This window comes from Bufo bufo, chromosome 1, assembly GCF_905171765.1.
Source record: "Bufo bufo chromosome 1, aBufBuf1.1, whole genome shotgun sequence".
NCBI lineage: Eukaryota > Metazoa > Chordata > Amphibia > Anura > Bufonidae > Bufo > Bufo bufo.
The window spans coordinates 64,953,163-65,097,341 of NC_053389.1; the positions used below are offsets into that span (position 1 = coordinate 64,953,163).

Consider the following 144,179-nt stretch of genomic DNA (forward strand, 5'->3'; position numbering starts at 1 on the left):
AAGTTTGACATTTTAAACAGGCCTCGAAACATGACTTAAAGGGAACCTGTCAACTCCAACAAACATCCCAAGTCGGCAGCAATACCTTAGAGTAGACAGCAGCATGTTTGTAACAATCATTTTCTTCCTGCAGGTAGAGAAGCAGAAGCTGTAAAAACGTTCGTTAATCCCCTGCCGGCGCGCTTCTCTAGTCAGACTTGAAGTCACGGAGGCAGCGGCCACCTTGCTTCAAGTCATGGTAACCACGCCCCCTTCCCTGCCCCTTCGCTGTGATTGACAGCGCTTATGAACGACAGTTCGGCTGGCTTTGCCAAACTGCCGGCTGTCAGTCACAGTGAAGGGGCAGGGAAGGGGGCGTGGTTACCGTGACTTGAAGCAAGGTGGCCGCTGCCTCCGTGACTTCAAGCCTGACTAGAGAAGCGCGCCGGCAGGGGATTAAAGAACGTTTTTACAGCTTCTGCTTAACTGCCTGCAGGAAGAAAAGGATCGTTACAAACATGCTGCTGGCTACTCTAAGGTACTGCTGCCGGTTTGGGATGTTTGTTGGAGGTGACAGGTTCCCTTTAAGACAGCTGTTTTGGGGTGATTGACCCCCATCAGTGCATAGCAGAGAGCACTGGCTTAACTGGATGAGAGTCTTTAAAAATCAACTACCGAAGTTATTCAACGAAGTCATGCAAGACTTCGTGAATAACTAAATTCGGCTCACCGGAGCCCATACATTCTAATACTGTACGGAGACGAATCTCCGTACAGTATTATTCCGAAGTTTTGAACAAAGCGACTTCAGGTGAAGCATCTGAAGCTCGCTTTGCTCAACACTGATAGCAACCAATTACAGCACGGCTTTCATTTTTTAACAGCACTAAGAGAAATAAAAGCTGTGCTGTGATTGGTTGCCATAGGCAACAAAGACGGCCTTTCTTTTAGACACTTTTCAAGAATCTCCCCAACTCTATAATGCATTATAAATATGATATTGTGTATGTTTTTATTACCTGGCTTTGATTCATGACAACACATTTGTGTATTTTAGGTATTACGGAAAAAACTCTGCCATCCAAACATGTCATGGTTACGCTCCCGGTACTATTATATGCTATGACAGGAGCATTGTTATCAGCCGCTTCAGGCCTCTTCCTTCCCCGTCTCCTTTATATTCCTCCTCCTCGTCTCTCCTCACATTGATGCACCTCTGACTCCTTCCTGAGTCTTGGGGAATGTCAGGCTTGATGCAGGGCTATACAGACAAATGGGACTTTTATTGTGACACAGGCGCCTCCTCTCTCGTTTTCTCTATGTCTCTCTCTCTGCTTCTCTAGAACAACTGATCAGGCTGGCGACAAAAATCATAACAGGGGGAAGCGAGAAAACAAGGAAGCGGAAGGCGGAATGATAGACAAGAAATAACATGGACATACGCTAATGAAGGATGCTTAGCAATGCAATGTGGATGTCCAGTGCGGATGAGACATTCTGTAAGCAGCCGCTATAGGTGCAGCAATATCAGACAATATTTCAGTTTTGAAGCAAAAAATGTAAACACAATCACAGTAATGCAAAGCGATTTTAAGAAATATCACATATGCTACATAAATATTAGGCAATGACCTAAACAGCAGTTCCCTATGTGTACAAAGCGTTCGGAAAATCATCAGACCCTTTCATTTTTTTTTTCCCATTTTGTTATTTCGCAGCCTTGTGCTAAAATAAGTTAAGAAATTAATGATAATAAGAAAGTAAGAACAGAATTTTTCAAATTTCTGCTAATTTATTAAAAAGGAAAATCTTAAATCTGGCTAATGGATATAAGTATTCAGACCCTTTGCTATGACACATGAAATTAAGCTCTGGGGGCTTCTCATTTCTCTTGATCATCTTTGAGATGTTTCTACACTTTCATTGGAGTCCACCTGTGGTAAATTCCGTGGATTGGACATGATTTGGAAAGACACAGCCCTGCCTATATAAGATCTCACAGCTGACAATGCATATCAGAGCAAAAAAAACAAGCTATGAGGAGGAAAGAACTGTCTGTAGAGTTCAGAGACAGGATTGTGAGGAGGCACAGGTCTGGAGAAGAGTACAAAAAAATTCTGCTGCACTGAAAAAGATCCCTAGAGCACACTGGTCTCTATATTTCTTAAATGGAAGAAGTTTGGATCAACCAAGATTCTTAGAGCCGGCTGCTCCACCAAATAAAGTAATCGGCGGGAGGGGGGTCTTAGGCATTGGTAAGAGAGGTGACCAAGAACATACCGTAATGGTTACTCTGGCTGAGCTCCAAAGATCCTGTGTGCAGACGGGATAAACTTTCAGAAGGTCTACCATCACTGCAGCACTCCGCCAATCTGGGCTTTATGGCAGAGAGGCCAGAAAGAAACCTCTCCTCAGTAAACGACACATGAAAGCTACCAGGATTTTGCAGAACAGCATCCAAAGGGCTCTCAGACTGTGTCAGAATATTTATACCCAATAGTTCTGACAACTGAAATAAGATTCCCTGATCTGATGAAATCAAGATTGAACTTTTTGACCTCAAGTCTAAGTGTCATGTCTGGAGAAAACCAGACACTGCTCATCACCTGCCCAATATCATCCCTACAGTGAAGCATGGTGGTGGCAGCATCATGCTGTGGGGGTGTTTTTCGGTGGCTGGGACAGGGAGAATGGTCAGAGTTGGGGGGAAGCTGAGTGGAGCAAAGTACAGAGATATTCCTAAAGAGGTTCTCCAAGAGTATAAAATTTCCCCTCATGTCCCGGGCACCCCACATGGAATATACTTACCCTGGTCCCCACTCCCGGCGCCGCTCCTGGTCCTTGCACCGCTAGGGTGGCCACTGGCTTCACCTCAGAAAGCCGGACCTCTGCGCCGGACGGAGGACAGGGAGACAGAAAACTGGACTGTCCAGCCTAAAACCGGACGTCTGGCCACCCTACGCACCGCCGCTGCTGCTTCTCCCTGCACACCAATGAAAACATCCAGTGTCGGGGGGAGCAGCCAATGGCAGACGGGGACGGGGACGAGTCCCTGTAGCATCACCAGCGATGCTAGGGAGGCTTGTCCCCGGCCCTGCCTGCCATTGGCTGCTGCCCCCCCCCCCCCCCCCCCGACACCGGATTTTTTATCGGTATGCAGGGAAAAGCAGCAGCAGTACGGGGAACAGGAGCGGAGACCGGGGTAAGTATATTCCATGTGGGATGCCCGGCACATGAGGGGACATTTTATACTCTTGAAGAAACCCCTTTAAAGGCATCTGTCACCACTTACCACTATGTCAAACTGTCGGCAGCTGTCCATCCTGGCTTGTAAGCAGAGTCCCATGTCACCTTTGGCATCTCCATGTGTCCATTACAAAAAGCGAGGGGAATGCTAAAACACAAAACAAAAAATCTTTCATTATTAATCAAAATAAAGATAGGTGAATAAAATCCCAGTGTTAGTTCATATTTCGATTCAAACTGGGGATCATTTAGTCACGGCCCAGAGGTGACAGGGATTAATTCCACCTCTAAGCTCCTGCCCCTCAGATTGAATAACCAAAAAATGTTGCAACAATATTGAAAAAGGACGTGAGATACTTTGGAGGGTGTAATTATTTACCACCCTAACGTCTAAGAGCAATATTCAACAAAACTAAACAAAACAATTTCAGTGTGGACTGCTGTTGTTATGCTCAGTTTACCCTCATTAACAAAAAGAGCAACAAGCTAATAAGCCACTCACGCTGCAGTTTCACAGCTGGCAATTAGCTACAGCAGCCGTCAATGAAAAGTTGCCCTCACAAACTCGAACTCGCTAAACATCTACTATTTCCTATAGCTCGACGCGTTTTTACATCTGACTGATGTCTCCTCAGGAGCCTAAGATGTCGCCTATTGAATTGAGCACATTCTAAATATAAATGGGCAATAGTAATGAGCAACCACACTCACATAGATTTTTTGTTTTATGTTTTTAGCATTCCCCTCACTTTTTGTAATCAATAAGGGTACTTTCACATTAGCGGCAGGGGACTCCGGCAGGCTGTTCCGGCGGGTGAACAGAATGTCGGATCTGTCCTGCCGCTAGTTCACGTGTGCCCCCGGACTCCCGCTCTGTCCCCATTGACTATAATGGGGACGGGGGCAGAGTTCCGGCGACAGCACGGCAGCGCATGGCGAGAGGCAGGCGGGCTAAAAGTAGCCTAATTTAAGTAGTAAGGGATTGCAAACCTGTCCTGTTCAAAAACTAATCTCCATGTGTCCCCTCAATACTAGGAAAAAAGACTTTTTATCATATGTAAATTAACCCCTAGTTGCAACGAGGGCAGTGCCATTGCAGCCAGAGTCTTCTATGTACTTCTGTGAGTCCCTAAGGTCATTGAGGGATTATGCTCTGTACATGTGCAATAAAGAGAAGGTAGATTACCCATCTGCCCGGCGGTCTCCTTCCTTTTTTAAAAGCCAGAGGAAGCGCATGTGCGTGCACCCCATGGGCAGTTTGAGGCACTGAAGGCAAAAGACAGACCTCAGCCTGCATGGAGTGGAGTGTTCAGCACTGCCCTATTGGCTAGGACCACTGGGAGGAGGCAGCAAGTCTCCAGTGACCCAAGACTGCTAGAGAGGGCAGGTGAGCTCTCCAGAGGCTGTACCGACCAGGAGGAGTGGGCAGTGGGGGTACGGACCGTCACTATGACATGAGACCAATATAAAATGCTAGTATAAGCATAAAATAAGCACTACTACTACTGTCTAGCACCTCGAGGTCTAATGAAGCCCCTGACCACGAGTTGCCCATCACTAGTCTAATGATGTGCCTGATGGCTAGCACCTAAGGGTCTAATAGAGGTCTAACGAAGCCCTTAATTTCTAGCACCTGTGGGCCTAATGAGGCTCCTGACCATCAGTTGTCTATCATTGGTCTATCTACAGACACATACGATACATAGCTGGAGAAACCCAATTCAACTATGAATGATTAGGACCTTATAATTGTACCTTTTTACCTCATCTTAACACATCAATCTCCCATGGTCCTTTAACTAATGGTGCATTCACATGACCGTATTTTTTGTCTGCGTCCAATCTGCATTTTTTCGTGGATCACACACAGACCCATTCGTTTCTATGTGGCAGCAAAAAATTTGGAAAGCACATCAGTTTTTCTGATGCAGTTTTGGAAGCCAAAATCAGGAGTGAATGATAAAAGTAGAGAAAGTATAAAGGACAGCAGGGGCGTCACTAGGCACCTAGATCTGGGGCCTAGGATTACAAGCATTTGGCCCTGAACCTCCGGCCAGCACTTTCTCCATTGCTCCGCACTGAGCCACCAGTGTGGAGCTGCTGGGCAGCTCCGTATGAGTTTAGCAAGAGGCACACTTAAAATATAATTAGCAGCTCCATCTAATGCCAGTCTAAAGTGTAGGGAAAGGAGCCAGCAGCCCCGCACTGGTGACTCAGTATGAATCTATGAAGAACGTCTGTAACATCCTGAAGTATGTCACTAAACTTCTGTTCCCCTGCTTCATAATGTTAGGTATATGCATAATGTCATCTGGTAAAAGTTTGCATCATTTCCTCTACAATGTGTATTTTCCAGATCTGTTGCATTGTATTTATGCTGTAATATTCATGTACACCAGCAGGTGGCAGCAGTATGTAGCAGAATAAAGCCAGTTAGTATACCTAGACTGGAATAGACCATTCCAGGCTAGCTTTCCCCTATCTGAGGAGGAGTGGAATTTTCCCAGATCCTACTTCAGAGGGAGGACAGAAAGTTCTAGGCAGTGTACCAGACCCCCCCCCCCCCCCCCCCCTGTTGGGGTAGGCTGTGTGAATAGGAGCTCCCAGAAACAGGGATCCCAACCAAGGATTCAGGCCTTTGCTGAGGCTCAGAACAACAGTCCCAGCCTGAGTTCCTTACCTCAGCTGGATGAACAAAGAAAGCAGCATCTTCAACTGCAACTGGTGTCACGAACTTCGTTACACCTAAATCTGACTCACTGCATAGCAGCCCCAATGACTCAGTGTCCTGCTCATTGCATCAAGTGGCGTCACGAACAGGATAGGATTGTATTGTGTGTCCATCCCTAAACAGCAGAACCGCATCTAATTGAGCAAAAAACGGACTTAAACCACATGCTACACAGTATAACAATCAGGCCTGAAGATTGTACAGAAATCGCTTAAAAAGTGATTGTCTTACTTGCATTGCTGTGCCAAGGAAAGCGCTGCACGTGCGCTGCTGCACACAAAGTGTTAATTCGTCATTGTGGAGATTCACCATATTCGCTCCAAGATGGCGCTGCATCTTCATTCTGAAAGACAAAGAAATCAAGAAACGCCCTCCCAGGAGCGCGAAAAAGATGGAATACGCCCTCCAGAAGCGGGAAAATATGACTACACCCCCTCAGGAAAAGCGCAAAGATATCGAATACGCCCCTTCAGGAGCGGGAAACTTGGAGAACACCCTCTATGGACTTATCTATGATCAGGCCAGAGGTGCTAAAAACTCCGCCCTCTGTGACCCTCCTTTAGTGTTAGCAATCAGCGTGTGCCGGAGCACAGTGAAGATGGCCTATCCACGACCCAGATGGAATGCCATGGCCATTGATGGAGAAGATGTGTACCCAGCACAGCCTATGGAGATCCGGGTCTCTCAGCTAATACAGAGACGCGGACCCTCAGCTCTTGCTGCCCGACAGGAGGCCGTGGATATCCCTGCGCGTCAGATCCCTGCTGCATCTAGCCTACCTGAGCTACCGGAGATGCCTGAGGTGATCGATGAAGTCCCAATTCCTGATAGCGGTGTTCCAGACCTGGTAATCGAGTACCAGGAGGCCGTGGATCCCTCCGCTGTGTACAGTGCACCCGCGGAAGCCGACGAACCTGCCCGGATGGATGTAGACGTTGTACCCGTTCCCGCAGAGGCCGTCGCTGACGTCACTCCACCAGCAAAGAAGAAGGCCGTGATCCAGATGGCGCCTGAATCCGGAGAGGATTTTATCAAATGTTTGCAACATAAAAGCTTGCACTTCATTGTCATGCTATTTAATAATTTATGCCATTGTAACCAGTTTACAAATGTTATGTAATGTTCAAGATATCCTGCCCATTGTGTGTATTACACAATGTGAATTTATGCACTATTCCAAATGATTGCACTTAACCATTGCACTTAACAAAAAATGTGGCAATTTACTAAAGTGTGCCTTTTCACAGCTCTTGTTCTCTCCCCCCTTATACGGACTGTCAATATATGGACGTTGTACACCAATGGCCTACACCCGGTGTTATATACCCATAGGTACCAAGGGTAGGACCAAACAAATGGTAAGTCCTGACAGGTCTAGTTACACAGGTACCCCTGCTGCTTCGGGAATCGTTAGAAGCCCTAGGCTGCTCCTTCCCGCTTGTTAAATGTTCCGGATTGTTCCCATCCGGAGGTGTCTCATTTCCAGGAGATCCATGGGAACATACTGCCCTCCTCCTGTGACATTGCCAGAAGACACGGAGACGACGCATACCTCCCCTTCTGAGCCTTTTTGCCTAAGGTATGGTACCTCAAGCCTTAGAGCCTTATATATAGCTTCCTCTTAGACATCATAGTGATCGTGCTATAAGCCAAATTTCTTCAGGCTATGATGCAGGGAAGGGAATACAGGATAAAACCACCCTTTCATTTGCGGGCATTCCATTACATAATGGCGGGATTACGGAGTAAAGACACCCCATTTTCGTCATCTGGAGTGGGTCCAGAGAAACTGTTTGTGAGTTTGCTCAATCAATCTAAAATTCACATTTGAAATTGCAAACGATCAACTCCCTTTCCTGGATATATGTTTAAAAAGATCAGATCTAGGCAAGCTTGCAACTACCATTTATGGGAAACCTACGGCCACAAACTCCCTACTAAGATGGGAGAGCAATCACCCTATTCCATAAAAACGAGGCATACGGACAGGGCAGTATCTTAGACTCCAACGAAACTGTTCGGAAGAACAGGATTTTGTGGGCCAAGCTAAGTGCTTAAGAACGCGTTTCCATGAGAGGGGCTACCCTGATAAAGTTCTATGCTCAGCATATCAAAGGGCACACAATCAAAATCAAACTACATTGTTACAGCCACCAGATATGGAAATACACCTTACACCTGTGAACCTGTCACGCGGCCACATGTAATACACTTAGGCCCCTTGCAGACGAGCGTTCCTCCCGCAGCGAGTCCGCAACGCAGCTCCCGGCCTGACCTCCCAGCGCTGCCGGGGGTCACATGGCATAATGCTGCCAGCGTTATCCAATACATTCCAGAACTGTAAGGGTTACATAGCATCATAAATCAATATAATGCTATGTGAATCCCCCGTCAGTGCTGGGAGGTCAGGCCGGGAGCTGCGATGCGGACTCGCTGCAGGAGGAACGCTTGTCTGCAAGGGGCCTTAGAGGTAGTAGGGCATTCACTGGCCCTCCCTCAGTGTTACAGTGACACGGGACTGCAACTGTGGTGGTCACTGATTGTTTTCTTTACTTTTTCATTTTTTTCCCCCTGTCCCCTGATGAGTCTGGGGGAATCAAACTAGATGAAACGAGTTGGGACTTTTTTTGAAGAATATCTTTGACACTTTTTTATTTTGTCAAGTTTGAGGTTTAGAATAGGTAGAACATTGATAGGTAATCCTTTCATTCCCCTCCCCTAAACAGGGTTTTTCCAGGGACCTATAACAGGGTAAGGTTCCGGCAGGACCACTCTTGTCAGGCCGATGACTCCGTATTAGGAGGTCATTAGGGTGAAATAGACCTGAAAGGGCAAGTTAGGGATAGGATACGTGCACTGTATCATCCCAAATCCCCCTTATCTCCGTCAGCGGCATCCACCCAACAAGCCCGGTATCCATGCGCGAATTGAGTCATCAGCATACCGGTAAGATTGTTCCATTTTTTGTGTTTATTGTGCATTGGTACCTTTTTTTTTTAGATACGATTTATTAAAAGTTAAGTTTTATTTTTACCAGAACTGCCCCTCTGTTGTGGATAGTGTCACCTTTATTCCTATACCTAATCTTGCTGAACATGATGATCGTGAAGAACAAGTTTTTGTGGGCCGAGAACACAGAATACCTGAGTCTGTTTATCTTCTCTCTTGTCTTCATAGTAAAAAGCCGTCAGAGTTGCAAACGAGGTGGAATAGTCAGTCAGTAAGAAGACCTCTATTGTACATTGTTCCTCAGCATGATACTTGCAACAGGACAACATTTGAGCATTTCGAATTAAATAATTAAACACTTATCTTCAAAAAGAAGCAGTGGCTTGCAAAGTTCTTGCCTAAAGGAGTTTTCAGGCATTTAATACTGATGACCTATCCTCAGGATAGGTCATCAATATCATATTGGCGGAGGTCCGATCTGTCTCTCTTCCTGCTCGTTGTCGACATAGCACAGCGCGTGCTTTCTCTTCATACAGCTGATTGGCAGGGAGCCAGGAAACCCCCTTTGACCTTAGTCCACAATGAAACAGCAAAAAAATAAAAAAATTGTAAAAGTTACTGTAAAGCCTGCTGTAAAGTAGGTTATATGCGTTCAGGTTTCCTGATGTAGTTTTGGAAACCAAAGCCAGGAGTGGATTCACAAAAGTCGTATCTGTCCTTTATACTTTCTCTTCTTTTATGATCCTCTCCTGATATAGGCTTCCAAAACCGCATCAGGAAACCTGACTGTGTGGCATGGGAGATTAGTGTGCTAAGATGCAGTTAAAAAGTACTATTATAAAGTCCTAATTGGACAACTGATGAGCCTCAGGTGCTAGACATCATGGGCATCATTAGGGTATGACCTCACCGTCAGGTTTCCTGATGCAGTTTTGGAAGCTAAAACCAGGAGTGAATTCAAAAAAGAGATGTCATATCTGTTCTTAATACTTTCTCTTCTTTTATGAGCCACTCCTGATTTTGGCTTCCAAAACTACATCAGGAAACCTGACCGTGTGGTCGTACCTTTAGTGTTGAAAGGACCATGGGAGATTGATTAGACCTTAATTGGACCCTCAAGTGCTAGACATCTGGGCCTTCTTTAGGGTACGGCTACAGAGTCAGGTTTCCTGATGCAGTTTTGGAAGCAAAAACCAGGGGTGAATTCAAAAAAGAGAAGTCATATCTGTCCTTAAGGCCTCTTTCAGACGGGCATTGCGGGAAAATGTGCGGGTGCGTTGCGGGAACACGCGCGATTTTTCCGCGCGAGTGCAAAACATTGTAATGCGTTTTGCACTCGCGTGAGAAAAATCGTGCATGTTTGGTACCCAAACCCGAACTTCTTCACAGAAGTTCGGGCTTGGGATCGGAGTTGTGTAGATTGTATTATTTTCCCTTATAACATGGTTATAAGGGAAAATAATAGCATTCTGAATACAGAATGCATAGTAAAATAGCGCTGGAGGGGTTAAAAAAAATTATAATAATTTAACTCACCTTAGTCCACTTGATCACGCTGCCCGGCATCTCCTTCTGTCTCCTTTGCTGAACAGGACCTGTGGTGACGTCACTCCGGTCATCACATGATCCATCACATGATCCATCACCATGGTAAAGGATCATGTGATGGATCATGTGATGACCGGAGTGACGTCACCACAGGCCCTTTACCTGTAATGAATGCTCACCACAGGTCCTGTTCAGCAAAGGAGACAGAAGGAGATGCCGGGCAGAGCGATCAAGTGGACTAAGGTGAGTTAAATTATTATATATTTTTTTTAACCCCTCCAGTGCTATTTTACTATGCATTCTGTATTCAGAATGCTATTATTTTCCCTTGTAACCATGTTATAAGGGAAAATATTAATGATCGGGTCTCCATCCCGATAGTCTCCTAGCAACCGTGCGTGAAAATCGCTAAGCATCCGCACTTGCTTGCGGATGCTTGCGATTTTCACGCAACCCCATTCACTTCTATGGGGCCTGCGTTGCGTGAAAAACGCACAATATAGAGCTTGCTGCGATTTTCACGCAACGCACAAGTGATACGTGAAAATCACCGCTCATGTGAACAGCCCCATAGAAATAAATGGGTCGGTATTCAGTGCGGGTGCAATGCGTTCAACTCACGCATCGCATCCGCGCGGAATACTCGCCCATGTGAAAGGGGCCTTATACTTTTCTCTCCTTTCATGATCCAATTCCTTTTATGATCCACTTTTGTCTTCCAAAACTGCATGCAGAAACCTAACCATGTGGCCGGTACTGGGGAGGGCACACTGCACAGGAGGCGGGTGTGTCGGCGGCAGAATCACACAGCCGGCACCCTGCCTCTGACAGGGAGCTGCGATCAGCGGCAGCAGTTAACCCCTCAGGTGCGGCACCTGAGGGGTTAACTGCTGCTGATCGCAGCTTCCTGTCATATAGGCTGGGCACCGACTCCTGTGTTTGTATTAGACATTAACTTTCAGTGCGCCCGCCCCTCCTCCTCCCATCTCTCCTCATTGACAGCGCGGCACAGGGGGGAAGGAGAGAGTGACTCCTTCTCCCCTATGCTGCTGAGAGAACATGGCGCGCTAACAGCAGCGCGCTCATGTTCTGTGATAGCGCGCTGGACGCATTATCGGCAAGGTTAGATGCTGACACCGATAACTTAGAAAATCATGAATATCGGCCGATAACATCATGGGTTAGCAGTGAACTGAACAGAGGCTACTCCAAGAGGTAGAGGCCTGGTGGTTCCCCTGCAGAGAAGCACATCCCTGTACAGGGTTTAAAGGATAAAGACCAGGAAAGCCTACTAAGATAATGCTTTTCGGAGAAGTCAAATATGTAGACACAGTGGATCCTCAACAGCTAAGATTAGAAATTTGCCAGCCAATCCCAATTATCTACCAAGCAGAATGAACTGCCCTGTACATGGATGGAAGAGTGGAGCCAGAGGCCACAGGGTGAGCACAAGACTCCATATGCACATTTCATCTGATCATAAAAAACCTATTATTTTACAGTTCTTTGTGAATGCTGCTTCTGCAGTCTGAGGTGTAGGTGCAGTAACCATAATCTTGTATCATTTACTGCCGTTTTCATGTGAGAAATAAAAGTTGTCAGTCCATGATTTTTGCATAAGTCGTTCAGAAAAAAAAAAAGAGGTTGGCATCCTGAACACTACCCAACCCCCACAGGTCGCTTGTTTTGTCCCCATAGTATGCGAGGCATTCATTCAGCACTGTTTCTGTCACATACACATCAGGAGAATGTGGCCAAACAAACTGGTACGGTGACATTCCGCGCAGTGCTGACAGTCTTGCAGTAGGGGTTAGAAAAATGTTGAGCAGACCCTTTACTGCACCCACATTCATGTGCAAATTGATGAAGCTTTGAGAAAGAGGAAGGCGCTGCACCTGTACCCAAGTGCACTGCATATGGAATCCAACAAGCCCTTCTCGATCTGTTTCATGCATAGCAAATTGACCATAAGGCCAGTTTCAGCCTCTGAGAGGAATGCGCGCCATGTGGGAGCGCGATTTCCTGTCCTGGACTCTGCTCTTTTAGGCCTCATGCACAGCGAGTCCGCAATATGCCGTGGCCGTGTGGTCACTTGAATGGGTCCGCACTACGGAGTGCTTCCGTGGGGTTTCTCTCTGTGCCTCCACACTGCAAAAAAAATAGAACTTTGTTCTATTTTTTTGAGGTGTGGACGGATCATGGACCCATTCAAGCTGAATGGCTCTGGATCCGTGGCGGCAGCTGCATGGATAGTGCATTGGGGACCCCAAATTGCCAGCGGCGGCCATGTGTAAGAGACCTTAATGGAACCTACATCTGTAATGAACTGTACTGACATAATGCCGTCATTACAATACATTACAACTGATGTTGGGCAGGAATACACAGCATTATAAATCATTATAATGCCATAAGGTCCCGTTACAAGAGCAGAGTGCAGGACGGGAAATCATGTTCCCTCGCGGAGCGTGCTTCCCTCAGCATACAACTCGCTCGTCTGAAACTGGCCTAAGGACACATGGCAGTGTAGCTTATATAGAATTAATTTTCTTGCGTATTTTCACATGGATTTTGCTGTTTTGTTTTTCTTTTTTACACCAAATTCGCAGAAAAATCTGCATGTGTTACTTGCAGATTTTGTAGCGGATTTGCCCCAAAGTCTGCACTGAAAATCCGCACAAACAACTGACATGGTGCGGATTTCCAAGTCCGCAAGGCAGGTCAGTTTCCACATTGTGTACTTGAGATTTGAAAAGCGAATCTACTTAGGTGATACAGTATTTTCCGATGTTACTGATATCTGCACGCAATACCTACCATGTGCACGTCTTATATGTGGATGCGGATTTAGGACTGGAGTCCCCATCAAAATGCATATGTAAGGCATTGATATTTTGTGGCATATTTCTCTGTTGTTGAAAATTGCGTTACGTGTGAACACGGCCTTACAATCGCCAAGTGGTGGGGGTCACCCAGTAGCCCCACCGATCAGCTGTTCAGGTGCCGATCCGTCAACCTTGTGGTGAACAGTGCTCGTCACTGCCGTGTTGCTGACTGACAATGTAAAGCAAGCCTAAGACAGTGGCACAGATCGCGCCATATTTTTTAAGTTGGCACACTATACCGCTCGTGGCAGGCAAGACACCTCTCTTACTGATGTCACACCACATGAAGATCGCGATGTTGCCCTTCATCACACGATTGTTTATGGGGTCACGGTGCAACATGCCTCGACGACAATGCAACATTCGAAAAAAATATACAACGCGGACTTTGTCTTCATAGACCACAATGCAAGTGAAATATGACCGGCCTGTGACTTTTCTCCGATTTGGCTATGTTTTTACAGCCAAATCACAGCTCTAAAATACAAAACAAAACGGCAAAATTTGAAGACAGGTCACACAAAGATTTCTAGGTGCGCAACTTTTCTTTTGACTTACTATTGGACCCAGCTCTATCATAATTTACGGCAGAAAACTGGCAAAAATGTATACCTGCAATCTACACCAGTTGCTAAAAATGTCAGTTCTGGCGCATTGATTTCCCAGTACAATCACACACAAAAAAGTACGGTACTAGTATGGGCACTATGGGAGCATTATTACTTCTGGGGCACAGTGGGGACATTAGTACTGTTGGGGGCACTGTAGAGGCGCTATTACTACTAAGTGCAATCTAATATAGAATTATTACTATTGGTGGGACTTTGGGGAGTACTGTTACTGTGGGGGGTACCCTGGCACAGTATCAGCTTAGAACAATTATTTTTGGGGGATATTAGGTTTACACTATTAGTGTCAGGGGCACTATTTGCTGGGAGCAGTTATTTTTAGGGCACTGTGTGACAATAATTATTGAAGGGGCCCTATCTGTGCGGTATTAGTATTTTCAGGGGGACTGTTTCTGTAGTATAGTATTGGGGAGCACAGTGGACACAATATTGGGGGATGACAAGATGAGGTGTTCAGAAGGCGGAAGGATGATGGAAAAGTATGAAACTAAGATGTCTGTTTGTCAAACTCTGCAGAGATGAGACATGGCTGAAAGAAATCATCATGGTGGTCTGGTCGGAAAGGAGAAGACGAGGAAAGAGAACATCTACATCAGAGGAGACGTCACTGGATGTAAGAGGTATGTGACGCTGTATTAGGGCTCATGCACACAACCGTATGTATTTTACATTCCGCAAAGAAACGGATCCACAAAAAATACGTATGATGATGTCCGTGTGCATTACGTATTTTGTGGAACGGAACTGCTGGCCCCTATTTTTTTGCAGAACGGACATACGGAAACAGAATGCACACGGAGTAACTTCCGCTTTTTTTGTGGACCCATTGAAACAAATGGTTCGGCATATAGTCCACAAAAAAAAAAAAAACGGAACGGACACAGAAAGAAAATATGGTCAACCCTGTATGTTTTGTAGCGCTGCATGTAATGTTAGGAGGGAGGAGGTTAGGTTGAGAATTTTGCATGGGGATGGGGGCATCATCTTAATTTTCTCCTCAGGCAGCAAATTGTGGTCCCCAATGCATGGAATGGCCGATCAATGGCCGTGTGCATGAGGCCTAAGGGTGAGATCTGGGGCAAGTACGTGACAAAATTCTCAAGGGAGAATTTTTCCATTCTTCTGATCCACCACATGAACTGGAAAATAAAGAAAAATAAAAAAAAATAAAAAAACGGATCCAGTGCCTTAGTTCTGTACATTTGGCATCCGCTCAAACCGATGCCAAATGTGCAGAAATTAGGCACTGGATCCTTTTTTTTACAGGATCTGCTTTTTTCTTTATTTTTCTGTTCTTCTGATGGATCAGAAGAGCGTAAAAATAACGGTGATAAGAACTCAGCCTAAGGCCTCATGCACACGGCCGTGCCGTGCATTGGGAACCGCAATGCACGGCGAACGTCATGTGCGGGGGCAGGGACTGATCGAGACCCATTCAACTTGTATGAGTCGGTGATCCGTCCGGACCGTAGTGCTTCTGTGGGGTTCCGTGCCTCCGTTCAAGTGAATGGGTCTGAATCCGTGATACGGGAAGCACGCGGCCGGTGCCTGTATATTGCGGACCGCAATACGGCCGCGGCCGTGTGCATGAGGCCTGACACATACGGAACGTTGGTGCTGAAATGCAGTGTGTGCATGGAAGGCAACAGTTTGATGATGCAGAAAATTATGCGGGAGAATCGATATCCGTTATCTTGGCCCTTCGCATAAGGGTACATCACGCGACAGCAAGTCGCAGAAAAAACCTGCGACATGACTATTTTAGAACTGTGATTCGGCTGAGAAAACACAGCCAAGTTACACATAAGTCGCTCGCAACTTACATTACAGTCAACGGAGTAAAAGTCAAGAGTGTTGCATTGCGACAACATTACATATATGTAGCCATACCCGAATTATGAGGGTGTGCGGGGACAGCCATGGTTGGCAGATAAGGGGGGAAAGGGTACGCTGTCTGAGGTGGGGGCGTGCTCAGGGTGGTGATTTTCCAGCAGGTCCACATTCTTTCCCACCAGCTGCTCTCTGATTGGTTGGTCCGGGGCAGGTGAAACTCACTTGTAAGACAGGTATCTAGGTTTTAGGCACTATAGCCACGATCTGGGAACAAGTGCAGATACTCAAGGAGGCGCCATGCAACTGCTGATATTCCCAGCTCTGCTTCTTCTCATTTCCACCTCGAATGGATGTAAGTCTGAAGTCTTTTCATGCAGCACCGATGCCACCTTGACGGTTTCAGGCTGCATATTTGAGCTGTTTTTATGGATTTTGAAATGTAATATTTGGAATTCTTTTTTTACATTTTCTCCCTGAATCCAAATTTGAATGAAACGTAGGATGCACCTCAATGACTTCATAGTCTCAGGGCAGGGGTCAGCAATCTCCGGCACTCCAGGCTACTGTGAAACTACAACTCCCAACCTGCTTCCTTCCCTTCTATAGAAGTTCTGAGAACAGCCAAGCAAAGTGTACATGCTGGGAGTCGTAGTTTGACCATTGCTGCTGTGCCGGAGGTTGCAGATCCCCGTCTTAGGGCTCATAGGTGTTTTGCGGTCTGTAAATCGCGGGTACTGGCCGGAGTGCATGCCGTCATTTTTTTTTACTCTTGAAGAAATGTCCTATTCTTATCTGAAAAACGGATAAGAATAGGACATATTTAAAAATTTTTCCCGCATCTTTTGTGGCCCCAAATGAGATGAACGGGTATGCATCCAATACGCAACAAAATGCAGACCATGACTACGGCCGTGTGCATAAGCCCGTAGAGCTCTTAAACACGACTGCGGACGCTTTTGCAGTCCACAAACGGCGAATCCGCAATACATGCATACCAGCATTTTGTGGTACGGAATGTTCGTCCCATAATAGAACTGCCCTATCCTTGTCCGCATACTATTTTTTTGTGCGCCGTGCAATGGACATGTGGATGCGGACAGCAAACGGATTGTTGTCTGAATGTTTTGCGGCCCCGTTGAAGCGAATGGGTCCGTATCTGACCCGCAAAAAATGCGGATTGTATACGGACTAAAACAACGGTCGTGTGTATGAGCCCTTAGGGTGTAGTCTTGGTCTTTCACTGTCAAGATGGGAATGACAATCAGGCTGGCATGGCGCAGTTACGGAAGCAACGTAGTTAGCTCTGCTATGCTGTGCGTGTAGCTTTCATTTATTCCTATGGGGGTTATGGAACAGCAGAGCAAAGCGGGCTCCGAGGTTTCCAAAACGCTGCTTACCCCCTGTGAGTGCTTACTGTGGTCATTCCCATCTCAGCGTTGAAATCCCTTTATGAAATTGTATTTGTTATTGTGTTAGCTTTTTGTGGCAGTTTTAATGCAGTTTTTTTGAGCCGGAATAAGAAATGTAAAGGACGGACGTATACTTCTCTTTCCTGTTGGATCCACTTCTGGCTTTTCCTGAAAAAGCAGTATCAAAGATGCAGATTTTTTTTTATGCAGGTTTCTTTGTGTTTCTGCACATGCAGATTTTGATGCGCTTTTCCAGATCTCACCCGTTGCATTGCAGAAACAATTGACATGTTGCAGATTTCTAGGAAAAAATTTGCAAAGTTATCATGAGATTTCTCAAATTTCATACGCTTTGCTGGTACTGTAGAGTACCCTGTTGTTTTTACACACGAAAAACTAAGTGGTAAAAAAAAGCACGTAATCCGCAACGTGTGCAGGTAGCCTAAGGGGTACTTGCAAGAGGAGGGTGGTTTCAAAGCAGAAATTCCCTGCTGATCTTCATGCAGATTTCTTGAAGTTTCCAACACGAAATCTGGGGAAAGCCGCATGAAAAATCCGCACAAACAATTCGCATGCTGAGGATTTCTAAATCACGCGGCAAGTCAATTCCTAAACAGAAGAAAAAAAGCAGTCTACATAGGATTTGTTTAATCTCATGCACTTTGCTGGTACTGTATTACCCTGCGGTATTTCCGCATGAAAATCTATGCAGAAAAACAGTGTGTAATCCGCATCACGTGCAGGTTATACTCCCCCTGATGGAGATCATTCATCCTGAACACGTATGTAATAAGACTGCGGGACATGCATTTACTGCAGTGCATTAGGCCTTGTTCACATCTGTGTCCAGCGTTCCATCATAGGAACAGACCAATGTAATGCAAGCCAAGGGCAGATCCATCCCATGAAAGTCACTACCGGTACCTGAAAGACTCCATTGACTGTAATGGGGGTCCTTTGGGTTTGCATCCTGATGTCTGTCATTTATTCACACAAATTAGCGCAGTCTGCTGAACCATATTTTAACGAAATTCCTAAGGGCGCCTCCAAAGCTGATGTGAACGAAGCCTTAAAGGGGTTTTCCGGGTTGTATCAAAACATTTTAAAAATAATAATTTCTGAAAATCGCTGTAATTTTGTAATGTATTCCTTTTACTTTTTTTGCTCCTGTCTCCCGTTCTGGGCTGTGGTCATCCTGTCATCCTGTGATGTTATGTCCACGGGCGGGGCAGTGATAGGGTAGTGTCTATGTAACTAACTGGGTGGGAGGCGCTATAAACTAGCTGATCGTTGTCAGGGGCAGTGATAGTGCAACGTGCCAGGTCCGCAGGGGAAAACACGTGAAGCACACGGTGGGCCAATGGGGGTAGTAGTTCATGCACTCACGGTTATCAAAGCCTCCCTGGGCCGGTGTTCCGTTAAATTATGGTACCTGTTAAAATCTGGTACCCTAGTCACTTCTGCTATGACGTACCGCTTGAAAAGGAGGTCTGATCGTTGAAGTCGGCACCAGATTGGCTGAAAAGAAGGCGTGTTGGCGCCTGCGCACAACCAACCTGGGTACCATAATTTTACATTCAGCGCCTGTGAACGCGCGCAGGGACCATAATTTTACATTCAGCGCCTGTGAACGCGCAGAGGGAGGGACGCACGCAGGGAGGGGAGGAACAACCAACCTGGGTACCGTAATTTTACTTTCAGCGCCTGTGAACGCGCAGGGAGGGAGGGTACCGTTGATTTTGCAATCTGGTTCACGCAAATCGACGGTACCCTCCCTCCGAGCGCGTTCACAGAGGGAGGGAGGGACGCACGCAGGGACCGTAATTTTACATTCAGGGCCTGTGAACACGCAGAGGGAGGGATGCACGCAGGGAGGGGAGGAACAACCCAGGTACCGTAATTTTACTTTCAGCGCCTGTGAAAGTAAAATTACGGTGCCCGGGTTGGTTTTTCCTCCCCTCCCTGTGTGCATCCCTCCCTCTGCGTGTTCACAGGCGCTGAATGTAAAATTACGGTCCCTGCGTGCGTCCCTCCCTCTGCGTGTTCACAGGCGCTGAATGTAAATTTACGGTCCCTGCGTGCGTCCCTCCCTCTGCGCGTTCACAGGCGCTAAATGTAAAATTATGGTACCCAGGTTGGTTGTGCGCAGGCGCCAACACGCCTTCTTTTCAGCCAATCTGGTGCCGACTTCAACGATCCTTTTCAAACGGTACGTCATAGCGGAAGTGACGAGGGTACCAGATTTTAACAGGTACCATGATTTAACGGTACACCGGCAGTGCAGTGGATGGGAAGACAGCACTAAATCCTCCGGGGCACTCTCTGTTGCCCTTGATGGTGGTGGTGTTTAGGGTGCTTGTGGCGGCTGGGCCCCTGGTTCGTGACGCCAGCATCGTAAGGTGCAAATGTAAGTGTAGTAGTGGAAATGATGAGGAGTCAGTTGTTAAACTATTTCAACGTTTACTTGAATCAATAGTCTCAAGGCAGATGTTACAGTCCATCAATGAAGTGCAATTGTAATCCACTTATCAGTTTTAGGTAATTGTCAAATAAGGAGTTGTCTCTTTAAAGTAGACACTTCACAGGCAAGACTTCTTGTGATAGTCCTAAATTCAATCTATAGCACCCTGGTAATAAATATGCGGATATCTGTTCACTTTGAGCTATCCTATAAGGGCAATCTCCCTTGTGGCAGGCAAACACTTCTGCTTCATTATTTGCAGGATGCTCCACTAGAAAGGGTTTAGGTTTTTCCACTATGTCCCGGAAGGATTGTGTAGTGGATAAGGACAATTCTGCGCACTAATTATCCATACATGTCCTGGCACTTGGAAAGTTACTCTCAGGCACTGGTGCTGATGAGGTCCATAAGCTAAATTCAGCTGTAACCCTCACTAGGCTTGCTATATATTTATACATAGACTTACTGTCTGGTGCTTGGTTGCTGTGGTTGTCTTCTCCAGGCTTGATCAGGGCCCAGAGGAAAGTAAAACAGCTACATGTTGAGTTTAGCCTGTTTCTCTCCTCCATGAAATTGCTTCTTCACTTCCTCCACTAACTTCCCTTCAACTAACCTTATTAAAGGGAATCTGTCACCTGGTTTGAGCATATTAAAGTGTTACTACTGCCATGTACAATAAAATACCTTATTTCTTGCTGTAGTCTTTATTTTTTGTTTCATTAGCAATAAAATCCACTTTTTCTGTTATGCAAATGAGTGTCCAAGGTGCCCAAAGGGGCTTTATTATCCTAATCTGGAGCCCAGTAACTCCCTCAAAGCTATATATAGTGTGGTGCCAGCACCACCTAGGGGCGAATGGATAAAATGACAATGCCGGACTGATAATGTGAAATACCATACATGCAGTACATTAGAATAAATACATAAATAAACAGATGTTTTAAGTGTCCCTTTTCACACAAATGTGGGACGCTGCAATAGGTGTCTATGTAACTAGCTGGGTGGGAGGAGCTATAAACTAGCTGGGTGTTGTTAGGGGCAGTGATAGGGGAGTGTACATGTAACTATCTGGGTGGGAGGAGCTATAAACTAGCTGGGTTTTAGGGGCAGTGATAGGGGAGTGTCTATGTAACTAGCTGGTGGGAGGAGCTATAAACTAGCTGGGTGTTAGGGGCAGTGATAGGGGAGTGTCCATGTAACTAGCTGGGTGGGAGGAGCTATAAACTAGCTGGGTGTTGTTAGGGGTGGTGATAGGGGAGTGTCTATGTAACTAGCTGGGTGGGAGGAGCTATAAACTAGCTGGGTGTTGTTAGGGGCAGTGATAGGGGAGTGTCCATGTAACTATCTGGGTGGGAGGAGCTATAAACTAGCTGGGTGTTAGGGGCAGTGATAGGGGAGTGTCTATGTAACTAGCTGGTGGGAGGAGCTATAAACTAGCTGGGTGCTGTTAGGAGGTGCATCGTGGGTTTGGTTGGATACAGGAACAGGAAGTGCTACATACAGGATGGAAACAAACCACAGGGATTGGTTTACAAAATGAGTCAAGAGAATCCAAATTGAAAAAAAATAATGGAAGATGTACATGAGGAAAGCAACTATATGAGCATTTTCATTAAAAACCACAATCCTAAATCCTAAACCTATAATCCTACATTTTTATTTTGATGGCCTATGATCAGGATAAGCCATCAATATGTGATTGTCAGGAGTCTGACACCCCTACACCTGCTGATCGGCTGTTACCGAGTACCTCCGGCGCTGGAACTACACATTTCCGTCCACAATGTAGTGAAGACTAAGAGAGCTGGTTACTGAAGCGCTGTTCGCACCGGGTCCGTCCAGTACACAATGGTTGGAGATGTGTAGTTCCAGCACCGGAGCTACTCGGTAACAGCCGATTGGAAGGACTGAGAGGTGTCGGACCCCCAGATGATCTGATATTGATGGCCTACCCTGAGAATAGGGGATCCATATAAAACCCTGGACAACCACTTCAAAGGATGTTTTGATTTACATTTTTCCTTTTCTTTCGTTACAGTTAATACATCGATCACCAATAGCACTTTCAACCCCCTTGTTTATTCTGCGATAATAGATCTACCTCCATGTCAATTCTCCAACCAGAACGCAATGGTTACCGTAAAGATACAGAATAACGGCACCACTTCCAGTAAGAACAATTCCTTTTAATGAACATATATTTTCCGACCTGGTGGTATTGTTTGAATGTTTATTTTGCCACCTCTGCTTGCTTTTCATTGGTTTCCTATTTCATTGCATGTTGTACACAGTCACACGTGGGGCTGTCCACAAATCTATTATGAATGTGTCCAGCTAGGCCTAGTTCACAAGGACAAGCCACGCTGGAATATTCTTTGGCTGTTCCTGCCTTTTTTTTTTTTTTTCTTGGGTGAGCAGCATTGGAGGTGTCCAGCAGTAGCTCACCGATTCTTAAAGGGGTATTCTGGTGATATGAGCAATTAGATCGCTGGAGATAAAACTGCTGGGACTCGCCATGATCCTGAGAACAGGGGTCCCGAACCTATAAAATGCACAAAGCAGGACATCGGGCGCGAATGTAGCCGCCATTCATTTCTACTGAGTGGCTATCTCCGGAAATGAATGGAGTGGCTGAGAGCATGCCCAACTGGCTGCTCTGTTCACTTCGGGGAGCTCCACCGGGTACAGCACCCCTATTCTTGTGAGGGGGTCTCGGTAGATCGGGAATATCTTAATATAACCTGAATACCCCTTAAAAGAGGTTATAAAGGATTTTGATCCTGATAGCCTGAGTATAGCCCATTAATATTAAATGGCAGAGGTCCGACACCCAATCAGCTGCTTTGCAGTAGCTCCAGCTCCGAAAATCAGCTCTGGAACTACAAAGCTTCGTTCCATTCAAGGGAATGGTACCCAGCTCCATCCACTACACAATGGAGGGCGCTGTGCAGTTCTGGCGCTGGAGCTACTGCAAAACAACTGATCTGATCAGCGAGGGTGTCCTGAGGATAGGCCATCAGTATAAAAATCCTGGACAACCCCCTGAACGCACAGAAATACTAATACTAAATACGTGCTGATGAATTTATGCCATAATAGACAGCCATAGTGAAGCGGCAGGCTGCTAGCTTTGTGGTGTGTGTGTAATGTGCGGCATAATACAGCCATCATTTTCACATATCACATTTGTTGGAAAGTTGTATATAGCACCTTTTTTTTCGGTCTGCACAGGCATTCCGGTATTTTAAACGGCACTAATGCATTCCTAATGGAAAAAAAGGCCGGCATTCAGGCAAGTCTTCAGTTTTTTTTGCCGGAGATAAAACCGTAGCATGCTGCGGTATTATCTCCGTCCTGAACAGTCAAAAAGACTGAACTGAAGACATCCTGATGCATCCTGAACGGATTTCTCTCCATTCAGAATGCATGGGGATAAAACTGATCAGTTCTTTTCAGGTATAGAGCTCCTAGGACGGAACTCTATGCCGGAAAAGAAAAACGCAAGTGTGAAAGTACCCTAAGCGTTGCACGGGTCTTCTCCACATATTTGGCATCACCAACGACCCACACAACACAATTATCATGTAATTTATCCTGTACAGTGAACACCGTAAAAAAAATGCCAGAACTGCTGTTTTTTGCTTATTTGCCACCATAAAAAAAAAGAATAAGGCCTCATGCACACGGCCGTTGTTCGGCCGTTCCGTGCATTGGGGCTGCCGTGACGGGTGCAGACCCATTCAACTTGAATTGGTCTGTGATCTGTCTGCACTGCAAAAAAATAGAACTTTTTTATTGCAGTGCGGAGACACGGACAGAAACTCCATGAAAGCGCTCTGTAGTGCTTCCGTGGGGTTCTGTGCCTCCGTTCCGCAGCTCCAGATTGCAGACCCATTCAAGTGAACGGGTCCGCATCCTTGGGCCACAATACGGGCCACTGCCGTGTGCAAGAAGCTTAAAAAGTGATCAAAAAGTGCTATATATCCCAAACTGATACAAACAAAAACTACAAGGTATCCCGCAAAAATTAAGCCCTCACACAGCTCCGTACAAAGAAAAATAAGAAAGTTCTGGGTTTGTGGATGCGGAGATGCAAAAAGATTTCCTTCTTTTTGAAAAAAAAGTAGTAAAATGTAAAAGGAAAAAAAAAACTATATTTGGTAATTTTGCTATTTCTGTAATCGTACTGACCCAAAGAATATAGTTTTGTCATTTATGCTGAAAAATGAACGCCGCAAAATGTATAACGTAAAAACCCAGTGGCAGTATTGCTGTTTTTTTCCCCATCCAAGAAAGAATTAATAAAACATAAGTGTACCCCAAAATGGCACCATTAACCACCTCCGGACCGCTGTACGCACAGACGCGTCCTGGAGGTGGTTGATTCATTCCGCCTGGACGCATATACGCGTCATCTCGCGAGACGCGAGATTTCCTGTGAACGCGCGCACACAGGCGCGCGCGCTCATAGGAACGGAAGGTAAGAGAGTTGATCTCCAGCCTGCCAGCGGCGATCGTTCGCTGGCAGGCTGGAGATGTGTTTTTTTTAACCCCTAACAGGTATATTAGACGCTGTTTTGATAACAGCGTCTAATATACCTGCTACCTGGTCCTCTGGTGGTCCCCTTTGTTTGGATCGACCACCAGAGGACACAGGTAGCTCAGTAAAGTAGCACCAAGCACCACTACACTACACTACACCCCCCCCCCGTCACTTATTAACCCCTTATTAGCCCCTGATCACCCCTGATCACCCCATATAGACTCCCTGATCACCCCCCTGTCATTGATTTCCCCCCTGTCATTGATTTCCCCCCTGTCATTGATCACCCCCCTGTCATTGATCACCCCCCTGTAAAGCTCCATTCAGACGTCCGCATGATTTTTACGGATCCACTGATAGATGGATCGGATCCGCAAAACGCATCCGGACGTCTGAATGAAGCCTTACAGGGGCGTGATCAATGACTGTGGTGATCACCCCATATAGACTCCCTGATCACCCCCCTGTCATTGATCAACCCCCTGTAAAGCTCCATTCAGACGTCCGCATGATTTTTACAGATCCACTGATAGATGGATCGGATCCGCAAAACGCATCCGGACGTCTGAATGAAGCCTTACAGGGGCGTGATCAATGACTGTGGTGATCACCCCATATAGACTCCCTGATCACCCCCCTGTAAAGCTCCATTCAAATGTCTGCATGATTTTTACAGATGCACTGATAGATGGATCGGATCCGCAAAACGCATCCGGACGTCTGAATGAAGCCTTACAGGGGCGTGATCAATGACTGTGGTGATCACCCCATATAGACTCCCTGATCACCCCCCTGTAAAGCTCCATTCAGATGTCCGCATGATTTTTACGGATGCACTGATAGATGGATCGGATCCGCAAAACGCATCCGGACGTCTGAATGAAGCCTTACAGGGGCGTGATCAATGACTGTGGTGATCACCCCATATAGACTCCCTGATCACCCCCCTGTAAAGCTCCATTCAGATGTCCGCATGATTTTTACGGATGCACTGATAGATGGATCGGATCCGCAAAACGCATCCGGACGTCTGAATGAAGCCTTACAGGGGCGTGATCAATGACTGTGGTGATCACCCCATATAGACTCCCTGATCACCCCCCTGTCATTGATTACACCCCTGTCATTGATTACACCCCCTGTAAAGCTCCATTCAGATGTCTGCATGATTTTTGCGGATGCACTGATAGATGGATCGGATCCGCAAAACGCATCCGGACGTCTGAATGAAGCCTTACAGGGGCGTGATCAATGACTGTGGTGATCACCCCATATAGACTCCCTGATCACCCCCTGTCATTGATTACCCCCCCTGTCATTGATTACCCCCCTGTAAAGCTCCATTCAGACGTCCGCATGATTTTTACGGATCCACTGATAGATGGATCGGATCCGCAAAACGCATACGGACGTCTGAATGAAGCCTTACAGGGACATGATCAATGACTGGTGATCACCCCATATAGACTCCCTGATCACCCCCCTGTAAAGCTCCATTCAGATGTCTGCATGATTTTTACGGATGCACTGATAGATGGATCGGATCCGCAAAACGCATCCGGACGTCTGAATGAAGCCTTACAGGGGCGTGATCAATGACTGTGGTGATCACCCCATATAGACTCCCTGATCACCCCCCTGTCATTGATCACCCCCCTGTCATTGATCACCCCCCTGTAAAGCTCCATTCAGATGTCTGCATGATTTTTACGGATGCACTGATAGATGGATCGGATCCGCAAAACGCATCCGGACGTCTGAATGAAGCCTTACAGGGGCGTGATCAATGACTGTGGTGATCACCCCATATAGACTCTCTGATCACCCCCCTGTCATTGATCACCCCCCTGTCATTGATCACCCCCCTGTCATTGATCACCCCCCCTGTCATTGATCACCCCCCCTGTCATTGATCACCCCCCTGTCATTGATCACCCCCCCTGTCATTGATCACCCCCCTGTAAGGCTCCAGACATTTTTTTGGCCCAAGTTAGCGGAATTATTATTTTTTTTTTCTTACAAAGTCTCATATTCCACTAACTTGTGTCAAAAAATAAAATCTCACATGAACTCACCATACCCCTCACGGAATCCAAATGCGTAAAATTTTTTAGACATTTATATTCCAGACTTCTTCTCACGCTTTAGGGCCCCTAGAATGCCAGGGCAGTATAAATACCCCACATGTGACCCCATTTCGGAAAGAAGACACCCCCAGGTATTCCGTGAGGGGCATATTGAGTCCATGAAAGATTGAAATTTTTGTCCCAAGTTAGCGGAACGGGAGACTTTGTGAGAAAAAAATTAAAAATATCAATTTCCGCTAACTTGTGCCAAAAAAAAAAAATTTCTATGAACTCGCCATGCCCCTCATTGAATACCTTGGGGTGTCTTCTTTCCAAAATGGGGTCACATGTGGGGTATTTATACTGCCCTGGCATTCTAGGGGCCCCAAAGCGTGAGAAGAAGTCTGGTATCCAAATGTCTAAAAATGCCCTCCTAAAAGGAATTTGGGCACCTTTGCGCATCTAGGCTGCAAAAAAGTGTCACACATCTGGTATCGCCGTACTCAGGAGAAGTTGGGGAATGTGTTTTGGGGTGTCATTTTACATATACCCATGCTGGGTGAGAGAAATATCTTGGTCAAATGCCAACTTTGTATAAAAAAATGGGAAAAGTTGTCTTTTGTCAAGATATTTCTCTCACCCAGCAAGGGTATATGTAAAATGACACCCCAAAACACATTCCCCAACTTCTCCTGAATACGGCGATACCACATGTGTGACACTTTTTTGCAGCCTAGGTGGGCAAAGGGGCCCATATTCCAAAGAGCACCTTTAGGATTTCACAGGTCATTTACCTACTTACCACACATTAGGGCCCCTGGAAAATGCCAGGGCAGTATAACTACCCCACAAGTGACCCCATTTTGGAAAGAAGACACCCAAAGGTATTCCGTGAGGGGCATGGCGAGTTCCTAGAATTTTTTATTTTTTGTCACAAGTTAGTGGAAAATGCTGATTTTTTTTTTTTTCTTTTTTTTTCATACAAAGTCTCATTTTCCACTAACTTGTGACAAAAAATTAAAAATTCTAGGAACTTGCCATGCCCCTCACGGAATACCTTGGGGTGTCTTCTTTCCAAAATGGGGTCACTTGTGGGGTAGTTATACTGCCCTGGCATTCTAGGGGCCCAAATGTGTGGTAAGGAGTTTGAAATCAAATTCTGTAAAAAATGACCTGTGAAATCCGAAAGGTGCTCTTTGGAATATGGGCCCCTTTGCCCACCTAGGCTGCAAAAAAGTGTCACACATCTGGTATCTCCGGACTCAGGAGAAGTTGGGGAATGTGTTTTGGGGTGTCATTTTACATATACCCATGCTGGGTGAGAGAAATATCTTGGCAAAAGACAACTTTTCCCATTTTTTTATACAAAGTTGGCATTTGACCAAGATATTTCTCTCACCCAGCATGGGTATATATAAAATGACACCCCAAAACACATTCCCTACCTTCTTCTGAGTACGGAGATACCAGATGTGTGACACTTTTTTGCAGCCTAGGTGGGCAAAGGGGCCCATATTCCAAAGAGCACCTTTCGGATTTCACTCGTCATTTTTTACAGAATTTGATTTCAAACTCCTTACCACACATTTGGGCCCCTAGAATGCCAGGGCAGTATAACTACCCCACAAGTGACCCCATTTTGGAAAGAAGAGACCCCAAGGTATTTCGTGATGGGCATAGTGAGTTCATAGAAGTTTTTATTTTTTGTCACAAGTTAGTGGAATATGAGACTTTGTAAGAAAAAAAAAAAAAAAAAAAAATCATCATTTTCCGCTAACTTGTGACAAAAAATAAAAAGTTCTATGAACTCACTATGCCCATCAGCGAATACCTTAGGGTGTGTACTTTCCGAAATGGGGTCATTTGTGGGGTGTTTGTACTGTCTGGGCATTGTAGAACCTCAGGAAACATGACAGGTGCTCAGAAAGTCAGAGCTGCTTCAAAAAGCGGAAATTCACATTTTTGTACCATAGTTTGTAAACGCTATAACTTTTACCCAAACCATTTTTTTTTTACCCAAACATTTTTTTTTTATCAAAGACATGTAGAACAATAAATTTAGAGCAAAATTTATATATGGATGTCGTTTTTTTTTGCAAAATTTTACAACTGAAAGTGAAAAATGTCATTTTTTTGCCAAAAAATCGTTAAATTTTGATTAATAACAAAAAAAGTAAAAATGTCAGCAGCAATGAAATACCACCAAATGAAAGCTCTATTAGTGAGAAGAAAAGGAGGTAAAATTCATTTGGGTGGTAAGTTGCATGACCGAGCAATAAATGGTGAAAGTAGTGTAGGTCAGAAGTGTAAAAAGTGGCCTGGTCTTTCAGGGTGTTTAAGCACTGGGGGCTGAGGTGGTTAAAAACTACAACTTGTCACGCAAAAAAAAAAACCTCATATGACTACATAGATGGAAAAATTTAAAAGTTATAGCTCTTGGAAGGTGACGATGAAAATAATACTAAAATGATTAATTATTATTAACAAATATTTTGATACCTTTTCACCGTGAGTGCTAACCATATTATTTTTTGTGGGCTCTGGAGTAGTGGGAGCATTAGTTTAGCACCCGCTGTTCGGGTAGGTCCTAGTGAAGAGACAGTGACTTTTTATACATTATTTTATTTGTGGGAAAGTTGTCTTTTTATAGTGCCAATGCCATGCAGAGTGATTGGCAACTGCAGGACTGAGGTCTAAAAAGATTTCTATCTTCAGAGTGGAGCTGCAAATCATCCAGCTCCTGTACATCATCCAGCTACATCCAGCCTCTAGTGAGCTGCTCAGCGCTGTAAATATTAGGAGAAACACAGAATATGACGACTGAACATCACTATGGTCCACAGCTATGGACCTATCTGCGCCAACTGTGGCAAAAACTGTTACAATTCGTTGCATGAGACAGAAAAAAAAAAAGATAAAATGGGTGGAGTCAATATGGACAGGAGCCAACTTTTGGACAAATTTATTACGTTGATAGATAGAAAATGTCAACTTTTGTGGCAAATATCTATGCCTAGATTCAGTGTTGGACTGAGGGTGCCTAGGGCGTACCTCCCAACTTTTTGGACGGTCTAAGAGGGACACTTAGGCCTCTTTCACACGGGCGTCGCGTGTTAGGGCCGGATAGGATGCGGGTGCGTCGCTGGAAAATGTAGACGCCCCCTCCACATGTTGATTGACAGGGCCAGCGGACAGGATCTTTCTCTGCTGGCCCTGTTTGCATTCAAAATCTGGCGCCTGCGCCGTAACGGTATTCAGTCGGCGCAGGCGCACTGAGAGGCGGACGCTCGCTCGGCCGCTCCATCCTCAATGCGCCTGCGCCGATGACGTCACATCTACACCCGGCGCAGGCGCATTGAGGAAGGAGCGGCTGAGCGAGCGTCCTCCTCTCAGTGCGCCTGCGCTGACTGAAGATAGGTACAGCGCAGGCGCCAGATTTTGAATGCAAACAGGGCCAGCAGAGAAAGATCCCGTCCGCTGGCCCTGTCAATCAACATGCGGAGGGGGCGTCTTTAGGATAGGAGGATGCGGCTGCTACCAGCAAGTAGTCGCCCTACTTGCTGGTAGCAAGGTAATTAGCATATTTTAAAAGTACGTTTTTAACAGAATCTGCTGAACCAAAATGATTAATTACAGTATGTATGCATAAATCGCATTATAGGGATTATAAGTAACCAAAAAAAAACAAAAACAGTTTAGTGGGGTGACAGAAGCCCTTTAATACAGAATGCAAAGTGAAATAGGGATTGAGGGGTTAAAAAAAGAAAAATAAATTAAACTCACCTCACCCACTTGTTCGGGCAGCCCGGCTCGTCTTCTTTCTTCTTCTTTGAGGACCTGGGAGGAAAAGGACCTTTGGTGACGTCACTGCGCTCATTACATGGTCCATCACCATGGTGATGGACCATGTGATGAGCGCAGTGACGTCACCAAAGGTCCTTTTCCTCCTAGGTCCTCAAAAAGAAGAACGAAGACGAGCTGGGCTGCCCGAACAAGTGGGTGAGGTGAGTTTAATTAGAATATTTTTTTTTAACCCCTTCATCCCTAATTTACTTAGCATTCTGCATTAAGAATGCTATTATTTTCCCTTATAGCCATGTTATAAGGGAAAATAATAATGATCGGGTCCCCATCCCGATCGTCGCTTAGAAACCATGTGTGAAGATCGCACCGCATCCGCACTTGCTTGCGATTTTCACGCAGCCCCATTCACTTCTATGGGGCCTGCGTTGTATGAAAAACGCACAATATAGAGCATGCTGCGATTTTCACGCAACGCACAAGTGATGCGTGAAAATCACCGCTCATGTGCACAGCCCCATAGAAATAAATGGGTCATGATTCAGTGCGGGTGCAATGTGTTCACCTCACGCATTGCACCCGCGCAGAAAACCAGCCCATGTGAAAGGGGCCTTATGGTTCTTTGTATGAAAGATCCGTTTTTCCTGCATATCTATACACTTCAATAGTTTTCTCTTAGGAAATAGCGTAAAAATAATCTGAATATAGAAATGTTCTCTAATTCTAAAATCCCAACTGCATGAAATAATATACAAGGCGGGCTCTAATACACAGAGAGAAACCAGACAAACACTCTCTGGGTCAATATTGTGAATGTAATAATGAATAATAAAATCTATCCCTCAGATCAAAAAAAGTGATATTTGAGGAGCAAAGAGGGACAGAGGGACTTGGGTCAAAAAGAGGGACACTTGGAAGGTCTGGCCTAGGGCCCACCTGTAAAATTTATTTTGGGGGCCCACCGTACAGATATATTAAAATATAATAAATAATGTAACAAGTTTTTTACATGAACATCAGCTGGTGGAGGTGCTGTACATTGAATATATATATATGTAGTGCAGTAAGTCTACTGTGTTATGTGCCACTTGTGCAGGGGGTGGGAGACTAGGGGCCCATCTTGCTCAGGGGCCCACTGGGGGATTCACCTGTACCCCTGTGGGCCAGTCTGAGCTTGCCTAGATTTCATTTTCTGACTCTGTGACAGCCCCAAATTTTGCCACATTTATTCAGAGATGCTCACCGCTTAATAAGTTTGGTGCAAACCACCCCATCAATGAAGACGGGCGTATGAAACGCCAGCCTGCATCCCTACCGTATATGATGTACATGACATCTCTACTGTTCTACCAGCTAACACCGGCCACATTTCTATCTGCAGAGAACTTCACTGTGCCACAATGTCGTCCAAAGCGGGACCTTATCGTAGTTAGTGATTCTACAAACGGCAACGTTCCCACCGTAAATGTGGGTTACCAAATCACAAACTTGAGTAGCAACACCCAATATAGGTGAGTACCTCTGACACCAGCTTCATTCTTCTGCATTTGGTTTTCAAAAAAATTTATGTTACTCAGGTACAAGTGGAACGTGATTCATTTTATTTTACAGTGTGTGGTATGAAATTGGAGGAACACGTTTCGATCCCATTTATTTCACAACTAAACCTTGTAAGTACAAAAAAACTGAAAATCTGTTTTACATATCTATTTTCTTTATAACGATCTATCCATCTATCTATCTAGACAAAAAAGGAAGGTTGGGCAGCACAGCTGTAAGTCAGGTACAGGTGGAGTGCCAGCGGCTGTGGAGGCGATCCCCCTCCAAATTATAAGCGGAGAAATTCCACGGCACATCCAAGGCGTAAAATAGTAGAAAAAGCTTTATTCACCAGACCCGCAATGTTTCGATCCGCTTCCTGGGATCTTTCTCAAGCATCTATCTATCTACTTTCTATCCCGTTATCTATCTTCTTTCTATTCAGGGGTCTAGCTATCGTGGAATCAGGGTCCTGAACTCAGAAGGGGCCCGCCCAGGAGGAAGACTAAAATATTTTATTGTCAGGGCCCCCTCAACAGTATTATGCAGTGACAGTACAACTGCGCAATTGGTGCCTAGAAGCTAGGGAGGGGGGAGACTAATACTGGGTCTCTAAAAACTAGTCTCACCCTATACTGGATGCACCTTGGGTGAAAGGTACTACCAAATCCCCCAGCTAGCTGGTGGACACCTATAAGACCCTTCCCTGTCCCTGCGCAGCAATGGAGACTGCCCAGCTTCGTCTTGCTGTGGTGGGGGGCCCTGTCACCAATTAATCATTGATGAAAAATAGCACTAATGTATCCTAATGTTACAGCCCAACGCGTTTCGTTGGACATGGGTGATAATACCTTTTAAAGGGCTTCTGTCACCCCCAAAACACATTTTTCATTTTTGGGCTTGTTAAAATCCTTATTGAACGACTATTCCCTATATAGGGCTCTTACCTTTGTCTGTGGCTTCGTTTCATTAAAAATCGATCTTTTAAAATATGCAAATTACTTCACTACCAGCAAGTAGGGCGTCTACTTCCTGGTAGCCGCCACAAAAAAATGCCCCCTCCTTCTGTTGATTGACAGGGCTGGCGAGCGCTCTCCTCCTCCGGGTGGCCCTGTCAGCATTTCAAATCCCGCACCTTCTCTTTCGGTGACGTCATCGGCGCAGGCGCAGGCGCACTGAGGGAGTGCTGAGGAGGCGAGCGTCCTTCTCTCAGAGCGCCTGCGCCGAATGAAGACAGGCGCGGGATTTGAAATGTTGACAGGGCCACCCGGAGGAGGAGAGCGCTCGCTGGCCCTGTCAATCAACAGGAGGAGGGGGGCGTTTTTTTGTGGCGGCTACCAGCAAGTGAATTCATTTGCATATTTTAAAAGATCGTTTTTTTTATGAAACGAAGCCACAGACAAGGGTAAGAGCCCTATATAGGGAATAGTCGTCCAATAAGGATTTTAACAAGCCCAAAAATGAAAAATGTGTTTTGGGGGTGACAGAAGCCCTTTAATCACCTCTTACAGCTGATTAACAGTTCACAGTGCATAAAGTAACGTGCTGTTTTGCAATAGTGCATTCATGTCACTTATCTTATGCCTCCCATGTCTCGGTGCCTTCTCAAACAGTTGATCGGCAGGGGTCACGGGTGTTGGACCCCCACCGATCAGATACTGATGACCTATCCAGAGTAATAAATGACCCTCAATATCTTCAAATATTCCATCATGACTTTGGTTTACAAATTGTATCTCCTCCAAAGGGGAGAGACAACTACCTGATACAAGAGATCCCTCGAAAAGGAAGAGTCGCCTAAATGTCGACTGTCGACACACATTCCTTTCGGAGGACTCTCTGATTTGGTTGGTATCAGGTAGTTTTCATCCTTTTGGAGAAGAACAGAGTTGTCAGAACAGCTCTCTGGAGCATAGCTACATCGGTGTACAGGATCACAGACTAGCGGCTGTCGCACAGAAACAGCGCCACGCCTGCGCACAGGTTGTGTTTGGTATTGCAATTATCCCCCACTAAAATGAATGGGGCTTAGCCGCAACAGCACACGCAACCTGTGGACAGATGTGGCAGCCATGTTTTTCCTTTTCATTCCCTGGTGGTGGTCAGTCAGGGTCAATGGCACTACACATAGCCCATGGGCACGTCACAGATTACATGACGTGCACACACATGAAATGAACTGACAGATATATTTTTTTCCCTTACAGTGTTTGTGGATTCAGATGTATTTCGTCGTAGCGGTGGAATGGTGGTGATTACCGTCTTATTATCCATCGCCATGTTCCTGCTCGTTATTGGACTGATCGCTGTGGTGGTGTTGGGTGGCCGAGGCTCAAAATAAGCCCTGTAAGATGTTCCCTGCCGATTTTGTCATGGAGAACAAGGAGCCACCCTCCTTCACGGAGGCTCGCAACTTCTGGAACTGTGGTCGCGTGTGAAATAAAGATGACTCCATAGGGCAATGTATTCCTACTGTAAATAGTATTTGATAGGAATGATCCCACAACGTATAGCTCTCTGGGATAGGGAATCTTACTATTTTGTATAAATGAGTGGATGAAGAGCTTTGTTGCTCAGACCTTTAAAGGGCTTGTCCCACGAAAAATATTCTACATTTTTCAAACCAGCAACTGGATCTGAATACTTTTGTAATTGCATGTAATTTTGTATAGCCACTGAGAATAAAATCTATCTGTATAGCGCCACCTGCTGTTTGGTCTTTTTCTAATTTCTCTGTGCTCCTCACTGAGATGAAAGCATGTGTTCAGTTCCATCCTTCAACTGCCACCAGCTGTAGCAGGCAGGGCACGCCCCCCGAGCTGCAGCGGGCAGGGCACGCCCCCTGTGCTGCAGCGGGCAGGACACGCACCCTGAGTTGCAGCGGGCAGGGCATGCCCCCTGAGCTGCAGCGGGCAGGGCACGCCCCCTGAGCTATCAGCTTGATATAAATCTAGCAGAGCAACGAATGTGGAGATCTCTGGACCCATGGGAGGTGCAGGGCTGGTTCTAGCTTTGTTAGAAAGACATTGTCCTGTACTAGATGATATCTTATTTTATACAATAATCATGGGAGAACCCCTTTAACTTGATTTTTTTCAATTTTGTTAAAAAGTGCCACGTGAAGTATTACAATGTTCTTGTTTTAATAAAAATGAGAAAACGAGACCCAAATATTGCCTATATATAATGATACATTAACAGAAAGATTCGTAATGTCTGGTCTGAAAAGTGAGCAAAATCGTAGCAGAGTTCAAACCAGGTCAACACAGATGCCGGCCATGTGCGTTCCGCAATTTGCGGAACGAAACGGGACGCCCATAATAGAAATTACTATCCTTGTCCGCAAAAAGGACAAAAATAAGACATATATATTATTATTTTTTTGTGGGCCCCACGGAACGAAGCAACGGATGCGGACAGCACATTGAAGTGAATGGGTCTGGAACCAAACAAGGTTGGCGTGCATGAGGCCCTTAAAGGGGTATTCCCATCTGAGACACTGATGACACCGCTAGGATATGCCATCCATGTCAGATAAGAGCGGATCCCATGTCTGAGGCCTGCTCCAATATCCAGAACAGAGCGTTGAAGTGAAGGGAGAGCAAGCTGTGCACGCACGACTACCCTACATTCACCGCCATGGAGCTTCCGAAAATAGCTGTTGTCTAAGGCCTCTTTCACACGGCCCTATGGCTTTTTCAGTATTTTGCGGTCCGCAAAAAATACGGATGACGTCCGTGTGCATTCCATTTTTTGCGGAACGGAACAGCTGGTCCCTGATAGAGAAGTCCTATACTTGTCCGTAATGGAGACAATAATAGGACATGTTCTATCTTTGAACGGAAAAACAGAAATACGGAAACGGAAGGCATATGGAGTACCGTCCGTTTTTTTTGTCGATCCATTGAAATGAATGGTTCCCTATACAGTCCGTATACAGAACGCAAAAAAAACGGAACGTAAACGGAAAAAAATATTTGTGTGCAAGAGGCCTAAGGGTACTTTTACACTTGCGGCAGAGGACAACTGCCTGCCGGATCAGTCAAAACGTATGCAAACTGATGGCATTTGTCAGACGGATCAGGATCCTGATCCGTATGACAAATGCATTGAAATGCCGGATCCGTCTCTCCGGTGTCATCCGGAAAAACGGATCCGGCAATTATTTATTTTCACATTTTTTGCGGTCTGAGCATGTGCAGACCAGAATGCCGGATCCGTTTTTAATGCATTTCAATGGGAAAAAATGCCGTCATTCCGGCAAGTGTTCCGGAATTTTGGACGGAGATAAAACCGCAGCATGCGGTATCATCTCCGTCCTGAAAAGTCAAAAAGACTGAACTAAAGACATCCTGATGCATCCTGAACGGATTTCTCTCCATCCAGAATGCATTAGGATATGCCTGATCAGTTCTTTTCCGGTATTGAGCCCCTAGGACGGAACTCTATGCCGGAAAAGGGGATTTGCAATTTTTTTTAAGTGTAAAAGAGGCGTAGCATGCTACGTAAATGACCCCCTATGGTTTTGGATGCCGGACAAAACAAATGATCACTCGATGAACTAGTATTTGCTCATTCATCAGGTGACTGCTGGCACTCTTCACACAGCGTTTCTACAAATGCTCATCCCCAATAACTGGCCCGGTGCTCATCCAGAATAAGGCCTCTTGCACACAAACGTGCCGTGTTTTGCGGTCCGCAAAAAACGGATGCCACCCGTGTGCCTTCCGCAATTTGCAGAACGGAACAGACGCCCCATTATAGAAATGCCTATTCTTTATCCGCAAAACGGACAAGAATAGGACATGATCTATAATTTTTGCGGGGGCCACAGAACGGAGCAACGAATGCAGACAGCACACGGAGTGCTGTCCGCATCTTTTGCGGCCCCATTGAAGTGAATGGGTCCACACCCAAGCCGCAAAAAATGCGGCTCGAATGCGGAACCAAACCACGGTCATGTGAAAGAGGCCTAAGGCTGCCTGCACATGTTCCGGAACATGTGCGGTTTTTCAGCAGAGATTCTTATGCGGAAAAAACGCTGCGTATTACAGTACCAGCAAAGTACTCTAAAATCTCATGAACACTTTGCAGATTTTTCCTGCCGAAAACTAATAATAATAAATAGCCTGTCAGTTATGTTTGCGGTTTTAGTTGCGGATTTCACCCTTTTCAATGGAAGGATGAGATCTACGGCAAAATCCACAATTAGACATTGCAGATTTTGGTGCGGTTATGCTGCAGAAACGCACATAAATATGAATGTGTTTAATTTGTGTGGATCTTATGTGCGTTCGCCGTGTGCAGGTGGCCTAAAAGGACCTTTAGCGCACATTTACAGAGTTTTTTGTATGCAGAAATAAAACTTCTGAATTCCTTTTTGGTGTGTTAAAGATGTGTGAATTTTATTCTATATTTTGTATCTCTAGGACTGTAATGAGTTAACTTTTTCTTCTCCAAGTGCCCACCCACCCCCCTCTTTGTTTCAAGACTGGAGAAGAGGGGGGGGGGGGGGGGCAAAGAGCTGTGCTGTGAGAAGTGTCTGATTTCTCATCCTTGTACAGGCGTCCCTACAAGGGAGCTATATAGAGAGTGAAGGAGTGCATAAGCCAATCATAGGCTTGATGATATGTATATATTATCCACTGCCTATAGAGAAGCACCTCTTTGAAGTGTCACATATGACGTATGCAGTATTATTGTTAGAATAGAAGCCATTACAAAATGGCGATGGTAACCAGATGTTTACATTAGTTCACATTCCAAAGTAGGGCCCAGTGCGCAGATGCTGGTGTATTATCTTCTCTCTCTTATCTCTTCTTCCTTTTTGACCAATGAAACAATGTTTTATGCTTCAGTGAGGACTGCCCTCTTCTGAAGATGTATATACGCTTCCCCCATGTAATAAAAGTTAGAGATTGCATTGACCATCTATGTGTCAGCGTCTAGTCTCTCAGCCACGCGTGGATATTAACCCCTGGGGGGGGTACATTGATTTGGAACACCAGAGTGTATCTTAAATGCCCTAATTTAGGGCGTCTTTATCAAAATGGCGACCATGAAGGGACTCTGAGCGAATGTAGCATCAAACAGCTGACAAGACGGGCCCCTGAGCTTGACGAACGGCAGAGGGGAGAGGATTGCAACCTCAAAGAAAGGTGAGAAAACTTTTTATCTCATCTGCCTTTCTGCTATTTACTTCGTCATGCTCAGATAGCTCAGTCTGCTGTGGGGTGGTACTGATGTAAGTATAGTAGTCGGCTGTAATGCTGAAAGCTTAGAGTCTATTGAACCAATAGTCTGAAATTATAGATCACTCTGGTGTGTATATGTTTTGTGTGTGTCTGTAATTTATGTGAGGAGTGAGTTGAGCACAGACGGTAAAACCACAGACAAAGGGAGGGGACAGTAACCTCCTGGTTTGGAAGGGGGCGCTGTAGCGCCGAGGTGTGGGACAAAGTAAACTCCGGCTGACCTGGCAGGGAGACGCGTGGAGCCGTATGACCTTTAGATCTTTGAGATAAGGGAAGACTGCGGTGATATTCTCCACCTGACCTGACCTCAGGAAGACGCGTGGAGCCGTATGACCTTTAGATCCTTGAGATAAGGGAAGACTGCAGTGATATTCTCCACCTGACCTGACCCCAGAAAGATGCGGCGGAGCCCGTCTGACCCCTGGAGCAGGGGAAGATGTGCGGGGAGTCCCAGCTGACTAGTCAGACGTGATAGTCAGATTTGAGCCAACCAGAGGGGAGGGTGAATCCTTTGTCTGCGGAGGAAAGGGTTAAAGGTGCTGATCACTCCTCTGTTTTGTGTGTGCGTGTCAGTCTGAAATACTGTCTTTTTGAGATGGGTCAGTCCCAGTATTATGAAGAAGGAGAAAATACAGCCCCTAGCTAGTAGCGAGGGAAGAGGGAGATTATAGGATGTGATATGGAGAATTGAAAGTTAAAATGTGACAAAGAATGTTAGAGAAAGTGTGGCCCCGGACAGCAGGTCGCCCGGCTGGCAACAGGGATGAAAATCTGTAAGAAACTGTGAAGTTAGAGCTTACTGTCATGGTCTTACCTTCCTGCTGTTCTCCTTCGTTTGACATGTGCTGGCGGCCATCTTGGTTTCTGGGTTTCTTGTAGCCTTCCACCCTGCGGCTCCTCCTTCCCACTGGGAGGAGCTGGATGCCTAGCTCATATATATAGGAGGTCTGTGGCTTCAGTTCCTTGCTTGGTCCTCTTGTGTTCACATGCTTCTAAGACTGCTGCTGCTTCTGGTTCCTGATCCTGGCTTCGTCTGACTACCCTGCTGGTTCCTGATCCTGGCTTCGTCTGACTACCCTGCTGGTTCCTGATCCTGGCTTCGTCTGACTACCCTTCTGGTTCCTGACCTCTGGCTTCGCAAAGACTCTGCTCGGTTTCACCATCCGTTTGGACTTTTGCTTTACAGCTTTATTTTCAATAAAGCCTTCTTATTTTCACTTATCTCTTGTTGTACGTCTGGTTCATGGTTCCGTGACATTAGGACCAAGCCATGAATTCTGACGGTACAGGGCCATCCTCGCTACCCACGCTGGTTGCCAGACTTGATCAGCAGGATCACCTGTTGGGTCGGTTCGCTGTGGCGTTGCAAACCCTGCTTGAACGCACGGCTCATTTCGCTCCTGTTGCCGATGGGTCGGTTGTCGCTCCTGGGCTCGCTCCTACTGCCGCTCCGGTTGTTGCGCCAGAGTCTACCCCGACACCTGTTGTTGCGCCTGCGGTGTTTCGGGGTATGACCGGTTCTGCCCCTCTTCCACAGCGCTTTGGGGGAGAGCCAACTCAGTGCCGAGGTTTCCTTAACCAGGTGGGCATTTATTTCGAGTTGCTGCCACATGCCTTTCCTACTGAGAGATCAAAGGTGGGCTTCTTGATCTCGCTGCTCTCGGACAAGGCCTTGGCCTGGGCCAGCCCTTTATGGGAGAACAACAATCCGGTGGTTGCCGAGTTTTCCGGTTTTGTTGCTTCTCTTCGGAAGGTATTCGATGTGCCGGCTCGTGCTGCCTCTGCTGCGAAGCTCCTTATGTCCATCAGACAGGGTTCACAATCCGTAGCTGAATACGCCATTGAGTTTCGTACCCTGGCAGCAGAGGTGGGCTGGAATAATGAGGCTCTGGTCGCTGCTTTCTCTCATGGTCTCTCGGATGCCTTGAAGGATGAGGTTGCAGCTAAGGACCTACCAGTTGAGCTCGAGTCTCTTATTTCTTTCCTGATTTTGATTGACACCAGACTCAGGGAGAGACCTTCCTTTAAGGAGAACCTGCGGAGGTCTTCTAACAGATTGGTGCCTACGTTTGCTGTCCCACCCGTGCCTCCCTCTCCTCCCACGCCTCCTGGGGATGACTTGTCTGGGGGTGAACCCATGCAGCTGGGGTTTGCTCGCCTGTCCGAGGGGGAGAGGGCACTCCGGAGACGCGAGGGCCGATGCATGTACTGTGGTCTCGGTGGGCATTTTCGGTTGGCATGTCCGAACCGTCCGGGAAAACGCTCGTACCTGAGATCCTGTCGGGGGCAGATCTTGGGTGGAGTCTCCTCGTCCCCGGTTTCCCGTGTTGACAAACCACTGATCACTGTTGTCCTCTCCTGGGTCGGGGGCTCGGTGACGACCCAGGCGTTGGTGGACTCTGGTGCTGGTGGTTTGTTCATTGATAGTGTGTTCGCTGCCGCCAATTCCATTCCTCTGCAGGCTCGAGGTTCCCCACTGGCTCTTGAGGCGATAGACGGCAGACCCCTTCTGCCGCCACACGTGACTCATGAGACCCTTCCAGTGGGGATAGCCATTGGTGCCGTTCACAGAGAGTCGGTCTGCCTCCAGGTTATTTCGTCTCCACACTACTCGGTGGTCTTGGGGTACCCCTGGCTCCAGAAGCATAATCCGACTTTCGATTGGAGATCGGCCAAGATCCTCTCGTGGTCACCGCAGTGTGGGGCTAGTTGCATCCATGGGTCTGTCAAGTTGCTGTGTACTTCCTCGGACTCTCTGTTGCCTCCTGAATATGAGGAGTACCGGGATGTATTCGATAAGGTGCGCGCGGTTGCCCTACCTCCGCACCGCCCATACGATTGTGCCATAGAGTTACAATCTGGTGCCGTTCCTCCTCGTGGCAAAGTCTATCCACTGTCGGTAGCGGAGAATGAGGCCATGGAGGAGTACGTGAGGGAGGCGCTTTCACGCGGACACATTCGCAAATCCTCGTCCCCGGCAGGGGCTGGATTTTTCTTTGTGAAAAAGAAGGGCGGTGAGTTGAGGCCTTGCATCGATTACAGGGGTCTCAATCGCATCACGATCAAGAACGCTTACCCGATACCCTTGATTTCCGAGCTGTTCGATCGCCTTAAAGGGGCCACGGTCTTTACCAAACTCGACCTGAGGGCGGCATATAACCTGGTAAGGATCAAGGCGGGCGATGAGTGGAAGACCGCGTTTAACACCAGGACCGGTCATTATGAATCCTTGGTTATGCCCTTTGGGTTGTGCAATGCGCCCGCAGTCTTTCAGGAATTCATCAACGATGTTTTCCGTGACCTGTTGCAGCAGTGTGTGGTGGTCTATTTGGATGACATCTTGGTATATTCTGAATCCATGGAGGCCCACATTCTGGATGTCAGACGAGTGTTGCAACGGTTACGAGAGAACAAGCTGTTCGGTAAGCTTGAGAAATGCGAATTTCACCGATCCCAGGTAACCTTCTTAGGTTACATCATTTCCGCTGAGGGGTTCTCCATGGATCCTGAGAAGGTTTCGGCTGTCTTACAGTGGCCCCAGCCCAGTGGTCTTCGTTCCCTGCAGCGCTTTTTGGGCTTCGCCAATTATTATCGGAAGTTCATCAGGGACTTTTCCATGCTGGCCAAGCCTCTCACGGATCTGACCAGGAAGGGCAGTAATTCCCAGGTCTGGCCGCTCGAGGCCATCCGAGCTTTTGAGGCCCTAAAGTCCGCCTTTGTGTCGGCTCCGATTCTGTCGCATCCCAACCCTGGGTTGCCCTTTGTCCTCGAGGTGGACGCGTCTGAGACGGGAGTAGGCGCCCTTCTGTCTCAGCGTAGAACACCAGAGGGTCCTCTGCTTCCCTGTGGGTTTTACTCCCGGAAACTGTCTCCCGCGGAGTGCAACTATCAGATTGGTGACAGGGAGTTATTGGCCATCGTGCAGGCCCTTAAAGAATGGAGGCACTTGCTCGAGGGTTCGGTGGTTCCGGTTCTCATCCTGACGGACCACAAGAATCTGACCTACCTTTCTGAGGCCAAGAGATTGACACCACGTCAGGCCAGATGGGCTCTGTTCTTGTCACGTTTTAATTACGTGGTCTCCTACCTACCCGGTTCCAAGAACATCAGGGCGGATGCCTTATCACGGCAGTACTCCGAGCTGTCCAGGGAGGAGTCGATTCCGACTTCGGTCATACCTCCGAATCAGATCCTGGCCGCCATTCGCACCAGCCTGACCTCTCCCCTGGGTGAGCAGATTTTGGCGGCTCAATCTGGTGCTCCCTCTGGGAGACCCAACGGCAGATGTTTTGTGCCTGAGGAGTTGCGCACTCGGTTGTTGCGAACCTACCATAACTCCAAGACCGCGGGGCATCCTGGAAAGAATCAGCTGTCCTGGGCTGTTTCACGTCTGTTCTGGTGGCCTTCCCTACGTTCCGACATCGCCGCATATGTAGCGGCATGCTCCGTTTGTGCCCAGAGTAAGTCCCCTCGGCACCTTCCGTTGGGCCTTCTGCAACCCATAGCCACCGGGGAGCGCCCATGGTCACACCTGGGGATGGATTTCATTGTGGACCTCCCTGCATCCCGAGGCCATACGGTCATTCTCATGATTGTGGATCGGTTTTCCAAAATGTGCCACTGTGTTCCTCTCAAGAAGTTACCCTCTGCACAAGAGTTGGCCACGATTTTTGCCAGGGAGGTCTTCCGGTTGCACGGTTTGCCCAAGGAGATTGTGTCGGATCGGGGGAGTCAGTTTGTGTCCAGGTTCTGGCGCGCCTTTTGCTCCCAGTTGGGGATTCATCTCTCCTTCTCCTCGGCCTACCACCCTCAGTCCAATGGGGCCGCAGAACGATCCAATCAGGCCTTGGAGCAATTCCTTCGTTGCTATGTCTCCGATCACCAAGACAATTGGGTTGACCTCCTGCCTTGGGCTGAGTTTGCCAGGAACACGGCGGTGAACTCTTCCTCTGGGACGTCTCCCTTCATGGCCAATTATGGGTTCCAACCTGCCGTGTTACCGGAGGTATTCTCTCCCCAGGATATTCCGGCTGTGGAGGATCACCTTTCCGTCCTACGTGCTTCTTGGGTACAGATCCAGAAGTCCCTTGAGGTCTCTGCGCAGCGCCAGAGACTCCAGGCTGATCGCAGACGAGCGCCTGCTCCTTCCTACCAGGTCGGAGACCGTGTATGGTTGTCCACCCGCAACCTTCGAGTGCCCACTCCCAAGCTGGCGCCTCGCTTTGTTGGTCCCTTCCGAGTGCTTCGCAGGGTAAACCCGGTAGCCTATGCCCTTGCGCTTCCTCCTGGCATGCGGATCTCCAACGTGTTTCATGTCTCCCTGTTGAAGCCACTGGTGTGTAATCGTTTCACTTCCTCGGTTCCTCGGCCTCGTCCGGTCCAAGTGGGCAATCGTGAGGAATATGAGGTGAGCAATATCCTGGACTCACGCCTGGTCCGCGGTCGGTTGCAGTTTTTGGTCCATTGGCGTGGTTATGGTCCAGAGGAGCGTTCCTGGGTTTCCTCCGCAGATGTCCATGCTCCTGCCTTGCTCCGAGCCTTCCACGCACGCTTCCCTCAGAAACCGTTTTGTGCTCCGCGGAGGAGGGGCCCTTGAGGGGGAGGTACTGTCATGGTCTTACCTTCCTGCTGTTCTCCTTCGTTTGACATGTGCTGGCGGCCATCTTGGTTTCTGGGTTTCTTGTAGCCTTCCACCCTGCGGCTCCTCCTTCCCACTGGGAGGAGCTGGATGCCTAGCTCATATATATAGGAGGTCTGTGGCTTCAGTTCCTTGCTTGGTCCTCTTGTGTTCACATGCTTCTAAGACTGCTGCTGCTTCTGGTTCCTGATCCTGGCTTCGTCTGACTACCCTGCTGGTTCCTGATCCTGGCTTCGTCTGACTACCCTGCTGGTTCCTGATCCTGGCTTCGTCTGACTACCCTTCTGGTTCCTGACCTCTGGCTTCGCAAAGACTCTGCTCGGTTTCACCATCCGTTTGGACTTTTGCTTTACAGCTTTATTTTCAATAAAGCCTTCTTATTTTCACTTATCTCTTGTTGTACGTCTGGTTCATGGTTCCGTGACACTTACAGACTGAGGGCATCAGAACTCCAGTGATGTTGAAGGGGGAGTTTTAACGAGTGAGAAAACAGAGCAGTATCAGGATGATAATTGATGGCATTAGCAAGAAAGAAAGTGCCCCAGTATCTGCAATCAGAAAGGCTCTTGTGTTAAATGTTCAGAAATGAACTGGTTAAATAGGGAAGATCCAAAAAGATGGTCAGGAACTGTGAAATAGAGAAATTCATTTCCCCCCCCCCCGACCTTCACACAGAAACATTCCTGAGATAAGAGGAGCAGGGAAAGGGGGGAGGGAATCATGGGGGCAGGGAATCATGCAGAGTAAGTGATGTTATATGTGTAAGATTATTATAGAAGACAAAGAATTGTTCAATAATCTTTTTTGTTTTCTCTTCTTGCTTCTTTCCCAAGCAGTGTACTGTGGGAATCCAGCTTTTAACAAAATGACTGTATGATTACAACATGTATATTGTCTTTCAGCGACAGACCATCAGCAATTCTGGGTGTAGTGTGGCTATCTGTTTCCAGGAAAGCTGTGTTTGTCTGTGCTACAAGTTTTTGGGATGAAAACAGTGTGGCTAGGTTGGAAGACATAAATGATTCAGTGGAATGTGAATGGGTGTGGCTTTGTGACTGATGGATGTTTTTAGCAGAGCTGTGAATGCAATTCATATTTTATGTGTAAGGGCGTGGTTATGAGCTGTTAATGAAAATTAGTACATGAAAATGTATATGAATGCGTATGGAGTACGGTATTTGTTTTTTAAATAATATGCGCATTGAGGATTTTATTTTCTTTTTCTTGGAAGTTTTTGGTTTTTATTGGTGCCAACAGCATTGATCAAGCTGTACATTTTTTTTTATCGAAGTCAATGAAAAGTTTCTTATGGGCCCTTTGTGTGTTCATGTCTGTATTGTCAGATCTGTTTGTTTCAATGTTTGAAGTTATGTGTTACATGTTAAGTGTTGTGCTTAACATCAGAGCTCTGTTCTAATGGACAGCTGGCAGATTACTGACGGACAAAAGGAGGACCACAGCATCCGACTGAACGGGGTGGACTTAGATGACTCAGAGCGGAGGGAGGAGGATAGGGGTGGACGTTACAGACAACGACAGCCCTTGTGCCCATCCGCTAGTTATAAGACACTCCCATGGAAGATGAGAAGTCCTGTTTTGTTTTCCAGTCTACTAATTCCGCGATAGGAAAAGTTGGATACTTCTGTAAGCCAAAATGCAGAGTAACATCAAGCGGCATTGGGTGGTTCAGTGGTGCCAACCATAGGTAGTGTTCCTTTGGCATTGCTACAGCCCTGATGTCAAACGCCTCATTGAAGTGAGGAAAAAGTAAGTCTGCCACCCTATGATGGGCCTGCAGAGTCTGTGGGACCCAGATCCCAGAAGAGAGAGTGTTGTGCTGTGTGTGGTATTCCTCGTCCACACCACACGAGAGGATTGTATTCCATGTTGACCATGCCCGGATCACTGTCCGTCCCCACAGACACCCATGTTTTTTGTTATAAGGAGAACACAAAGACAGGGAGGGTGGGGGGAGTTAGATCAAGATTAGGAAACAGGGAATTCAGTATCGCCTCTACTTTTAAACATTTTTAGCAGATTCATTCTGGCCCAATGATATCCCTCACTCTGGGTGATAAAGAAGTAGTCCCGTTTTTGATTGATACTGGAGCAGCCAAGACAGTTGTGCACAGCAAACATGGCCTCCCCTGATTTACTCCCCAAGGACACCAGTCTTTGGGTAGAAGTGGATGGGAAAGTAGTACGCTCCCTTCTCAACAAAACCATCCATATTAGATTTGCCCCTAACCAAGATGCGCTTCCCCGTTTGCTGGTCAGTGGTAACGCCCCTTGTTGCCTCCTAGGTGCAGATTTGCTTGCAAAAGTACATGCTAGTATCTCATATCAGGAGGACGGCACTGTGAAGTTTACAGGTGCCCTCAACGACCAGGAACTTTGTTTGTTGGCCATTAGTGATAAAATTCCCTGGTCCATGTTTGTATCAGTACTCCCAGAAGGGGAAAAAAGCAAAACCACTCACCATTGGATGGTACATGACCTACATGCCGTTAATGAGGCCACAGTTTCTAACGCCCACAGCGTGCCCAATACACACACCTTGTTGGCTCAGGTTCCCATTACCCCCACTCACTCCACTGTGATTGATTTGTCCTTTAGTCCCTACCGCCTCACAGATGAGGTGGTAGATGCTTTTTTTGCCTAGAACTGGCAATTTTGTGCTCCCCCACAATGTACTATCAGATTATTACATTTAGATTGTATTGTTATGAAGTGAGTGGCCATGACTCAGCTGTCCTCACCCAACTGCATGGCCAGCAATAACGCCCCGTAACATATTATTCAGTCAGACTTGATCCCGTGGCCAGAGGTGCCCCTTTAAGCATCAGAGCTGTAGTAGTTGTACTAGCTATGTTTGATGAAAGCTCTGAGATAGTTCTGAACCACAAAGTGATGGTGATATTACATCTATCCTCATGAACGTACAACCCAAATGATTGTTTTGTTGCTCGTTATTTGAGAATGCAGTGTTCCATTTTGTTGCCTGACAATGTTGCTCTCCAAAGGTGTAATACTTTGGACCCAGCCACCCTGTTGCCTCTGGACCAAGGGGGGAGGGAAGAGTTAGGGCACCACACTTTATAACAATACAATCTAAATGTAATAATCTGATAGTACATTGTGGGGGAACACAAAATTGCCAGTTCTAGGCATAAAAAGCATCTACCACCTCATCTGTGAGGCGGTAGGGACTAAAGGACAAATCAATCACAGTGGAGTGAGTGGGGGTAATGGGAACCTGAGCCAACAAGGTGTGTGTATTGGGCACGCTGTGGGTGTTAGAAACTGTGGCCTCATTAACGGCATGTAGGTCATGTACCATCCAATGGTGAGTGGTTTTGCTTTTTTCCCCTTCTGGGAGTACTGATACAAAAATGGACCAGGGAATTTTATCACCAATGGCCAACAAACAAAGTTCCTGGTCGTTGAGGGCACCTGTAAGCTTCACAGTGCCGTCCTCCTGATGTGAGATACCAGCATGTACTTTTGCAAGCAAATCTGCACCTAGGAGGCAACAAGGGGCGTTACCACTGACCAGCAAACGGGGAAGCGCATCTTGGTTAGGGGCAAATCTAATATGGATGGTTTTGTTGAGAAGGGAGCGTACTACTTTCCCATCCACTTCTACCCAAAGACTGGTGTCCTTGGGGAGTAAATCAGGGGAGGCCATGTTTGCTGTGCACAACTGTCTTGGCTGCTCCAGTATCAATCAAAAACGGGACTACTTCTTTATCACCCAGAGTGAGGGATATCATTGGGCCAGAATAAATCTGCTAAAAATGTTTAAAAGTAGAGGCGATACTGAATTCCCTGTTTCCTAATCTTGATCTAACTCCCCCCCCCCCCTCCCTGTCTTTGTGTTCGCCTTATAACAAAAAACATGGGTGTCTGTGGGGACGGACAGTGACCCGGGCATGGTCAACATAGAATACAATCCTCTCGTGTGGTGTGGACGAGGAGTACCACACACAGCACAACACTCTCTCTTCTGGGATCTGGGTCCCATAGACTCTGCAGGCCCATCACAGGGTGGTAGACTTACTTTTTCCTCACTTCAATGAGGCGTTTGACATCAGAGCTGTAGCAATGCCAAAGGAACACTACCTATGGTTGGCACCACTGAACCACCCAATGCCGCTTGATGTTACTCTGCATTTTGGCTTACAGAAGTATCCAACTTTTCCTATCGCGGAATTAGTAGACTGGAAAACAGGACTTCTCATCTTCCATGGGAGTGTCTTATAACTAGGGGATGGGCACAAGGGCTGTCGTTGTCTTTAACAGTCCGGACTGTTAAAGATGTGTGAATTTTATTCTATATTTTGTATCTCTAGGACTGTAATGAGTTAACTTTTTCTTCTCCAAGTGCCCACCCACCCCCCTCTTTGTTTCAAGACTGCAGAAGAGGGGGGGGGGGGGGGGCAAAGAGCTGTGCTGTGAGAAGTGTCTGATTTCTCATCCTTGTACAGGCGTCCCTACAAGGGAGCTATATAGAGAGTGAAGGAGTGCATAAGCCAATCATATGGCTTGATGATATGTATATATTATCCACTGCCTATAGAGAAGCACCTCTTTGAAGTGTCACATATGACGTATGCAGTATTATTGTTAGAATAGAAGCCATTACAAAATGGCGATGGTAACCAGATGTTTACATTAGTTCACATTCCAAAGTAGGGCCCAGTGCGCAGATGCCAGGGTGTTATCTCCTCTCTCTTATCTCTTCTTCCTTTTTGACCAATGAAACAATGTTTAAGCCTCAGTGAGGACTGCCCTCTTCTGAAGATGTATATACGCTTCCCCCATGTAATAAAAGTTAGAGATTGCATTGACCATCTATGTGTCACCGTCTAGTCTCTCAGCCACGCGTGGATATTAACCCCTGGGGGGCGGGGGGGTACATTGATTTTGAACACCAGAGTGTATCTTAAATGCCCTAATTTAGGGCGTCTTTATCAGGTGTCGTTTTTGACACGGTTTTAGATTTCGTCCTTTTCAATGGGAAGATTAGATTTGGAGTCGTCACAGAACCTGCATGAAGAATGGTCGCGTCTCTTATTTTCCCACACTGGCTTTTTTTTTTTTTTTTAAAACAGTTTTTATTAATGAGGTTATCCGAGGCTAAAAAAATGCCCCCTTCCCCCCACCATATGCCCGGGCCCCTCACACTGATTCTACTTACCTCGCTCCCTGCACTGTACAGATGAAAACATGCGATGTCGGGAGAAAGGGGGCAGCCAATGGCAGGCGGTGACGGAGACGAGCCTCCCTACTGTCACCCGCGATACTAGGGAGGCTTGTCCCCATAACACCGCCTGCCATTGGCTGCTCCTTCCCCCCCCCCCCCAACACCAGATGTTTTCATCCGCGCACAGGAAGAAGCAGCAGCGGCCGTGCGGGGACCAGGGGTGACGCGGGGAGCCAGGTAGGTAGAATCAGTGTGAGGGGCCCGGGCATATGTGGGGGCAATTCCATTTCTATGGTTCTACACATGATAGAACATGTCCTTTTCTTGTCCGGTATCCGGACCGCAAACTGGAAACAGTGGTGTGCATGAGAGCAAGCAGTTTTCCCTTTGAAATCAATGGAGATGACCTGCAAGAGCTTTTGGTGCAGAATCCGCGTGTTCATGCGCTCACGCTGCGGCAAATCCACGCTATTTGGGGCGGATTTTGGCACGATATGTGACCGTATCCGTATAGCAACTCCAGATGCAGGAAATTCCACATTACATGCAGTTTTTACCATGATTTGCGTTGCATAATCTGCAACATGCTCATATTCCCCTGTGCGCTCCGTGCGGATATGGTTTTCTAAACTCCATATCCAGTAAATGATGATACATCTGAACCCGACCTGACACTACGTTCGCGTGACCGTACTGGACGCCGCGTTGTAGCAGGGACACACAATCTCCTGTCACACACACTGCGCACAACAACTACACTGCCAGCTCCGCCGCTGCTGCCTGCTTATAAAGCAACACGCGCTTTGCAATTGGCTGCTGTGTGATCACATGGTATTGAGTGGGCGTTGCCATAGAGGACAGGAACTGAGGTGTTTGGATTCTACACTGAGGGGAAGGGGAGCAGCTGAATCTTATTGGGAAGATGGTGGTGTACGAGTGCGTGGTGTGTCGCAGGACGGTGTTCTCCAGCAGGCGGAAACATGTCTACGAGAAGGGACACCGGCAGCGGCTGACGAGTATCCTCCGTGCCTTCAGTGATAAGGTGATATATATAATGATGGCTGCGGTTACAACCCTCTGTACTGAATGGCACAGGCCGAGTGCTGCAATTAGCATAATGGGATTGTAGCAGCCAATCACGTTACAGCTTTAAATCTCCAACTGCCAGGTATAAATAAGAACTGAAATCCTATTGGCTGTCATAGGTAACCACTCCAATTTTACTGTTTCGCTAGTTACTACAGTCGAGAAGATTATAGCAACCAATCACAGCTCTGCTTTCGTTTCTTTAGGTGCGCTCGGCAAGTGAAAGCAGCCTTGTGATTGGCTGCTATGGGCAACAAACCAGTTTTATATTTTAGACAGTTTGTAGGAGAATTTTTATGTTTGTGAGTTTGTAACCGATATAAAATTATGCTATAGAGAAGCGGCTCCCTCTGTAGCCCAAAATAAGTTGGACCTTGGGTAGTGTTGAGCGAACTTGTGTTTTTAAGTTCTGCGTTCAAAGTTCGGTTTATCGAAGTATCCCGTTATGGATTCTGCTACCACGGACCATAACGGAATTTAGAATCCATAACGGGATTCTTCGATAACCCGAACTTTAGAAGCCGAACTTAAAAAACAAGTTCGCTCAACACTATCCTTGGGTTGTCTAGATTGACACCTCAGAGGAAGGGGCAGCCATGTAACTGATGCCCTTAAAGGGGTTTTCCAGGTTAAGGATTTTAATGGCCTATTCTCAGGATAGGCCAATATCAGCATGGTGGGGGCCTTACTCCCGCCACCCCCACCTGTCTGCCGTTCCCTGCAGCCTCTGGTGCTACAACTAATACTTTAACGCCATGGCGACACTAGTCGCCAAGTATGCCGAGTAGTGATGATCCCATAGAAATTAATGGTATCGCCGTGCCCGTCGCAAGAAATCCAGCTGTGTTGGGATCACTGCTACTCGGAGAACCTGGCTGTGACGGCTGTCTTACGACCAGTGTAGCTGTAGCGTAAATGGAGCAGGACGCAAATCTAGTGGTCGTACCAGGTTACTGCAGCTCAGCTCCATTCACTGGAACCCAGCATGGCTGCCGCATATGGACAGAGGCTCCATTTAAAGTGTCCGTTCTGGACTGCCTCCTCTCTCTCCATTTTCCCGTCCCTGCGCCATATACATCCGGCTTGCTCATGGGAATGGTCTCATGCACCAATCCAGCTAAGGCTACTTTCACACTTGCATTATTTTCCGGTATTGAGATCCGACAAAGGATCTCAATACCGGATAAAAACGTTTGTCCCCATGCATTCTGAATGGAAAGAAATCCATTCCGGGTGCATCAGGATCTCTTCCGTTTTGTGACCGGACACACAACCGCTGCAAGCTGCGGTTTTGTATCCGGTTATAAAAATGGGGAAAAAAAACGTATCCATCACTGAAAACAATGTAAGTTAATGGTGACAGATCCATTTTTTAGGAGCCTAAAAAACTGATCTGTCACCCGTTGACTTTCAATGTATTTAGTCACGGATCCGTTTTTTTCCGTTTTGATTTCTCACAACTGCATCCTAACGGAACGGATGCATTTAATCCGTTTAATTCCGGTATTGAGATCCCCTGCCAATGCAGTATAAATCTTCAGTTTCAGACGCTATGCTGAGGACACTTGCATATGACCGTATGCCCTCCGTAATGCCGTGCACGTCGAGCCGCCCGCGGCCTGCACTCATGTGATATTATCAGTGAGCGACAATAGCCCCACGGGCGGCCTGACGTGCACAGCATCATTGTAATCTATGATGCTGTGTACTCCCGTGCGCACGATCAATGCCGCTCCGGGACAAATGGCCCGCTCACGGACGGCATACACGGTCGTGTGCGAGAAGCCTTACAGGAAAGCCCCTTTAAGAATGACTAGAGCAGCACTTGATATACAGTAAGTTAACATTTTCCTTCCGTATGTGGCTTCCGTCTAGGTGGCAGCTGCACGTAAAATGATCAAGGCTGCCACAGTCGTAAGGTATGACCCCCAGGAGCATGAGCAGAAGTTCTGGTGTCACTGCTGTGAGGAAGAAGTGAGAAAACACACGAGTGATGGCGACCTGACCGTCCTGTACGGAGGGATGCTGGAGCACATGAGGAGGTACAGTAATGTACAGTACTGGCTGGGGTCCTATAGATACCAGTAAATAAGGGGAAACTGAATGGGTGCCTATGCATATCTCTGGACCCTGTGGCAAACCTGCACTTGGATTGACCCCCGAAAAAGTTTTTTTTTTTTTTTTTTTTTTCTTTTTTGTCCGGTAAGCGCCGCGGCCTTCTCTAAGCTCACCAAGCACAGCGCCGTACATTGTATAGCGGCTGTGTTTGGTATCGCGCTCAGCCCCATTCACTTCTATGGGGCTGAGCTGCTCCTAGGCCACGTGACCGATGAACATGACATCACTGGCCTAGGAAAAGCTGTGAGAAGGCCTGAGTGCTACTGCAAGCGCTCGTGCCTTCTCAAACAGCTGATCGCAGGGGTCCTGGGTGTGAGACCACCACGATCACATACTGAGGACCTGTCCAGAGGAGAGGTCATCAGTATAGAAGTCTCAGAAAACCCCTTTAAACTACTTTTTACAATTTAAAATTTAACATACTGAATCGAGTCATATAAAACAACATATTCCTCAAATGGGTGTTCTGATTTTAAAAGGAAACCAGAAAACTTTCACGTAGTGGCTGAAATAAAATAAAAACCAGACCGTTACCCACCTTGCCGATCCCACTCCATTTCTCCCGGCTTGGTTCTGCTGACCTGGATGCAGCAGTGACATCACATCGACAATGCGTGACCACTGCAGCCTGCCTGAGGCCAGTGATTGGCTGCAGCGGTCACTCCTTGATGTGATGCGTCACCCTGCTGCTGGGAGAACAGGAGCAGCAATGTGTTTGTGTTTTCTCGCCCAGTTTCCTTGGGGGACACAGAAGACCTTGGGTATAGCTCATCTCCATAGGAGGCGTGACACTAAGTGAAAGCTGTTAAGCCCCTCCTCCACAGCTATACCCTCAGCCTGGAGAGAGAGACAGTTTTTGCTTAGTGTCCAAGGAGGCAAGACACTCCCTGCTCTGCAGGGCTGTTTTCTCCTTGTTTAAATTTTAGATTTTTACTTTTTTCTTTTCTTTTTGTTCCAGATCATCAGGGACAACAGAGACGCACTAGACCTCTCTGTTTTCCCGGGGTTGAGCTGCGCCAGTGCCGGTCACCCGCACTGCTGCCTCCCCCACAGAAGGCAAGGTGGATCAGGGCAGCCCAGCTCCCCTGCATCCCGCCAGTGCAAGGGTCGCCCGCACGCCAAGTCCCTCTTCCAGCGTCCTGCCACTACGGTGCCAGTAGCTGAAGGGGCGACCCTGCTGGAATGGACCGAGGGTGAAGACGGCTGTGATAAGAGAGAGGCTTCTCCAGCCCTACGTCCCCCACCCTGGTCTCCTGCGTGCCTGACCCCCATACTGGGCCTCTGGACCCTTCTGTCACTGCTGGACCTTGGCTGGCCCCTGGGGTGCCGCAGATCGACAATCTGCTCCCTGCCTCCCCCCCCCCCTTTCCTGGCCCTCATAGGACATGCAGCTAGCACAGCTAGCTGCAGAAGCTGCTCCTCTATCCGCACAGGCACCCGGTCTCTGGGTCCCCCCATCTCCTTACCGGAGGGTTGCTCAAGGCCTGAGGCTGTGGAGCAAGGCCTCGCCTCCGGCCAGCATTAAGATTCAGGTGCGGCCGGGCGCCGCAAAAATTTTAGCCCAGGCTCCGCAGCCTGCTAGGCCGCCATTCCGGGCCCTGACTCTTCCGGCGGCGGGGTGGGCTCCCGCGGCCGACGAGCCGCCATTCAGGGCCCCTGACTCTTCCGGCGGCGGGGTGGGCTCCCGCGGCCGACGAGCCGCCATTCAGGGCCCCTGACTCTTCCGGCCGCCGGGGTGGGCTCCCGCGGCCGGCGAGCCGCCATTCCGGGCCCCTGACTCTTCCGGCGGGGTGGGCTCCCGCGGCCGGCATTGGGCTTGACTAGGCCCCAGCAGGCCCGTCCGTCCGTCGGTGCCGGTCGGCGGGGCTCCGCAAATTTTGTCCCAGGCTTCGCGGCCTGCTGGGCCGCAATTCCGACCGGCCCGCGGGGTGGGCACCCGCGGCCGGTTTGAAGCGCATTCCGCCTCAGGTCCCGGCGGTACATAAGGGCCGGGCGCCGCAAATTTAGTCCCCGGCTTCGCGGCCTACTAGGCCGCAAAATTCCGGCCTCTGGTGGAGAGGGCGGGAACTTCTCCAGGCGCGAATTCTTCCCGCCTGGAGGTTCCTCCGCCCCCAGGGGATCGCAGCGCCGCTCTCCAGGCCGGATCCCTGTTAACCCTTTGGGTACAGGCCGGCTCCCAATGGGCCTGTATGGTTGGCCCCCTTTTTTTCCTGACTCGCAGACGATCTGTGCCCCTATATGGTGGCTCCCCTTTAACCTCAGAGAGGCTATGTTTAAAATATATAAATGAAAAAAAAAAAAAAAAAAGAATAATAGATAACTGATTTCTATTGGACTGCGCAGGATGCTGCAGCCTCATCAGAGTGCTGCATGACCTCTTTCCACAGGCGGCATGGTGTTGCGCTCCCAGCCTGCGTCGCTGCTAGGGCATTTCCCCTTTTAGGCAGTTTTCTTGCTCTCTTCCAGGATACGGCGCTGGCCAAGTGCATGCGGCCCTTCCATAGGCAGCATTCATCACCCTCTCCAGTTTAGGTGCCTGCCATGTGCACCCCCCCCCTCCTAGGCGGGATACTGCACTCTCCCTGGCTGCCGACTGGCCATGTGCATGACCCCCTTCTTAGGCGGAATACTGCACCTTCACCGGATACGGTGCTGGCCATGTGCACGACCCCCTTCCTTAGGCGGAACGCTGCACTCTCTTTGGATTTGCTGCCGACTATGTGCGTGACCCCCTTCTATGGGCGGAACGCAGCACTCACTGGATTCGCTGCCGGCCATGTGCGTGACCCCCTTCTCTAGGCGGAACGCTGCACTCTTACTGGATCGGTTGCCGATCATGTGCGTGACCCCCCTTTTTAGGCGGAATACTGCACTCTCACCGGATACGGTACTGGCTATGTGCACGACCCCCTTCCATAGGCGGAACGCTGCACTCTCACTGATGTGCTATGATGTACTTATGTACTATGTTATGTACTATGTTGCTATGCTGCACTCTCACTGGTTTCGCTGCCGGCCATAGGCATGACCCCCTTTCATAGGCGGTATGCTGCACTCTCATTGGATTCGCTGCCGGCCTTGGATATGCCTCCTTCCCTCAGGCAGCATACATACATGTTTTCTCGCAGGTACGTTGCTGGCCATGTGCATGTACCCCATACATGGCAGGGTGCTTGCAGCTGTCGGCCATATGCATGACTCCTCTTCCGTGGGCGGTGTATGCACTCTCACTGGATTCGCTGCCGGCCATGTGCGTGACCCCCTTCTCTAGGCGGAACGCTGCACTCTTACTGGATCGGTTGCCGATCATGTGCGTGACCCCCCTTTTTAGGCGGAATACTGCACTCTCACCGGATACGGTACTGGCTATGTGCACGACCCCCTTCCATAGGCGGAACGCTGCACTCTCACTGATGTGCTATGATGTACTTATGTACTATGTTATGTACTATGTTGCTATGCTGCACTCTCACTGGTTTCGCTGCCGGCCATAGGCATGACCCCCTTTCATAGGCGGTATGCTGCACTCTCATTGGATTCGCTGCCGGCCTTGGATATGCCTCCTTCCCTCAGGCAGCATACATACATGTTTTCTCGCAGGTACGTTGCTGGCCATGTGCATGTACCCCATACATGGCAGGGTGCTTGCAGCTGTCGGCCATATGCATGACTCCTCTTCCGTGGGCGGTGTATGCACTCTCGCTGGATTCGCGGCCAGCCAGGGGCATGCCTTCCTTCCTCAGGCGACATACACACATTCTCACTGACTGTGTTTGTCTCTCGCCGGTACGTTGCTGGCCATGTGTATGACTCCCATACATGGCGGGGTGCTCGCACTCTCCCTGGATGAGATGCTGGCTATGTGCATTATCCCCCCCTTTTTTTTTTTTTTTTTTTCTGGGTGGCATGCTACACTCTCAACGGATACATTGCGGGCCATGAGAATGGCCCTCTAACATGGGTGGAACGCTTGCACTTCCATTGGATACGGCGCTGGCCTTGTGCGTGACCACCCCTCATTCCATGGGCAGAATTTGGCACGCTCATGAGATTCACGGCTGTCCTTGTATGGCTGTGCTGGACTTGTACATGTCCCCCTTCATGGGCAGAGTAGTTGCACTCTCGCTGAGTTCAGTGTTGGGTGTATTATTGCACATTCACTTAATGCTAGGATACCCCTGTGCATGTTCCCCTTTCACTAGGTGGACCTCCTGCGTTCCTGCTGGATTATAGGGTATGTCCTGCTTCTCTGAAGTAGGTACGGCCTTAGGCATCACTCCCTTTTGGGACGGGCCTTTGCACTCTTGCCGACTGCAGTTTGCCAGGTACAATTTTCCCCCCCCTTTCGGGGCGGACTGATTGCGTTCCATCGCATGCTATACTAGGCTTGTGCATAACTCCCTTTCAGGTTGCACTTTGCAATTCTGTACATGCTGTGGCGAGCCCCCTTTTTCGCTGAGTAACCTTTTTGCAGTGAGCGGACGTTCTTGTGCGTTGTTTGGGCCGTGTATGCCTTCTCCTCCTGTAGGTGGGTTGGCCTTCTCACTGCTTATGGGACTGCTCGTACGTATGCCTCACCTGCTTCCTGCGGCATACTTTTGTTTTCTTGGGATTCAATGCTTGCCGCAAGCCTTGCACTCGTCTCTAAGGAGTTCATTCTGTCCACCTGACCCGGACAGGCTCTATTGCTCTCTGCTGCACCGAGCTGGGTGGTACTCATTAATTTAGTTGGCCTTTCATCCCAGGGAGTGTTCATGGGTCCTAGATGCGTGCCCATTCGTCCTTCCGCGGCATTGCTTCCCTGCGCTAGTGGTCACATGGTCGAGAGTGCTGTTGTCTGCAGCGCCCCTCGAATTCTTCGTGGCTCTGGCAGGACTGCGGTTCCCTTGCCTGCTGCAATTTCCTCCTCTTCGGATGCAGTGTGGTATGAGTCCTTCCTCTTGGCGCCTCTACGTTTCAGTCTGATCTGCTACCAGGTTCGGGCAGCTCTTCTCGGGAAGGTCACCCAACTTCTCTTGGGTGCTCGAGTACCCAGGTCCGGAGGACCTCCGCCTTGGGTTCTTCAGGGTATTCGCCTTCTGCGATGCGGTGAACCGGGCGTCTCACAGTGTAGCAGGGTTCTGCTTTTGAGCTGTCCTATGGCTTCCCTGTTGCCCACTCCTCCTCCTTTCGGTTGGAGGGTGTTATGCCGGCCTCTGTCTCGACTACCTTATCTCGCCGGCTCTGTTTGGCCCCCGCTCGGTACAGATCACTCCGATGTGGCTTCTGCCCCGCCAGACTTCAGAGGCTGTTCTTTCACTGTCCTCCCCTTTGGGGAGAGCATGGTTGTTCATGTGGATGGTTCCGGTGTTCCTTTTGGCCTCGTACTGTCTCCCTTGTTCACACTGGCTGTATTAGCTGTGTGCCTATTTACCGAGTCTACCGTGTTCTGTCCTCCCGCTGAGTGCAGATTGCGTGGTCCATTCTAAGGCAATGGTCCTGCGGTAGACTTACCTTCTCGGTAACTTGGGGGGACTACCTTTTGATCCAGATTGTCCTTTGATCTCCCACACCGGGACTGTACAACGTGGCTACATCAGCATGGACTTTAGCCTGTCTTGTCCTGGCATCTGGCGGATCCTTTGGTTCCTTTCCGTCTGTCCTTCTGCTCCCCCACTCGGGTGGATACGGAACAACGTTGCTCGAGGGCCGACGGGACCAGTTTTTGTCGACCCTTCTGCCCGTGTTACTGGTCTGCGCCTGATCACATTGGGTTTTCGCCCGCTTGCCAGGCGACTCCAGCGGGTTCGCTATGGCCGCTCCTGGCTGTGTTTCGCCAGGATCTGTTGTAAGACTTAGGGTTTTTTGTCTGGTTTTCTGTGGGAAGCTGTGCATTCCCCACTCTGAATCTCTCTCCCCATGGTTCTGTTTTTTTTTTTTTTTTTTTTTCCAGTCTGGCCTGGACCTGGGACTGGGACTCCTTTTCTTGAGGTGTCAAGTGTCGGCGCGGTTCTTCCTCTTCCAGCGTTCCCCGGCCCTCTGGGCCTGTCAAGACCTTCTTCCTCGGAGTGGCTCTTTGGTTCCTCTGTACTGTCCTTCGGTACCGCCCTGGGGACTACATACTGAGCTCTCGGCGCTCCAATCTTGTCCTTGGAGCCGTTACAGAAGTTCTCTCTACCCCTTCTGTCCTGTACGGTTGTGTTTCCGTATCAGTCGTGTCTCTGATGGGTGCCTGAATGGCCCCTTTTTGTTCCGAGCCTTCTGTCTTTTCCCAGGACAGGGCTGTTCTACATCCTGTTTCTTTCCTTCCTTCCTTCCTTCCTTCCTTCCTTCCTTCCTTCCTTCCTTCCTGTTTGCTTTTCGCTTCAACACTTCACCGATTTGGACGTTGTTTGGGCCTTGCCGTTTTTACTTGGAGATCTCCGACTCTTGTCGACGTTCGGCCTCTTGGGTTTCCAGAAGGTCCGTGCATAGGGTTGACGGACTCCAGGGTGGTTTTCCTCCGCTTTATCAGATTGGCTATTGCTGAGGTTACCGCACCAAGGGCAGGATTCTGCCTTTGGTGTCACCATTCATTTATTTCACCAGAGCGGTCGGTGCCTCCTGGGCCGGAGGCATTGGGCTTCGGCCATGCATTTGGGCAAGGCGGGCACAGGTCTTCCTTGCACGCCTTACTGAGTTCTACAGGGTGCATACTCTGGCTTTGGCAGATGCTGCCTTGGCCCGCCTGGGTCTGCAGGCGGCGGTTCATTGATGCCTTTCGGGTGCTTCACCTTGGTGCTGTGGTCCCTCCCCCTTTTGGACTGCTTTTGAACGTCCCAAGGTCTTCTGTGTCCCCCAAGGAAACTGGGCGAGAAAACGAGATTTTTGTATAACTTACCAGTAAAATCTCTTTCTCGCTCTTTCCTTGGGGGACACAGCACCCACCCATTCATTGTTTTCTCTGCACGGTTTCCGAGTTTTTTTGTTACCCGTTGGGTAGTTGGCTTGTTGGTTCCTTGTTGGACTTTGCCTTTTCTCACTACTTGGACACGCAACTGGCTGCCTCTCTCTCCAGGCTGAGGGTATAGCTGTGGAGGAGGGGCTTAACAGTCTTCACTTAGTGTCACGCCTCCTATGGAGATGAGCTATACCCAAGGTCTTCTGTGTCCCCCAAGGAAAGAGCGAGAAAGAGATTTTACTTGTAAGTTATACAAAAATCTCGTTTTTTTTATTTTATTTCAGACACGCCCAAGGAGTTGTCCGATTTCTTCCAGAAAATGGAAAACCCCTTTAACTCGCCAGCACCCCCTCCTATTCTGTGCTGCCCTTGCAACACGGAGGATTGCCTGATAGGCGCTAAAGTATCCTGTTAGAAATATGCAGTGGCGACTGTAGGAACAATATATAGGGGTGGCACAAAGATACCACAGTCAAAAATGGGGGGCACTAATAATTTCCACCACTCAATCATACTACTGAAAAAAACAATAAGATTACAAAATACGAGAGAATTGCGGTATGCAGGGATACATTTATAATAAAACAATTTACTTACAAAAGAAACTATTAAGTCGTCTGCTGTGCCGTCTGCCGTCCTCTGCTCGCTTCCGCGGATTCTTTCCCCTCCTTTCTGTCTCTCCTCTGTGCGCAGGCGCAGTGTTATGGGGGATCTGTGGATGACACTGTTATTATGCCTCTTATCAGCCCCCATTATCAGACCATATGCCTCTCATTAGCCCCCAGCAGTCTCATTTTTTTATAAAATAAAAAACCACTTACCTCTCCTGCTCCTGGACGCCGCCTGCAATTTTCTCTCTCCTCAGTCGACTGTGCTCTGAACTGGTCACAGAGCGCCCTCACGCTGTGCGCAGCCCTGCACAGCTGACAGCCGAGGACCAGGAAGCGGTAAGTACAGAGCATTCACCGCTTCCTGGTCCTTCGGTACTAATGAGCGCTTCCATAATGGAAGCGCTCATTAGTATTTGCCGGCCATTGGGGCTCAAGAGGCTGCGCAGCTGCCTTGGGGAATTAGCGGGGAGGCACCCGAGGTGGCAAGGAATAACCTAGGGGAGGGGGGCAATTGCCCCCGCTTGACCCCATGTAGCGACGCCACTGGAAATATGCCTGTTGACAGCTTCCAGCAGAATTTCAGAGTCATCCTCTAGATCAGGGGTCAACCACCTCTCGCATTTCAACTGTTGTCAAACTACAATTCCCAGCATGCTCCATTTACTTCTACAGGAGTTCCAAGAACAGTCGAGCAAGTGTGCATACTGGACAGTGGCGTACATAGAAAAGTAAGGACCCCATAGCAAGGATCAAACCGGGCCCCCCACACAGGAAACCCTTTTCAATGATCCTTGGGCCATTTTTCCTCTGCCTCATTTGTTAAAAGTTGTTCCTTCAGAGGTTATAGTCCTGACCCAAGTTTTCACCTCCTGTACAAGAGGAGATAACCCCAACTTAGACTGGGCCCCCTCTTGCCCTGGGCCCCATAGCAGTCGCATGGTCTGCCGCTATGGTAGTTACGCCCTTGATGCTGGGAGTTGTAATTTCATGTGTAGTGCTGGAGGTTGCTGACCCGCCGCCCTAGACTGTAGTGCGGGCTCTAACTCCAGATCTGCTTCTGGTGTACATTATATAGGACAAGAAATAGTAAAATTATCTTTAAAAGTTAACCATTTTCTTCACAGACCAGAACACCTCAAAGCAGTGAACCGATACTGGTGGACACATCAAGGGGAGGTAAAGATGAAGGCACAGTTTATTCTCACTGAGGATGAATATGAACGGTGAGTGCTTCTCAAAGTATTAAATCAAGTACACAGCATTATTTGAGCACTGAGAGTGAAACATATAGGCTACAGGTACCCCTACACCCTCAGTAGTTCTCAGCAGAACGCTATTTTGGCTGAGAGCTCTATCTCCCCCATTGACATACATGCTTGGCCAAACATGTATGTGATTGTCATTGGGGGGAGAGGAGTAAGTTGCGATGACCTGCTTATGTCCTGAGAGAACAAAAGGATCAAGCATTAAATGGAGTCTGTCAGCAGTTTTGACCATATTAAGCAGCTGACCGCACTAGGCAAGCTGTCTCTCAGAACAGAAGGGGGCCTGTGAAGCTGCTCAATGCAAAGAGCACAATCAAAACTGCGGACGACTCCCTTCAAGATTTAGTGCACTCGGTCCTCTTCCCAGACATCTGTGAGGCCTCTTTCACACGGGCGTTGCGTGTGAGGGCCGCATAGGGTGCGTCGCGGGAAAAATGCGCAATTTTTCCCGCGCGAGTGCGAAACGTTTTAATAGATTTTGCACGCACGCGCGTGAGAAAAATCGGCATGTTGTGTAAATTTTATTATTTTCCCTTAACATGGTTATAAGGGAAAATGATAGCATTCTTAATACACACTGCATAGTAAATTAGGGATGGAGGGGTTAGAAAAAAATAAATAAAAATTAAACTCTCCTCATCCACTTGTTCGCGCAGCCCGGCTTCTCTTCTCTCTTCTTCTTTGAGGACCTGGGAGAAAAGGACCTTTTGGTGACGTCACTGCGCTGCTTAATCTCCCCGTCATGCAGATCAGAGCATCGAGCGATGAGGGGGTGCAGCCAATAGCAGGCTGCGAAGGTGACCTGTCCCTTTGCATCACGAGTGATGTCACCCATGACACTAGGGGAGCAAGAAGGTCGTGGCCTGCTATTGGCTGCAGCCACCTGTCGCCCGATGTTGTGATGTGCACGACGGGGAGATGCAGCAGCGGCCGTGCAGGCGTCGGGGACCAGGTAAGTATGTTCTGTATGAGTGACCAGGGCATTTCAGGGGGCTTTTTACAGGATCGGTTAACCCCTTTAATGAAATTCCTCCTATATTTCATCTATAAAACGGGTACATTCATTTCTACATGACAACCGGTCATGTTTCTTGAACTAGGAGAACAGGTGTCAAAAAAAGGAAGTGGGTCAAATAAAAAAAAAATGTATGGGTGTGTAGTATGGTCCTCATAGCCTGCTTTGGGATCTTATTATACTCGTGTCTTTAATTTTAGAGGTGTGTGTGTGTGTGTGTGTGTGTGTGTGTGTGTGTGTGTGTGTTGTTTTTTTTTTTTTTGTTTTTTGTTTTTTCGTATTCGCCATTCATGCAGAGGACTTTGGGAGCCCTTTTCTCACCAGCAATCATAGAGTTGATAAATGACTGGTAATACATGTCAGGCAAACTCCTTTTAAGTTTACACTGCGTGCAGAATTATTAGGCAAATGAGTATTTTGACCACATCATCCTCTTTATGCATGTTGTCTTACTCCAAGCTGTATAGGCTCGAAAGCCTACTACCAATTAGGCATATTAGGTGATGTGCATCTCTGTAATGAGAAGGGGTGTGGTCTAATGACATCAACACCCTATATTAGGTGTGCATAATTATCAGGCAACTTCCTTTCCTTTGGCAAAATGGGTCAAAAGAAGGACTTGACAGGCTCAGAAAAGTCAAAAATAGTGAGATATCTTGCAGAGGGATGCAGCACTCTTAAAATTGCAAAGCTTCTGAAGCGTGATCATCGAACAATCAAGCGTTTCATTCAAAATAGTCAACAGGGTCGCAAGAAGCGTGTGGAAAAACCAAGGCGCAAAATAACTGCCCATGAACTGAGAAAAGTCAAGCGTGCAGCTGCCAAGATGCCACTTGCCACCAGTTTGGCCATATTTCAGAGCTGCAACATCACTGGAGTGCCCAAAAGCACAAGGTGTGCAATACTCAGAGACATGGCCAAGGTAAGAAAGGCTGAAAGACGACCACCACTGAACAAGACACACAAGCTGAAACGTCAAGACTGGGCCAAGAAATATCTCAAGACTGATTTTTCTAAGGTTTTATGGACTGATGAAATGAGAGTGAGTCTTGATGGGCCAGATGGATGGGCCCGTGGCTGGATTGGTAAAGGGCAGAGAGCTCCAGTCCGACTCAGACGCCAGCAAGGTGGAGGTGGAGTACTGGTTTGGGCTGGTATCATCAAAGATGAGCTTGTGGGGCCTTTTCGGGTTGAGGATGGAGTCAAGCTCAACTCCCAGTCCTACTGCCAGTTTCTGGAAGACACCTTCTTCAAGCAGTGGTACAGGAAGAAGTCTGCATCCTTCAAGAAAAACATGATTTTCATGCAGGACAATGCTCCATCACACGCGTCCAAGTACTCCACAGCGTGGCTGGCAAGAAAGGGTATAAAAGAAGAAAATCTAATGACATGGCCTCCTTGTTCACCTGATCTGAACCCCATTGAGAACCTGTGGTCCATCATCAAATGTGAGATTTACAAGGAGGGAAAACAGTACACCTCTCTGAACAGTGTCTGGGAGGCTGTGGTTGCTGCTGCACGCAATGTTGATGGTGAACAGATCAAAACACTGACAGAATCCATGGATGGCAGGCTTTTGAGTGTCCTTGCAAAGAAAGGTGGCTATATTGGTCACTGATTTGTTTTTGTTTTGTTTTTGAATGTCAGAAATGTATATTTGTGAATGTTGAGATGTTATATTGGTTTCACTGGTAAAAATAAATAATGGAAATGGGTATATATTTGTTTTTTGTTAAGTTGCCTAATAATTATGCACAGTAATAGTCACCTGCACACACAGATATCCCCCTAAAATAGCTAAAACTAAAAACAAACTAAAAACTACTTCCAAAAATATTCAGCTTTGATATTAATGAGTTTTTTGGGTTCATTGAGAACATGGTTGTTGTTCAATAATAAAATTAATCCTCAAAAATACAACTTGCCTAATAATTCTGCACTCCCTGTATTTGCTTTATATTTGATTTGGTTTATGATGGTTTGGCCGATTTCAGCCTGTGCAATGCTTTTCTGTCAATAGGTTCAAGTCCTCGGTCACCAAAGCCTTGGAAAGCTACGAGGAGACGGAAAACGTTCTCATTAAGCAGGTAACCAAGGAGTGGAGAGAATCCCTCCTGACTGGCTTGACCACTGGAACATGAATTAGGCTAGTTCTCGGAGAAGAAGTAAACTTTTTCTTTTAGGTAGAAAAACAAGGAAGTAAATGATATCCTTCAGGGCTTGAGGGAAATACACGTTATTGAGAAGTATACCAACTTCTGCCGCTGCTGTTTAGGCTTCTTGTTAGAGGGTTTCATTTCTTTGGACAATCTTTATGATCCACTGCTGGGGCCCCCAGCGGTCAGCTATAATCTGTGGGGAAATCTTGAAATGTTTGATTTCCCTGCAGCGCCACCATAGGGGAAAAGAAACATTACACAGTGCCCATACAAATTAATGGGATATATGCGTAATGAATGGACAGGTCCTCCAGAGAGAGAGAGACACGCTCTTTGTAAGTGCGCTCCGTTATGGCCAAGGGATGAGGATTCTAAACAGAGCACCCCTTCCATTAGAATTCTCTGGTTTTTTGAAGTTAGACAGCCCATTTAAAGGGAAGCTTCAGCCGCTTACTTGTCACTTCAGCAAGTGGCATATATCATGTAGAGAAAGTTAATGCAAGGCACTTATTAATGTACTGTGATTGTCCATATTGCTTCCTTTGCCGGCTTGATTCATTTTTTCCATCACATTATACACTGCTTGTTTCCATGGTTACGACCACCCTGCAATCCATCAGCGGTGGTCGTGCTTGCACACGATAGGAAAAAGTGCCGTCCTCTTTGGTGGCCAGGACCGTGGAAGCGCTCATAGGCTGGTGTTTTTTCTATAGTGTGCAAGCGCAACCACCGCTGATGGCTTGCAGGGTGGTCGGAACCATGGAAACTAGCAATGCATAATGTGATAGAAAAATGAATCCAGCCAGAAATGGAAGCAATATGGACCATCACAATTCATTATTAAGTGCCTTGTATTAGCATTTATCATGTAGAGAATGTTATTTGCTGAAGTGACACAACTCCTTAAGTCTGTAGGGATCCGTGTCCCTCATACAGGCACTGGAACTTTGTCTTTGAGACCGAGGACTGTTGCCTGTCTGCTGCTCCATTCAACTGTATAAAGCTGCAGGAGATAGCCGAGCGCTTGTACTCTACCTCCGCCAGCCCCTTTAAGTTGAATGGAGTGGTGGTCATGCTTGCGTCATGGGACTGATAGTGTAGCAGAGAGGAAGGGGGGGGGCAGGATGACACATAACATTTGAGGTGGTCTCTTATCAGTAGCCGATGGGAGGCTGAACCGCAGGGGAGTGAGTGCAATATGCATATAGAATCGATGTCTATATTCTGCTTTATTATTACAAAATGTTTTAAAAATAAGGAATTTTAACCTATTTTTTTACTTTTTCTTTTTTTTTTCTTAGATTGCTAGTCAGATTCGGCAAGCGGAACAGTCCAGGATGGAAATGTTGAAGACAGCCCTAGAGGTTTGTTTCAAGAAAGTCACAGAAAAGTATCCACATCAAAGCAGACTTGGTTGTGTAGCATCTGGCATTACGTCCGTGTATTGTACATTACACACTGTTATCTACAGTCCATTTCAGTTTTGGTTTTAGAAACAGGCTTTAGAATCAGCACAAGGTCCAATAGCTCATTAGCCGTGTGGTGCAGATCATGTAGAGGGTGACAGGACTCTGCCCGCAAGGGCTTACAATCTACAAGGGAAGGGGGTGAACCCAGTAGGTGAGGGTAAAAGTTGCCCATCTGGGCCGTGTGATAGCAACATGCTTATTGTAGGTGTTTCGCTTTCCCGAAGAGGTGGGTTTTCAGGTTACTTTTGAAGGTTTGGATGTTGGGGGAGAGCCTAATGTGTTTGGGTAGCGAGTTCCAGAGTAGGGGAGAGGTACGTGAGAAATCTTGTAGACGATCGTTTGAAGAACAGATGACAGGAGAACAATGAAGGAGGTCCTTTGAGGATCGGAGATTGCGTGTGGGAATCTGGAAAGCAGGTCAGAGATGTACGTTGGGGACAGGTTGTGGGTGGCCTTATATGTAGTCGTTGGTGTTTTATTAAACTGAAACTGAATTTGGGCAATAGGATGTGAGTGAAGAGATTGGCAGAGGGGAAACAAGGAGAGAGGTAGATTAACCGGAGTTGAGGATAGATTGGAGGGGAGCAAGAATGCTAGATGGGAGGCAACATTGCCTGGATAGACTGGATACTTCTGTTCTCATTCCCTGATGGCAAACAAATGTGATAAAACCAGAAGAAAAAACGGTTAGCATGGTCAACCCCAGTAAATCGGGCATATACTGACTGGTAGGGCTGATGTTGAGTCCAAGTCTCTTGCATGCATCGGTGAGAGTTCAGTCGATTTATTCGCAGTAACTGGCATTCTGCTGTCCCCACTCCTGAGATCCGAACTGTGCCAATTGAACTCGGACCGGCATGTGCATGAGATTTCAGGACCAGGCATTGGGACCGTGATTATCCCTACCAGAGGGAGAGACTAAAGCTGAAAGGCGGAAGTGAAGAGGCCTAGAATTGGATGATAGAAGAATACAGAAGGACAACTTGATTCCTCTGGTTCAGTCTGCAAGATTTTCTGCAGTTCTATAAACAGTCTTGTAGAAACCGTGCATCATACATTTCATGTGGCAGATGACTTAAAGAGCACCTGTCTCCACGAAATTCAGTGCAATCTGCAGGCATCAGGTCATAGAACAGGAGACGCTGAGCAGATTATATCAGTTTTGTGGGAAAAAATTCAGAAAAATTTCTAATATATAAATTTACATCTACTATTGTCTTTTTGAGCTCAGTTGTACACAGGGGCCATCTTATCAGTGATTGATAGCATTCTCTGTGTAAAGCCGGTATTACCCCTTCCGATCTGGTGTTGTAATATTGCCGCCGATTGCCAGGTGAATAGTAATAATCTTTATTTATATAGCGCCACCATATTCCGTAGCGCTTTACAAATTCAGAGGGTTCATGTACAAATCGGAAAATGTCACAACGTAACTGGCTAATATACAGCTGAAACACTAGGAGTGAGGGCCCTGCTCACAAGAGCTTACAATTTGTGAGGGAATGAGCAAACGCTCGATCATCTGGCAATCCAAATCTTTTGACGTGTTAAAAAATTATCGTTTGCAGGCGGCAGATCTTGGTGTCTAATCACGATCTGCTGCCAGCAAACCGCTATACAGCATGGGGACAAGTGATCGCTATGCCATCACTCCTCTCCATGCTGCGGAGGAGATCGCTGCATATAATAGCAGCGGTATTCTCCACTAGTGAGCAGGGGATTGCCGGGAGGGAACTCTTCTCTCCCGATAATCGTCTCCCACATCGGGCTGTGTAGTACAACCTTAAGTGTGTATACAGAGAGAGCTGTCAGTCACTGATAGCTGTACACAGGGGGGAGGTACCAGTGATTGATGGCATACTCTGTGTAAGTGTGTATACAGAGATAGCTGCTGGTCACTGATAACTGTACACGGGGGAGGTGTTAGTGATTGATAGTATTCTCTGTGTAAGGCCTATAGTACACCAACAGATTATCTGCCCAATCATTGGTCAGATGGCCAATTACACACAGATCTTTTGTTATATACACCAACTATTGGTCTGATTGGACAGATATTGGTCAGATAATCTGCTGGTGCAATACAAGTGTGTATACAGAGATGGTGGTCAATCACTGATAGATGTACACAGGGGAGGTGTACATATAAGCCACCCTCACAAGGCAATAACGTGTTCTACTAAGTATATTTCAGGATTTGAGAAATATTTTTAAAAAATAATTGAGAAAATGTTAATAATTCCTGAATAACACCCAGCCTGAAACTCCGCTTACTGGAGAGGAGGATGAAGCCTGGAGCAACGATGATGTCCTGGGCAGGTAAGGAGATGCAGTTGGGTTTATAATTGTGTAAGCCATTAGGCGTGGACAGTACACTGATGGCTAGTATCACAAATGGCTTTTCTCCCCTCACCAGTTTAGTCTTCCAAGACCAGATCGACGGGATAATGCTTTTTGTGGTATGGTTGTGTCTGTGAAAGGAACGTTCACCAGATGATCGTTTGTTCAACCAACAACCAACTTCTGTCTATTGTATATGGCCACATTTAGGCTAGCCATACACATTAAATAGCTGTTGTTTGTCTGCTCGATCGGCTGGCGGCTATCCCTCCCAACCCCCAACACACACGAAACTCTGCTATATTCGGAATTCCCCCTAGTGGTGAAAACAGGGAGGCCATGCATGCATGGCTGCTCTCTGTCCACTTTGGTGGTCCCGTTCTGGAGATAGGAGTGGGACCCGCACCTGTCTGACATTGATGGCATATCATTACTAGAAATATGAGCTGTCAGAACAGCTCCTGAATGTATCAACTGAAAAGGACCAGTCTGCAGGTGCAGTAAAAGTGAAGGCTGTAGAGGGAAAAATGTGGACATTATTTTTTGGGGTTGGTCTTTATAAAAGAAAATAAAAAATTTCTTAGCCCCAAATAATTAGAACTTATTAATAATAATAATAATAATAATAATAATAAATGCACCCCAAAGTGTCCATAGCCTTTAAAAGGGGTTATCCTGGAAAACATAATGATGACTTATCCTCAGGATAGGTCACCATTATCACATCAGCGGGGGTCCAAGTCCTGGCACCCCCACCAATCAGCTGTTTTAGGGATCCACTGCACTCGCTGTAGCTCTGGTGAGCAATGCGGGCTTCTGGCATCTTTCCATGCACAGCACTGCACATCGTATAGTGGCAGTACTTGGTATTGCAGCTTAGCCCTATTGACTTGAATGGGGCTGAGCTGCAACAAGGTCATGTGACTGATGTACAGTGATGTCACTGGCCTAGGAAGAGGATTTGGCGCTCAAGGCCTCTTCTAACAGCTGATTGTCGGGGGTCCCAGGTGTCACACCCCCGCAGATCTGATACTGATGACCTATCCCGAGGATTAGTCATAAATATTTTTCCTGATTTAACCCCTTTAACCATAAGCTCTCGAAAAACTCCTTACTACATCTTAGGCCCGTTTTCTCTGAACTATTTTTAAGGCTGAAGATGGAGGTCAGCCATGATGTTTACTTAGGGATTTGGGAAGTCATAGTTCCAGGTGGTAGAAGCAATCCCTCATGAAGCTTGAACTCCATTGAAAGCCCCTTATTGAATTGCTTGAGGAAGTTGGCAGCACCAGGAAACCTAACCTTCATGGATTAGTGAACTCTCATCTGTAAAGCTATTATTTATAGGCTGTCTATTCACATTGTCTGTTTCTAGCAGAACGTCACTTGAAGACTTTGAACCACCTGGGCCCAGCAACCAGCAATCTCTTCTACACGAAGCCCCAGGCATGGCAGGAGCTCCATCTCTCACATATATCGGTCAGCAGGTAATATGTCTTTTACAAATTCCTGTATATGGTGGAGCTGTGTGTGTGGCTCTGTGGTACTGGTCCGTGAAAAAATGTTGGTGGCTAGTGGAGTGAAAATAGGGTTATCCCACACACAGCATTTATCACTTTGCAACAGGGCTTGGGGACCCTCTGTCCAACGATCCCGAACACATGTCTTCCCTTTCTGAATAGAGTGGTAGTGCACGTCAATCTTCCATTCCATGCACTTCTGTGGGACTGACGTAGGACTTAACAGGAATGCTAAGATGAAAGGCCTGGGGTTCTTCACTAGGTCTCCAGCTGGCTTGACAGCCACTTTGATCACCACGATCACCTTTCTCCCGGCTTGTAGCACTGGGGTCCTAGGTTCGGATCCGACCAAGGACAACCATCTGCATTGCGTTTGTATGTTCTCCCTGTGTTTGTGGGGGTTTCCTCCGGGTTTTCTGGTTTTCTCTCACACTCCAAAGACAGACTGATAGGGGACTTAGATTGTGAGCCCATTGGGGATGATGATGTCTGTAAATTGCTGCAGAATAGGTCAACGCTATATATGTACGTAAAATAAATAATTAAAATGTATAATTTTTTTTCCATAACTTAATGGCTTTTTTGTCTCTTTAGGTAATCTCCGACCAGGGCAATGTTCATTCAGGTAAGAAATAATATTTCTACACCCTTGGATCAAGGGACGGCATGGGTACATGCATCTGTAGGCACAGTTTAACAGGTTCACTATACAAGTGTTGGAAGGTTCTGCTTCTGATTTTCCAGGATACAATGTGTGTAGATTTTTCTATATTTATTATTATTAGTTATTTTTGTAACATTGTTTTTTAATTTTGTGAAATTTCAAACACATTACAAACAAAATCATATATTTCCAGAAAAAAGAAATATAATAGCAAACATATATTCATTTGTAATTTCAATAGTCCACTGGCGCTGATACTCCCTATATTTTATGCTACAGTACTGCAATACCTACTGCTAAAAATGCCTCACTGTAAAACAACTCTATTCAGGATATCGCGCACTACTTACCCCGCTATCCTCCCTGGTTCCCCTGCTTGAAAAGGACCACAGGTGCGTGCCAATATGTAAACCAAGATTACCTTGCTATTGAATCTTCCTCCGTGGTCTCTGCTTTTCCTCTATTGCAGGCTAAGGCCTCTTTCACACGAATGTAAGAGCTCCGTGCCCGCGCTGCGGACCGCATACGGCGGTTCAGCAATACACGGGTCACCAGCCGTGTGTATTCCGCATCACGGATGTGGACCCATTCACTCGAATGGGTCCGCAAATCCGGAGATGCTGAACAGAAGCACTGAATGGAACTCCACTGAAGTACTATCAAGTGCTTCTGTGGTGTTCCGTTCCGTGCTTCCGTTCCACAAGAAGATAGAACTTGGTCTATATTTTTGCGGAACAGACGGATCGCGGACCCCATTCAAGTGAATGGGTCTGCGATCTGCATGCGGCTGCCCCATGGTTGGTGTCCGTGCATTGCAGACCGCAATTTGCGGTCCGCAGCACGGGCACGGAGCCCTTATGTTTGTGTGAAAGAGGCCTTATCTTCAGGGTTTGGTGGGTTTGGTATCTTTCTATTTGAGCACGCTCCAGCCGGTGGCATTGCTCCGAACTAGTGAATTGAAAGCTCACGTGGAGCGACCTAGTGACATCACTATACGAGCTACGGATCGTTAAGACTGCCAAAATATCCAACCCGTTTCGGACAATGCAGTGTCCTTCGTCAGGGTATCAATCTGGCACTTGTAGACACCACCCTTATATACCTGCTCGGTTTTCATGTCTTAACCCTTAATGTACCGTATCTTGCTTTCATCTCAGCAACGCTATTCTTCTCATTCTATTTTCTAATTTCCCCCAATTAATTAAAAGCAAACAATTCTATTTCAGCATTTAAACCCATTGGTACCAGTGTGTTCATAAATCCACCTTGTTTCTGTTCTTGACATGCTTTTAATATAATCACCTCCCAGTTCATCCATCTTAACTATATCCAAACCATAAAAAATGACCCTTCAAACTTTCCTTCATGTTTTTCTATATAGTGCCTCGATAATGGATGCCCCTCAAATCTTCTTTGGATGTTCTATACATGTTCTCCCATTCTCTTCTTTAGTTGTCTCTTCGTACGGCCAATATAGACCTTATCACAGGGACATGTAATTGTGTATATTACCCCCCGACTATTACATGTTCCCTGATTTTTATATTTATATGAACCATCTCTATTCTCTATCTGAATTTGTTTATTTTTGGGGGATTTTTTACACCCCAAACATCTTTTACATGGGTAAAAGCTTTTTGGTAAGCCTTTATTTTCCACCTTTCTATTGCCGCACATTCTCTTGTGGATGCCGCCATATTCCCTACATTTCTTGCTTTTCGATAGACAACTACGAAGAAACAAATTAAAAAAGAGAATGGGAGAACATGTATAGAACATCCAAAGAAGATTTAAGGGGTATCCATTATCGAGGCACTATATAGAAAAACATGAAGGAAAGTTTTGAAGGGTCGATTTTTTTTTTTTTTTTTTTTTTTTTTTTATTTTTTTTTATGGGTTGGAAATAGTTAAGATGGATGAGCTGGGAGGTGAGTATATTAAAAGCATGTTGAGAACTGAAACAAGGCGGGTTTTTAATATGAACACACTGGTACCGATGGGTTTAAATGCTGAAAGAGAATTGTTTGCTTTTGATTAATAGGGGGAAAATAGAATGAGAAGAATAGCATTGCTGAGATGAAAGCGAGATGCGGTACATTAAGGGTTAAGACATGAAAACCAAGCAGGTATATAAGGGTGGTATCTACAAGTGCCAGATTGATTCCCTGATGAAGGACACTGCATTGTCTGAAGCGCGTTGGTGGTTTGGCACTCGTAACGATCCGTAGCCCATATATTGATGTCACTAGGTCGCTTCACGTGAGCGCGAGCTTTCAATTCACTAGTACGGAGCAATGCCACCGGCCGGGGCGTGCTCTAGTAGAAAGATCCCAAACCCGCTAAACCCTGAAGATAAGCCTGCAATAGAGGAAAAGCAGAGACGACGGAGGAAGATTCAATAGCAAGGTAATCTTGGTTTACATATTGGCACGCACCTGTGGTCCTTTTCAAGCAGGGGAACCAGGTAGTGCGCAGTATCCTGAATAGAGCAAACCTATATTGCCTAGTAAAATGACTAATATTAACTGTACTATTTCTTGTCCCCCAAATCTGGGAATCCCCTGAGTCAAACAACGAACCTTAATTAACCGGGATCACTCAAAATAGCAACCATCGAATTCCACGAAACTTGGTATACACATCCCTTGCTACCTGGAAATAAATCTTGTGGGGGGTCATACGCCCCTACACAGCAGCTGCATGGAGTTTGCATGCTCCAACTGTTTTTGCTACACACATATTGCTCTGTAATTCCAAAAACTCATAGATTAATTTCTACTACACTTGGTACACATCACTTACTATCTGGGAAAGCATACTGTGGAGGTAACATGCCAGTACTCAATGAGTTTCTGTCTGTCCCGACGTCCTGTCTGTTCTTTATGCACGACCAAACGACTGGACCGAGCTTCACTAAATTTGGCACACAGGTACATCAGGTGTCCAGGAAAGTTTAAGACCGGGTCTCTGCTCTCTGGGACGTACCGTTCCTGAGATATTCCCAAAAAATGCATTAGCCAATAGAAGCCTGCAAGTCTTTCTCTTCATGTCCCAACTGCCATACACAGTCACATGTCTCTTATCAGCCAATAGAAGCTGGCAGGCCCTTAGTCTCCACATACACACAGTTTTACTCCAGGTTTCCATAACAACCCAACCATTTTTCGTCCCTGCTGTGTGTGTTTTGCGGATCCACAAAACACTGACACCGGCAATGGGCATTCCGCAATTTGCGGACCGCACATTGTTGGCACTTGCAGACAAGAATAGGACATGTTCTATTTTTTTTCGGTATCGGAATTGCGGACCCGAAAGTAGATAAAAATATACCCGTGCAAAGCCGGGTCCTTCTGCTAGTAAGAAAATAAAAAGGCATAATAATTAGAGGAGATCAGGCCTTGTATGTACTCCATAAATGGCCTCCATGTCTCCCATCTCTCTGCAGTCATTGCAGCCTTACCGAGTTGGTTAGCAATGATCTCTTCCATTGTGTAGTTTATTAATTACCTCTGCTAAAGTTGGTGGTTTTCCATCATTGTGCAATTAATGTCCTAGTTACTGTAAGGACGTGAGATGTGATGGTGATATCTTCAATAGACAAATTCTCAAATCCTAAAGAATGTAAAGCCACTTCTGAGCCCCATGGGAGTCTAGTTCCAATTACTTGTCTAAACAAAGAGCTATATTATTCCAGAAGTTCCCCAGTCCAGAGCAGTGCCACCAGATGTGCAACAGTGTTCCAACCTCTTTATTGCAACGCCAACAAATTGGGGAGGTCTGAGGAAAGATCCTAGATAAGCGATATGGTGTGTAGTACCACCTGTATAGTGGCTTTCTCGTTGCCTCCAAATGATTGATACATTTGGAAGTGGTGACACTAAGCGTGAATACATGATGCCACTGCTCTGTGGTGAAGGAGTATCCCAGATCGGATTCCCATTTGGTTTGGAATGGACTTTGACGCATGGAGAGATAATATCGCCTGATAGCTTTTGGACAAACCTCTCTTACCTAAAGATGTAGTGGGTGGAGTAGAAGAATGTTGTATTGTGTGCAACAAATGTCTTAACTGGAGATACTTCTAGAAATCTCTCAATTCCAAAGTTTTCCATAATCTGTGAGAAAGGAAGAAATAACTGGTCTTTAAGAATCTTCCCTAGTGTGTCTATCCCTTTGTTTATCCATCCCAATAAGTCAAGGTCTGGGATTAGTGTTTGTAGGACCTTTAATGGAGTAGCAGGACGTCGTAGGGGAACTAATGTCCTAATAAAGGAACACTTGGACCACAGATTGATTCCCATTTGGAAAGGAAGTCAGGGGGATAGATGAGGCTTTCCGCTCATAGTGGTGCTCCACAGAAAAAACTTCATGTTGGTTGTCTCGACTAAGTGGTTCTCCATATTCACCCATTGTTTACTAGTATCCTTTATCCATTGTTTCAGCTGGTCTAAGATGGTTGCTTTATAGTACATCAGAAATAGATGGGCATCCCAGACCTCCATGTTTTATAGGGAGAAATAGTTAGAGGCAGGTACTCACGGTCTATCATTCGCCCAAATGAAATTAAGTAATATGCTTTGCATTCGTTTAATGACTTGGCAGGGGACAAAAATAGGTAAACGGGAATAATATAATTTCTTAGGGAGTAGAAACATCTTGACAGCAACAATACGACCCAACCAAGAGATGGGATACGTCGAAAGATTTGTTGTCAGTAAGGAGTTTAGTTAAGGTCTGGTAATTTGTGATCTGAAGCTTAGTGGGAGGGAATGTTAAAGTTATCCCCAAATATGGAACTCCCTCAGTAGTCCATCGAAAGGGGTATTGCTGCTGTAAGAGTAATTGTAGCTCCTCATCTATCCCTAGGGCTAAGTATTTGGTAGTATTGCACTTACAGTAGCTAACTTTGGTAAATTGTTAAAGTATATCCATCACAGGTGGTAATGTTTCTGGCTTACTAAGGCTACTTTCACACTTGCGGCAGGACGGATCCGACAGGCTGTTCACCATGTCGGATCCGTCCTTCCGCTATTTCGCCGTGCCGCCGGACGGCCGCTCCGTCCCCATTGACTATAATAGGGACGGGGGCGGAGCTCCGGCGGTGCACGGCGAAAGGCCGCCGGACTAAAAGTCCTGCATGTCCGACTTTTTAGTCCGGCGGCTCTCGCCGTGCTGCGCCGGAGCTCCGCCCCCGTCCCCATTATAGTCAATGGGGACGGAGCGGCCGTTCGGCAGGACGGATCCGACATGGTGAACAGCCTGTCGGATCCGTCCTGCCGCAAGTGTGAAAGTACCCTAAGGCAACTTTCACAAGAGCGAGTTTTCCGCGCATCAGTTCTGCATTGCGTGAAAAATGCAGCATGTTCTATATTCTGTGTTTTTCACGCAGTCCTGGCCCCATAGAAGTGAATGGGGCTTCAGTGAAAAACGCATTGCATCTGGAAGCAAGTGCGGATGCAATGTGTTTTTCACCGATGGTTGCTAGGAGATGTTTGTAAACCTTCAGTTTTTTTTATCACTCGCATGAAAAACGCATTGCACTCACGTGGAAAAAACTGAACTCAATCGCAGACAAAACTGACTGAACTTGCTTTCAAAATGGTGCAAGTTTCACTGAACGCATCTGGACCTAACCCATCACGCTCTTGTGAAGGCAGATAAGAACATCGTCTGCAAAGAGACCAATTTTTTTGTCTTCTGGACCTATTCTAATACCCACAATACCCACAATATCCAGAGATGACCTAATGTGTTAAGCTAAGGGTTCCATAACCATGTCAAAAATTATAGGGGACAGTGAGCACCCTTGTTTAACTCCATTGGAGATGGTGAATGGGTCTGAGATGGCACCGGAAGTAAACGCTTAGCAATTGGGTCGGTGTACAATGCCATAATCGGGGCAAGTGGAGACAGTGGAGGGAAAATCCAAATTTCTTAAGTACCTCCTCAATATAGCTCCAATGGATTCTATCGAACGCCTTCTCTGCGTCCAAAGAGAGAAGCCATCCGACGTTTAGCCACCACCGACAAGATGTTTAGAAATCTACGGGTCCCATCTAATGCCTGGCGCCCTTTCACAAAGCCCACTTGATCATTACATATTAATGTGGGGAGGATGTCATTTAGTCATTTTGTGCCCAGATGTTGGCATATAATTTTAAGTTAACGTTCAGAAGTAAAATAGGCCTAAAGTTATCCTGTGATTTCCCCGGTTTAGGTAGGGTGACAATCAGTGCTTCTAACATCTCTGATGGTAATTTGCTTGTTCTGAACACATCATTAGACACCTTAGTTAAATAGGGAGCAATAAGGAGTTTGAGTCTTATAAAATTCACCAGTCATTCCATCTGGACCCGGGGATTTATGTAAAGGCAATGAATCAATAAGCTTCATTACCTCCTGTTCAGTGATTTCCACAGATAATTGCTGTGCATGTGTTGTGGACATTCTAGGTAAGGAGACTTGGCTTAGAAAGGACACGATTCCACAGTGATAATGCCACAGTGTGTGGCATTATCGTCTTTCAAGTTGTATAAGGTATTATAGTAGCAAGCAAAGGAATTAGCAATTCCCCTGGGATCCATAATTTTGGTTCCATTTGGGCCGTGTAAGTATGGGATTCTTGATTTAAGTCAGCGAGCTAATAGGGCTCATGATTTTATTATCGTACCAATAGTGTTTTATCGAAGGCGTCGTAAAGCTAGATCATACTGATATGAATGTAAGTTATGTAGTTCGCCTTGCACTATGGATATCTTATGGGCCAGTTCAGCTGAATAAGCCGATTTATTCTGTCTATACAGTTCTGCCAATTGAAATTGTAGTTGTAGCTGCTTGGATTGTCTACACTTATCAAATGAGGATTGTTGGATAAGGGTCCATTCACATGTCCGTAGTGTATTGCGGATCCGCAAATTAGGGATCGGCCGATATTCAGGATTTTGTACATTATTGGTATTGGCATCTAACCTTGCTGATATACCAATAATGCGTATACTAGTGAGCGCTTCCATTATGGAAGCGCTCACTAGTATGCATCGGGATCCGGGAGCACTTCCGATACTCACCCTCTCTGGGCTTTTTTGATGGGGGCCCGCGCTGCACTGTCCTGACCCCGTACAGCGTCAGGATGTGGTGTGCGCACTATGACCTGACGCTGCACGCTGTCAGGAGAACACAGGGGAGAGAGACGCCAGACCCGGAGATGAAGAGGAGCCGCGGCGCAGGAGAGGTGAGGAGTTTTTATTTTATTTTATTCATCTGAGGTCTGACAGGGGTTAATAAAGGTCTGAGGTCTGATGGGGGTTAATAAAGTCAGTGAGGAGGGGGGTGGATGGTGTAGAAATTGGCATTTGGCACTAGTATATTACAAAAGTAAATTATAAATTGACTGCCAACTAAGGGCTTTATTAATTTATCATTTACATTTATAATATACTAGTGCCAAATGCAAATTTCCACCACCTCTGACTACCAACTAATATAATATATATTATGAGATATAAAATATTGGTCTAAATTATCGGCTATCGGCCTGAAAGTTCAGATTATTGGTATCTGCTCTAAAAAATCTAGATCGGTCGATCCCTACCGCAAATACACCCGGCCGTTACCCCCCCCCGTAGAACTGCCGATTCTTGTCCCCTATTGCGGACAAGAATAGGACATGTTCTATTTATTTCCGGAGCCGTGGACCGGAAGTTCTAAGCCGCGCTCCAAAAATGCGGATGCAGACAGCACACTGTGTGCTGTCTGCATCCATTCCTGCCCCATAGAGAATGAATGGGTCCGCACCCATTCCGGATAATTGCGGAACGGGTGCGGACACATTCTACGGACGTCGGAATGGAGCCTAATGTGTCCCCTTACTGTGGCTTTCATGGCACACCAAAGTGTACTATTTGAAGTCATATCATTAAAGGCAAAATAATCTTAAATAAAACGGCGCATCTGCAGCATATAGGTATTGAGTGAGAGTGTAGTTATTTAGTCTCCATGGCAAAAAGGGACTCGAGCGTAACCCCTTAAGTCTTTAAACATGGCACGGGTGCCATAGCTGTGGGGTTTCTGCTATTTTAAAGGCTGATTGCGCACATTTTACCCTTCAGATGCCGTGGTCAAACGATTCATCGATGTAATCGAGGCAAAAAAATCCTCAGTGCAGTTTCCCTGCATCGAGGATTCGTTTAAATCACGTGACCATGGAGCGTGCGTGAAGAGAAGCCTCTCACACACCGCTCCGTGGCCTCCCGTCCGCACCGCGCTGCCAGGGCCTTGCGTGCACACCTTATCAGCTCGCTGGCTGACGCTGTCTGACACGTCAGGTCCCTCCCAGTGCATGCTGGGAAGAAGATGCGGTTCGTCTCCTGCGGGACTCCATGTCAGCGCACTGCCAGTGCCAGGAAAGGTAAGTTTTAAAGTTAGCGGGGGGTTTGGAGGGGGCACCTGTGATTTGAACTGGGCTGATGGCGCTGGAGGAAATGGATGATCATCATGGCAATGGCAAAGAGGGGCTGATGGCGCTGGGGGAGTGGGGGATGGGACATGGATGACATAGAAGGGCTGATGGCGCTGGGTGGGGGACATGGCATGGAGGGGATGATCTAATGGCACTGCAGGAGTAGGGGACATGGTGGATGGCATGGAGGCACTGGAGGATGGGGACATGGCAATGGATGGCATGCAGGCAGGGGCTGATCTGATGGCACTGGGGGAGTGGGAGACATGGCAATGGATGGCATGGAGGGGCAGATGGCATGCAGGCATGGGCTGATCTGATGGCACTGTGGGAGACATGGCATGGAGGGGCTGCTGATGGCACTGGGGGAGTGGGGGATGGGACATGGATGACATAGAAGGGCTGATGGCGCTGGGTGGGGGACATGGCATGGAGGGGATGATCTAATGGCACTGCAGGAGTGGGGGACATGGTGGATGGCATGGAGGCACTGGGGGATGGGGACATGGCAATTGATGGCACGGAGGGGCAGATGGCATGCAGGCAGGGGCTGATCTGATGGCACTGGGGGAGTGGGAGACATGGCATGGAGGGGCTGCTGATGGGAGTGGGGGATATTGCATGGAGGTGCTGATCTGATGGCACTGGGGGAGTGGGGGACATGGATGGCATGGAGGCACTGGGGAAGGGGGACATGGCAATGGATGGCATAGAGGGGCTGATGGCACTAGGGGAATGGGGAACATGGCATGGAGGGGCTGATCTGATGATGGCACTGGGAGTGGGGAACATGGTGGATGGCATTGAGGCACTGGGGAAGGGGGACATGGCAATGAATGGCAGTGGGGGACATGGCATGGAGGCAGGGGCTGATCTGATGGCACTGGTGGAGTGGGAGACATGGCAGTTGGGCTGGCAATGGATTGGATGGCATGGAGGGGCTGGACAGTGCAAAACAGTCAGAACTAAAGTTGCCTGAAAGTCTTCAGGGTTGAACAACATAAAGGGTAAGGCAATGTTTGTCTTACTACTTTGTTTACTTGTATTTTTTTTTGTAAGTTAGCATTTTTTATTAGAATTTTGCTTTTAAAAGTAATTTGATCATCTTATTTAGGTTTCTTTAACAGCTTAGGCCAGGTTCACATTGCAGTGTGAACACTAGAACTCTGATCATCTGTCGACTGGCTGGAGTCCGGCCAAAAAATGCTAGGTCACTGTGCAACATTTTTTGTCCGGAATAGATCCCCATTACAGTCAATGGGCATCCAGCTATGACGGATGCAGCCAGTGAACTCCGGTAGTCTGGTCCTCCACCGGAACATACTGCCAGAGTTCACAGTATAACCTTAGATACACATTCTGGCAGAAGAACAGCCTGCTGGAGTTTACCGTATTGGGTATAGCCGGATACAACCAGCTATATGCTCTCATTGACTATAATGTGGGTCAAGGCCATCCCGCCATGTTCCGGCATACATGCTGGATATCGTGCAAAGCGTTTTTTTTTTGTCCTGCCAAAACCCAGCTGAATGCTGTAACAAGGCCGGACCCCATTACAGTCAATCGCTGCAGCAGCCGGCAGAATCCAGATATACCCGATACGGTACATTCCGGCTGTTCTTCTGACACAATGTATATTGCAGCTGTGAAAGGAGCCTTGTGTGTGCAATTATTTGCTATATCACTGTAATAACTAAAAATAGTTTTTATAAAGGAATACGTTATTTTAAGAAGGTTTTTCTTATTAGATTACATGATTAATCGCAAAAATAATCGGTAGAATTCTCGATTTACTAAAATAATCGTTTACTGCAGCCTTAGAATCTACCCTTAGGCCCGTTCACACGGTGTCTTTTGACCTAGGAATTTTGGGCCCCGATTCTGCACCAAACAGCTGGCGGAATCCGACTCCCATTGTTTTCAGTGGGAGGCTATGTTGCAGTTCGTGCGTCTGGTAGTTTAAAGCAGCGCCTGTGCCAAGAAAGGGCATGATCTTTCTTGGCGAAGTGTCCAGGTGGATGCCACTGGAAGTGAGGTGTCTGCTCAGGGTTTAGCCCCATTCAATGCGCTAAACTGCGCGTGGGTCTGTGGCATTCAAACTGAAAAACCACAGCAGAAACGCATGCAAAATCTGCTGTGTGAAAGGGGACCTTTTACTCTTTTTAAAGGGGTTTTCCAAGTGCTAGATATTAATGACCTATCAACATCTATAGACCGTGTGGATCCAACACCCAGCCCCCCCATCGATGCTCTGTTCTTGGCAGCCATCTGACTCTGATTAAAGTGAATGATAGCAGTATTTAGAACCTGGAAAAGCCCTTTGACACCATGATAAGTAAATATATGCACATTTTTAATAATATATATATATATTTTTTTTTAATGCATTTATTTTTAAGTATGATTGGTATAACACATGTAAAGAACAATTGTATCATCTGTAATCAAATATTTCAGGTGGTCTTCCCCCCTGGATGTTACCTGATGAAGACACTGGAAATCCTCAGGATATTGGTCCATCAGTTGAGGACTTCTTGAAGCACAGTAAGCACACAGATTTTTTGTTTTCCCCCCTATGAGCAAAGATGTAGGGGGCCATATCTGACAATCCGGTGCTCTAGAACTATTTCACCTGTAATGTACAACCTGCTTGGTTATAATGGCTGTATGCTTTCAAATTAAGAGTTGCCTCAAACTTCCCCTACTGATAACTCCTTTTTAGGAGGCCGTTCAGTAGAGAAGGTATTGTCCAAACTGAACAACCCCCTTAAACAAAACACACATAATTACTATAATAGTGATTCAATTCTTTTTTAAAGGGATAAAAAATATATAAAAAATACCCCACATAATAAAAAAAAAAATATGGGATGCTCCTCCTAATACCCCGGCTGCCCCCATGCCTAGTCCTCCGGCGTTCTCTACTTAATGCTGCAGCAATGACGCCCTAACGCAGGAACATGTGAGCACTGCAGCCAATTATTAGGAATTTTGATCCTGCTGAGATGTTTTCAGGGATAACTGTTGTATTTTTTATTTTTGGAGTATTTGATTGTGGTGATTTAATATCACCTTGGTGGCCCTATTTCAACTTTTCACTGTGTATTCAATTACCCCTTAATTCCACATTTTTGTTCCCTGTACTGCCTACTTTTACCTGTGCTTAAAATAGGGTTGCTAGGCATGTTCCGTCTATCTGTTGATAGACGGCGCACGCAGCGTGCAGGGGCACATTACTGACAGCCAGGGACTGTAGGTAAATGATTAAAGTCAGATCCTCCCCAGCAGCTGATAACAGTGCCTGGGCTGTGTGCACTTCTCCCCGTCCCTGCGCTTGGCAGACGCTCCCTCACTCAGCAGAGCTGGAGAATGCAGAGTTGGAGCAGCGCAGACCAGGGAAGGGAGATCTGCCATCTGCTCAGTGTATAAATGATATACAACATGTGGTAAGAGGACCCCTTTGTGCTGCAGGAGATTAACCCTTTAGGGGGAGGGCTCTGGTTACTGACAGTTTTGGGGGGCTATTGTTACTGGCTAGTGAGGGCAGGCGGGATTAGCCTCAGGGTGAGGGCAGTGGCGGCCATCTTAACTGAATAGTAAAATTGCAGTTTTATGCAGACTAGTTGCGAAGGGCTGAATCTTATTAAATATGGGGTAAGTCAGTCTAATAGTAACTGATTCAGGAATATCATGTTATTAGTAACTACCTATATGAAAATTGAAATTGGGGTCTAAATGTGACCGTTATCCTTTAAAGTGCGCCACAATGGTAGTGCACACTAAACAATACTAGCTGATCGACAGAACAAGCGTCTCTGGAAGAGCTGTAGTCTTTCTGCTTGTCCTTTTTTAAAGGGTCGCTAACTTTTCACAAAACTTTTGATAGGTCATAGAGGCATATCAAAAATGTAAATCTGTGGGGGCCTGAGTGCTGAGACCCACACCAATCCCTAGTACGAGGGGAGACAGACTCCCAAAGTGGTAATCCTTAGCATTGGGCAGAGGATCTGTGCACTCCTCGGTGCTCGGCTCATGGTTAGAGTGATGGATGACTGTCCCTCTACCTTGTTCTTTAACAGAGGAGAAGATGACTTTGAAGAAACTTCCACCAAACAGAGTGGGAGCTAATTTTGATCACAACGCTCCCACTGATGAGGGCTGGCTTCCATCCTTCGGCAGAGTGTGGAATAGTGGAAGGAGATGGCAGTCACGGTGAGTAGGTGCTGACGTCTACGGCAATCGCCTGGTAATGGAAAGTTACCTGGTGTTTAAGGTTTTATTTTAAAGGGATTGTCTGAGATAATTCAAAATCTTAAACAAGCCCTACATTAGCCTAATAGCCCAATAGCTGCGCTGGTTTTATACAAACTGCAGCAGGGACGTGCCCGCATACAGCACGTGACCGCTGCAGCCAATCGCTGTCCTCGAAGGTCCAATACTAAGGACAGTGACTGCAGCGGTTGGGTTGTGAGCTGTACCACTGCACGTCACTGACACTATGACATGCAGATGTACATACATGCATGGATACTGCAGCGTATACCTTGCTTATGAGCTCTTTCACACGAGCGTGTCCCTTGCGGGAATTGCACTCTGTGTGATAGAGGGATCGTGCGGTCTGGACTTAAAATCGCACAGCATTATCATGATAATGCTGTGTGTCTCTGCCTGACCTTTCTGTAATGGAATCATACGGACATAAAGCTGTCAGTATGATTCTGGTACAGAAAGATCAGACAGAGGCACACAGCATTGATCAAAGTCCAGAACTCATGATCCCTCTCTTACATGGAGCACAATTCCCACAAGGACACTCTCTCGTGTGAAAGAGCCCTAAAGGGGTTGTCCCATTAAGACGACTTATCCCCTATCCACAGGGGCTCCTGTCGATCACGAGAATGTGGGGCCTCATTCTGCCCCATGTGCCCCCGTTCTTGTGATTGATTGAGGAGCCGTGCCAGACAATTATCGCCTATCCTGTGGATACTGGATAAATTGTCTTAATGGAGCAGCCCCTTTAGTCTTAATCATTTCTTGATGATGATTTTTTTTTGCAGGCACCAGTACAAAAAAGAAGCCAGAGACAAAATTGCAAAAAGAAAAAGGACGGAAGAGACATAAATGTCTGCACAGTGTCTGTGTGCAGTCTGTAAAGTTAATTTGGTTTATGTTAATACTATATTTATGCTGTAAATATCTAATCATTACCATAATTAGACTTTTTGGACAGTCTCCATGAAATGCTAACAAGCTACAAGTCTGACATTTGTCCCTGCGAGACCCGCAGAGACTTATTCTGAAATTCATTAAAAGTTCAGCTCTGTAATTGGTGCCTTGGTTTTACTTTAAAGTAGAGCATGTGGGGTAGTAAGAGATCATTGAAGATAATGTCGCTTCTGGCACTTTAGCTGCTGTCTCCATTTCTGCCTTTGCCGCATGATTGTCTTGTGCAACCACAACTATCACAGACACACACATACGGGGCCAGCTTTCTATGCTATATATATATATATATATATATATATATATATATATATATATATACACTGCTCAAAAAAATAAAGGGAACACTTAAACAACACAATGTAACTCCAAGTCAATCACACTTCTGTGAAATCAAACTGTCCACTTAGGAAGCAACACTGAGTGACAATCAATTTCACATGCTGTTGTGCAAATGGGAAGGACAACAGGTGGAAATTATAGGCAATTAGCAAGACACCCCCAATAAAGGAGTGGTTCTGCAGGTGGTGACCTGACCACTTCTCAGTTCCTATGCTTCCTGGCTGATGTTTTGGTCACTTTTGAATGCTGGCGGTGCTTTCACTCTAGTGGTAGCATGAGACAGAGTCTACAACCCACACAAGTGGCTCAGGTAGTGCAGCTTATCCAGGATGGCACATCAATGCGAGCTGTGGCAAGAAGGTTTGCTGTGTCGGTCAGCGTAGTGTCCAGAGCATGGAGGCGCTACCAGGAGACAGGCCAGTGCATCAGGAGACGTGGAGGATGCCGTAGGAGGGCAACAACCCAGCAGCAGGACCGCTACCTCCGCCTTTGTGCAAGGAGGAACAGGAGGAGCACTGCCAGAGCCCTGCAAAATGACCTCTAGCAGGCCACAAATGTGCATGTGTCTGCTCAAATGGTCAGAAACAGACTCCATGAGGGTGATCTGAGGGCCCGACGTCCACAGGTGGGGGTTGTGCTTACAGCCCAACACCGTGCAGGACGTTTGGCATTTGCCAGAGAACACCAATATTGGCAAATTCGCCACTGGCGCCCTGTGCTCTTCACAGATGAAAGCAGGTTCACACTGAGCACATGTGACAGACGTGACAGAGTCTGGAGACGCCGTGGAGAACGTTCTGCGGCCTGCAACATCCTCCAGCATGACCGGTTTGGCATTGGGTCAGTAATGGTGTGGGGTGGCATTTCTTTGGAGGGCCGCACAGCCCTCCATGTGCTCACCAGAGGTAGCCTGACTGCCATTAGGTACCGAGATGAGATCCGCAGACCCCTTGTGAGACCATATGCTGGTGCGGTTGGCCCTGGGTTCCTCCTAATGCAAGACAATGCTAGACCTCATGTGGCTGGAGTGTGTCAGCAGTTCCTGCAAGACGAAGGCATTGATGCTATGGACTGGCCCGCCCGTTCCCCAGACCTGAATCCAATTGAGCACATCTGGGACATCATGTCTCACTCTATCCACCACAGACTGTCCAGGAGTTGGCAGATGCTTTAGTCCAGGTCTGGGAGGAGATCCTTCAGGAGACCGTCCGCCACCTCATCAGGAGCATGCACAGGCGTTGTAGGGAGGTCATACAGGCACGTGGAGGCCACACACACTACTGAGCCTCAATTTGACTTGTTTTAAGGACATTACATCAAAGTTGGATCAGCCTGTAGTGTGTTTTTCCACTTTAATTTTGAGTGTGACTCCAAATCCAGACCTCCATGGGTTTAAAATTTGATTTCCATTTTTTAATTTTTGTGTGATTTTGTTGTCAGCACATTCAACTATGTAAAGAACAAAGTATTTCAGAAGAATATTTAATTAATTCAGATCTAGGATGTGTTATTTTTGTGTTCCCTTTATTTTTTTAGCCAGCTGCAGGGATAATGAATCATGAATATTTATTTATCTAGTGCCGCCAGTAGGGATGAGCGAATCTACTTTGGATGAAACGCTCGAAGTTGATTCTCGTAAATCTTCGTTTCAATACTGTACGGAGCATTAGAATGTATTGGCTCCGATGAGCCGAAGTTATTACTTCGCAAAGTCTTGTGAGACTTTGGGTAATAACTTCAAAAATGTATTTCTACTGTTAAAAAACATTTCCTGAACTCTGATTTGGTTCCAAGGTACTATTTGGTACCGAACCAGAGTTCAGAATTTATATTTTTTTACAGTAGAAACCAATTTATGATGTTATTACGCTAAGTCTAGCGAGACTTTGCAAAGTAATAACTTCGGCTCTTCTGAGCCAATACATTCTAATGCTCCGTACAGTATTGAAACAAAGATTTATGCGAATCAACTTCGGATGTTTCATCTGAAGTCAATTCGCTCATCCCTAGCTGCCAGTTTGTCCCCTCCGGCCAAGCTGCAGCAGTGACCTCCTGTATACCACTGCAGCCAATCGCTGTCTTCACTGCTGTATACCATGAGACCACAGAGGCAAGTAATTGGCAGCAGGGGTCATTTGTGGCATACGTGACTTCACTGCTGGAGCTCATCCCAGTCTTGACTGACTAGGCCAGGTGTGATGACTATGCAGGAACCTGGTCCTGTTGGTGAAGGAGAGGGGCTGACAGAGAAAGCAGGAAGAGCAAGGGTGCACTGGTTGGCCTGGGTCTGCCCTCAGTGCACTTATTGGCTTATTTGCATATGGGTCAAAAGTCTTTTTTCTACGGAATGAAGCAATGGAAGCTACGTGAAAAGTATCACTACATTGAGCTAAGCTACAAAGCATTGTGCCTGGCTTATCAGTAAAGTTCCTGAGGACACGCTCCCTATAATCCCTTCCCAACCAAAGTTTTTAATAGAATCTCTGTTGCCTGCCCTTTCTGCAGATCGTACTTGGAAAATCCATATGCCTGTGAATCTTGTAAAGACACCACCACCTTGAATTACTTGAATGGGAGCAGAGCTTCAGTAACCTGACGGCCACGACCTCTGCTCTGTAAGGGCTTGTTCACACGAATGTGGTCCGCAACGCACGGGCACCGTCTGTGGTGCAGCCGCATGGCGATTGCAGACCCATTCACTTGAATGGGTCCGTGATCCCTCCATTCCGTAAAAAGATGGAATATGCTCTATCTTTTTGCGGTGCGGAGGCACGGAACGGAACCCCAGGAAGCACTCCGTAGTGTTCCGTTCCGTATCACCGGATTTGCGGACCCATTGAAGTGAATGGGTCCGCATCCGTGATGCGGAATGCACACGGAACAGTGCCCGTATATTGCGGATCCGCAATACGGAAACGGGCAGCACACGTTTGTGTGAACGAGCACTAACCCTGTATAGTTTCTGGCAATGGAAGCTAATTGGGGGCGAGCCGGGTGTTTGGTCAGGGATTTCCATCAGTGATTGTGAGCAGGGCTCAACTGGGAATTGAAAGTGGCGCTGGGGGAAAAAAAAAAACGCTAAAAGTGGCCCCATGTTGTAGACGGGCCAGCGATACTATAGAAGGGCTGTATACAAGTATTGTACTACACTGTGGTATTTGGTTCTAAAGCAAAACCTAATAGCAAAATACAACACAGTAGTATTTTATGCTGCTAGCTAGGGAGTATATTGTGCTGCAATGTGGTAATTGGTTCTGCTAGGGCAGTATATTGTGCACTGCTGCAGAACCAGCTGCCAAAGTTCAGCACAATGTACTGCCCCAGCAGAACCAAATACAGTACCACAGTGCAGCACAATGTACCTCTGTGGTGGCCAGTGCCAGCTGTCACGTTCTGTCCTCTTCATTTCTCACTTGTTTCTAATTATGATATAGAGGAGGTGCAGGCGCACGGAGCCAGCCTTACCTTCTGCATCATGCCTGGCGCTACCACACATAAAGGGGAACTCTGCTCTACATACCTCCTACATCCAGTGATGTCTCCTCCTCTGATGTCGATGTCAATTAGAACCAGACCAACAAGACTACTTCTTTCAGCCATGTCTCATGATCCTCTCTGAAGAGTTTGCCACACAGATATCTTAGATCCCTCACTTTTCCATAATCCTTCTCACCCTAGTGCCCCAACAGCATTATTCTACTGCCACCCCCAATACTGTGGCCACTGTGCCCCCAATATATACTGCAGAAGAAAGTGCCTCCAATCATAATAATGCCCTGGTAGTGCTGCCAGTTTTAATGCCTCTAGAAAAAAAAATACTGCTTCCTACAGTGCACCCAGAAATAATGCCCCTGTAGTGAATGCACCCTATTCTGCCCCCAGTAATAATAATGTCCATATAGTGCACCCAGTAAGGCCTCTTTCACACTAGCGTTGCGGGAAAATGTGCGGGCGCGTTACGGGAACACCCGCAATTTTTCCGCGTGAGTGCAAAACATTGTAATGCGTTTTGCACTCGCGTGAGAAAAATCGCGCATGTTTGGTACCCAAACCCGAACTTCTTCACAAAAGAAGAAGGTCCTGTTCCTGTAATGAATGCTCACCACAGGTCCTATTCAACAAAGGAGACAGAAGGAGATGCCGGGCATCGCGATCAAATGGACTAAGGTGAGTTAAATTATTTTTATTTATTTTTTAACCCCTCCAGCGCTGTTTTACTATGCATTCTGTATTCAGAATGCTATTATTTTCCCTTATAACCATGTTATAAGGGAAAATAATAATGATCGGGTCTCCATCCCGATCGTCTCCTAGCAACCGTGCGTGAAAATCGCACCGCATCCGCACTTGCTTGCGGATGCTTGAGATTTTCACGCAACCCCATTCACTTCTATAGGGTCTGCGTTGTGTGAAAAACGCAGAATATAGAGCTTGCTGCGATTTTCACGCAACGCACAAGTGATGTGTGAAAATCACCGCTCATGTGAACAGCCCAATAGAAATGAATGGGTCGGTATTCAGTGCGGGTGCAATGCGTTCCACTCGCGCATCGCATCCGCGCGGAATACTCGCCCTTGTGAAAGGGGCCTAATAGTCCCTATAATTCCCCCAGAAATAATAATGCCCCAATACTAGAGTTGAGCGAACACCTGGATGTTCGGGTTCGACGAGTTCGGCCGAACTTTCGAAAAATGTTCGGGTTCGGGATCCGAACTCGACCCGAACTTCATCCCGAACCCGAACCCCATAGAAGTCAATGGGGACCCGAACTTTTGGGCACTAAAAAGGCTGTAAAACACACCCGGAAAGGGCTAGAGGGCTGCAAAAGGCAGCAAAATGTAGTTAAATCCCCTGCAAACAAATGTAGATAGGGAAATGATGAGTTAACATAAAATAAATAAAAATTAAACAATATTAATTGGAGTGAGGTCCCATAGCACAGAATCAGGCTTCAAGTCACCCACCAATGGAGAAGGTCACTTACTATTATTTTGACCACAGCACCCAGACAAAGGAGAGAGGTCCCACAGCAGAGAACCAGGCATCATATCACCCACCACAGGAGTAGGCCACCATTTAGTTACTTTGACCCCTACACCCAGACGGAGGAGAGAGGTTACACAGCAGAGAATCAGGCATTTAGATCACCCACCACAGGAGTAGGCCACCATTGAATCAGACCCCGGCAACCATGTCAGATGGCACAAGCATAAGCTTTATATCAATCAGCACAGGAGAAGGCGACTTTGACAGACTTTGACCCCTACACCCGGACGGAGGAGAGAGGTTTCAAAGCAGAGAATCAGGCATTTAGATCACCCACCACAGGAGTAGGCCCCAATTTAATGGGACCCCGGCAACCATGTCAGATGGCACAACCATCAGCTTCATATCAATCAGCACAGGAGAAGGCGACTTTGAAAGACTTTGACCCCTACACCCAGACGGAGGAGAGAGGTTTCACAGCAGAGAATCAGGCATTTAGATCACCCACCACAGGAGTAGGCCCCCATTGAATCAGACCCTGGCAACCATGTCAGATGGCACAACCATCAGCTTTATATCAATCAGCACAGGAGAAGGCGACTTTGAAAGACTTTGACCCCTACACCCAGATGGAGGAGAGAGGTTTCACAGCAGAGAATCAGGCATCATATCAACCACCACAGGAGAAGCCACCATTTAGTTACTTTGACCCCTGCACCCAGGAAGAGGAGAGAGGCACCACAGCACATATTCTGGCATCATATCAGCCACCACAGGAGAAGCCACCATTGAGTTACTTTGACCCCTGCACCCAGGAAGAGGAGAGAGGCCCCACAGCACATATTCTGGCATCATACTAACCACCACAGGAGAAGCCACCATTGAGTTACTTTGACCCCTGCACCCAGGAAGAGGAGAGAGGCCCCACAGCACATATTCTGGCATCATATCAGCCACCACAGGAGAAGCCACCATTGAGTTACTTTGACCCCCGCACCCAGGAAGAGGAGAGAGGCACCACAGCACATATTCTGGCATCATATCAGCCACCACAGGAGAAGCCACCATTGAGTTACTTTGACCCCCGCACCCAGGAAGAGGAGAGAGGCACCACAGCACATATTCAGGCATCATATCACACACCACAGGAGAAGGCCTCTTTCAGTGATTTAGGCCTTTGGACCCAGACAGAGGAGAGAGGCACCACAGCACATATTCTGGCATCATATCAGCCACCACAGGAGAAGCCACCATTGAGTTACTTTGACCCCTGCACCCAGGAAGAGGAGAGAGGCCCCACAGCACATATTCTGGCATCATATCAGCCACCACAGGAGAAGCCACCATTTAGTTACTTTGACCCCTCCACCCAGGAAGAGGAGAGAGGCTCCACAGCACATATTCTGGCATCATATCAGCCACCACAGGAGAAGCCACCATTTAGTTACTTTGACCCCTTCACCCAAACAGAGGAGAGAGGTTCCACATCAGAGAATCAGGCATCATATCAACCACCACAGGAGTAGGCCACAATTTAGTTTATTTGACCCCTGCACCCAGGAAGAGGAGAGAGGCCCCACAGCACATATTCTGGCATCATATCACACACCACAGGAGAAGGCCTCTTTCAGTGATTTAGGCCTTTGGACCCAGACAGAGGAGAGAGGTCAGAGATTAGCTTCATATCCCCCAGCACAGCAGAAGACCGCTTTATTTGACTTAGGCCTCAGCACCCAGACAGAAGACAGAGGTAGCATGGCAGAGGTTATGGCTTCATGTCACCCGTTAGTTTAACCGGCCACTTTCATCTGGTTAGGCCCCGGCGCCCAGACAGAGAAGAGTTTCATTCAACTGTGGGTTTCATAAAATTTGTATCAAATAAAGAAGTGGCCCGTAGCACAACAAGACATGTTTTAGGCAGTTAATAAGGACTACTCTGCACAAGGGAGGGACAGGTCCTGTGGGATCCATGCCTGGTTCATCTTTATGAAGGTCAGCTTGTCCACGTTGGCTGTGGACAGGCGGCTGCGCTTGTCAGTAATGACGCCCCCTGCCGTGCTGAATACGCGTTCAGATAAAACGCTGGCCGCCGGGCAGGAAAGCACCTCCAAGGCATAACATGCTAACTCTGGCCACGTGGACAATTTCGAAACCCAGTAGTTGAATGGGGCCGAACCATCCGTCAGGATGTGGAGGGGTGTGCAGACATACTGTTCAACCATGTTAGTGAAATGCTGCCTCCTGCTAACACGTTCCGTATCAGGTGTCGGTGCAGATAGCTGTGGCGTGGAGACAAAACTTTTCCACATTTCTGCCATGCTAACCCTGCCCTCAGATGAGCTGGCCGTGACACAGCTGCGTTGGCGACCTCTTGCCACTCCTCTGCCTTCACCTTCCACCTGTTCCCCTGTGACATGTGGGAATGCTCTCAAGAGCGCCTCTATCAGCGTGCGCTTGTACTCGCGCATCTTACGGTCGCGCTCCAGTTCAGGAATTAAAGTGGGCACATTGTCTTTATACCGGGGATCCAGCAGGGTGGCCACCCAGTAGTCTGCACACGTTAAAACGTGGGCAACTCTGCTGTCGTTGCGCAGGCATTGGAGCATATATTCGCTCATGTGGGCCAGGCTACCCATGGGTAAGGACAAGCTGTCCTCTGTGGGAGGCGTATCGTCATCGTCCACCGTATCCCCCCAGCCACGCACCAGTGATGGGCCTGGGCTGCCACCCCGCTGTGAACTTGCGTCATCCTCGTCCCCCTCCACCTCCTCCTCCTCATCCTCCTCGTCCTCCAGTACAGTGCCTTGGCTGGCGACTTGTGAACCTGTCCTCTGCTGCTTAAACAAACCTCCCTCTGAGCCACTTCGAACAGACTGGCCCGAAAGTGTTAGAAACGAGCCCTCATCCTCCTCCTCCTCCACCTGGGCCACCTCCTCTAACATCATTGCCCTAAGTGTTTTCTCAAGGAGACATAGAAGTGGTCTTGTAACGCTGATAACAGTGTCATCGCCACTGGCCATGTTGGTGGAGTACTCGAAACAGCGCAGCAGGGCACACAGGTCTCGCATGGAGGCCCAATCATTGGTGGTGAAGTGGTGCTGTTCGGCAGTACGACTGACGCGAGCGTGCTGCAGCTGAAACTCCACTATGGCCTGCTGCTGCTCGCACAGTCTCTCCAGCATGTGCAAGGTGGAGTTCCACCGGGTGGGCACGTCGCATATGAGGCGGTGAGCGGGAAGGCCGAAGTTCCGCTGTAGCGCAGACAGGCGAGCAGCGGCAGGATGTGAACGGCGGAAGCGCGCACAGACGGCCCGCACTTTATGCAGCAGCTCTGACATGTTGGGGTAGTGGTGAATGAACCTCTGCACCACCAAGTTCAGCACATGCGCCAGGCAAGGGATGTGCGTCAAACCGGCTAGTCCCAGAGCTGCCACGAGATTTCGCCCATTATCGCATACCACCAGGCCTGGCTTGAGGCCCACCGGCAGAAACCACTCGTCGGTCTGTTGTTCAATACCCCGCCACAACTCCTTTGCGCTGTGGGGCCTGTCCCCCAAACATATGAGTTTCAGAATGGCCTGCTGACGTTTACCCCGGGCTGTGCTGAAGTTGGTGGTGAAGGTGTGTGGCTGACCGGATGAGCTGGTGGAAGCAGTGGAGGAGGAAGCCGAGTAGGAGGAGGAGGCTACAGGAGGCAGAGAATGATGCCCTGCGATCCTAGGGGGCGGAAGGACGTGCGCCAAGGAACTGTCCGCCGGGGGCCCAGCCGCCACTACATTCATCCAGTGTGCAGTTAGTGAGATATAGCGTCCCTGGCCGTGCTTACTGGTCCACGTATCTGTGGTTAGGTGGACCTTGCCACAAATGGCGTTGCTCAGTGCACACTTGATTTTATCGGACACTTGCATGTGCAGGGAAGGCACGGCTGTCTTGGAGAAGTAGTGGCGGCTGGGAACCACATACTGCGGGACAGCCATGGCCATCAGCTGTTTGAAGCTGTCTGTGTCCACCAGCCGGAATGACAGCATTTCAAAGGCCAGCAGTTTAGAAATGCTGGCGTTCAGGCCAAGGGCTCGAGGGTGACTCGGGGGGAATTTGCGCTTCCTCTCTAAGGTTTGAGATATTGAGAGCTGAACGCTGCTGTGTGATATAGTGGAGACGCTAGTTGACGGTGGCGGTGGTGGTGGTGTCGGTGGCACATCCTCTGTTTGCTGCTCGGCAGGTGGCAACATTCCTCTCGAGGCGGAAGCCGAGGCAGCAGCGGTAGAGGGAGCAGGGGGAGCCTCAGCGAGTGCCTGGTTTTTAAGGTGTGTACCCCACTGCAGTTCATGCTTTGCATGTAGATGCCTGGTCATGCAGGTTGTGCTGAGGTTCAGAACGTTAATGCCTCGCCTCAGGCTCTGATGGCAGAGCGTGCAAGTCACTCGGGTCTTGTCGGTAGGACATTGTTTAAAGAAGTGCCATGCCAGGGAACTCTTTGAAGCTGCCTTTGTGGGGCTGGGTCCCTGTTGGCGATGTCCAGTAGCAGGCGAACTCTGGGGGCGGCGGCTCGTCTGCTTTGGCCCCCTGCTCCCTCTTTGGCTTCGCTGTTGTCTCGGTCTCACCACTACCTCTTCCTCTGAACTGTGAAAGTCATCGCCACGACCTTCAGTCCATGTGGGGTCTAAGACCTCATCGTCCTCTGCATCGTCTTCCACCCAGTCTCCCTCCCTGACCTCCTCCTGTTCAGTCTGCACACTGCAAAAAGACGCGGCAGTGGGCACCTGTGTTTCGTCATCATCAGAGAGTCGGTGACTCTGCTGTGGTGGTATTCCCATGTCCTCTTCATCTGGAGACATAAGTGGTTGTGCGTCAGTGCATGGTATGTCTTCCTCCACTGGGGAAGGGCTAGGTGGACGCCCCTGGGAAACCCTGGAAGCAGAGTCTTCAAACAGAAGAAGAGACTGCTGCATAACTTGTGGCTCAGACCGTTTCCCTGATATGCTTGGGGGTGATGTGACAGACTGATGGGCTTGGTTTTCAGGTGCCACCTGTGCGCTTTCCGCAGAAGACTGGGTGGAAGACCATGTGGTGAACGTGCTGGAAGCACTGTCGGCCACCCAATCGATTAATGCCTGTACCTGCTCAGGCCTTACCATCCTAAGAGCGGCATTGGGCCCCACGAGATATTGCGGTACATTCTGCCGGCTAGTTGAGGGAGTTCGTTCCCTACTGTGTGCGCCTGGGGCCGAACGGCCACGTCCTCTACCAGCAACAGAGGCTCCACGGACACCACCACGACCGCGTCCTTTTCCCTTAATAGTATTTTTCTTCATTGTTGCGATTCAACTCGCACCACAATGAAATATATTATTTTTTATAAGCAAAATCCCCTCACTGGAATACTTTCAGTCTTTTGACTGTATGGATTACAGATGGAATGACTGTTATATGTGAGTACCGCTTTCTTTGACAGATTCTAGTATGGGTACATATATGTTTTCCCAACCCCAGCACATTAGTTTGCTAATTCCAGATGTATGAAACGCAGGCCTAACTGTATCTAGTATATTGAACGCCAGATAAACTAACTTGGCCTTTTTTAAATAAAAAAAAAATTCCCTCACTGGAATACTTTATGGCTTTTCACTGTATGGATTACAGATGGAATGACTGTTATATGTGAGTACCGCTTTCTTTGACAGATTCTAGTATGGGTACATATATGTTTTCCCAACCCCAGCACATTAGTTTGCTAATTCCAGATGTATGAAACGCAGGCCTAACTGTATCTATTATATTGAACGCCAGATAAACTAACTTGGCCTTTTTTAAATAAAAAAAATTCCCTCACTGGAATACTTTCAGTCTTTTGACTGTATGGATTACAGATGGAATGACTGTTATATGTGAGTACCGCTTTCTTTGACAGATTCTAGTATGGGTACATATATGTTTTCCCAACCCCAGCACATTAGTTTGCTAATTCCAGATGTATGAAACGCAGGCCTAACTGTATCTAGTATATTGAACGCCAGATAAACTAACTTGGCCTTTTTTAAATAAAAAAAATCCCCTCACTGGAATACTTTCAGTCTTTTGACTGTATGGATTACAGATGGAATGACTGTTATATGTGAGTACCGCTTTCTTTGACAGATTCTAGTATGGGTACATATATGTTTTCCCAACCCCAGCACATTAGTTTGCTAATTCCAGATGTATGAAACGCAGGCCTAACTGTATCTAGTATATTGAACGCCAGATAAACTAACTTGGCCTTTTTTAAATAAAAAAAAAATTCCCTCACTGGAATACTTTATGGCTTTTCACTGTATGGATTACAGGTGGACTGGTATTAGTAGGGGTGACACAAGCACACCCAAGTCCCTGATGTAGGATTTCTATGGCACAGACCACTATTACAAGTGATTAATGGACGTTGGGAGAGATTGTGCTGCAGCACTAGTCCCAAGATGGCCGCCGCCTATCAGCCCAGTAACATGTGCCACAAAATGGTCTGCACAACCTTTAAAAAAAATAGCCTTGGACTGTGCTGCTAAATCGCTATTGGTCTGAATCCCAGGTGTAGATGTCTGACTTGTTTGGAGCTTTGGAATGCACACTGTGGCAGCTTCTGCTGCAGCACTACAAGTCGCAAAATGGCGGCCGGCGGTCAGCCCAGGTACATGTGGATGGAAAAATCACTCTGGCCACTCTAAAAATAGCCAATCCCTATCAAAAAAGCAGCTCAGCTGCAGTTGTTCAGATGAATCACAGGTGGAGGAGAGAAATTTGCTTCCAGTTATTCAATTATCCCTGCCTATTCTCGCCCTAGCATCAGCTGCGTCTATCCCTGTTCTATTCACATCGGGAGTGAGCACGTCCCGACGTGTGCACAAGCTTATAAAGAGGCTGAGTCACATGCTGCACTTGGCCAATCACAGCCTTGCCAATAGTAGGCATGGCTGCGATGGCATCTTAGGGCAAGTAGTATGATGCATGTTGATTGGCTGCTTTGCAGCCTTTCAAAATGCGCCAAAATACATGCCGAACGACGAACCCGAACCCGAACTTTTACGAAAAAGTTCGGGTTCGGGTCCGTGTCACGAACACCCCAAAATTCGGTACGGACCCGAACTATGCTCGAACTGTTCGCTCAACACTACCCAATACCCACACAACTATCCCTGTGCTTTGAGTCCCTGTGAGAAAAGCAAAATTACAAATTGTATAATGCCTCCAGTTATAATAATACTGCCTAAAGTGCCCCCAGTAATAATACCACCCACAGTGCCACCAGTAATAACAATTGGTGGCAATGTCCACATAGTGCCACCAATAATGTCCCTCTTCTAGCCTACCGCCTGTGTCGCAGTGCAGATGGAGGGTCGTGAATCTCGCTTCATCTTGGCGTAGGTGGTCACGATGACGTCATCATGATACTTGGGATCTGGCAGAGGTGATCGCAGTGACAACACTGCTCCACGACTGCCTGTGCTAACTTGCTGCCTCACCGGCCTATAGGCTCCGCAGTATTTAACTGCATTACTGTCCTGAGGATTTAGGCCTCATTCACATTTCCACGTCCGTTCGATGTCCATGGAAAAATCCGTCCGTGTTTCCTCCGTGAAGGGTCTGTGTGTCTGTTTTTTTGGCCTTCCTGTGTCATCCATATTCCACGGACTCTGCTCAGCTGAAAAATAATTTCCAAAGCATCTCCTATTAGAGGTCAGTAAAAAACGGACTAAACACCGACGCGACACAGATGCCATCTATGTTGTGCCAGTGTTTTTTCACAGACCAAGAAACACTTCATTGGATGTGTCTCCATGATCTTTCCACTAACCCATGGTCAGTAAAAAACTACTACTGTGTGAGCAAACACATTAAGATCAATGGCTACGTGTGCTGTCCGATAAAAACGGACGCAGATCGCATGTGGACCAAAAATATGGTCGTGTGAATGCCCCTTACGTTTCTGTAAGGCCTCTTTCACACGAGTGTGACGGATTGGCTCTGGATGCGTTCAGTGAAACTCGCACCATTTTGCAAACAAGTTCAGTCAGTTTTGTCTGTGATTGCGTTCAGTTTTTTCCGCGCGGGTGCAATGCGTTTTGATGCATTTTTCATGCACGTGATAAAAAAAACTGAAGGTTTACACACAACATCTCCTAGCAACCATCAGTGAAAAACACATTGCACTTCTGGTGCCGACATGTAAAGACGCATTGAGAGCGAGCTCCTCGGCTGCTAAGCACTTAACGTGACTTACTGCCCGTGCACACTCTCCTCCGAACTAAGAAGGGGGAACAGCTGAACCGGGAGCGGTGTATGGACCGTTACCGTATTAGCATGGGCAAAAAACTCAAGAGCAGAGTGATATCGTCACCGCTGCAGGAGGACACCATGCCTTCCAACATGGCGCCAAATCCAGGGACGACGGAGAGTGCAAAAACTCGGGACCCGCCAGAGCAAATAGCAGACATTATGGGGATACAAAACCCTAAACCAGACTCGCTGGTCAACTACACTGCTCAAAAAAATAAAGGGAACACAAAAATAACACATCCTAGATCTGAATTAATTAAATATTCTTCTGAAATACTTTGTTCTTTACATAGTTGAATGTGCTGACAACAAAATCACACAAAAATTAAAAAATGGAAATCAAATTTTTCAACCCATAGAGGTCTGGATTTGCATCAAACAAAAAATGGATAGTAGGACAGCACCACTTACTTGAAAGCATTCAAAAAAACTTTGCGGCGGTGCTCGTGGCGTCAGGTCTCGCCTCAGAGACCCCCAAATTACCAGTGAAGATGAAGAAGGTCACGGCACTCCAAAAGCTAGTTCAATGTTCTTTAATCCACCAAATGTTCAGCAGCAACGTTTCGACAATAGTCTTTATCAAGCTACATACAAGTTTACAAGTGACTCACATCATATTATATAAGGGTACTAATTCATACCAGTTAATCAGTGGGTGTGCTCCCGACACTAAACCCGCCCTCTCTCAGGTACAAACAATCATATTATTAATTACAACCTATCAACCACAGTGTATATTAATGTAAGGCTTACCAAGCGTTCATACGTGGGCTGTTACTCTGTGGTGTGTCCATGATGTGCGGCGTCTTCCGCATACAACTGCGGCTGCGCGAATGTTCAGATGGGATTCACATGCATCACATGATCAACTATATGATCATGTGATCAATGACGCTATTGCCGGTCACCTGACTGGTGACGCGCCTAAGCGTCTAGTCGCTGTCATAGTAACCCCAGGTCCTGTATGGAAAGTATATCATTTTGTGTGATACTCTTCATTCAGTGTTATTTCAAATCCGTATACCTAAATGTCAAGACGCCGGTCACCACGGACTCACCAACAGAAAAATGATATCATTTAATGAGGATATAGCTTTGTTTAGCAGTGTCATAGGAACCGATCTCAGCAGGATGTTTCAAACACCTCAATTATATCATAGCTACGGTTCAGTACCTAACTGGGTAGACGAAAAACGGAGATGTGTAATCCCACACATAAACATAGAGGGAACCCTTTCATAAAGGCTCGGAGCTGTTCAAAAGATGCGACCCTACCAACGTTCATTTATGAGGGAATGAGGTCAGAAGTGGCATATAGGGTGGGTCCCCGTGTGCTACACGGTACAGAGTAACCAGACCCCTACCCCCCTATAAGTGTATACCCTGGGGTGTATTGGTCTGATATACCCTAGATATGCTAAAGAATACATTTGTACAGGGGATACTAGGGCCACAACCATCGCCCCCCTCTGTCAAAAGAGAGACCACCGATGTGTGCCCTTGCCTGGTCTGGGCCCCACCGCCAAGTGGAAGACCCCTACCACGCTTATCCCCATTGTCTCCTATAAATATAAATATTTTGTCATATTCTATATAGGCACCACCCTACGCCACCAAACCTCAATATAGCCCGCATATATAGATCAGCTCCACAAATAAATAATTAGGGTTTGGTAAATCCACCCGTCATATATGTGGTCCACATCCGTCACGCATATCCAGTCTATGGAATCAAACCTAACACACAATTCGTGCGATAGTATAATAAACCTGTTGGACGGCTCCCAGGTCACCACTCCCAAAACTCCTTAGTCCATCCTTCGCCCATATCTCGCATGGCAGCCTTATCTATGAGTGATAAACAAAAACAGGAAGAATAAAATTTGTTAATAATCTCGATGCAATATCGGGTACTATCACTTAATACATAAAAAAATAAAAAAAACTTATTTTCACATCCCATATGGCGACTCAAAAGAGGGAACCCACCTTAAACTCCCGATTGAGTCCCTTGGGCTCAATGGTGTCCAATTCAAAGATCCATCTGAGTTCTAGGCGTTTTAATAGTCGTTCCCGATCACCACCTCTCCGTGGTGCGGGGACGCCATCAATAATCCTGAACCTCAGTTGTGCAACGCTGTGTTTACATCTATAAAAATGTTCCGGGACCGGAAGTTCACCTTCCAACTTTTCAGACGTATTCTCCATTCTTGTAAACAATTTCCGGATGGAGTACCTATGCTGGTTAATCCTCAATTTGCAGGCCTGTGTGGTCTCACCCACATAGATGAGACCACACGGGCACTGCAATGTATAGATCACAAAATCAGAGGAACATGTATAAAAACCCTTTATGTCGTACTTCTTTCCAGTGTGTGGGTGGAAAAAAGTTTGTCCCTTCAGTACATTATTGCAGTTGCAACAGTTGAGGCAGGGATAGCACCCTTTTCTGGAGATGCATGGCTTAACAGGCCTCTGCAGAAAAGAATGAACTAACTGATCCCCCAGATTTTTGGATCTCCTGTAGGACATGAGCGGTGGTGTCTGGAACTCTACAATGTCTGGGAAAGAGCGTGTCAGGATTTGCCAATTTCTTCTGAGCGTGCCCGCTATTTGTCTGCTCAGATCCGAATATGTGGAAACAAAAGGTAATCTCTTGTTTTCCGTTTTCGTTCTAGTCGTGGTCAACAAATGAGTCCGCGTATGCTGCCTGACTTTGTCAAGATGTCTCTTGACCAACTTTTTGGGATATTGTCTGGCTGTGAACTTAGAGCTCATTGCCTGCAGTCTATCATCTACATTTTTGTCATCTGAAATGATACGCCTTACCCTAAGGAGTTGGCTATATGGGAGAGAGCTCAACATGTTTTTTGGATGGGCACTATCAAAGCGCAACATGTTATTCCGGTCAGTTGGTTTGACAAAAATGTCTGTTTGTAGACCCCTCTCAGTCACATAAATTAATGTGTCTAGGAATTGTATAGAGTGTGGCGAGTCCACTCTAGTAAACTTCAGTTGTGTATGGACACTATTAATGTAGTCATGAAACTCCTCTAACTCCGCGTCCGTGCCTGTCCATATGAGGAAGATGTCGTCTATATACCTCATCCACCCGGACACAAATTGGAACAGGGTGGATGGGTTTATAGACGACTCCTCCACATATGTCATATAGATATTGGCATATGTTGGGGCCATATTGGACCCCATGGCGGTCCCACGATTTTGAATGTAGAACCTGTCGTCGAAACTGAAATAATTACACGTCAGCAGGATCTCCAACATTGAACTGACAAATTCACATAATTCCGCGGGGTAGTCAGTGTGTCGCAAGGCCCACTGAACCGCCTCCAAGCCCCTTTCATGTTCAATGCAAGTATACAGACTGGTGACGTCAAAGGACACCAGTCTATTACCCGCACCGAATGCTAGCTGTTGGACCCTGCTGAGAAAATCAGTCGTGTCCCTCACATATGACTTTGCCCCTGCAGCCGAAGTCCTCAACAATTTGTCGATGAACACAGCTGCAGGGGCAAAGACCGAATCTATACCCGCCACTATGGGACGTCCAGGCGGGTTACATAGGTCCTTATGTATCTTTGGTAAGACATAAAGGGTTGGTGTAACTGGATGTTTCTCTATCAGATAACTATGGAGTTTTGCATCAATGATGTTATTGGCATAAGCATTATCTACCAGTATTTTAATTTTTTTCATCACTCCGAATTTCGGATCTCCATTGACCTGTCTATAGACTTCTGTGTCTTGCAGTTGTTTCTCTATTTCAGCAACGTACTTAGTGGTATTCATCACTACAATTGCCCCTCCCTTGTCGGCTGCTTTAATCGTAAGCTCTTTGCGCCGACTAAGGGAGGTCAACGCAGCTTTTTCTTCCTTGGTCAGGTTAGATCTCGAGACATCATCATTCTGTTGCTGTCACGGCTGAGGATGGGGGAAATCCTCAGCCGTGCGATGCCAGTTGATGTTTTGGCTACTCGGCCAGGACAACAGGATTAGGGAGCAGGTCACCTCCTAAAGCGTCCCTAACCTGACCCTAACTCCTAGCTGCATGTGCCGACCTTGAAGGTAGGAGGACCCATGCTCCGGAACCTCGGATCCCTAACTCACCCTCCGACCGGTCCCTGGACTAGGAGTCAAGGTAAGACGGCCTGTTCCTACTGTACACGGAGGAACAGGGGTCTCACTGGCCAAGCTGCAGGAAAAAGGGGAACACAAACAAACTTACGGATATGGCAGGTGAACTATCCGAGTTCCACCTACCTGCCACAGCCCTGCTGACTGGATCCCTGTACAAACAGGAATCCAGATCCATAAGCTGCACTAACACAAGATAGAACAGGAAAACATCAAATAGACATCACACATAAACTTAACAAAACTAAAATGTGACATATGGTTTATGAACCACAAGGGTGGCTCTCACTGGCAGTTGGTAAACACAGGAGGCTGCTATCAGCAAGCATGCTGGAGCAACCTACTGAGCCCTGCCAAACACCAAGGCTATATAGGCCTAAGAGGCCACACCCAACAGTCAGACACACCCAGTGACATCACACACACTGGGAAGGGAGTTAACCCTTCCAGCACCAGGGAAGGGAAGACATCAACTTAAAGGAGACGTGCACACAATAACATAAAAAGCAAGTGCACACATACACACATCACACAAAACCGCATGCACAACGTAGCAAGCTGCAATGGCACAGCTCCGACTGCTACGCTGCCCATACACACTATTGCCAGCGGCAACCACAGGTGAGGAAAATACCACAGCCCTCACCTGTGATTGAACACCAAAGAGAACCGCTGACAACCGCATGCGGTTCAGGAGTCACGGTCATAGCCATGGCCGTGACAGTTGCCTCAATCTGGTAACATCCGACCGGACCAAGGATATAAAGGTGTCTATTGCTTTATGATATATCGGGGGTTGGAAATCACTCTTAATATGTAACCCCAAATCAGTCAAGGTTAGAATACTGTGTTCAATATTGTCAGAGGCCTCAGGAGGTTATCCATCCCTAGGTCTCTGAGTCTGATCATTGAAAAAAACTCTCAACTTAATACGCCTAAAGAAATGTAACAAATCAATCTCATTTTGGAACCAGTCAACCATAGATGTAGGGCAAAAAGAAAGTCCCTTGTTCAATACTCTTAGTTCCACATCTGTAAGATCATAAGAGGAAATATTTACCACCAATTGAGTCCCATTCATTGTGTCAACTTCTGTGCACCTCTCCTCCCCTGTTGTAATACAGGAGTGTTGGTTCCCACTGGTGGTTTGGCTGACCGTGTTGAGCGGACATTCCTGGATGTTCCTTCTGTGGTGGCGATGTTTACACCCTCCCCTCCGTCTTCTCCTGTGTCCCTTGGTAGTCCCAATCCTAAAAAATCAATCCCATTGCCGCGTTCAGTAGAAGAGTCTGTGTCCGTGAGATCTGTGCGTCGTCCCCTCGGCCTTTGGACCCTGCGGGTCTTCTGTGATCTGAATTTGTTGACCTCTGGCTGTGTCCTTTTGTAGATATTACCCTTGGCATAATCCTCCTCATCTCTAGACCACTTTTGCCTTTTAGTTTCCTCAATATTTAAACGGTATTTATGCAAATCCCCTTTGATTTGCTCAAGGAATTTGTCATAATCCTGAGCATTAGTAATTGATTTAAGTCGTTCCTCCTGTTCCTGGACCCTTCTGTTGATCTTCATTGTGTCCTTCTGTAAGAATTCCATGTTTAATAACATAATGTCCATGGAAAACCGATTCGCTATTTCCATGAATTTATTGAGAAATTCTTGATTCTCAGGGAACAAAATTGGCCTGAGGTGAGTCCTCAGACCCCGGGGTATGCGACTTACCCTGTAGTATTCTCTTAGGGTTAGGAGATGCAATTCCGTATTTATAAGCTGTTTTCTTTCATTCACCAGCCTGCGCTTGATGGAATCAGCAGTCGGTTTGTTCAGAAAGGCTCCCTCCCCCTCGTCGCCACTTAGGATGTGAGTAATTTGTTCACTTGAATAAACAGAGCTGTTTGGTGTGGCCATTGTGCTAATGCCGCTCAAATCCATGAAAAATGTATAGAAAAAACTATTTTCAATCCATGGACAGTGTGCAAGTCCTCAGGCCCATGTGGATCAAACAAAAAATGGATAGTAGGACAGCACCACTTACTTGAAAGCATTCAAAAAAACTTTGCGGCGGTGCTCGGGGCGTCAGGTCTTGGCCTCAGAGACCCCCAAATTACCAGTGAAGACGAAGAAGGTCACGGCACTCCAAAAGCTAGTTCAATGTTCTTTAATCCACCAAATGTTCAGCAGCAACGTTTCGACAATAGTCTTTATCAAGCTACATACAAGTTTACAAGTGACTCACATCATATTATATAAGGGTACTAATTCATACCAGTTAATCAGTGGGTGTGCTCCCGACACTAAACCCGCCCTCTCTCAGGTACAAACAATCATATTATTAATTACAACCTATCAACCACAGTGTATATTAATGTAAGGCTTACCAAGCGTTCATACGTGGGCTGTTACTCTGTGGTGTGTCCATGATGTGCGGCGTCTTCCGCATACAACTGCGGCTGCGCGAATGTTCAGACGGGATTCACATGCATCACATGATCAACTATATGATCATGTGATCAATGACGATGTGATCATATAGTTGATCATGTGATGCATGTGAATCCCGTCTGAACATTCGCGCAGCCGCAGTTGTATGCGGAAGACGCCGCACATCATGGACACACCACAGAGTAACAGCCCACGTATGAACGCTTGGTAAGCCTTACATTAATATACACTGTGGTTGATAGGTTGTAATTAATAATATGATTGTTTGTACCTGAGAGAGGGCGGGTTTAGTGTCGGGAGCACACCCACTGATTAACTGGTATGAATTAGTACCCTTATATAATATGATGTGAGTCACTTGTAAACTTGTATGTAGCTTGATAAAGACTATTGTCGAAACGTTGCTGCTGAACATTTGGTGGATTAAAGAACATTGAACTAGCTTTTGGAGTGCCGTGACCTTCTTCATCTTCACTGGTCTGGATTTGGAGTCACACTCAAAATTAAAGTGGAAAAACACACTACAGGCTGATCCAACTTTGATGTAATGTCCTTAAAACAAGTCAAAATGAGGCTCAGTAGTGTGTGTGGCCTCCACGTGCCTGTATGACCTCCCTACAACGCCTGTGCATGCTCCTGAAGAGGTGGCGGACGGTCTCCTGAGGGATCTCCTCCCAGACCTGGACTAAAGCATCTGCCAACTCCTGGACAGTCTGTGGTGCAACGTGACGTTGGTGGATAGAGCGAGACATGATGTCCCAGATGTGCTCAATTGGATTCAGGTCTGGGGAACGGGCGGGTCAGTCCATAGCATCAATGCCTTAGTCTTGCAGGAACTGCTGACACACTCCAGCCACATGAGGTCTAGCATTGTCTTGCATTAGGAGGAACCCAGGGCCAACCGCACCAGCATATGGTCTCACAAGGGGTCTGAGGATCTCATCTCGGTACCTAATGGCAGTCAGGCTACCTCATGGAGGGCTGTGCGGCCCTCCAAAAAAATGCCACCCCACACCATTACTGACCCAATGCCAAACCGGTCATGCTGGAGGATGTTGCAGGCAGCAGAACGTTCTCCACGGCGTCTCCAGACTCTGTCACGTCTGTCACATGTGCTCAGTGTGAACCTGCTTTCATCTGTGAAGAGCACAGGGCGCCAGTGGCGAATTTGCCAATCTTGGTATTCTCTGGCAAATGCCAAACGTCCTGCACGGTGTTGGGCTGTAAGCACAACCCCCACCTGTGGACGTCGGGCCCTCATATCACCCTCATGGAGTCTGTTTCTGACCGTTTGAGCAGACACATGCACATTTGTGGCCTGCTGGAGGTCATTTTGCAGGGCTCTGGCAGTGCTCCTCCTGTTCCTCCTTGCACAAAGGCAGAGGAAGCGGTCCTGCTGCTGGGTTGTTGCCCTTCTACGGCCTCCTCCACGTCTCCTGATGTACTGGCCTGTCTCCTGGTAGCGCCTCCATGCTCTGGACACTACGCTGACAGACACAGCAAACCTTCTTGCCACAGCTCGCATTGATGTGCCATCCTGGATAAGCTGCACTACCTGAGCCACTTGTGTGGGTTGTAGACTCTGTCTCATGCTACCACTAGAGTGAAAGCACCGCCAGCATTCAAAAGTGACCAAAACATCAGCCAGGAAGCATAGGAACTGCGAAGTGGTCTGTGGTCACCACCTGAAGAACCACTCCTTTATTGGGGGTGTCTTGCTAATTGCCTATAATTTCCACCTGTTGTCTATCCCATTTGGACAACAGCATGTGAAATTGATTGTCACTCAGTGTTGCTTCCTAAGTGGACAGTTTGATTTCACAGAAGTGTGATTGACTTGGAGTTACATTGTGTTGTTTAAGTGTTCCCTTTATTTTTTTGAGCAGTGTATATTGATTATAAAGCATTGGCGGTGGAAGTCGCCACACACTTAGGCCTCTTTCACACGAGCGTGACAGGTTGGCTACGGATGTGTTCAGGGTGCGTTCAGTGAAACTCGCACTATTTTGCAAGCAAGTTCAGTCAGTTTTGTCTGCGATTGTGTTCAGTTGTTCAGTTTTCTCCGCGCGGGTGCAATGCGTTTTGATGCATTTTTTCACGCGCGTGATAAAAAACTGAAGGTTTACAAACAACATCTCTTAGCAACCATCAGTGAAAAACGCATCGCACCCGCACTTGCTTGCGGATGCAATGCGTTTTTCACGTAGCCCCATTCACTTCTATGGGGCCAGGGCTGCGTGAAAAACGCAGAATATAGAACATGCTGCGATTTTCACGCAACGCAGAACTGATGCGTGAAAAACAACGCTCACCTACACAGACCAATTTAAATTATTGGGTCAGGATTCAGTGCGGGTGCTATGCGTTCACGTCACGCATTGCAGCCGCGCGGAAAACTCGCTCGTGTGAAAGGGGCCTTAGCCCCGGACTTCCGGGAGACTTTGGCTTCCTCTGTCACGAACGTTATGCAGCAGCTGCAAGAAACAGTGCAGCAGCATGACTCCCGATTGGAGATAGCAGAATCCCGGATACAGGTGGTGGAGGACACCACAGAATCTATTTTATACCAACTGCAGAGTGTCCTATCCGAAAACAAGTGACTATGGGACAAGATGGAGGATTTAGAGAACCGTTCCAGGCGTAACAACCTGAGACTAGTCAGTTTACAAGAATCGATTCAAACAGGAGAACTGCTAAATATCTGCGAACAAGAGCTACCCTATGCATTAGGGATTTTGCGCCATTGCAAAGTCGAACGCGCGCACAGAGTGGGACCTAAAAGCCGTGGTGACAACCGCCAGACGGATAGACCTAGACAGGTCATAATGAGGTTCCTGGATTATACTGACAAAGAAGCTATTCTCAGAGCCTTCAAAGCACGCAAAGGTCCTGTCACATTAAAGGGAGTCTGTCATCAAAGTTTCACCTTTTTAACCCTTCCCATAGCTTTCTAGCAGCCTTACAGTTAATAAAAACGTTACCTTTATGAGCAATCCTGGCCTTTAAAACCGGCAAAAAACATCTTAGCAGCATATGCAAATAAGGGCTCGCAAGTGCCCAGGGGCGGCGTTACTCTCGTAGGTGCCCAGCTAGCTCAGCCTTATCGTCGCTTCCCCCCGCCCATCCTTTCCCTCTGACCGCCCATCTACTTACTTCTTGTTTCGCCGAGATCCCGCGCCTGCGCACTCAGTCCGTCGACCAGCATCACAGTAATTAATGCGCATGCGCCGGCTAACGGCGCGAAGCCGGCGCATGCGGATTAATTACTGTGATGCCGTATGCTGACATAGCCCTCTTACAGGAAACTCACTTGCAAACGGAGGACTTTGTCAGAATGGAGAAATCGTGGGTGGGGAAGGCAATGGGCTCTGCGGCGGTACACCGCAAAGCCGGGGTGATGATATTATTACATAAGAATCTAGCTTACAATATTTTAGACTGGGCAAATGACGAAAATGGAAGATGGTGCTCCTTGCTCATAACGACAAGGGCGGGTGAATTCACACTGTACAACGTCTATGGCCCTAATGGTGATAATAGACACTTTTTCGCAGAACTAGCGGTTTTGATAGCTAGGGACACCTCAATGAATAAGATAGTGGGGGGAGACTTCAACACTGTGGTTACCTTAAAGGAGGATAGGAAGAGCTCATGCCTACATACAAACCGACGCAGGGGAAGGGGTTCTAGCCCCGTTTTTAAATGATACGACTCTGACAGATGTTTGGCGACTGATGAATCCTGATGGCAGAGAATTCACTTTCTTTTCCAATTCTCATGATTCGTGGTCGAGAATCGACTACTTCTTCCTCACCAATAATCTGAACCATAGAGTGACTGACGCCCAAATACATGATCTAATTATTTCCGACCATGCCCCCATTTCGGTGACACTTTTAGAGCAGCAGCCCAGGGGCACAGATTTCCTGTGGCGCTTTCCATCTTATTTATACACCGATGAGAACTTTGCGGATCTCCTAAAGGGCTGGTATTGGGAATTTAGAGGTGATAATAGTACACATTTGGATTCTCCTTCCATCTATTGGGACACAGCGAAAGTGGTCCTGAGAGGACGGATACTAGCGTATACTCAGGGTCTAAAGAAAAAAGTGGCGCAAGAACTTCTGGGACATAGCCAAACACTCCGCACAGCATACACCGCATATTTAACATCACCGTCGGTGCAGGCTAAACGAGCGTGGCAAGAGGCGAGAGAAGCATACACTCACCTAAAGGATTATTAGGAACACCATACTAATACGGTGTTGGACCCCCTTTTGCCTTCAGAACTGCCTTAATTCTACGTGGCATTGATTCAACAAGGTGCTGATAGCATTCTTTAGAAATGTTGGCCCATATTGATAGGATAGCATCTTGCAGTTGATGGAGATTTGAGGGATGCACATCCAGGGCACGAAGCTCCCGTTCCACCACATCCCAAAGATGCTCTATTGGGTTGAGATCTGGTGACTGTGGGGGCCATTTTAGTACAGTGAACTCATTGTCATGTTCAAGAAACCAATTTGAAATGATTCGAGGTTTGTGACATGGTGCATTATCCTGCTGGAAGTAGCCATCAGAGGATGGGTACATGGTGGTCATGAAGGGATGGACATGGAGACTGAGGTTAAGATGGAAGGAACACAAAGGAACACAATTAAACATACCCTGAATGGTGCAAAGATCTCTCGGCCAACTTCTGACCCAACGCCGTTTTGCCAGTAGATCTGGCTTCTTCCGGAAGAAGCCAGATCTACTGGCGAAACGGCGTTGGGTCAGGAGTTGGCCGAGAGATCTTTGCACCATTCAGGGTATGTTTAATTGTGTTCCTTTGTGTTCCTTCCATCTTAACCTCAGTCTCCACAATCGCCTCTGTTGCATTGTGTTTGGGGCGTTGCTGCTATGAGACTCTGAGGTATGCTCTTTCAGCTAGTATTCTTTTTCCCTGTATTTTTTTGCACTGATCTCTCCTTGGGTCCTGCTCCTTGGGTCCTGCTCCTCATCTGTGTGTCCCGCCTTGTGCTGCCTGTTTTATAATACATGTATGTACTGTTTATATATTTACAATAAAGCTTTTTGGATTTTCATACACACGAAAGTCAGTTTCATTTTTTTGGTGATTATTATGACTTCTTGGGGGTCCGATGTTTTGATATCATTCTGTCCGGTTAATATTGGTTGACCATATATGATACACATGCTAGCTTTCTACCTGATGATGCATTAATAAAAATATATAAAAAAAAAAAAAACACATCGCACCCGCACTTGCTTCCGGATGAAATGCGTTTTTCACTGAAGCCCTATTCACTTCTATGGAGCCAGGGCTGCGTGAAAAATGCAGAATATAGAACATGCTGCGATTTTCAGGCAACGCAGAACTGTTGCGTTAAAAAACGCTCATGTACACAGACCCATTGAAATGAATGGGTCGGGATTCAGTGAGGGTGCAATGCGTTCACGTCACGCATTGCACTCGTGCGGAAAACTTGCTCGTCTGAAAGGGGCCCAAAAATGCCTTTAGGGATCCTACACATACAAAAAACCAAAACATGCGTATAATATTGGCATTATTTTTTCTTCACACATGAATAAAGTTTCATAACTACAGCGAAGATGGACAAAGGCCCGAAAAAAATGCCATTACTTCAGCCTACTGCATTTTCAAAAAGATCACCATAGGCACAAAAAAGCTGCTAGAAAAAAAAAAACAATGTGTGTGTCCTGCAGAAAAAAACACTAAAGCACAGATGTTGGTTGAACATTTATAGGAAGTTTTTATTTATTTTTTTGCTACACGTCTCTATCAAAGTAGGCAAAATGTGCCGCGACTCACCACTCAACACAGAGGCCCTGGGGTGGAGTAGAAATTAGGTGCGAAATAAGGCGCACCTACATACACAGGTCGGAAAATAGGCACTAAAGTTAGAAAACTTCTGAATTAGGCTACTTTCACACCTGCGTTAAACTTTTCCGGTATTGAGTTCCGTCCTAGGGGCTCAATACCGGAAATAAACTGATCAGTTTTATCCTTAGGGTATTTTCACACTTGCGGCAGAGGATTCCGGCAGGCAGTTCCGTCGCCGGAACTGCCTGCCGGATCCGGCAATACGGATGCATTTGTCAGACGGATCCGGATGCGGATCCGTCTGACAAATGCATTGCAACTCCAGATCCGTCTCTCCGGTTGTCATCCAGAAAAATAGATCCGTCAATGCGGAAATTTTTATGCCGGATCCGGCACTAATAAATTTCAATGTAAATTAATGCCGCATCCGGCATTCCGGCAAGTGTTCAGGATTTTTGGCCGGAGAGAAAACTGCAGCATGCTGTGGTATTTTCTCCGGCCAAAAAACGTAAGAGGGACTGAACTGATGCATCCTGAACGGACTGCTCTCCATTCAGAATGCATTAGGATAAAACGGATCTTTTTTTTTTCTGCTATTGAGCCCCGAGGACGGAACTCAATACCAGAAAAGAAAAACGCTAGTGTGAAAGTACCCCCATGCATTCTGAGTGGAGAGCAATCCGTTCAGGATGCATCAGGATGTCTTCAGTTCAGTCACTGTACGGTTTTTGGACTGAGAAAATACGGCAGCATACTGAGGTATTTTCTCCGTCCAAAATTCCGGAACACTTGTCAGAATGCCGAAATGCATTAATGCCGGATCCGGCCCCAAGTGTTCCGAGAAAATGGACGGAACTGGACGGAACTGCCTGCCGGAATCCAGCAACGCAAGTGTGCAAAGTACCCTTAGGCTCTATTCACACGTCCGTGGTGTGTTGCGGACCCGCATATTGCGGATCCGCAACACACCCGCCCGGCACCCCTCTAGAAATGCCTATTCTTGTCCGCAGCTGCGGACAAGAATAGGACAAGTTCTATCTTTTGTGGAGCTGCGGGACCCGAAGATCGGGGCCGCGCTCCGCAAATGCGGATGCGGACAGCACACTGTGTGCTGTCCGCATCCATTCCGTCCCCATAGAAAATGAATGGGTCCGCACACGTTCCTCAAAATTGCGGAACGGATGCGGACCCATTTGCGGACGTGTGAATGGAGCCTTAGGGTACTTTCACACTAGCGGCACGGACCTTCGGCAGGCTGTTCCGGCGGGTGAACAGCCTGCTGGATCCGTGCTGCCGCTAGTGCACGCGTGCCCCCGGACTGCCGCTCCAACCCCGTTGACTATAATAGGGGCGGGACGGAGTTCGGGCGGCAGAACGGCAAACATGCCGATAGGCGTCCGGAATAAAACTAAGACATGTCATAGTTTATTCTGGTCGCCTCTTGGCATGTTTGCCGTGCTGCCGCCAGGGCCGGACTGGGGATAAAAACCAGCCCTGGAAACAGTTGCACACCAGCCCCACAGCGTTGCGTCATTATTTACTTGTTTATAATAGGAGAAAGCATTCTTTTTAAAACACGTGTGTAAACACGAATATGAACTTTGCCCCACGATAGCTCTTTTGTAGAACCCCCATTGTTCATATTATCACAGTGTTTTCCCAACCAGGATGCCTCCAACTGTTGCAAAACTACAACTCTCAGCATGCTCAGACAGTGTTTTACCACGCCCTTTGACCCGCCCCTTTTTTGTTGGCCGCCTATTTAATGATTGTTGCATGGAACATTTTACTTGACCAGCTATTTTAGATATTCTACGGAAGTCCTGTTACAATCCCCCCTCCCCACCAATGAGCCTTTCGACCAAATAATAAAAATATTTATAAAATCTCACCCATATGCTGCAAAAAAAATAAAAAATCTGTAATGTATAATCGATAATAAAGATCAACTACAAACATAAACATATTTCACATGAAAACTTACAGTTACTTGGCTTGGCCCTTGGGGATCTCGGGCGCCACTTCAACACTTGGCCGGGGGCTCGGCGGAGCTGATGAGGTGCTTTATCCTAATGAGAAAGATTTCATAATAAGAATTTGGAGAAGGGACAGAGGGATAGCAGAGCAGGGAGAGGCTGGTGCTGCTACTAGGGGGTCATACCATGGGGGAGTAATAAAGCCCACCATAATGCCCCCCCAGTAGAAATAATTCATTTTATAATGTGCAAAACATACCCCCTTGTAATGCCCCCAGTTGAGCTAATGTTCCCATAATGTGCCAATATAAAATACCCCTTCTCAGTGCCCCCGTAGATGACCCCATAGTGCTCCCCCCTTCCCCATAGTACCCACCATAATGTGTCCCAGTATAAAATGCCCCTATACAGAGCCCCCATATAAAATACCCTTTCTTTTTAGCCTCAGTAGATGCCCCTATAGTGCCACCCAATAATCTCCCAGTAATAAGTGCCCCAATAGATGCCCCCAATCATGTGCCAGTAAAATGTGCCCCCATAGATGCCCCCCAATCATGTGCCAGTAAGATTCCCCACCATAGATGCCCCCCAATTATGTGCCAGTAATAAGAGCCCCCAACCATCATGTGCCAGCAGCCAGAGCCCCCATATCATGTGTCAGTAACCCCCCCTTATTATGTGCCAGTAGTCCCCCTTATGTGCCAATAGCCCCCCTTATGTGCCAATAGCCCCCTTATCATGTGCCAGTAGCCCCCCTTATGTGCCAATAGCCCCCTTATCATGTGCCAGTAGTCCCCCCTTATGTGCCAGTAGCCCCCCCATCATGTGCCAGTAGCCCCCCTTATCATGTGCCAGTAGCCCCCCCTTATCATGTGCCAGTAGCCCCCCTTATCATGTGCCAGTAGCCCCCTTATCATGTACCAGTAGCCCCCCCTTATGTGCCAGTAGCCCCCCTCTTAACATGTGCCAGTAGCCCCCCCTTATCATGTGCCAGTAGCCCCCCTTATCAAGTGCCAGTAGCCCCCCCTTATCATGTGCCAGTAGCCCCCCTTATCATGTGCCAGTAGCCCCCCTTATCATGTTCCAGTAGCCCTCCTTATGTCCCAGTAGCCCCCCTTATCATGTTCCAGTAGCCCTCCTTATGTCCCAGTAGCCCCCCATCATGTGCCAGTAGCCCCCCTTATCATGTGCCAGTAGCCCCCCTTATCATGTGCCAGTCGCCCCCCCTTATCATGTGCCAGTAGCCCCCCCTTATCATGTGCCAGTAGCCCCCCCTTATTATGTGCCAGTAGTCCCCCTTATGTGCCAGTAGCCGCCCTTATGTGCCAGTAGCCCCCCTTATCATGTGCCAGTAGCCCCCCTTATGTGCCAGTAGCCCCCATATCATGTGCCAGTAGCCCCCCTTATCATGTGCCAGTAGCCCGCCCTTATGTGCCAGTAGCCCCCTTTATGTGCCAGTAGCCCCCCTTATCATGTGCCAGTAGCCCCCCCCCCCTTATCATGATCCAGTATTGTACCTATATAAATAAATAAAAAAACACTTATACTTACCTCCAGCGATGCGATGCAGGCCTCTTCCGGCCTGTGTCACTCGCTATACGGCTCAGGCGGCGCGATGACGTCATCGCGTCGCCTGCACCGGCCTCATTCCCACATACGTGGATTTTCACGGACCACGGTCTATGAGAACCCGGCCTGCCGTCCTCCTGAATGCACGAGCGCACGGCGTCATTGGTTGCTATGACGCCGTGTGCTTCGTGCTGCTGTACAGTAATACAATGACGCCATGCGCTCGTGCATTCAGCAGGACGGGTTTTCACGGACAGCGGTCCGTGAAAATCCACGCATGTGTGAATGAGGCCTTAGGGCTCATGCACACGACCATGAATGTTTTGTGGTCCGCAAATCAGAGGACTCGCAAAACATGGATCCCAGCCGAGTGCATCCCGCCTTTTTTTTTTTTTTTACTCCTGTAGAAATGTCGTATCCTTGTCCGGAAAACGAACAAGAATAGGACATGTTCTATATTAGGGGTCAGCAACCTCCGGCACTCCAGCTGTGGTGAAACTACAACTCCCAGCATGCTGGAAGTTGTAGTTTCACCACACAGCTGGAATGCCGAACGTTGCTGATCCCTGTTCTATATTTTTTGCGGCCGAAGAACTGACTTACAGATGCGGACAGCGCACCAGATGAACGGGTCCACATCCGATCCACAAAAAACGCGTATCAGATCCGGACCACAACTACTGTTGTGTGCATGAGCTCGAAAACTGCATTTGTACCCCCAAAAAACAGACGCAGACACTATAGTAAATGTGTGTCTGCCACTTAGATGCAGAATCTGCTGTCAAAATACTCTGCCTGAACTGTCGCTAAAACGGCATGCGATTTTATGATGCGGTACCCATTATATTTGAAACATGTAAAATAAATTCATCCTTCCTTTTTCACATCGCAAATCCCAGGTATTTTCAGACTGCTGTACTGCACCAAAGTCGGAGCAGACATATGGAAACGGAATGCACACAGTCATTTCCTTTTTCTTTTTTTGCAGCCCCATTGAAAGTGAATGGTTCCGCGCACAGGCCGCAAAAAAAAAAAAAAATGCACCCGCTGACTCCTCCGCTAACCACAACCAAGGCTGCGCCACCTGCTGGCAGCCTGCACACATTACAGCCCTCTCTTGTCACGTGTGACGCCGCGCATGCTGGGAAATGTAGTTTCCGCCTGTAGTCCTTTGCAGCGGAAGAAGCCGCCCACGACGGGGTTTCCTGTTCTGCGCGCACGGAGTCTCTTCCTTTCTGTCCGACATCTTTGAACGAGCAGCAGCATGGTGAGGATCCGGGCGACGGGAGTCGGACTTTTAGCGGAGTGGTGATGGGTGGCGGCGGGCTGTCTTCCTCCGCGGCCTCTGTGTGGTCTGCCGGGGGCTCGGTGTGGCCGGATGAGCCGCGGAGGACGCCGTAGAGCCGGGTGTGATGTGTCGGCCTGTAGTCCGAGTGTTGTACACCGTTCTGTAGTCCGAGCCCGGACACTGGAGGGGCTGTTCTCCCGGGTGTTATACTGTATACACGGGCCGCCCCGGAACATGCATTTCTCATCAGCACAATAACTGATCTAGTGACAGCTTGTGGCCCTAAAGAGGCGGGGCCTCGCAAAGGGTTAAAAAAAATGCGTCCAAACCAATTTTTGGTGTAAATGAGTTTTTAAAAATCCGATCCGCCTTGCTGCTTCTGTAATATGTGGAATTTATGCAAATCCGGAAAGAAAAGTCTGCGTGTGAACTTACCCCAAGGCGCCATTCACAGGGTTCTCTGGCAGCGATGCCATCCTAAAAAGCCCTCGGTGGCGGCGCCTCTACCATTGATTTCAGTGGGAGACTGTGATACGCTTCACCGTGCCAAGAAGGGACAAGTGTTTGGACGTCCGCTTGCTTAGCGCCATTCAGTGGGGGTGTATGGCGGGGGTCCTCACATTGAAACCCTGCTCTGCTTTCCGCTGTGAACTGGCTGTAAGATGGGAAAGCCGTGCGCGTCCTGCAGCCGCCCCCAGCCTCCGGTTCTTTGGCAGCATGTCGTGGACGTTGCATACCCCAAAGCGACTGCCTTCATAGTCATTAGGGGTAGGAAGCCTCCGGCACGTCAGCTGGTGTGCAACTACAACTCCCAGCATGCATACTGAACTGTCATAGAAATGGAGCTTGCTGGGAATTGTAGTTTCACGACACCTTCGGAGCGCTGATCAGCTGCTGTCGCAGTCTTCGCGTTGCGAGATGGTTAAATGTAATGTAACAGCGGCCCCTGAATCGGCAACGTACACTGACGCGGACCCCAGAGAGCACAGGCTAAATGTAAGGACTCGTGCACTCAACCGTGCGTATTTTGTGGTCCGCAAAAAATACAGATGACGTCTGAACAGTCCTATCCTTGTCCGTAATGTGGAAAATGGGACATGTTCTATTTTTTTTGCGGAACGGACATCCGGAATTTTTTCTTTTTATTCATTTTTTTTTTTTTTTTACTTTTTTTTTTTTCTTCACCCTTGTTAAAGTGGGTTCCGCATACAGGCCGCAAAAAAACCCGAACGGACACAAAATACATTTGTCTGCAGGAGCCCCTAAGACCGTAACTTGCCATTTATTTTAGGCACTTGTATAGCGCTGCTATATTCCGCAGCGCTTTACGGACATTATCACCACTTGCTGTCCCCAATGGGGCTCACTATCTTAGGACTGTGGGAGGAAACCAGGAAAACCCATCCAAACTCCATGCAGATGTTGTCCTTGATTGGAACGCTGCAATCACTGAGCCACCGCACATCTAGACCGGAGCACCTCAGTGCTATATACTTTCCGCCATCTCGTGCGCCATGTGTATATGGTTGCGATCCTAATGCATGATTGTGTCTCAACAGCCTCCTAAAGACGATAAGAAGAAAAAGGATGCGGGCAAGTCCGCCAAAAAGGACAAAGATCCCGTCAACAAGTCTGGGGGCAAGGCCAAGAAGAAGGTAAGTCAATGGAAGTGTCCTCATCGAGTGGGTGACCATGTTTGAATGGGTATTGATCCCTTAAGATAAAGGGGTTTCTCCAGAATTTAACAGTTGACCTATCCCTGGGATTGGTCATCAGGATTTGAATGGCAACGCTTGCAGGAACTACACCGCTCATTCACTGAATGGGAGCAGCGCTGTAATAACCAGGCGCGACCACTACACAGCGCCGTTGGGTTCCAGTGCTACTGCAGAAAAGCTGGTGGCTGGGGTGTAGGACCCCTGCGGATCTGGTACTGGGGACCTCTCCTAAATCCATATAAAAATTCCTGGGGAAACCCTTTTAAGTGCAATGAGCCCAATGTATCCAGAGCACATAATGACCTATCTCCTCAGCATAGAGAGAGAGGCTGCAATGGTCAGTGAGCATTTAGGCCTGTGACGCCACGTTCATCCGTCACATGGCCTAGTACCATTCAGGTGCATGGGTATGGGCTGCAATACCAAGCGCAGCCTCTATACAGTGTATGGCGCTGTTCTTGGTGAGCTTGATGCCAACTGGTCACTTCAAACAGCCGTTCTGATGAGCCATCGTGACTCCTGGCACCCCTACGGAGAGTCTGGTTGAAAGGGGCTGCTGTGTTCCTGGAAAGTGTCCTGTTCACACTGGTAGAAAAAAATGGTGTGTTCCATCACACACAACCCGCAGCTTTCTATTGACTTTAATGGGAGATGCATTATAGGCGGTTGTCTTTAAAAGCCCTTCAGAAGTGGCATGTTAGTTTGTAGCATATTTTGCCTGCCTTCACTTAGTCAGTGGGAAAGGGGTAAATACATTGGAGTAGGAGGCGTACCTAGAGTGTGGGGAGTAGACCCCACCAACAACCCCATTCTGATCTGCTACTGACTCTTCAGCTGTGATTGATCAGAGCCTCGTGGTTTACCCCAGGCCTAGCTCTCTGCATTTAGTAGTGGCATTCACGTCAATGGGACTGAGCTGCAGTAAATAATGAAGGGGACAAGCCCCGTGGTCCATTCAGTGAGATGATAGTGGGGATGTCAGGAGTCGGACCCCCAGTGATGTGATGTTGAGGGCCTGCTCTAAGGAGCTGTGTATGTAAGTGTACCTACTAATGGGGTAGACTTTGTAAAACTTTTTTTTTTTTTTTTCTGTTCTTTCTTTTGCTTTGAGTAGAAGTGGTCCAAGGGGAAGGTCAGGGACAAGCTGAACAATCTAGTGCTGTTCGACAAGGCCACATATGAGAAACTGTGCAAAGAGGTTCCCAACTACAAGCTCATCACCCCAGCAGTGGTATCCGAGAGGCTGAAGATCCGAGGCTCGCTGGCCAGGGCCGCCCTCCAGGAGCTGCTCAACAAAGGTGAGACCTTCATGGCAGGTAACATCTTGTTTTAGGGATGTGCACGGGTGATCATGGATCTAAGGTAAGGGACTGTTGGACTCGACATGGGCTTAGAGGGGCTGTCCTGTCTGGACACTTATGGCACATGGATGAATGAAGGTTCCACCTCTGGCACCGGCTCTTATCTCAAGAACTGAGCCCTGCTGTGAATGGAGAGGACGCTGCACACAAGGCTTTCTCCGTTCACTCCTGTGGGGCTTCTGAAAATGGCCATAAATGGTGTCTTCTCCATTCATGGTGAGGATCTGTTTTTGGAATAGGATTTGGTCCTAGCGGTGGGAAGCGCGTCTATGTATATGCCATAAATGTCCAGATTGAACAGCCCTTAAGAGGTTGTCCAGCATTTTGGCATTGAGGGCCAAGCCTCAAGATGGGCCATCAATATCAGGTCGACAGGGGTCCGACACCCTTCACTGCTGCCAATCGGCTGTTTTTGTAGCTCTTGCAGTGGAACTACAGCTCTACACAATGGATGGACCTGTAGTTCCAGCACCAGAGCTACAAAGAAACAGTTTGGCAGTGGTCTGACACCCTGCGATGGATAAGAGGTAAGTGTCCATAGCTGATTCTGCTGTAAGACGTCATGTGCCCAGCAAGTTTTGAGAACACATTATAATGGAAGGGGTTGTCGGAGACCTAGGAATATTGGGGCAAATGCAGGCAGTAGGCTAAAATGGCAAAGGTGTTACCTGTTACGACCCGTCAGTCTGTTTACTGGGCTTCAGTGATGACATTGCGTTGCGAACATGTGATTACTAGTATAGTGTTTTTATTAAGCAGTGCCCATAAACGTTTTATTGTAACTCCCTTTGGAGAACTTTAGGACCACACTGTAGGGAGACGGTTTATGGACATGCATGTGGAAAACATTGACTTGTTCCCCATTTGACTATCTGCTGTTTGCTTTAGGGCTCTTTCACATGAGTTTGTGCAGTCCAGAAATCGTGCTCTGTGCATGAGCGTGATCCCCCGGATGGCGGCATTATACTGACTTATAATGCAATGTGCCTCTCCGTGACCTAACTGCTACAGAATCATATACTGCCAGCTCATTCAGACTACTGCAAAACAGACACCGGGCCGCACATGGCCAGCACTATAATAGAAATGCCTATTCTTGTCAGCAATTGTGGACAAGGATAGGACATGGTTTTATGTTTTTTGCGGGGCCGTGGAACGGCACTGCGGATGCGGACAGCACACGGCGTGGTGTCTGCATCTTTTGCAGCCCAATTGAAATGAATGGGTCCGCACCAGTTCCGCAAAATTGTGGAATGGATGCGGACCCGTTCGTATGGTTGTCCAAATAAGCCATAAAGCCTCAAAACACACGTCGGTGATTGTGAGGCCAAACCAGGATTGGAGCCTCCACCGACATAATGTATACGGGAAAGATCTGCACCTGTCCTCGTTTAGAGCCGCACTGACGTGTGAATGAGGCCTAATTCTGTATATACAGGTCACGCAGAGACACACTATTACAAATCAGCGTAATGCTGTGTGCTCCGGCAGGATGAGCCGTGTCCAGAACAGAGGGGCACGACTTCAAGGCTGCGCACACACGTGAAAGTGCCCCGAGAACTGCACATTTGTACAGATTGTCTGATATTATACATTTGCAAAAAATATTTGCGGCAAAATCCTTATGCTACATGAGGGTTTAACCCCTTTGTGCTGCAGGATTGAGTTTGCATCATGCTATGAAATGCACACATTCAGCAGCGGGTCAGTGAGGTGATGCATTGTTGTGACATTCAGCGACGGTTATGCCCCGTGCGAGCCTTAGCATTAGGGTAATATCTGTGCCGGTGTTGCGGACAGCTAACCACAGGTCTGCAAAACGGGACACCAGACGTGTGCACTCTGCATCCTGGTGTGGACCCATTGACTTCTATGGGTCCACAATTTCTTTTTTTTATACTTCTGGTTTTGACTAAAATTGCTACAATTTAGTTTTAAAGACCAGTCGAGTCCTGCATCGAAAGTGACTGTGGTTCTGACAGTGGCCCAGTCATTGATACTGCAGGTAGAGCATCCTGTGAAGGCTTTTCCCGTGTTCGGAGAACTTTGCTGTGGCTGCTGAACCCTGTGACTTTCACACACTACTTGTATCGCTGCTGGGCAGTGTGCGGTGCACAACGACGCCGCGCAAAAAAACATTCTGTATAGAATGGTATAGTTCACTATAGATTTTAAAGTAATCTGAGGGCAGAAAGGCCACAAACTGCAAAATGACCGAGGGAACTTATACACATGAAATTTGCACTGGCAGAAGAAGCACAGGAGCACTGTGGGCCAGATTTACTAATCCTGTAGATGGCGTAAGCTTAGACCGGTGTCTAGACCTGCAGGGTCTCAGGCCGGAGGATAAATGTCGTGCAGGGATGGACACTTCACATTGACTACCAAATATTGGTTGGCTTACTTTAAGGCCCCTGTCATACAAGGTGTCACTCTGTCCGCAGCGCAGCACCCGGCTTGACCTCCCAGCACTGCCGGGGTCGCATAGCATTATATTGATTTACAATGCTATGTAACCCTTAGAGGTCTGGAATGTATTGTATAACACTGACAGCATTATGTCAGTGTTATCCAGTACATTCCAGACCTCGAAGGGTTACATAGCATTGTAAATCAATATAATGCTATGCGACCCCGGCAGTGCTGGGAGGTCAAGCCGGGTGGTGGGCTGTGAGTCCGCAGCGTGACACCCGCTCGTCTAAAGGGGCCTAATAGGAATGGCAAAGTGCAGAGTTCTTAGATGCTCCAGATTTATGGTGAATCCAAGTATTAAAGGGGTTGTCTCACTTCAGCTAATGGCATTTATCATGTAGAGGAAGTTAATACCAGACACTTACTAATGTATTGTTATCCATATTGTCTCCTTTGCTGGCTGGATTCATTTTTCCATGACATTATACACTGCTCGGCCTCTCTGGTGGCTGGGACCATAGGCTAGTGCTTTTTCCTATATTGTGCAAGCACGACCACCACTGATGGATTGCAGGGTGGTCTGTAACCATGGAAACTAACCGTGTATAATGTAATGAAAAAATAAATCCAGATGGCAAAGGAAGCAATATGGACAATCACAATACATTAGTAAGTAGCTTGTAACTTCCTCTACATGATAAATGCTACTTGCTGAAATGAGACAACCCCTTTAAGACGTGAGGAGACAGGTCCCCTTTAATGTATAAAGAAAGTCTCCCTCTAACGGCTTCTGTTCTGTGTCTTAAAGGTCTGATCAAGTTGGTGTCCAAACACCGAGCGCAGGTTATCTACACCAGAAACACCAAGGGAGGTGACGCCCCTCCAGGAACCGAGGAAGCCTAAACGGGTGAGTTCCTGCTAGGACCTGACATATGAAGCTATTGCTTGTGCCCTAGCTCCTCCGACCTTGTGTGGGGGTTAAAAGCGCTTCTCCTCCCCCCAATAAGATGTGCGGGTGGATTTATTAAAACTGGTGCAAACATAGCAACCAATCAGATTCCTCCTTTCATTTCCCAAAGGTGGGGTCTGATTGGTTGCTATGGGCAGCTAAGCCAGGTTTCCTTTACACCAGTTTTGGGTAAATCTCCCCCATTGGGTTTGATGGAAAGGATTCTCGTGCAGAAAAACCGCAGCGTAAACCAAAGTACCATTAAAGTGTATGAGATTAGACGGATCCGTTTGAAGTTGACACTATATGGCTCAATTTTCAAACGGATCTGTCCCCCATTGACTTTCAATGTAAAGTCTGGACGGATCCGTCTGAAGCTACTTTCACACTTAGAAATTTTTTTAAACTATAATGCAGACGGATCCGTTCTGAACGGATCCAAACGTCTGCGTTATAGGAGCGGATCCGTCTGGGCAGACGGACCCGCTCTGAACGCAAGTGTGAAAGTAGCCTTAGAAGGGTTCTCTACAACTGATGGCCTAGCCTTAAAGGGAATGTGTTGCAGAATTTTTTTTTTTTTTTTGTAAGTTTTCACCAGATATACACACATCCTTTTCGGTTTGTGCCCCCTCCCCTTTTTTGACTGCAGTCTATGCACCTAGACTGAAATCAGAGATGCCGTAGGTTTCTGGCTTCATGTACGTTAGAAAACTGGTGCGAATGAAACGGGTATTTGTCAGGCCCCCATCCTCCTCTTGGCATGCCCCCTTTTAGAAAAGGGACGAGGCTGGCATAAAATGCACTTGCGTCTATTGTTTTGTTTTTCAAAGTCGTATTAAAAATGTCACAAACGCACAATTTGCAACTCTCTAAAGCCACTTTTCTGGCGCAAGGAAGATGATCTCCCCCCCCCCCTGTTGTCAGTAGACAGAATGAGGGGGCTCATTGACTTAAGAGTGTTCTGGCCATGCTCTATCACTTGTGCAGAGGTCAGGAGGGAGCAGATAAGCTGTGGTATCACCTATTGTGAATGTTGGACCTTGTGTTTACATATAGATGTGATATGTCATTGTAATCCTACCTGTTATGATAAGCAGATAATTGCAGTATAGTAATTGGTGCACACCTAGAGGTGGTACCTATTATTAAAGAGGCTATCCTAAACTAAATCTGACCTCCTGATGTGGCAGACCTGCGGTAGTAATGACCAACACCTGGTCCCCGCTGCTGGATTCTGTTTTGTGTCAAGACAGCTTGTCATGTGACTGGCCGCAGCGGTCAGGTGTCCCCTTGTGGACGGCCTGGGAGTGACAGGCCAAACCCAGTGGCGTGGACCAGGTAAGTATGATCACCGCTGTGGGTTGGTCGCTCTGAGAGGTCTGTATTGGTCTTTGATAACCCCCTTTCTTCAGAGTGTCAGATTGATGGACGGGTCAGCTGTGTTTTAGTAGGAAAGACATTTTTGGTAATAACGAATACTTTCTTCTATTACAGGACCTGGATTGGGAGCGACCACATTTTCTATGTAAATGATCTAATAAAAAGTTGTGACTTTATTTTGTGTTGGGAGTTTTATCTCTTTATCCTCAAATTGTGTATAATTAAGTGGACAGGAAAGTCTCAAGCTCAATTCATATGACTTTGGGTACATGGGTTTGCGTCATTGGAAATGCTGGATTATGTGAAGATCCAATTTGTAAAATGGCTTAATGTAGCAGATTCTAAAAACATAGATGATTAGAACCAAAGCGGTGAACCCGCTCCCCGTGCTGACGTGATGGGGCACGGACGTGTCCAGAGAGCACATCCAGCACTCATTATTGCAGAAAAGGGCTTTCCAAGTATCAGATCGGTGGGGGGGCCAGGACCCCGCCGATCAGCTGTCTTGAGAAGGCACCGGCGCTCCTTCTCTCGGCTCACCTAGCGCCGTACATTGTATAGTGGCTGTGCTTGGTTCTGCAGCTCCATTCACTCCTAGGCCATGTGACCAATGAATGTATCGTCACTCGGCCTAGGAAAAGCAGAGGGAAGACTGTGGCCTTCACAAACAGCTGATCGGTAGGGGTCCTGGGTGTCAGACCCCCACCAATCAGTCAAATCCTCGGAAAACTCCTTTAAAGCACCCCAACCACTGAACTGTGTGTGCCGAGTGTATGTCCACTAAAGGAATCCGCACCGTCGCATTTACAATCACCAAATTTGGCACACATGTACATCAGGTGCCCGGGGAGGTTTTAAACCAGGTGTTGGCTCTCTAGGATGTACCGTTCCTGAGATATTCCCCCAAAATAACGCATTAGCCAATAGAAGCCTGGTCACATGACTCTTATCGGCCAATAGAAGCTTGCAGGCCCTTAGTCTCCACATAGTTTTTCACCAAGTCTCCATAACAACCCAGCCATCTTTCTTCACTGCTGCAGGTTAGCTTTAAGGGGGCAGGGCTCTGTGGAGGACACTGTTAAGGGGGCAGGAAGGGTGGCCATTTGGGCCACCCTCAAAAGATGGATTTAAAAACTGTCCCCAGGCCCTATTAAGCCATGCCCCTGACGTGGGTAAGCCACACACCCTCCCACTGTCTCTTTTAATGACCCATACAAACATTAAATGAAATATACCACTGCGAAGCTGGGTCCTTCTGCTAGTGTGTATATAATAGTGCTATATATATATATATATATATATATATCTCTATCGCACTATTTTCATTCAAGCCCAATTTCCCCCAACACACCATTAGCAGTGTTACAATTGATTTAGCTCTTGATATGATTTGTGGGTGACAAAAGATGAAAAGCAATGTTCCACTTCCATTAGGGAGTTAAGTTTTACTTTTTTTGTGGTCACATTTATAGCTGCCTAAAAAGGAAATATTTTGTTTGCAGGTTAGACTTGGGGATAAAATGGAACCTGAAGTGGGGACCCCTCTAGTAGCAAATATCACCCCCTCTGATAAAATGGTGGTCTTGTTCTGACGGAGCAGCCACCTGCATATGACACCACCTGTCAATTTCTACAAGGATTTTTTACGCCGCATTTGTTGCGCATATACAGCCTGCCGCTCCATCAAGACGTAGGAACGCAATCCACTGATCTGTGGTGGCCGCAGCGGTCAAATCCCTACCAATTGGTTGTCCTCTATTCTGTGGATAGGGAGTAACTTCCAAACTTGGCACAACCCCTTTAGAGGAATTCTGGCTATAATGCGTTTTTATTAGCTCAACTCATTACTAAAGTTGCATTTTATCTCTCCCCCCCCCCCCCCCCCCCCCCCCCCAAATTCCTTGTGTGGTTCACAGCCCTCTCCTTCCCATGTTATCGGTGGCATCGTTCCCAGTGCCCTGTGCTTGGGCATGAAGCCCACACATTGTATAGTCCAGAAGACTGCATCTGGAATGGCATGTCTCGGGGGTGCTGAAACATGAGCAGTGGGGGATGGAAGAAACTACTCCGCTTCAGATTTTTATTCGAATAGTCCTCGAGAATCCCATTTAACCCCTTCCTGGCGGCGCATGTTGGGTCTTTAAAGATGGCGCCTGCTTCAGAGCAAAGCAAGTGCGACAGCTGCTGGGTGCCTGCTGTTTTACACAGCGTACACCCAGAGGAAATGTCTGATTGGTGATGATGGACCTTTTAACCCCTCAGATGCTGTGGTAAATTGCAACCATGGTATCGGAGTGGCATTTCCCTGGGAGCGCTGAACTCTCAGGGCCCAAACGGCTAACATGCGCAGTGGTCGAGGGAGCCCTTCAGTTGCAATGGCAGCCTCAGGCCCACTAAAGCAGGGGCACTCAACTTGTGGCCCTCCAGCTGTTGCAAAACTAACTCCTAGCATGCTCTATTAGCTGTAGGCTGTGCAGGCATGCTGGGAATTGTAGTTTTGCAACCGCTGTAGGGCCGCAAGTTGGGCATCCCTGCTCTAAAGGATTCCAGGTCTGTTCCTAAAACATAGCGATTCTCTAATAAGCTGCTATGGTCATTCATTGCAGTCTGTGGGAGAAGTGATCAGATGATCCCATGTTCAAGGGAACCTGCCACTAGGGATGAGCGAATCAACTTCGGATGAAACGTCTCAAGTCGATTCGCATAAAACTTCCTTCTAATACTGTACAGAGCAGGATCTCCGTACAGTATTAGAATGTATTGGCTCTGATGAGCCAAAGTTATTACTTTGCAAAGTCGCATCATTTCATAAATCAATTTCTACTGTAAAAAAAACCACATTTCCCAAACTCTAGTTGGATTCCAAGTGGTACCTTGGAACTGAACCAGAGTTCGGGAAATGTTTTTTGACTGTAGAAATTGATTTATGAAGTTATTACGCGAAGTCTCGTAAGACTTCGCAAAGTAATAACTTTGGCGCTTGCTCTGTACAGTATTGGAACAAAGTTTTATGCAAATGGACTTCAGATGTTTCATCCGAAGTCGATTCGCTCATCCCTACCTGCCACCATGAAAATGCAGACTAATCTGCAGGCAGCTTGTTATAGAGCAGGAGGAGCGGAGCAGATTGAGAGATATAGGCTAATGGTCAAAGAATCAGGAAAACTTTGTAATTTTATGCATTTAAATTCCTGGTAATTCTGGATTTTGAAGTCCAGGAGGCAGAGCCATCAGTGATTGACAGCCTTCCCTCTGACTGTATACAGGTAGATAGATAGTACGTATATAGGTCACTCAAACACAACCATCGATTTCAACAAAACTTGGTATACACATCCCTTGCTACCTGGAAATAAATCTTGTGGGGGTCACAGCTCTCTAGGATGTACGGTTCCTGAGATATTCCCAGAAAAATTACCTGCATTAGCCAATACAAGCCTGGAAGTGTTTCTCTTCATATCCCAACTGCCATACACACGGTCACATGTCCCTTATCAGCCAATAGAAGCTCACAGGTCCTTAGTCTCCACATACACAGTTTTACTCCAGGTTTCCTTAACAACCCAGCCATTTTTCTTCACTGCTGTAGGTCAGCTTTAATACCTAGTTCACACGAACGTATGGCTGTTATAGTTTTTGCGGTCCGTTTTTCACGGATCCGTTGTTCTTGTTTCCTTTCCGTATGCCATATACAGTATTTACGCTGGGCATAACATTTTCAATAGATGGTTCAGTAAAAACAGAACGGATACGTATGCATTTCCATATGTGTAATGTTTTTTTGTGGACCCATTGACTTGAATGGAGCCACGGAACGTGATTTGCGGGCAATAGGACATGTTCTATCTTTCAACGGAACGGAAATACGGAATGCTTACGGAACACATTTAAATGAATGGTACCGTATACGGAACGCAAAAAAAGCCTGTACACTTGCAAATAAAACGTTCGTGTGAACGGCTGTGTCGTGCATCAATATGTCGCACCAAACATAGGGCACAACAACACTGCTACATGTGCTGCGTGACATTTTTTATAATGATAGTCTATGACAGTGATGGCGAACCTTTTAGAGACCGAGTGCCCAAACTGCAACCTAAAACCCACTTATTTATTGTAAAGTGGCAACACGGCAATGTAACCTGAATACTACAGTCTAATGTAGTATATCTTCCATGTACTTTATCATGTAGTTATAATAGCTGCCTACATTCAGTGCGCTGCCTGTGCTGTTCATAGTGCGCCCTGCGCTGATGATGGCAGAAAACATCTAAGGCGTTTCGGTACACCATAGACTTTCCAGGGTGTGGGTGCCCACAGAGAGGGCTCTGAGTGCCGCCTCTGGCACCCGTGCCATAGGTTCGCCATCACTGGTCTATGATGTTGGATGGATTTTTTTGCAACTGTAGTGTCGCAGCATGTCATATGTCGCAGTGCAACACCATAGCCTATCATTATAAAAAATTGTTGAGACAAAATGTTGCGCGACACATGTCGTCGTGTAGCCCTAGCATTGAAGGGACAGGCCGCTGTGGAGGTCACTGTTAAAGGGGCAGGGGCCACTATTAAAGGGGCGATTGCTGTGGAGCTCACTATTAAGGGGGTGGGTCACTGTCAAGGGAGTGGGGTGCTGTGAAGGTCAAAGTTAAGGGGATGGGCTGCTGTGGAGGTCCCAATATAAAGTGGTGGGGCACTGTGGGGGGGAGTCAATGTTAAGGGGTGGGGGACTGGAGTTCACTGTTATAGTGGATACTGTCAATATCCTTTAACGACACACAAACCTTTTGCTAGTATAAATGAATAAATTAAAGTTTTACTGAAATGGTGAAAATGGGTGGCGCTTAAATGTTCTAAGTTTACAAACAATGTTGGTAAGGGTCCATTCACACATCCGTAAGTGTTTTGCGGATCCGCAAAACACGGACACCTGCAATGTGCGATCCACAATTTGCGGACCGCACATCAGACACTATAATAGAAAATGCCTTTACTGGTCCGCAATTGCAGACAAGAATAGGACATGTTCTATTTTTTTCAGGAACGGAATTGCGGATCACGAAAAAACGGATGCGGATCCCGGAAATGCGGATTTGCATCCGTTCCAGCCGCAATTAAAGTGAATGGGTCCACAAATTGCGGAACGAATGCGGACCCAAATTACGGACATGTGAATGGACCCACAAGCATGCATTTCGCAGCGTACGTCCCCCATGTGAAAGCGCCATAAGGGCTTATGCACATGAACGTATTTTCTTTCCATGTCCATTCTGGTTTTTTGTTCTATGATTTTTTATTTTTTTTGCGGAACTATTCATTTCAATGGGTCCACCCAAAAAAAATGGAAGTTAATTCGTGTGCATTCCGTTTCTGTGTGTCCGCTCCGCAAAGACATAGATCGTGTCCTATTATTGTCCGCATTATGGACAAGCATAAGTTCCATTAGGGGCTGGCTGTTCCATAAAATACGGAATGCACACGGACGTCATCCGTATTTTTTTTTTTGAGGACTGCAAAATATACAGTTGTGTGCATGAGCCCTTAGGCTCTTTTTCCATTTCCTTGTCCGTATGACGTCCATGGAAGATCCATCAGTGTTTCACCTGTGAAGGATCTGGGTTTGGTCCTTGTGTCATCCCTATTTCATGGACCCTGCTATGCTGCAAATTAATTTCCAGAGCATCAGTATTTTTTCTTTTATGGACCATGGGTCAGTAGCTAAATCAGAGACATGCTCTTCTTTGGTCTGTGATGGGTGAGGCTTAGGGTGTTTCATTTTTCCAAGGATGTGATTTTCATATGACTTTGCTTACTCCCCGAGTCCCGAATCAAGAAGATTGGATAATATTTAGGGGTTGCACACATTGATCACTTTTTATTACTACTCTCACTCCTGTACCTAGGAGGTTGGTCTAAAAACGACTTCAGTTTCAGGATCCCGGGGGCTCTGCATCAGGCAAGGTCGATGGCAAAGGCAATATATGCACTTAAAATTGTCCTCTGCACTAAACAGTTGAATATTCCTCAACGAGAATTAAAAGGAATGAAATGGGTCGCACATTTTGTCAGCCCCATATATGTTCGCTTTTTGCACGTGGCAACTGTAAGTCGATGGGCTCCAAAGAATGATTTGGATATGTCTACAGCTTCTGAGCACTTACCTAGATGCAGACGTTAAAAAAAAGTGCTCTCATAGTTGCTAAGAGACACCTTTGGTGTCTGTCAGAAACAAACAAACATAGGATTGGCTTTTTTGGACGAACGTATTACTTTAGGCTGTTAAGGAAAATAGGACTAAAAATTTAGAAACCAAACCTGCAAAGAAAAAGGAGATGAAAGGATTAGAGGGTAAAGTTTTTGAAGGAAAAGACCTGAGCCATTTCGTTACTAATAAAACAAAGACGTTTTTTGAATTGTTTGGCATCCACGACGTGACGGAATACTGCAGTGATTCTCTAAGAAGCCATGTGAACGCTCTTAAGGTGGTCAATGATACCGCAGAAAGAGGAATCGCTCTGAATTGGTCAGGGACGAACAACAAAAACAATTCTTGTTGAGGGTAGTAGTCGAGCATCACGGAAAAGTCGTCGCCAACCTAACAAAAGAGGGGATTGCATTGTTCAAAGTTGATTAATATAACACGCGTTTTGCCTATCGTACTACCTATTAATCTTAGTGTCTAGCTTTAATATTACTTTAAGTGTTAGATTTCTAGTTTTCCCAATAAAAGTAATTAACATTGAAAAATGCCTACTTTTACAAAACTGATCAAAGTGTGCAACCTCTAAATATTATCCAATCTTCTTGAAATTTGGCATATGTATCTTTTACATCACTGAGATTCGGGGCGTAAGCAAAGTCTGCAAACATTTAATTTTTTTCCATTACAAAATGAAACACCCTAGTGGGGCTGAAACATGGATCCTTCACAGATGGAGAACACGTATGGATTTTCCAAACGGACACGGAAATGTGAACGCGGCTTTAGGTTGGGGCTACACAGTGCAGCCATAGAAATGAATTGCAAGCTGCCACAACCCTGCCCGATTTGCTTGCAATTTTGGGGTCGGGCAGCTTGCGAGTTGCACTGTGACGCCATTCGTTTTTACGGCTGCGCTGCTACACGGTCACATGATGAGTGTCACACCCAAGATAAAGATCACTGTGTAGCACCAGCCTTACATTTACTTTTTCCTTACATTTTCAAAATAAAGTCTCGTAGTTTCGGTCCGCATCTGATCCAGATTTTTTGCGGATCAGATGCGACCTCATTCATTTCAATAGGGATGCAAAAGATGCGGACAGCACTGTGTGCATCTGTATGTCCAAGACCCTGCACGTTTTGCGGACAAGAATAGAGGAAAAAAAGGAGACAATGCAGCAGCACTCTGCAAATCAGACAAAGTACAACAATGCTTACAAAAATTATGGTGCTAATACTACGCTTATTTATAAAAGCGAGATGCTTGGTCAATGCATTTTGTACAAAATCATCTAAGCACGTATGCCAAACGTCAAGGCGATCTCTGTTACACGGGTCCTAACACTAAATACTACCTGTTATGCGCCATAATGACCGCCATAAAATTCAGGGAGTGTTGGACCCACATGCATGCTGAGCCCACTCTATACCCTTCCTGGTGCTAGACAGCTTCCAATGAAGATGTGGCACTCCAGCGAGTCGTGCACTCCTGATTAGCCTGTCTGCCCCATAGGTTGATTTTAATTATTTTCAGTATAAAGCTGTGGCCAGCTCTCACTACATTCATTGGAAGCTGTCTAGCACCAGGAAGGGTATAGAGTGGGCTCAGCATGCATGTTGGTACCTGCATCCCTTGTAATGGAGGCCATTATGGCACAAAAAATGGAAAAAGGCAGAGTGGATCCAACATGCATGTGGGTCCAACACTCCCTGAATTTTATGGCGGTCATTATGGCGCATAACAGGTAGTATTTAGTGTTAGGACCCGTGTAACAGAGATCGCCTTGACGTTTGGCATACGGGCTTAGATGGTTTTGTACAAAATGCATTGACCAAGCATCTCGCTTTTATAAATAAGCGTAGTATTAGCACCATAATTTTTGTAAGCATTGTTGTACTTTGTCTGATTTGCAGAGTGCTGCTGCATTGTCTCCTTTTTTTCCTCTAGGTCTTTGCCATGGCGGCGTGCACCTGCACATTGGGAGGTGCTGACTAACCCCTCCTTTTTTTGCAGATTTGCGGACAAGAATAGGCATTTCAAACAGACCTTGTGATCTGCAGAAAGGAAATGCGGACACACACGGACGTGTCCATGAAGTGTTTGCATATAAGGCAAATGCTAACAGGATCAGTGCACATAATGCTTGACAGCAGAGCAGCTGTCAAAATTCAGGGTAGAAAGTTGTATTGCTAACTGTAGCGACACTACAACTCCCAGCATGCCCTGCGGCCTGTACAGTATGCGGATAGGTGTCAGCGTCTGCTATGACTTAGAATGTCACGTGGCCCTCTGACGTCAGAGGGTCCTCTCGACGCATGGGCTATCTAGCCAAACCCATTCTCGATTGGAAAACTACATTTCCCGTGAGCCTTTGCGGGCGGAAGTGACGTTTAAGCGTCAGGTCAGATGACCGCAGAGACTACAGAAACATGGCGATCTTCAGTGTTTATGTGGTGAATAAAGCTGGCGGCCTGATCTATCAGCTGGACAACCAGAACCCGCGCTCCGAGACAGAGAAGACGTTCAGTTTCCCGCTGGATCTGGTTCTCAAGGTGCACGACGAGCGCGTGCTGGTGTCCTTCGGGCAACGGGACGGCATTCGAGGTGAGAGATGGGAGCGGTCAGCGGTGACAGGCTTCTGTGACCGTTAGTCTGTCTCTGTGGCATGAGGGCAGATTGATATAGGGGTGCGCAGTGGAGGCGTTTCCGCTGACAACCAATGAGGTTGCTGCTGACATTGTAGGCACTTCTCTTTAAAATGAAAGCTCCAGTCTGATTGGTTGCGATCAGTGAGGCAATGAATAGATCTGACCAATCATAGTGCAGCTTTCATTTCTTACAGTGCACTCCAGGAATGAAAGCCGTGCTGCGATTGGTTGCTATCGGCAACCTGAGGGAACTGACCTGACGGTGTGAACAGAGCTGGGTGTAAAGCTGTGTTTACACCCATGTTTACTACTTTTTTGTCAGATTATTGTCCACTGGATTGGTTATCAGTGGGAGGCTGACAACTAGGACCCCCACCAATAAGTTGTTTGAGAAGGCCCGCCGTTGTGGTCACATGCCCTGGGTGCAGCTCAGCCCCATTCCTTTGAATGGGCTGAGCTGCGACCGGTCCAGGCTACGTGACCGATGGTCGTAACATCACATGGCCTAGGCGCTAGGGTAAGCAGTGACAAGGCCATAAAGCTCACAGGAACGGTTGGCTTTCTCAAACAGCTGATGGTCGAGGGTCCCGGGTGTCGGACTACCTTTGATCACATGGTGATGACATATCCAGAGGATAGCCCCTTAAAATGGGTTGTCCAGGATTAGGAAAACATGGCTGCTTTATTCCAGAAACAACCCCACTGGTGTCCATTGCTTGTGTCTGGTGCTGTGTGATCGGGATTCTCATCTTCTTTGTGTGGTGCCAAATCAATTAGAAGTGTAAGTATGTGTACACCATACTGCTTTATAATGAGAGCAGACACACTAGGTGGTTTCATGAAAGCATCTTCTCACCACTTAATTTATTCACTCCACTATCCCTGACGTCGGTTCTTCTCAGTGCCGTAATCTCGCGCAGAGGGAGACGGCGCATGCGCAGTTGACTCGTTGAAGCCGGTGCCAGTAGTCCGCACGGGTGTAGACTACAGTGTCCACTGCGCGAGATTACCGCACTGAGAAAAACTGACGTCAGGGATAGTGGAGTGAATCAATTAAGTGGTAGGCGGTGCTGGGCTCCAACATATTGTGGGACAACCCCTTGGGCTCTTGACAGAGGTGATTTACATATCAATAAGATCAGTTTTATAAGAGTCTAACGCACACAGAGCATAAACAGTGGGATCATTGTAAACACTGCATGGAGACTAATGGGCACATATAAATATCACTATGGCTAATCCTGGCGACAGAATCCCTTTAAGACAAAGGAATGCACATGAGGCTCACATATCTGGTTTGCTGCCATCTAGTGGACGAAAAGGTGTACTACAGAATGATTACATTAGGTTTTATTTCTCTAAATATATCTCTCACAGTCTAGTACTGCATCTCAGCTTCATTGAAGCGAATGGGGCTGAGCTGTAATACCACGCACAACCTGTGGACAGGAGTGGTGCTGTTTTTGGGAAAAAGCGGCCTTCTTTTTGTATAGTCCTGGAGTACCCATTTAAAATATGAATTTCTCATTAAAAGAGCACGAAATATCACAATAAAGACATGCATTTACTCCGCAGGATCAACCCTATGTGGCATTATGCCTGGTTTAATAGAATTGATCCAGCTGACAGATGCACAGTGGTATTTTCACGCGGATTTTGGCGCATATTCTGCAATACACCAGATGAAGTGTGCATCTCATCTGCTCCTCTGCAGAAACCTCAGCTGCGTGCGGATTACCGTAGGCTACTTTCACACTGGCGTTTTGGCTTTCCGTTTGTGAGATCCGTTCAGGGCTCTCACCAGAGGTCCAAAACGGATCAGTTTTACCCTAATGCATTCTGAATAAAAAAGGATCCGCTCAGAATGCCTCAGTTTGCCTCCGTTACGTCTCTATTCTGCTTTGGAGGCGAACACCAAAACGCTGCTTGCAGCGTTTTGGTGTCTGTGTCTGACGGAACTGAGCCAAACGGATCCATCCTGGCACACAGTGTAAGTCAATGGGGACAGATCCGTTTTCTATGACACAATCTGGCACAATAGAAAACGGATCTGTCCTCCATTGACTTTCAATGGTGTTCAAGACGGATCCGTCTTGGCTATGTTAAAGATAATACAAACGGATCCGTTCTGTCTGTGAAGATCCATGACGGATGATTCAATGGGCTCTTAATGTAAATCCTCGGCAGAAATCTGAAGGTCTTGGGTTCCACAGCTGAAAAAAAATCCACCATGTGAACATTCCTAAAAACCTGTACACCTACGAATGGGAATCCATATCGGCGTATGTCCACAGGACAGCAGGGTAACACCCAGAGCTTCGGGCGGATTCACACGACTTCTGCTCAGTCCAGGGAACACGGAGCCATGTATCAGCCGCATCTCCCGACCCGACTGCATTATAATTATTTATGATCCTATCTGAAGGTGGGTCACATTGTCCATGTGAGTACAGTGCAATAGACCCACAATCAGATAGGAACTGACCGTATCGTAGATCACACGGGCCTTGTTTCCTGGACTGCTTGTGGTCGTGTGAATCCGTCTTCAAAGCCCAGATTAGTAGACTTCAGGAAGAAAATGTGTGACCTGTGCCCGGTCTAATTTTACGGTATGTACGGTCATCATGAGCGTTGCTGATGGGTTTTCTACTTTACATATACTTACTGGATCCATCCTAAATATACATAGTATGTGATCAGTGGACGTCCAGTCTTCAACATATCTAGGAAGGGGAGTCCTGTTTGCAGGAGGGAGGTGGCGGCATAGGCACAATGACCCTTCATTATAGTGAACAGGTCATATGAAAACTCATCCGCATGGATGCCTCCTGTACGCTGTAATGTAGAGTGGCCCTTTAGGTACAGCCGTCTCTAATAGAGGACACTGACGGTAATGTGTGGCTCCATAGGTGCTGTCCATGTGAGGCTCCCATGCGTGGTGATTTACCGCCACTGCTTTGCCATGTGCTGATTATGGTGATTCTCTCTTTACAGTGGGACATGCCGTGCTCTCCATTAATGGGATAGATGTGAATGGCAAATATACAGCGGAAGGAATTGAAGTCATGGAATACCTGGGAAACCCCTCCAATTATCCTCTCTCCATCCGCTTTGGGCGGCCCCGGCTCTCGTCCAATGAGAAACTTATGCTGGCCTCCATGTTCCACTCGTGAGTCACTGTATGATATGCCGCATTCTGTCACAGCTACCATACCGCAGTTGCCTTGGGATGGACATAATTGTCATGCAGATATCTCGACGTGTCACAGCCGTATACCTGTAGACGGAGGCTCCTGAGTACTTATCGACATTACATTAAAGGGATTTTCTCACTTTAGCAAATGCTATTTATCACAATGTCTCCCTGGTTTTCCAGTGTGTTCAACTGTATCTGTCCCAAGGATACAGACACAATTGAGACGAGGGTTCTGGGCAGCTGGCTGAGAGGAGGCACTAAAGGGACATCATACTGTGAGGGGAGGCACGAAAGGGGGCATCATACTAGGGAGGGGAGGCACGAAAGGGGGCATCATACTAGGGAGGGGAGGCACGAAAGGGGGCATCATACTAGTGAGGGGAGGCACGAAAGGGGGCATCATACTAGGGAGGGGAGGCACGAAAGGGGGCATCATACTAGGGAGGGGAGGCACGAAAGGGGGCATCATACTAGGGAGGGGAGGCACGAAAGGGGGCATCATACTAGGGAGGGGAGGCACGAAAGGGGGCATCATACTAGGGAGGGGAGGCACGAAAGGGGGCATCATACTAGGGAGGGGAGGCACGAAAGGGGGCATCATACTAGGGAGGGGAGGCACGAAAGGGGGCATCATACTAGGGAGGGGAGGCACGAAAGGGGGCATCATACTAGGGAGGGGAGGCACGAAAGGGGGCATCATACTAGGGAGGGGAGGCACGAAAGGGGGCATCATACTAGGGAGGGGAGGCACGAAAGGGGGCATCATACTAGGGAGGGGAGGCACGAAAGGGGGCATCATACTAGGGAGGGGAGGCACGAAAGGGGGCATCATACTAGGGAGGGGAGGCACGAAAGGGGGCATCATACTAGGGAGGGGAGGCACGAAAGGGGGCATCATACTAGGGAGGGGAGGCACGAAAGGGGGCATCATACTAGGGAGGGGAGGCACGAAAGGGGGCATCATACTAGGGAGGGAAAGTACTGTTGTCCCTCAAATTTCTTTTATTTTTTTGTGGCTCGGACCTTCACCATGTGGTAGATCCGGGTATGTGGATCTTTAAAAAACGTACCCCTGACCTAGGCGCAGCGCTGCCCCACAGGAGTGAATGAGGCTGAACTGCGATACTAAGCACAGCCACTATATAATGGACAGCACTGTGCTGGGTGAGCTGAGAAAAGGCTGTGGTTCTACTGCGAGCACAGGTGCCTACTCAAACAGCTGATCAGCGGGGCCCAGGTGTCGGACCCCCACTAATCAGATACTGATGATGTATCCAGAGGATAGGTCATCAGTATAAAACTCCAGATGAACCCCTTTAAATGGGATTTATTATCAGCAGTATGCAGTCTACATGGGGACCAAACAGTGTTGTTCGTCCCCAGTTTGCATTGGAGAGTGTAAAAAGTTCTTGTATTGGCCTGTGTAAAAGGATCCTAACAGAGGTGGGCCCCTTCCCCACCCACTGTAGCGTTCCCTACAGACGCAAGTCCAAGGCGTGATCAGTGACTGTAACGTTGTAAGATGTCCCTGATGAACTATTGCATTTTTTTGCTTTTATTTTGTGTCTTCAGGTTATTTGCCATTGGATCTCAGCTCTCCCCAGAGTCTGGAAGCTCCGGCATTGAAATGCTGGAAACGGACACCTTCAAGCTGCACTGTTTCCAGACCCTGACTGGTGAGCTGACAAATGTGCACAGGGTTAGAGAAAGGGAACCCGTCAGTGTCGCACGATTAGATTTGGTATTGGGCAATATTCCAGAATAATCTATTAGAGGAGATGAGGCAGTGTTTTGTGGGGATTTTGTTGCAGTCTTTTGTGTCCGTTTTCCTTTCCGGTTTTGAGATCCGGTAGTTCGATTTAATACAACCGGCTGCATCTGTTCCGTTCGGATGCGGTTGTATTAAATCTAAAATTAACAAGCAGGATCCGGCACCATGATGGATCTGCATAAATGGATCCGTTACAATAATACAACCGCATGCATCCGTCATGAACAGATCAGTTTGTATTATCTGTAACATAGCCAAAATGAGTCTTGAACTACATTGAAAGTCAATGGAGGACGGATCAGTTTTCTATTGTGTCAGAGAAAACTGATCCGTCCCCGTTGACTTACATTGTGTGTCAGGACGGATCCGTTTGGTTCAGTTTCGTCAAGCAGGCAGCGTTTTGGTGTCCGCCTCCGGAACAGAATGGAGACTGATCGGAGGCAAACTGATGTATTCTGAGCGGATCCTTTTCTATTCAGAATGCATTAGGACAAAACTGATCCGTTTTGGACCGCTTGTGAGAGCCCTGAACGGATCTCGCAAACGAAAAGCCAAAACGCCAGTGTGAAAGTAGCCTTACATTGGTTTTTAGTGCCGGATCCGTCTTGTTAGTTTTTGAAAACTGGACACAAAACCGCAGTTTGCAGCGGTTCTGTGTCCAGCATGGGAACGCAACAAACTGACACTGAATGGATTCTGGTGCACTCCGTTCTGGTTTGGTTAGTTTTGTCTTTATTGACAATGAATGAGGACTAAACTGAAGCGTTTTCCTCTGGTTTTGAGGAAAACGCAGATGTGAAAGTAGCCTAATGCTGCCATGCAGATGCCCTGTAAAATAACCACGAAAGCTACAGGCACACAACAGTTAAAAAAAAAAAAAAAAAAGTCTATAGTCTAACTAGTCTATTTTTTGCACAGTATCATTACACAGCAGAATGTTCTGTGTACAATAAGGCTCTGTTCATACATATTACATATACTGCTCCTTGTTATTATGGATCATAATCTCTTTATTGTTTCTTTGAAGGTATAAAGTTCATGGTGTTGTCAGACCCACGTCAGGCTGGCATAGACGCATTGCTCCGCAAAATTTATGAACTGTATTCTGACTATGCTCTCAAAAACCCGTTTTACTCCTTGGAGATGCCAATTAGGTAATGGAAAAAACCCCACATATTTTTATGCATGTATCTCTTTCATGTCTGAACTTTCCTTCCCCTGTTCTCAGCATCACTGCATCCTGGCAGGATGTTGACATGCAGGACTTCCTGTTTTCCTCAGCTTCCTGCTGGATTTTCTAATTAAACTCAAGATTCCTTGCTCTGTAATGTTTCACAGGGCTTGCTCCACCTAACTAACATGGAGAGGGGAGTTGTAGAAGGGGTGTGACTATTGCAGAGGGAACAGTATGGCAGACAGAACAAGCCTTGTGAAACATTACAGAGCAAAGCATGCCGGATTTGGTTAGAAAGCTGAGCAGGAAGCTGGAGAAAACAGGAAGTCCTGCATGTCAACATCCTGCCAGGATGCAGTGATGCTGAGAACAGGGGAAGGAAAGTGCTGACATGAAGAACAGGTATATGGCCAAAAATGTGCAGTGTTGGGACCAGAGAACCCCTTTAAGGAGTAGTTGCTTCAAGACATCCACTTATCTAAAGTCAGCCACCTCAGCAATAAGAAGTTGATAAGGTGGGTAAAGGGGTGGGGGTTGTGAGGGAGTTTTATATGGCCAAAAATAAAGTGTAGTATAACATGACTGAAATGAATATCTGACTGTGTAATACATGGCCGCTCTGTATCCACCAGAATAGAAGCTGATATTACCTGCTCTCAGGCTCATAGAAAGAAGCAGTGACCCCACTCTTTGATGCCAATATGTCCTCATTGGTCATGTTGACAGGGACTACCCTCCTAAGACAAGCCCTTTAGATGTTCTCCATTCACAAAGAGTTAGAAAACCGTGAAACGTATCTACAAGTTGTTTTTTCTATCGAAGATAAGTGTTTGGATAGACCTACTGACAAATGACTCCCCTCAATTCAGAACTTGTTTCTTTTAGGTGTGAACTCTTTGAACAGAATTTGAAGTCTGCCTTGGAAGTAGCAGAGAAAGCCGGAACCTTTGGACCCAGTTCTTAGCTTGCAACACCAGAATATCCTTATGAAAAGCAAGTGCGCAGGCCATTGCAGGAACCTTAATGGCTGAACATGCCTTGCACTGCCTTTATTGTATATAGTGTAAAATTGGTAACTTATAACTATAATTTGATATTAAGCACATGTGAGCCGCCACATACGCAGTTTTTTTATGTGCTGCCATGTGGGTGTAGTTTGCCCCACAATACTTAGCCTTTCAAGCCCGTTTTAAAAGAGACCCTACAGGGGTTTTCTTACCTCAGTAAATGGCATTTATCCTGTAGAGAAAGTTAATACCAGGCACTTACTAATGTATTGTGATTGTCCAGATTGCCTCCTTTGCTGGTTTAAATCATATTTTTTTTTATCACATTATACACTGCTCGTATCCATGTGTTGTGGCCATCCTGCAATCCAGCAGTGGTAGCCGTGCTTACACACTATAGGAAAAAGCTGCAGGAGTGCACATAGGCAGGCTCTTTTTCCTATAGTGGACAAGCACGTCCACCGCTGCTGTATTGCAGAGTGGTCATAGCGCCTGTATTAGCGCAAAAAAATTATACAAGCCAGCAAAGGAGGCGATATGGACAATCGCAATACATTAGTGTTGCTGTGTATTAGGCCTCTTGCACACTAATATGTGCGTCCCGTGGCCATGCTGCGACCGCAAATTGCGGACCACAATGCATGAACATCCATCGTAGGGCAGCCGCAGCGGATCTCGTACCCATTCACTTTAATGGTTCCGCGATCTGGCCGTTCCGCAAAAAGAGAGAACATGTCCTATCTTTTTGCCGAACGGAAGTATGGGACGAAACCCCACGGAAGCGCTCCGTAGTGCTTCCGTAGGGTTCCGTTCCCTGCTTCCGTTCTGCACCATTCCGCATCTCTGTATTTGCGAACCCATTGAAGTGAATGGGTCCGCATCCGTGATGCAGAATGCACACGGAACGGTGCCCGTGTATTGCAGATCTTCAAATGCGGTCCGCAATACGGCCACGGAGCGCACACGTTTTTGTGCAATAAGCCTTAGTTTTATCTACATAATAAATGCCATTTTCTGAAGTGAGAGAACCCCTTTAAGATTCTAGCAGTCTGTATTGTGTACATTAATGTCACTATTATGCCATAAAACAATAAAATCCTAATGTTATTTCGTTTTATCCCTATAACAGTCTTCCCTGTGGAAAACCGTATCCTAATACTGCATTGCAGTCCCAAGTCTTAGGCCTCTTTCACACGGGCGTCATGTTTTTGCCCCGGATAAGATGCAGGTGCGTCGCGGGAAAATGCACTAGTGCAAAACATTGTAATGTGTTTTGCACGCGCGTGAGAAAAATCGGCATGTTTGGTACCCGAACTTCTGATAGGTGTTCTGTAGATTGTATTATTTTCCCTTTTAACATGGTTATAAGGGAAAATAATAGCATTCTGAATACAGAATGCATAGTACAATAGGGCTGGAGGGGTTAATTTTTTTATTTAACTCTCCTTAATCCACTTGTTCGCGCAGCCCGGCTTCTCTTCTGTCTTCATCTTTGAGGAATAGGACCTGTGGTGACGTCACTGCGCTCATCACATGGTCCATCACATGATATTTTACCATGGTGATGGACCATGTGATGAGCGCAGTGACATCGACACAGGTCCTATTCCTCAAAGATGAAGACAGAGGAGAAGCCGGGCTGCGCGAACAAGTGGATTAAGGTGAGTTAAATAATTTTTATTTTAACCCCTCCAGCCCTATTGTACTATGCATTCTGTATTCAGAATGCTATTATTTTCCCTTATAACCATGTTATAAGGGGAAATAATAATAATCGGGTCTCCATCCCGATCGTCTCCTAGCAACCGTGCGTGAAAATTGCACCGTATCCACACTTGTTTGCGAATGCTTAAGATTTTCACGCAGCCCCATTCACTTCTATGGGGCCTGCGTTGCGTGGAAAACGCACAAAGAGGAGCATGCTGCGATTTTCACGCAACGCACAAGTGATGCGTGAAAATCACCGCTCATGTGCACAGCCCCATAGAAATGAATGGGTCCGGATTCAGTGCGGGTGCTATGCGTTCACCTCACGCATTGCACCCGCGTGGAAATCTCTTAGGGCACAGGGTACAGCTACACAGCGACACTGGTCACACAACATGTGCTGCAGCCAGGATAGCAGAATGGATGGGATCGCTGTGCGAGTTGCAAAAAATCCAGCAGTCCATTCATTCCTATGGGATCACCGCTACTTTGCTATCCTGGTCGCGACGCCGTACCCTTATTGCACCTAACTTTCCAGAGCATGAACAGTAAAGAGAAGAGGAGCGTTTAGAAAGCCTTAAAGGGGTTGGCCCCTGCAGTATATCTTTGTTTATGTTCTGTTCATTGGACATATACAGAAATGGAGTTAGTGACAACTGTTAAACCATTGGTGTTGATGTCCGATATAGATTAAAGGGGTTTTTGGATATTGATGGCCTATCCTCGTAATAGGTTATCAATGTTAGATTGGCGGGGGGCTGACACCCAGCCCCCCCACAAATAGGCTGTTTTTGGAAGGCAGCAGAAACAGTACAGTGGACGGAGCTGGTAGCACAAGGTTCTGTGCCGGAGTACTGCAGCTCGGTTCCCATTCAAGTGAATCAGGTGCAGTCATCACAATTTTGGAAGTGCCAGGTCCATCTCAGAAACCTGCTGTGAACATACTAGAGTGTGCCTAGGAGAGCCTGCCAGTCTCAATGGATGGTGGGTCTGACTTGTCAGTGACAACGTTTTCAGGTTCTCAATTGTCAAAATTTAGGTTAGAGCAAATGTAGTATTCATGTATAAAGCCATGTAAGAAATGGATTCTTAAAACAGATGGGAGGAAAAAAAAGACTCTGTCCACACACTGATCTGATATTGCAGTACACTAACATGATTGGCCTGTGTCATGGCAGCTACATCCCAACCACAGCTATGTCATGTGGCCATCATACCTTTAGGGCTCATGCACACGAACGTATTTTGTTTCCGTGTCTGCTTTTTTTTTGTTTTTTTTTGCAGTCTTTATGCAGAACTATTCATTTCCGCATGGCCTTTCCGCAAAAAGGATAGAACATGTCCTATTCTTCTTCATTTTAGGATAGGTATTGTTACAATGGATCCGCAAAAAAAAAAAAAAAAATGGATACAATACAGATGGCATGGCCTTGGGACAAGCTCTAATGAACAATACAGGGGGAGATTTGTCAAAACTGGTGCAAAGGGAAACTTGCTTAGTTTCCATAGCAACCAATCAGATTGCATCTTTCCAAAGGAGCTCCTGGAAAAAGAAAGGTGAAATCTGATTGGTTGCTATGGGCAACTAAGCCAGTTTTGATAAATACTTTTCCTGTGCTAGTGAATCAGCGCCAACTAAACTGGCAACTAACTGGGGGAGAGATAAAGCATGGCCTAGGTTGTGGTGCGACCAGAAAAATGCTGCTTTTATTATTCTACTCGCGAGATTAAAATCTTGTACTGGGCAGATCATAACATTGCATAATGACTGAGTGTTGTCTGACTTCAGGAAGAAAATCAAAGCTCATAGGATCTTTACATAGAACACTGGGTGTTTCTCATTGAGGCCCCTCACCTGCCAGAGGCAAGGGAATGTTCTGCTGGACAGCCATTACACAGTAAAATTTGTCAGTCGAGTATACAGTCATAGATGGCAACCAAGCCATCTTGTGTAGAAGCGGTGGGAGGATGTGTGCATGCAAGGCTGTGTAAAGGTGCATTTACACGGCCCGAGAATCAGGCAGAGTATTGGCAATGACCGTTCCTGCCAATCTGGCCATGTAAATGTGCTGCTGATCACCTGATGAACAAGCGAAACACTCATTCATCGAGTGATCCTGTCGTTCATGGAGGCACCACTGATCATGGCTTCCGGACAGCAGATCGTGCTATACAAACAGTGACCTGCTGCTGAGAAACCATGATTCTGTATGAGGACCAGCGATCGCAATAGTCAACCTTCATCTTCATACTGTGAAGATCTCTGTAAATGCAGCGGTTTCCTTCACTGAACGAGCAGCCGACTGTCGGGAAGGAATGCTTCCTTCAAATCAATCGGCTGCTCAGTCGGCCGATCTAAACCCACCTTAAGGCCTCATGCACACAAACGTATATTCTTTTCATGTCTGTTCCGCTTTGGCTGTTCCGTTTTGCAAAATACGAAATGCACACGGACGTCATCCGTATTTTTTGTAGACTGCAAAATACATACGGTCATGTGCATAAGGCCTCAGAGTGCACAGGAAGGACAAGGAAAGTTATCTAAAGTGGTCAGTGATTGTGAGCCAAAACCAGGACTGGAGCCTCCACAGACATAAGGGAAAGATCTGCTCCTGTTCTTTGTTTAAACCTCACCTGGTTTTAGGTCAAAATCACTGATGGAAATCACAGACCGAACACTGACATGCGAATGAGGCATTAGGGTACAACCACATGGCACAGTCATGACACAGCTATGCTGCGTTCCAGTACTGTACCGTTTTCATTAAATTAATTAGTACCTACTGCGGCCCTTTTGGCTGCAAGTACCCGATGCAGCATGACCGCGTGGTCGTACACTAAAATACTTACACTTTTGTAGATAACAGTCTGCAGAAAGGCAGCTTCTTATCAAATCAATGTGTTAGCTGTGCTATCCACAGTATTCCAGAATTATTTCACTTTATCTTTCTGGGGAAGAACAATGCACCGCAATGCAAGAGCTCCTAAGATTAGGTTTTATTGGATATTCATAAACAAATGTACAATAAAATCCTATACAATGCGGTACAACCACAGCATGGGCTCCCATGTGCTCAACTTGCTTTTCAGTTGCTAAAATTTGGAAGTAGCGGTAATATGATATGTTTTAGTAGGATTTTATAGCATTGTAAAAAGATATATACGGTATTTTAAAAGGTACAGTGGATGTGGATAAAGGGGCGGTATTACACATATAATGGATACTATAGTGTGACCTATCCACACCCCGGAAGAAAATGATTCAGAACTAGAGTTGGTCAAGTGGGAGACCATGCTGTATTGTATCGCGTTTGGGATTTTGTATGCTTTTATTGCATATTTTTTAGTATCCAATAAACAGTAGGATTTCGTGCATTGCTCTGCTTCCCTATTCAAGGTTTTGCTTCCCTAGAAGAATGTGAATTGAAATTATACTGGAGCTATCACCGCTAACGACACGTCGATTTGAGGAGTAGCTAAAACTTCCTTCATTGTGGAAGTTTTAGCTACAGAAGCTGTAGTCCTCCTAGACACCCCGATATCTCCTGGAATTTAGACTGATATTGTAATTGGAGCAGTGCACAGAAGCTTTTCTAGTAATTTCTGGCTTCTTCTTTAGACTCGTTGCCACGATCTTACTAACGTCCGTATCAGGCAGGAGGCACTACGTCAAGCACCTGCTCCGCCCACGTTATGAATGAAGCAGGCGAGTGACGTAGTGAGTTACGCTGCCAGTGCCCGCCGGCCTCCTGCCTGATACGGACGTTAGTAAGTGAAGAATAATGGATTGTATTGAAGATTATTATAGTTAAACAATGCCTACAGTTATAGATAGGATTACTACAGTGAGCGGGGCCCGGTGCAATAGAATACAATGACTGCACCGGGCCCCGCTGCCATTACAAAACTAGACGCCGGCCCCCACCCCCTGTATTGGGGGGGGGGGGGGGGGGGGGGTCATTCACACTACACAGGGACACTGTTTTGGGGGGGGGGGGGGGGGGGGAAATCTGTAAATGACACACAGCATAAGATGCTATATGTGTCATCCACAGGTCCCCCATAACAGTGCCATCCACAGATCCCCCCCCCCCCCCATAACAGTGTCAGCCACAGATCCCCCCCCCCCCCATAACAGTGTCAGCCACAGACCACCATTAGTTCAAAACCCAGCAAAAG

General features: G+C 47.0%; 4 protein-coding genes and 1 non-coding gene across 8 annotated transcripts; all 5 read left to right on the top strand.

Moving 5' to 3' along the window:
- Window positions 1–16,047: 16,047 nt before the first annotated feature.
- UPK2 (uroplakin 2) lies at window positions 16,048–34,305 on the top strand. 3 transcript variants are annotated; one of them, XM_040425320.1, is made up of 7 exons: window positions 16,048–16,152; window positions 18,442–18,446; window positions 21,702–21,840; window positions 26,501–26,505; window positions 31,464–31,591; window positions 31,692–31,750; window positions 33,827–34,305. In XM_040425320.1, exons 1-7 carry the CDS (start codon window positions 16,098–16,100, stop codon window positions 33,958–33,960), a joined length of 525 nt encoding a protein of 174 aa, XP_040281254.1. In that variant the 5' UTR covers window positions 16,048–16,097; the 3' UTR covers window positions 33,961–34,305. The 3 variants fall into 3 exon arrangements, with proteins under 3 accessions (XP_040281254.1, XP_040281262.1, XP_040281271.1); XM_040425328.1 differs by lacking the exon at window positions 26,501–26,505 and having other exon boundaries at window positions 31,462–31,591; XM_040425337.1 differs by lacking the exon at window positions 18,442–18,446 and having other exon boundaries at window positions 16,066–16,152; window positions 21,709–21,840.
- A 15,268-nt stretch (window positions 34,306–49,573) lies between these two features.
- CENATAC (centrosomal AT-AC splicing factor) lies at window positions 49,574–83,656 on the top strand. 2 transcript variants are annotated; one of them, XM_040425346.1, is made up of 11 exons: window positions 49,574–49,759; window positions 51,679–51,845; window positions 60,576–60,674; window positions 63,752–63,818; window positions 65,192–65,254; window positions 67,617–67,678; window positions 69,075–69,186; window positions 69,814–69,844; window positions 80,799–80,885; window positions 82,421–82,553; window positions 83,399–83,656. In XM_040425346.1, exons 1-11 carry the CDS (start codon window positions 49,640–49,642, stop codon window positions 83,460–83,462), a joined length of 1,005 nt encoding a protein of 334 aa, XP_040281280.1. In that variant the 5' UTR covers window positions 49,574–49,639; the 3' UTR covers window positions 83,463–83,656. The 2 variants fall into 2 exon arrangements, with proteins under 2 accessions (XP_040281280.1, XP_040281291.1); XM_040425357.1 differs by having other exon boundaries at window positions 69,078–69,186.
- Window positions 83,657–114,307: 30,651 nt separating this feature from the next.
- On the top strand, window positions 114,308–122,472 carry RPS25 (ribosomal protein S25). The gene is made up of 5 exons (XM_040425370.1): window positions 114,308–114,456; window positions 116,037–116,132; window positions 117,310–117,493; window positions 120,777–120,875; window positions 122,412–122,472. Exons 1-4 carry the CDS (start codon window positions 114,454–114,456, stop codon window positions 120,869–120,871), a joined length of 378 nt encoding a protein of 125 aa, XP_040281304.1. The 5' UTR covers window positions 114,308–114,453; the 3' UTR covers window positions 120,872–120,875; window positions 122,412–122,472.
- Window positions 119,507–119,637, top strand: LOC120987435. Its single transcript, XR_005776036.1, has one exon. It is a non-coding gene; the product is annotated as a small nucleolar RNA SNORA71 (small nucleolar RNA).
- Window positions 122,473–130,891: 8,419 nt separating the features above from the next.
- TRAPPC4 (trafficking protein particle complex subunit 4) lies at window positions 130,892–139,079 on the top strand. The gene is made up of 5 exons (XM_040425382.1): window positions 130,892–131,101; window positions 134,140–134,314; window positions 135,914–136,017; window positions 137,140–137,266; window positions 138,172–139,079. Exons 1-5 carry the CDS (start codon window positions 130,927–130,929, stop codon window positions 138,248–138,250), a joined length of 660 nt encoding a protein of 219 aa, XP_040281316.1. The 5' UTR covers window positions 130,892–130,926; the 3' UTR covers window positions 138,251–139,079.
- Window positions 139,080–144,179: the final 5,100 nt, after the last annotated feature.

Excerpts from the sequence above, each read along its gene's own strand:
- UPK2 (XM_040425320.1), top strand. The coding sequence starts at position 16,098 with ATGCAACTGCTGATATTCCCAGCTCTGCTTCTTCTCATTTCCACCTCG. Across the intron at positions 31,592-31,691 it reads AGTAGCAACACCCAATATAG|TGTGTGGTATGAAATTGGAG; the intron begins GTGAGTACCTCT and ends TTTATTTTACAG. Across the intron at positions 31,751-33,826 it reads TTATTTCACAACTAAACCTT|TGTTTGTGGATTCAGATGTA; the intron begins GTAAGTACAAAA and ends TTTCCCTTACAG.
- CENATAC (XM_040425346.1), top strand. The coding sequence starts at position 49,640 with ATGGTGGTGTACGAGTGCGTGGTGTGTCGCAGGACGGTGTTCTCCAGC. Across the intron at positions 51,846-60,575 it reads ATGCTGGAGCACATGAGGAG|ACCAGAACACCTCAAAGCAG; the intron begins GTACAGTAATGT and ends TTTTCTTCACAG. Across the intron at positions 60,675-63,751 it reads ACTGAGGATGAATATGAACG|GTTCAAGTCCTCGGTCACCA; the intron begins GTGAGTGCTTCT and ends TTCTGTCAATAG.
- RPS25 (XM_040425370.1), top strand. Across the intron at positions 116,133-117,309 it reads GGGGCAAGGCCAAGAAGAAG|AAGTGGTCCAAGGGGAAGGT; the intron begins GTAAGTCAATGG and ends TGCTTTGAGTAG. Across the intron at positions 117,494-120,776 it reads CCAGGAGCTGCTCAACAAAG|GTCTGATCAAGTTGGTGTCC; the intron begins GTGAGACCTTCA and ends TGTGTCTTAAAG.
- TRAPPC4 (XM_040425382.1), top strand. The coding sequence starts at position 130,927 with ATGGCGATCTTCAGTGTTTATGTGGTGAATAAAGCTGGCGGCCTGATC. Across the intron at positions 136,018-137,139 it reads CTGTTTCCAGACCCTGACTG|GTATAAAGTTCATGGTGTTG; the intron begins GTGAGCTGACAA and ends GTTTCTTTGAAG. Across the intron at positions 137,267-138,171 it reads TCCTTGGAGATGCCAATTAG|GTGTGAACTCTTTGAACAGA; the intron begins GTAATGGAAAAA and ends TGTTTCTTTTAG.